Genomic DNA, 144,179 nt, shown 5'->3' with positions numbered 1-144,179 from the left:
TTTATTATGTTATATGACTGAAAAATTTAACTTTTTTCATTGATTCAGCTCCTTCCCTATGATCACGCAAAATAATCAGCACATATAAATGCACTCTTTCAATTTTAGTTTCCTCCTATTGAGACTTAAAACGTCATTTTTTCAGGAATTTCATTTCAGTTCATCATGTAAGGGAAGGATTAAATTTCAACAGATCTGAATTCAGGTTAAAACAATTTAAAAATCTTTGCTAAACCTATGCCCCACAAATAAACACACCCCAGAGCCATGCATACCACTGCTCTAACACAACTTCATTGCATTTTCCAATATTCCAATTTTATTCTCTCTTGAGCCAATATATAACACCTGACTCTGATTTCAAAAGATTTTTTTAAAGCAATAGTTGGGAACTATGAAGTTCAAAGATCGAGGATTATTGTAGACCCTAGTCCTCTAGTGCATTCATGTGCTGTGAAGGCTCTGAGCCCCTCTGGGTGCTTCTTTTTGGGAATCCAAGTTAAGATCATATAGAAGAGAGAATGACTGCAAAAGACTTTTGCTAAAATATCTTGTTCTTACTCAGTATTTCATTCTTCCAAACTCCTGAATACTTTATAATATATAAACAGATTCATAGAATTTAATGTGGGGATTGGACTAAAATCCTAGAAGATTTTAGATATGCTGATTTTGTTTTCCATATCAATATGCCTTCTTCTAAATTACGTACAATAGTTGGCTTTTCTTAATGGAGTACTTCGCTTCTCATGCTTTTCCAGAATCTCCCTTTGTTGGGAACAGATCCCTACAACTCTTGATTAATTGCTACAACCAATTTTAAAATGGAATGAAAAAATATTCCATTCATCGTCAATATGTGTGTATCTTTGTTATTGTTATTTTAACATATTGTTATGTAATGTAAATGTATATTTACATTGTTATGTAAATGTGGTCATACCCCAATAGTTTTGAAAGAATAGGACATATGCTCTGGGGCCATAGTTTGTCAGAGCATTTGAGGGAGTAGCATCAATATTTATGCATTACCTCAATGAATAGGTACTCTATTAGGTTTTGGTATTTAGAATATGGATTTAAAAGACTTTGAAACTTTCTAGAGTCAGAGTGATGGATGAATAAACAGCCATTTAGCAGAGAAATTATCTTTCCAGTCAGTTGCCTGGATTATTCTGAGATAACCCCTACAGTCTGAAAAAAATCTCAATATCCTAAAGCAACACTCTAATTTTCAGTGGTGCTAGAAGTCCAATGCAGGTTGGAATTCAAAAGGGAAGAAGGAAAGTTCTGCTCCGTCAAGTCACTCATGAACCCAGACTGAGAAAGGCTCCAACATCCGGTCCAGTTGACATTCAGTGGTGAATCTGTTGAGACACCGGAAGTGAAAACAGTGTTATGCATTTGCCTTTCAAATGCTTTGCCCAGAAGTGACACATGACACTTCTCGCATGTATCATTTACAAAAACTAGTCTTACAGCCATGCTCCACTTCTAGGTCATGGAGAAGTACAACTTCCAGGTCCCTGGATAAAGGAGATGTGGACAGGTTGGGCAATTTGCAACATCTCCCACAGAAACCAGAAGCGATCAGATGAGTGTTAAAGATATTGGGGGTTTTAGAAAAAGTGTAAAGGGAAAAAAATTAAAATTTACAGGCTAATTATTGTAAAAAATTAAACTGAATTTTAAATATCATCCAAAAACTTTTGAATAATTAACTGAAAACTTTAAAAACCTGCAGTAAAGAAATAGTGTTCTTCGTGTTACCCTCACTTCAAGTATGGTGTCACCAAACATCCATATGTATCACTCATTGCCATAGCTGGTCCCCAGTCTTCCTATTTTTTTTAGATCAAATTAAGCTTCCATTACATGTGACAGTTTCTGTCTCCCTATACTCTGTGACCCCTGCGACTTGTGAAATCATTGCATCATTTAATACCTGAATGCTTCTGACAGATCTTGATCATGATGTTGACCCATCTCCTAAGCTGCCTCCTGCATCTAAAAACCAAAACCAAAACCTTCTTACTGTTAGAAACATTTGGATCTCTCAGTATACTGTCCTCAGTTTGTGAGTAAAGGCTGATGTCTAGGATGTTTTTAAAAAGTATCTCAGCTATCTCCCCATAAGAAGCACCTGCATATATGAAGCAGGACAGAAAAATAAGGAGTATGAGAAGAACAGACACCAGAAAAGACCAGACTAAATAAGATTTGTTTTAAAGATACTGTATATTCAGTAGTATACTGTATACAGCAACAGTATGTGAATAAAGATAAAACTATGGACAGAGATTAAAAGATGGGGTGAGAAATATATGAATGGGATCCCAAACTCCTTGTTGGGAATTCCAAAACCCAAAGGAAAGTGTTTTGTTTTGTTTTCTCTATAACTTTGGTAACAAATTTATTAAGCAGAAGAACACAACCTGAAAGACTAAGAGCTTTTTATTTATAATTTACCATATAATGTGGATAGCTATATATTTCATTGCAGAAATGTCAACATAGTGGTTTATGGATATTACCTCAGATCCTACTGGGAATATGATAAAGTAGAGAACATGCACAGCTAATACTCAACTCTGAAACATTTGGAATCCAAAACATCTGGCCCCAGGGGTTCCAATAAGGAATTGTGTATCGCTAGACCAAAGCCCATTTTGGTGGCAATTAAGAGGTCCAAGTTTGAATCCTGGGTATACTGATCGCCCCCCACTGTGATTTTGTTCTTCTGTGCCTTCATTTGCAATGTCAAAACTGCATGCAGTCTCAAAAGTGGTTTCCTTTTCTAGTGCTCTCTATTAATTTTGAATCATTTCCTATAAATTCTCCACATTTATTAACTTCTAATACTACATATTGTCTCCCTTGAAACAATACAGACTTTTAGGGAACAGGCCTAGCTCTGAATTCACCTCTACCACACAGCTTCACACATGTCAAATATAGCATGCTGAATTTATTTAGGGGATTTATTTTCTTAATCCCAGAGTGTCCACAAAGAAAAATATTGAAATTTAAAGCAGTTGAAAATTGACTTAGACATAAAGTGAAGAGAAGAACTTTAACTTTCTATTTGGAAATTAGCTATGTTCTCCCAAATCATTTGGTTTTTATTTTGGCTTTTTAATACACTACATAAAACCTTTAGACCTTTATAAGAATTGTGGTTTAGGCTAAAAGAAATACTTTATGATGTTGACTGTGTAAGATGGAAAATAATACTTTATTACAGATGTTGTGGTTGTGTCCCAAATTCCCAAATCAATATCATTTTTGTTAGAAGTGGTCAATACTATTAACACAATAAAATAATTCATTTGATTATTCCCTGTAATATTCTTGTGTACATGTGATGAGCCAGATTCTGCTTTTTTATATGCATGAAAATTCTACCTGACTTTAGTTCTTTAAATTGAATTTGATTAAGAATTGACTTTTGTAAGAGGGGCGTGTGTATGTGGTATATGTGTGTGTGTGTGTGAATGGTGTGTTTCTATGTGTTCATAACCAATGCATAATTCTTTTTAACCAAAAATCTGGAACATCTTTCATTTCATTTGTGAAAATGAAACAACTCTGTTCCATTGGAGGGACTATCGATTAAAAAAATACACCTAAAAGTTTAGAGAATGTCTTACATATTGATGAATATATCAGGTTTTTTTGTTTAGCAAACCATCCCAAATCTTAGTTACTTAAAACAACAATGAATTGTAAGCCTTCATGCTTCTGCGGGTGGACATTCTGGGCATTGCCACTGCTGGTTTTCCACGCATTCAGTCGGAGGACTGGCCTGACTTAAAGGGCCAGGGCGGCCTCCCACACACATCCGACAGAGGATGTGGGCTTCTGGCTGGTGTGCTCCGGTTCCCCACATGGCCGGCCACCACCCAGTAGTCCCCACTGAGCTTCTGCGTGGCACACCACAGTCCACCTCCCAAGTGTGCCCCAGCAGCAGCCTCGAGGATTCCTAACGCCTCGACACCAGAACTCCCATAGACTCAGTTTCAGGACTTTCTCTTGTTTAAGAACCTGAAAAGGACAACCAGGGGAGCAGCATCATATTGCAAGGTGGGTGCGGACACAAGGGGTTGTGAGTCACGGAGCCTTTATTTTATTGATATATCACCACAAGTCTTAAAAATAGTAAGAGACTCTAATGGCCTTCCTCAAACAAATTTTTTTTCTGTTTTCCTCCATTCTTTCCCTTAAGAACGTCATGCTCTCATCACCACCATTCTTTACACAATTAGCAAAATCAGCATATGCTTGCCCATTTATCATTGTACTATGTGTCACATTATTCTGGGGTGCTAAGCAGAGGGAACATCCAAAATATGCTTTTGGTGGAGATTGATTCCTTGATATTCTTGAATTCAGACATATTAAAGTGGAGAAAAGTGATAGTGACATTTTAAAGGATTTTTCTTTTTCCTTACCTGTGCTACTGTCAAAGAGCACATTCTTTCCAGAGACAGCCCCACAAGAGCAGAACAAATACAGCATTTTCATTAATGGTGAACTAAATAGAGTTATAATGATAACTCCATCCAGTGAAACATTATAAAACAAATCGTTATAGTCACAGGCTATTACTTTTAGAACTTTAATTGAATACATTGTATATTGTAAGATTCCATGATCAATAAAAGATTTGTATGCATAAAAATATATTACATTTGGATAAACTTCTTTAGGGGGAGTGGAATAGAAATTGAGTTCAAGAGGAAAAAGGAACAATATAAAATTCCTGACTGGTAAAGGACAACCTGAATATATATTTTTTAAATGGATGATGGACCAAATCAAATCCTTACAGTATTTATATTTCATCTGATACATTTTAAAGAGTGGTGCAGCAGTTTCATTTTTAAATGTCAGTATTTACAGCATACTAGAAATAACATTCTTTGAAAACATTTAAAATTATTAGAAAATATTTTGCATTCCTACTTATTATATGCTAGAGCCTACACAGATTGTCAAAATCCTTACATACTATGTGAATACCTAAAAAATTAGAATGGAAAACCACTGATCTCTAGTGCAGTCTGACTCACTTGGCCCTAGATTTGAGGGCAAACCTAGTATTCTTTTGGTTGTCTGAAAGACACTGGTCAGGCCCTAGGATGCAGCTCTTCTTGTTACTAACATCACAAGGTGGAAGCCAGGCTTAAGTCTAAGTATTACTGTACTTGTGGGGCCTACAACCCCCGAATCCAGGGCTATTCAGCATCATAGCACCACAGTGAAAAGCAGGCTAGCCTCTGGGCTTTTCTCGGCTAATTTTTAGATGTGACCCAAAGAGATTAATGCTTGCTTGCTTACATTTTTGTGGTCATAGATACTTTGAGAATCTAACGAAAAAAGGTCGATACTCTCATAATATACACTCTGCTTGATTCACACCCACATAAAAATGCTCATGTGCTCACACACCAAAGTTTGCATAATAATTTCAGGGGGTCCTGGACATGATTCCCAGGCTTTAACTGATCAAATTTAAGAACACCAGCTTTAAGGGAAAAGAATCACATCCTCACCTGCTTCCAAAGCCCCCAACATGGTAGTACATTGTAGATATTCAGAACTCAGCAAATATTTGTTGATGATGATATCTGGTATTTGTCTTCCTCGACACTGATTTTGGCTAACCATTTCAAACAACCTAAATTTAGCCCTAGAAAGCATTTTGGAACGGGGTGAATTCCCACTTTCAACATACTCCTGAAAGCATTTTGTAATAGACCAGACTGACCGAGGAAACACCTAGCAGGCTGAGCGCATTCCCTTTGCAGTACCACAAACAGACTCCAGCTTTCATACTTCAAATATTCTTGTCTCAACTCAGGATCAAGCTGTCCATGAAGCATTCATTTTACATAATTTTTATGTCACATATTCTACTTTGAAATAATTTAATATCATCATAATAAAAAATTTAAAAAAAGAAAGAAAATGACTTGCATGGTTCTATTAACTTTCCTTGTCCTTCCTGGTTTGCTTAGTTTCAGAGATTACCTCTGCTAGGGTTTTAGCCATTAAAACCCAAATCTTAATTTGGCTATGGTAGATGCTAGTTTGGTAAGCGTATTCTCATTCATTGGGGAAACAAAGATCTCATAGGAACTGTAGTTTCATTAGTATTGAAGCACCCAATAGTGTAAAGATAAAAATTATTTGAAACACTGTATTTGTCTTAATTTTAATATCTTAGACACCACTGAGTATACAGCTAAAATAAAAGCAATATGTTTTCTTCAATAAATACAAGCTGATTTTTAAAATATATTTTATTGTTTTGTTTTCACATACAGACCTCCAGAATTTGTCAAATTCACACAAAATAGTCTTTTTAAAGTAGACTAAACAAATCTCTTAAAATCAACATATATTGTTATTTCCACCCAAGAAGTGGTTGACAGTTTGTCATTCTTACTCCTTCAAATGAGAAAGTTCCAAAATTCCACACTTACTCATGCTATAAGCAAAAGCTGAATCCAAAACGACTTGGTTTATATTCCATTTATTACAGGAGCCAACCTAAGAAAATCATAACTAAGCTGGTCTGACTGCTGTGAAGTGGAAAATACAAACCCATATGATATTAAGAGCTAACATTTGGAGTGTCCAATAAGAACTGCTTCTCAGTGTGGCCTCTTACTTCACCCTCGTAACAACCTTGGGGGTAAGTATTATTACCCATTTCACAGATACAGAAACTGGGACTCAGAGAAAGCCACTCCTCCCAGTCCCATAGCAACAGATGGAATCAGGTTTCCAATGAATGTGGCCTGGCTCCCAGCCAGTTGGTCTTTAAACATAGAGTAGCAAAAATAAAAGAAAAATTAAAAATCAGTTTTTCAGTATCACAAGCCAAACCTTCTCCAGCTTACCCTGCCTTAACCAATCACAAGAAAACATTGAATTGCAGGGCTTTTTAATCAAAAAGAACTTTGATCTATAAACGATATCCATGCTATTAAATTTGTTTATTATACTCTCTTGTTGACTACAACTAATATTTTATCATAATACGACCATTATGCAGGCAAAAAGTTTTCATTGACAAAACCTAAGGGACACTTAGACACTAGCTAATACCTGAAGTATAATGAAAATGTGCCAAAACAATTGAGCAAATTAAAAGCATTGCCAACTCCTGTCTCACCAGGGCAAGGTGGCTCATAAGAAAGTGTGAAGGAATTACAAAATTATGGTTAAGATATTTAAAAATTTAAAGTTTCTGCTTACTTATACTTTAATGCTTAAATAGCAACCGGGATATTGGTGGTATGGATAATAAATACTATAATCTCAACACAGAAAAATACACTTGACATTGCATATATTTAAGTTAAAATTGATAATTAGGGGGTAAATTCTGAATCGTAGTAGATGGAAATAAAATTGTTTATAGCAACATAGGAATTAACAATCACTTCAAATATTCCTTATATTATAAAAGATTGCACAGTGGAATTCATTTAGATTGCAAAGTCTCCAGTGGAGTTAGAAGGTTATTCCATTGAAGCATAACCATGAAAAAAAGCCAAAATGGCAACTTTACTTACACATAATAGCACTACAATACATTTCAAAATTAAGCGAGGGAGCTCACATTTTAACCACAACATCATTTCAATGTGAGTGTGCCATGCACTAATATATTCTGCTAGGGAAACTTACTATCTGTGCAACTTGTCTTGGATTAATTTACCTTCAGAAATCTAGCTTTAGATCTAAATTAACTGCTTCCCAGGTTATAGTGGAAATGTCTGTGTGACATGCAGGGTAGGAAACCTTCCCGAATAATGCTGGCCTTCTGTGCCTGGCAACTTTGTTGGGCTGGGGGTTTGAATGGATATTAATGTTAGGGTTCTCATGACAATGTATTCCTTCTTTTTTTAACAGTTAACAGAAACCCTTTGGCCTCTTGTTCTTTGGAGTGTTTAGGAAAAAGAAATGTGTCCTATTGTCTAAAAGACATTTAACAAAGTTTCTTTAATAATACAGAAGGAAAGATTAAGCAGCGTGTGCAGGACGCCAAGTGTAAGGATCTTTTCTCTGCCATTGTACCCAGTCTGCCTTTTCTTCCCTCTTCCCTCTTCCCTCTCCCAAGTTTAAGCTGCCCCTGCAGCTCCACTCCTCCTGGAGCCTCTGGCCAGGGTTTGAGGCGCTATGCCTGACTGAGGCTAGGTAAGCCAGGGAGCGCTGAGGGCCTCCGGCTGCTGCTCTGAGCCTTTGGGGATTTATACACAAGTGCTCATTGTTGTCGCTGTCGTTTTATAAATGTCAGGAGAGCAAATCTGTAATGTGCTAAATTTTATTATAACCTGAGATACTTAGATTATCAGGAGTATATATTCAGGTTGATGATTCTTTCTATTCACCTACTTCCAAAGGTAAACACGTAGGGGGAAAACCAATACGAGAATTGTTGTATTCTGAAATTAAAAACATGAAGTAAGGTGAGTGTAGACTAAATGTTTTTTTTTTTTAAGTATCTGCAAGCTTATACTTTAAGTCACTTTTAGAAAGGATCCTGGAAGTCTCCATTCCTTAAGCCTTAGCCTAAATCTTTTTTATTTGGAATTTTTGCAAAGTTCCTTCACAAAATAAAAATACATAAATGCATGGTCTAAAGGACTGATGTTATTCCAGTCTCCAATTAAAAATTCCAACTACCAGTAAAAACACTGAGTTGTTCAGGGTAAATTAATGACTAGTAAATTTTGACCTTTGCATTTTTATTTGTTTATACATCAAACATAAATAGAATAATAACAGTTATTTAATTTGTACCTCTGAATGTCATGTCCAAATGTTAATTTTTTTTAAAGCATGTACTTATATACACAAAACTAGTATAATAACTGAAAAAAATCTCAAATTATTTAATAATTAATGATATTAATTTTAAATCCAGTATTTTTGGTATAGTAAAATTAAAATGACTACATAAGCTGATAATTTTATCTGATCTGTATGAGAGTTAATTCAGTGTCATTTTAAATTGTGTTTGAGGTGAATTAGGAATCTTTCAAAATTCATATTGACTCCAAAATTGTCAGGCTTATTAATTTCAGACAGTCTTGAATCTCCAAATATCTTAATTTGCTTTGAAAAGAATTTTTCTTTCATTCATATAATTCAAAACAGCTAAACAGATTCTACTTCAACAATTTAAATGATTCACATGTGAGAACAAATATGGAAAAATCTAAGCCCCAAACAAATTTGCAGACTTAAATTATAATGATAATTTAAAATGTGTGTAATGTAATTATAGTATGGGTCTGCTATAATGAGCTCGACGATACTATATCTATATCAAATGTGTTAGGACAGTGATATTAGATATGCCTTTCTCTGAGCATTTTTTTACACATTTCTGAATTATGATACCTGTGCCAGAAACAGTCTACTGTATCAAGGAATTTTTTGGATGGAGAAGTGAATATTTTAAATTGTCAAAACATGATAGAGCAAACTTCCATTTTCCACATAAAATCTACTAAAATCTGAATATCAACTATATATGAATTTTAAATGTACAAACATAGCCATGGATTCATTTTGAAATATCTCTGAAAGGAACTTAAGGATATATAAATTGATCATTCAAATTCAATGATTTTGTATAACCAAAGTGGAGACATATTTAATTATAAATATTAATTGATCATTATATGACCATCCATGTAAATGCTTAATTGACCTTTTTATACAAGTATATATTTTGTTATACATATAAAAATACATCAAACCATAATTCAGACCCTCATTTGACAGTTACACCTTTGTTAATTATTAAATTAATACTGTATTGTTAGCTTGGTAAGTATATACCATTGCTCCATATAGAAGTTTAGTGTAAAAGCAGAAAGCTAATACATAGCCTGGACTGTTTACAGAGAGTAGTTCTGTGACCGAACACATAAGGAGTTTTCCTACTTGTTGTTGGCCAGGGAAGTACTGCTTAAATGGGCAAGTCGTGAATTCCAGAGCTGTGGTGTTAAAGAGCAGTGAACAATGCAACGTGAATTCAAAACAAAGAAGGCAAAGTATTCACTGTATATATCCAAGTAGACATCCATGCTTTCGTCCACCTATCCTTCTGTCCACCTATCCATCAGCTATTCATTTCACAAAGAGCTACTGCAGATGAATAATCACAATGCACAATACCCTGGTACCAGTATAACACTGAAGAAGATACAGTGGGTATAACTTATCCCCTAAGTGGTGAGTCAGGAAGATAGTGAAAACACAGATTCTGGTCAAACAAGGATATATATATATATATATATATATTTTTTTTTTTTTCCTGTAGTGCCCTTGAAAGGTGTGAAAAATCCAAATTGAGGTAGCAGAGGAGGCTTCCCAAAGGAAGGGGGAAGTGGGTCTTGATGGACAAAGTTCAAGGCCACTAGTAACAGGCAAGTTCCAGGGGTCCATCTATTATTCCATCAATTCCTAGTACAGGTCAGTCAATTCCCAGGTGAGTCTCTAAATATTTACTGCAGAGATGAGGAGACAAAGGAGTTGTCCAGGCTGAGGGAAGAATACGTGCAGGATCTGAGGCAGAAAAGGAGCTACAGGTGTGCATGGGGGGTGCGGTAAGTGGGGTGCTGTAGTGGGCAGGATGCCTCAGAGAAAAGGAAGTGCCAGATGGTGAGTCATATGGAAATTATGAAAACTGATGAGGTAACATCTCTTCTGCTTTGAACTCTGCTGAAAAAGACAAGATTATGTTTGGACACTGAGATGTCAATCAATGAAAGAGCAGAAAGATCAGTACAAAGACAGGAGAACAAGGTCTTTAAATAATGCATATTTTACAGTATCTTTTCTTCTCAGCTCAAAGAAATCTTGGGTTTTCAAAAGTAATTGTACAGAAATAAACTGCCCTCAGAGGAGCAAGTAGCATTTCCTTGTAGTTGCTAGCCTCTTAATAGTAACTCATTTCTGAATAAACACATAGCTGCATAAATAGATCAGTATCTCCAGATCTGTATTAGTTGCTACTGTGTTCGCTGGAGAAGGTTTTCCCCTAGGGTGGAAGCCTGCCAGGGTCCGGGCCTGGCTGCCAGGTGTGGACCTTGACTGATGAGGGCATGGTAACCTGCTGACCCCACCCCCAGCCCTGCTTTCCGGACTGCCTTTTATCTCCAGCCTTGTCTTCTCTTTCACTCTGGCTCTAAAAAGCTTGTGAAGCCCTGGGTCAATCCCTGGCCACCTACTGTCCCCGTGTCCTGACCTGGGTGGACTCCCTGGCTTCCCCCGTCATGTGCCTGATGACCCTGATCTGGGATTCTGATTCAAGTTTTGGTAACACCCCCTCTCTAGTTTCTGATTGTGGCTGGATGTTGGAATGACATGTCACCTTCATTTACCTTTACCAGAAATTCTGATTTTGCCTTTCTGACATTGCCTCCCACCTGGGATTCTGACACTAAGTCCAGACTTGAAAAGCTTCCACTTTTTCTTTCTTTAGGTGTTGTACCTCAGCTTTTATTCCTAAAACAGAAAACCCCCGATTTCTAACAGTTCAGTTCGGACCAAGAGGTGCATACTGCAGTGCTTGGACACATGTAACTTCCCTTTGCGCGCTGTGCTGGGTGGGAAGCGGTGCCTACGATTCCTAAGGAAGGCCTGTCAGTGGGCAAGCAAGCCCTGATGTACTTCCAAAATAAGCTTGATGTGGATCTTAAAAATGCATTTTAAAATCAAAGCAAGTGTGCTTAATTTCAGATAATCTTTTTGATTCTTTTAAGAAATGATATTTTTAAAAAATCCTCACTCACAAAGAACCTTGAGGAAATACAGTTTCTTTTTTTGGTTTTCCCTACCCTGTCTCCCTGCAGTTTTGGATTATACATGTTAGAGAGAAGTTATGGATAAACACAAGTATAGACTACTCCTTCACAGTGGAATATTCTTTCTAAAAGCCTCCTGCTGCTTGTGGTGAGAAATATGTGAAATCACTCTTTTACAAAGTAATAGAAGTTTTAAGTCAAATCATGCTAATTTTTACATAAATAGCCACCAATTGAGGGGAGTAATAAGATGCAGTATGAATCATGCCCAACCTTCTAGACTATCCTTATGGAAGAAAAACATTTTTTTTCTAGTTAAGAGACAGAAATAATGATATGTTAAGCTACTTCTCAATTGCCAGTTGACTCATTAATACATATTTTAGAAATTCACCCACTAATGAAATTACCTCTCTTACACTTTTTTCCAAAACATTTCATACAAAAATTCATTTGCTATTCTATCAATAGTGTAAGACCTCCTGCAGTCCCTATATTCTGTGGACACAAAGGTCTCTCATGTAAAATAGACCTTTTAGAACACAATTCATTTTTATAAATACATTCAGAGTTTTTCAGGGATTTTTTGATGTTTCAGCAGCATGAATACATTTTTTCCTTAAATATCAGTTCTCTATAGTCAACTAGTTAACTGGTGCTGTATCTTTAAATGTATTTTTAAATGTCAAATGACTCTTTTCCTCCGAAATATTTTAAGGTGGATTTTTCCACATGGAACTGTCACTGCTATCTTAGAGGGAGTTCCTGAAGTTTCTAAATGCTGGTCTATCTACTATCTTTACCCCCATAATACCACCTGCAATTACAACTGACTTGCTTGAAGAAGCCAACTAAATGTTGAAATAAACCAAAGGCAAATAAATCATGTGTGATAAAATGTACAGCAAGTGTTTATTAAATTTGTGATGGCCTCCTTTCCCTTAGTACTATATATGTACCACACATCTCTCTTGCATCCTTCCTTCCTTATTTTTTTCCATTCATCCTTTCATAGTTTCATTGCCCTTCTGTCTTATTTTTTATTTAACTTTGTCTCTGGCACCTTTAGGTTCAGAGTGCATGCTCATGTGGCTCTTCCCACTCAGGCCTGCCATCCATGGCACTGAATCTGCCTTCTTCCACCCATGATGTGAGGGAGCAGGTACCAAATACAGAAAAAGACAGCAGAGAAGATATTTGAGATTGTTTTCCATCTTTATGCTCCGTCATGATATTCCATTGTTTTGTGCAAAGAGAGTCCCGTATTGCTGCTAACATTTACAGAGGTTTGAACAGGCTAGAGTAGCTGCAGAGTTAATTCTTGGAAGTAGTAGAAATTCTCCTGAGATGGATATCTTCTTAATAGCTCCTTAGGCAGATTTCAAAGCCTTTAAGTGACTGAGTTTAATGAGAGGACCTAGGGAATCATCTTTCCCCATATTCTTATAATAAACCATCCATCGGTGCCTACTATCAGTCTCTTTCTGGTTAAAACTAGAGTCATAGACCACTGCCATAAATGGTGCCTATGTTTCCACCTTGTCTCTAACTGGAGTGCTCCCATCTTGGAGAATGCCTGACCTTCTTAACAGGCATTGGACACCCCCACCATGGGTGCAACTGTGTACCAGTATGCAGCCAAACTCTCCTGGTGCTCAAATTTATGTAGACAAATTCACAATGCTGTTTAGTTGTGATTTATGCTTTGTTTTTGAGATTGCAAAATCACTTTGATGTGAACTGCTATTCTCTGAACCCGTTCCAGATGTGTTTCAAACTCCAAATTTGTTGAGTGAAAATAAAAACAAACAAAATAGTGATGGTTAATATTAAGGAAAGAGAGTTCATCAGTACTTTGGGTTTGGCAAACTATCTTGGACTGTCTTGTAAATCCTCTTTGGTTTGGCAAATGCCTGTTTGGCCAGGCATCTCCCTCTTAATTTTTAAACCCCTGAGTATTTCAGGGGAAACTTAATCCATATGTTTCTGGTTCACTGCTTCTTAAATCATCAAAATGTTGTTTTCCAAAAGCTTTTTAGTGCTGAAAGAAGTTTATCAGATACTATACAAGTTCTCAAAAGTGTTTTTTAGCTCAACTTTTAGATCCCATTGGACATGAACTCAAACTCCTAGAGTTTGGTTCTAAATTTAACATACACAAAACTTGTTTGAGATCCAAAACAGGCTGACTGTGGTTAGCTTTTTGAAAAATACTACATAATTGGAAGAACACATGTGTTGAATGGAATGTACAAATACAAACACACCAAAAAGCAGAGTTTGAGGGGTTGATGGCACGCCTTCCAAGAAATGACTATTGTGCAAATTTCTATTTGATTAGCTTTACTGGTGTAATTCCCCCAGCCACTACTCATTGGCCCCTTAGCTCCTTTGTGTCCTGGGTAATTCCATTTCATATATTAAAAAGAAAATTAAAAAAAATAAGTGCTCTGATAACCTTGTTGGAATGAAAAGGATAAGGAAAAAGACTTAAGAACTTATTGTCTAGAATGCATCTTGTAATTTCCATAATTCACTAAAAAATTTCATTCACTGCCAGTTTATTTGATTTAACATCATCCAAAGTGTAGGGTTACAAGGAATAAATAGCTAATTGGGTTAATTTAATAGCAGGTTAAATCTTTCTTTTATTCTGTCTAAAAGGCATGTTAAAATAGTGCAATTTTCAAGTGGTCTTGGAAATCTAAAGTAGAGTTTCTTGATAAAAAAAGTATATAGCTTTCCCACTGCTGGTTTATAGTGGGAGTTGCTGGCATGCTTCCAGTTCACCACGTGAAAATCTAAGCTGCCTGTATAAGTGCAGAATTTAGTGTTGGGTCTTAAGGTTTTGTTTGGCATCTTGCCAAAGATGTTATGCATTTAGCTGGGAAAATTGCCTAGAAGTTAATTGAGAGGAAAACACGAATATACAATCTCCCCCCTTAAGAAAAAAAAAGCCACATGGATATGCATGTGGTACTGTTCATTGATAAGATTTGTAAGTATACAGTAAAGATTTATAGTTAAGTTGCTCCTAAGATTATTTAGGATAGATGTTCCCTGATTACCCACCCACCATATATCTGATCCTTGGTGCTTATTTAGAGTTCCTCTAGGATTGGGATTTCCCCGTACTGCCTGATCATTAGAGGCACGAGGTCATTGAAATCCCATTAAAAATGTTACTGCCTGAAGGACGAGTGGTTATTCAGGAATTCAGGAGATGTTCATTCCATCTCTCAATTAAGTGTTTTCAAAAGGGACATTTTGACGCAGGATCTTGATCTCTTCTCTGCAGATAATATGGGTGGTATTTGCTATGGACCCTGCTATGAAAAGATCCAGGAATCTCAAATAAACCCCTCCTGCCCCCCAAAACTACCAGGGCCTGAGTCTGCTCTCAGCTGTGGTCTCTGCGGGGCTGAGGGAGCATTTCTTGCACAGGACTTCATGACTTTATTTTGCCAATAATCTCAGGTTCTGACTTATGCTGCCTATGGGCAGCTAGCTCACTCTTTCACCCTAGTGCTTGGTGACATACTTCTCCTCTTTAATTTATGCTCTTTTTCCATCCGTAGCATACCTCCTACTTGTTTTTTACTTTTTGGATCTATAAACATGACAGAACTGCAGAAGTTCCCAAAGAGTTAACAGCTGTATTTCCTTCTTCGGAATGAAAGTAATGAGGACTGGTTATCTATTTTTCTTTTTGTACCGAGTAGATTAAATTTATCTGTGAGACCCCACGAACATAATAATGCCACATTAGTAATTAAGACACAGTTCCTGGTACTTTCCATCCTTCCACACCCTACTGCTTTCTCAGGGTCACTTTAAGACTTGGGTGAAAAAATAACACTTCCAAAAGTGAAGTCCAGCCCGGAGCTAGGAAACCCTGCTCTCAAATGACAGAGCTTGCAGTAGTGGGCTCCTCGGTCACGTTCAGTCTTTCTTTACTTTCTCACTGTGGTCCTAGAGAAAGGGCTGGGAGGGGAAAGGCAGTAAAGAGGGAGGAACAAAGCTGGGAGTACGCGCTAGGCTGGAAAAGTTGGGAAAAGTGATCCTTTAATTAAGATGAGTGTTCTTTTGTACCTGTACTGTATCTTTTTGATGTGTCGAGGTAGAGAGGATATGAGCAAAGAAGAAACAATGAGGGTTTGCTACTGTATGAATTCCTTCTCCTTACACTTAATCCTGTACTTACTGGGGCCTTGGGTGGAAAGTTGATAATTTCGGTGAGTCCTAAAAGAAAAGCAGTGGCTTGAATTCCTGCCACCATCCCCTTGATAATGAACAGGCCTAATGAATGCGGGTAAGTGGTAGAAATCTGTGACCAGCTGCACTGGGGCAGGTAATACAGCTCAGATTTAATTGGGAGCAGGTATTGGAAGGCTGTATTGCTTTAATTGGTAAGGGGTTTTCTAAATGGAAAGGACAAAGTATAATGGACAAATTGTGCAGTACAATAGCACTTAAGCTGGGATTGTATGCATTCGTTAATCTGCTGAGGAATGAGGCAATTCTAAACAATTTTCTCAGTGAAACCAACTCCAGAGAGCCTGTCCCTTTTGTTCTCCCTTGGGAAAATGTAAGATTGAAACAGAAAATACCTTTACCGAGGCAATCATTTGCCACGTGTGGAAAGCGGATACAGCTGTAAACTATGAAAAAGGGATCTTTGTAGCACAATAAAGGATGGAAAAAGAGATAAAGGTTGGGAAAAGAGTGGGCCTGTCGCTGTATCTAAAGGAGGAATAAAGTGATGGCATTTACGGTGACAGACGAGACTCCAAAGAGAACGCTGGACAGTTTATAGAGGGAAATTTGATATTTAAAAGAAAGGGCTGTGATAATGAAAAGTAGCATTGCATTAAACTGTTACGCATATCATTAATGATGGAAGGAAGCTGGTGCCTTTGAAAGTTAATGATTTCCATAAAACTATTCCTGAAATCTTACACTTTGAGAAGTCTACACAAGCGTAAACCTAGCCTTACAGTTCATGTTTCTGATTTCTGCTATCACTGAAAAATATAAAGCAGTACAATCAGAATCATAGTCCCATAATTGTGTGGTACTGTCCATGGAAGATCGCACAAGTCCTGTGCAGCTACTCACAGGACTGGCCAGAACCAGCCAGGGAGAGGTTGCTATACAGGCTCCCTTGTTGATAAGTGGGCATAAAATGAGCCCATGGGACATTCGTTTTCAAGTATGTGCTATATTGCCTTGTTTTCCTTTGATAATTTAAATTTGACAACATCTGAGTGCATATCTATGGAATGGCATTTATGAAAAAAATTGCTTCCAGATTTGTGGTTCAGTGACCAGCTCTGATGAGACTGTTTAACTGGATTTTCAACTGGTTTAAACTTAATGGTTGAAAAGCAATTGTACTTGACTTCTTGTAAAGGTGCTCTTGCACTAGTATATTTCATTTCAGGTGGGAAAACTGGAAAGATTGAATGTCCTTTGGAATCCACGGAGCTTTGGCAATGGGAGAAGAAAAACAAAACAGAGCAGAGTGGGAGTGATAAACAGACTTTCCCAAAATCCCCAGGTGGGTTTCATGTATTGCCTAATGTGAAGAGCGAGACTGATTCAGCTTTCCACACTAGCTGCAAAGGCCGAATTATCTTACCTCAGCTATTGTTCCCTACTAGAACCAAATCTACAAAGCCAGAGTTTATATAAAGAATTCTTTGGAAGGAGAACTATTGCTATCCACACATCTAGACCCCACATATTAGGCAGAACGTACTTTGGCTTCGATCTCCTAAAATACAGACTATGATAAATAAAGCCCTTGGTGTGAATCTTATTAATTTTAAAAGTAAAGAATGAATCCTTTCCTGGTCAGTGGTGTGTTGTGGCAAAATCCTGCTTGAAACACAGTAAGAGATGCCATGAACTGTAAGATAAAACTGAAAAATAGTCACATCGAAACATGTTCACAGAAAAGAGTCAAGCACATTGAGCTTGCTCCGCCTGTTTAAAAAGATGTTGTTGGCTGCTCCCTCTCTCTGGGGGCAGCCACTTTCTCTTTCAGATAATAAAATCTCTTGCGTGGGAAAAAAAAAATTGTGACATGTGGAGCACCCCAGGACTCATCAATATCGAAAAGGCTCCCATGTTTTTGATGGCGTGTGTGTGCATACACACACAGTTCAAGTACAGTTAAAGTTGGTGAACTGTGACTACGTTTTATACAAGTGTAATGAAAACTCAGGAAAATAATGTGATTAGAACAGGTCCCTTTGGGTGAAACCCCTGCCTCTGCCCCACATAGCCCCAGAATTAAACTGAAGTATGCTTCTGTTTTCTGTTTACCCACAGGCCCATTTCTCCTATCAAAAGAATAGGGAAAGAATGTACCCTTCAATAAAAATTCTACACAAATTGTATCTAAAAACCATTCAGCATTGGCAATATTGACTTATACAAAATCTCACTATCCCAAGAGTCATTTACACTGGGCATATGAATAAGAAAGAGGAATCCTGATACAGACGCAAGGGCACATAAACACACACACACACACACACACACACACACACACACACACACACACGTATTTACTGAATGCCTACGATAAATTATTTAATCCTGGTTGATGTTCTTACCAACAAGGAAATTCAGCAACTGAAGCTTTTTTTTACAATATTCAGTTAGAGGTTTAGCAACCATAACTATCCACAAAATAGAGATTTCAATTATATTTGGTAAGGAGAAATCATTCAGATGTAATTATACCTTTTTCTGCTATTGTGCTATCCAAAGGTATTTGATTATCCAAAGGTATTTGAGAATCAAAATAGATAGAACCTGGGAGTTCCTTGAGATGGAATCCTACACATACAGATAATATCTCCTAGGACGTCATCATCTGTACCTCTTCATCATCCTTTAATCTGAACCTTTGGCAATTTTAATGACCACAAAATAAGCTCCTACTTTCCTTGTGTAAGGATAAATATCCAGTATATGAAATTTAGGTTTAAATTTGATGTTCAGTGTTTATCACTTATGCTATCCATCTATACAGAGAGACAGAACTGCATATAGACACACACACATACACAGTTAAAATAAATATTAGATATTATATGATATCATAAGACACTAAATAGAAAATTATTATAATGAAATTTCCAAGTAGTTTCAGCAGCATGGAAATAAAGGTTCTATTTTAGGAGGCATATTATCACTTTCACTGAGAATAAGGGATAAAAGCGTGTAGGAGCCTCATTGAAGATTTTTGCTTTTCTAAACATACCTTTACAAAGGTATGTATGGCCAGTAAATTAAATCATAAAATAACAACATTAAATATTATCATTACTGATGCATCTAGCTATATCCAGATACAGAGAAATATATTACTTTAAATAATGTCTATATGTCTGTCTGATACATTTTAAATAATTAATTGTATTCATTCATCACCATTGAACAAAGCCTCTGAAATCTCACAAAGCAAATATTTATTGACTGTTCTATTTTGACATTATTTAACTATATCTGGAATAGATACAAATTTTTTGTGAGATATAATTAATCAAGGAGATAAGCCTTCCAAAGGGAAATGTCCTTCAACTGTTTGGAATAGAAATTGAAACCTGGGAAGTGAAGAGAAAGTGAGAAAAAATATTAGAGGTTCTTTTAGTTAAAAAAAAATTGTGAAGAATTGCAAATGAGACCTCCTACATAACATTAGGATATATTAGGATTGTAGAAGTTCTGTCCACTTCCTTTAAAAGGCAAAAAAAATACCCACTCCACCATCCCATACCAGAAGAAGAAAACTTTCACTTTCCAAAGCTCTGGTATGGAAGAGTTTCTATAAGAAATAGAGACACTAAATCTATGTTACACTCAGTTTTTGGAGCTGGAATCCATATTAACTGGGGATACTTCTTATAGGAACATCTCAAGCTGCATCTCTCAAGAGATCCTGCAGAAGCGAAGACAGATGTGTCTGTAAGATAATTCTATAATACAGGGCACCCAGTTCACCTATGGAAAAATAATGCTCTAAGGATGCATTCATAATTTAAAGACAGAAGCCATATAAAGAAATGTACCAACCAGCAGACTCAACAAATAAAATTGTTCTTCTCAAATATAAAAATTAATATAATATTTTAAAAATGAGTATAAAATCATAATATTTAAAATCATTACAGACTACAAAGCTACATTAATAAAAACTATATTAATAAAAAAGTAATAGTATTGACACAAAAATAGACACACAGATCAATGGAACTGAATAAAGAACCCAGAAATATAAAATGTGCACTTATATGATTAATTAATATAGGACAAAGGGACAACAATATACAGTGGAGAAATGACAGTGATAATCTCTTCAATAAATGGCATCAGGGAAACTGGACAGCTACGTAGAAAGGAATAAAACTGTATCACTGGTTTTCACCATCCTCAAAAATAAACTCAGTGTATTAAAGGCTTAAATATAGGACCTGAAACCAAAGGACTCCTAGGAGAAATAGGCAGTAAACTCTTGAACATCAAGACTGCTTTTTTTTTTACTGGATATGTCTCCCCAGACAAGGGAAACAAAAGAAAAATACATAAGTGGAACACCACCAAACTAAAAGCTTTACTCAGCAAAGGAAGCCATCAATAAAACAAAAAGTCAACCTACTGAATGGAGGAGATTTGCAAGTGATACAGCTGATAAGGGGCTAATAACCAAAACATATAAAGGACTCAGACAAATCAACACCAAGAAAGATAAACAATCTAATTAAAAAATGATCATAGTACCTGAATAGACAACTTCCCAGAGAAGACATACAGTTGGCCAAAAGACATATGAAAAGGTGTTCAACATCACCAATTGTCATGAAAATACAATCAAATCACAATGAGATATCACCTCAAAGTCAGCATGGCTAGCATCAGAAAAAAACAAAACAAAATAATAAAAACAAACAAACAAACAAGAAATGACAAGTGTTGGTGAGGATGTGGAGAAAAAGGAACCCTTGTACACTGCTAGTGGGAATGTAAATTGGTGCAGCCACTGTGGAAAGCAGTATTGAAGTTTCTCAAAAAACTTAAAGTATAAATGCTATATGACTCAGTAATTCCTCTTCTGGAAGTTTACCTGAAGAAGAAAAAACACTAATATAAAAATATATATGCACTTCTATGTTTACTGCAGCATTATTCACAATAACCAAGATATAGAAGCAACCTAAGTGTCCATTGACAGATGGTTGGATAAAGAAGATGTGGTGCATATACACAATGGAATATTGCTCAGCCATAAAAAAGAATGAAATCTTGCCATTTGCAATAGCATGAGTGGACCTAGAGGGTATTATGCTAAGTGAAATAAGAGAAAGACAAATACCATATGATTGCACTTATATGTGGAATCTAAGAAACAAAACAAATTAACAAACAAATAGAAATAGCCTCATAAACACAGAGAATACACACAGTGGTTGCCACAGCAGAGTGGAGTAGGGGGATGGGTGCAATAGGTGAAGGAGATAAGGCACATATATAATTATAAAATAAATTAGTCACAGGGATGAAAGTACAGTATATGGATATAGTCAATAATATTGTACTATCTTTGTATGCTGACAGATGGTAACTACACTTATCATGGTTAGCGTTTAGTAATGTATGTAATTGTCCAATCACTGTTGTACACCTGAAACCAATATAATGTTGAATTATCAAGTATATTTCAATAAAAAATCATTAGACAAATAAAAATTGGAATGAAAGAATAACAGTTTATGGGGTGGAGATCATAATTTTGAAGGAACTGCATGAAATCCCACCATTATGATACCTGAGTTCAATTAATGAACAGAGAAAGAGTATTTACATCTTTAGTTTCAAGAAATGTCCATCATATATGTATTCATAGACAAACTAATGAACTTGTTATGTTTTCAAAGTTGTTGAAATTTAAAAAATAGCAAATTATAAACAATAGTTAATCACTAAAAACAGCCAGTAATGATGAAAGAAAATAAGAAGTGGCTGTGAAATACTGAACTTGATATGGACATGCTGCCTCTCTCCTAGATGCCTCAGATAACAAGGGAGTAAAGAAAAGTTTTCTAGATGTGTTGAAAGGGAATTCTTGGATGAATGATGTCAGCAAAAAGGCTGCCTGGGAAGCTCCATGCTTTTGCTCCCCAAAGACACAACACAAAAAACACCAGAAACTGTGTGAACAAATTAGGTAGGAGCTCTGGAACACAGTCAAAGGTTTACAACATCCAGCAAATGCTCAATCACAAAAAAGCCATATTCAAAATGTTAAAATTTTGTAGTGTTGTTACTCTACATTGCCTCTCTCCTTCCCAGCACACAGCAGTCTTGATCTTTAGCAATAAAAGCTTGGTTACCAGTTCCTCTTGAACTGGAGGGAGTAGAGTAGACCTTTATTTACAAATCACTGTGTGTATTCATTCTGACCTGTTGGGTGAGGCAGGTGGTACATGGATAAGTAACTTGCTCATTTCTGTCCCATATAACTGGAACGCAGGTAGGAAAGCAACCAGCTCTGCTCATAAAAGCTACAACAAAGGGACAGACCCTTAGGGGCAAGAGATTCTGGGTGGAGATCTAAGTAGATCATCTAAAGCCCTGAGGCAAAACTTGGGTGAGACTCTGGGAAATTAGGATATTCAAAAGCACTTGTATATAGGATAATTTAGAAAATCATGTGCATGCTCAGGCAAGACATAGTCAACAGTCCTAAAAAGACCTTAAAGCTTTCACCTCAGCTGATCTCTAAGCTCACAGCAAGACTAATTGTTGAGGAAATACTCCCACACAGAGCTAGTCTGTAAAAACCAAGAGAAGTGGTTGTCCTTTCTCCTTTTTTGGCATTTTTGTTTTTGTTTGTCTCTTTCAGTTCCTAGCATTCAAAGAAGCTCCTGCCAAAATCTTTGCTGAACACAAACCCAAGGAACAGAGACAGTGAATACTTATACCAAGGAATAGTCTTTGAAAAAATTGTTTGGAAAAGATCCAAAACAAATGGACTACAACAACCTTCAATAATAACAGCAAACAAACAAACAAAAATCAGAAAACTCCAAGATAAAGAGAGACTTGAGTTAAAACATTGTAAAAGTCAGATACCAGTTTTCACCAAAAAAATCACAAATCTATATTCACAAAGAAACTGCTTTGGTTGATTCAGATGAGCAAAATAATTGACAGAAATTGTCCCTGAGATAGCCCAGATACAGGACTTACTCAACAAAGAGTTTGAAATTACTGTCTTAAATATGCTTAAATAAGGGAAAACATGAACAAAGAACTCAAAAGTAATGCAAAAGTAGTTCATATGTGATAACATATAAATACATGGAGAATATCAACAGAAACTATAAAAAGATCCACACAGCAATTCTGGATCAAAAAAGTATGCTAACTGGAATGAAAACTTCACTAGAAGGCTTCAACAGCAGCTTTGCAGGAGATTCAGTAAACTTGCCAAAGGACATTGAAGTTTTAAAGTCTAAGGTGCACAAAAGAAAAAAGAATGAACAAAGTGAACAAAGCATAAGAGAATCATGGGATCCATCAAGCTGACTGACATACACAAAATGGGAATACCAGGACGAGACAGGAAGGAAGGCAAAGAAAGATATTTGAAAAAAAATATGGCCAAATTCTTCACAAATAGGAAGAAATTCATGAATCTATAGACTAAGCAAAGTCAATAAATCTAAGTAGAATAGATTCAAAGAGACCTTAACTGAGACACATTATAATCAAACTGTTGAAAGCCACAAAACAGAATCTTAAACACAGAAATGTAGAAGTGATTTAACACATATAAAGATCTTCAATATGACTGTCAGCTAATTTCTCATCAGAAACCTGAAGGCAACCAGGCAGTGGGAGCTGGGGTAGCTACACAATTATCAGGCAGAATAGATATTAAATCAAAACTGTTACAACAGATTAAGAAGGATAAATAACATATATATATATATATATATATATATATAATGACAAAAAGGTCAATTCACTAAGAATATATAACAACTATAAGCATATATGCACCATATATGCTTAGCCATAATAGATGTGATTCAACATTGACAGATTTTAAGGGAAAGACAGACAATTCTATAATAGGTGGAGACTTCAATACTCCCAATTTCAATAATGGATAGAATAATGACACAAAAATTCAATAAGGAATTAGAGCTGAAAATTTTATGAACCAATTAGATCTAATAGACACAGTAATTCCACACAATAGCAAAATACAGTTTTCTTAAATGCATATAAAATGTTCTCTAGTAGAGAACATGTTAGGTAACAGTCTTAATAAATTTTAAAGTAATGAAGTCATGCAAAGTGTCATTTCTTATCACAATGAATGAATCTAGAAATCAATAAAAGAAAGAAAATTGAAAAATTCACAAATATGTGGAAATTAAACACCTTTAAACAACAAACTGGTCAAAGAAAACAACAAGAGAAATTAGAAAACACTGAGAAAATAAACACAAAATACAAAAAAAATATGGCATGCAGCAAAAGCAGTGCTATGAGGGAAATTCATAACAGCAAATGTAAAACATAAAAATGTCTCAAATCAATAACTATACCTTAAGGAAGTAAAAAATAGAAGGAAAACACAGTTGATAATCTCTACTGATGCAGAATATTATTTGACAAAACTTAACACCTTTTTCTTCATAAAAAACACTCAGCAAACTAGGAATAGAAGGAAAAATTCATAACACGATAAAGGCCATATATGAAAAACTACAGCTAACATCATATTCAATTGTGAAGACAAAAAATTTCCCGAGCCAGAAATAAGAGAAGGACGTCAGCCTTTACCAATTCAATTCAACATAGTATTGAAAGTTCTAGTCAGAGCAATAGGAAAGGGAAAGAAATAAAAGTAATACTTATTAGAAAGGAAAATGTAAAGTTATCCCTGTTCACAGATGACATGACATCTTATATGTAGAAAACTGCAAAGATTTCACCAAAAATTTGTTGGAACTTAATAAAAATATTCAGCCACATTGCAGGATAAAAAAACCGACACACAAAAATCAGTTGTGTTTCTATACACTAAAAACAAGCAATCTGAAAAGAAATTAAGAAAATAATTTCATTTATAATAGCAAAAAAAGAATAAAATACTTAAAAATAAATTTAAACATGAAAGCAAGAAAAATTTAAACACAAAAAACTACAAAACATTGCTGAAAGATTAGACACCAGTGAATGGAAAGACATCTCATGTTCATGGATTATAAGACTTAATATTGTTAAGGTGACAACACTATCCAAAGAGATCTACAGATTCAATGAAATCTCTGTTAAAATTCCAGTAGTATTGTTTTTCAGAAATAGAAAAGCCAAAGAATCTTATGGGACCTCAAATACGCAAACAATCTTGAAACAGAAGAACAAAGTTGGAGGACTGACACTTACAAATTTAAAATTCCACTACGAAGTTAAAGTTATTAAAGCAATGTGCTACTGGTATAGGGCAGACATAGAGACAATGGAGATTCCAGAAATATTGATTTCAACAAGGGTCCTGAGACCATTAAATGGGGAAAAGACATTTTTTTCAACAAATGGTGCTAGTAAAACTGGATCCACATGAAAAAGGATGAAGTTGTACCTATACCTTACATCATATTTAAAAAAAACTCAAAAAAATCAAATATCTAAACATACACCTAAAACTATTTAAAAAGAAAACACACAGAGGCAAGAAAATATAGAGGCAAAAGTTCATGGCACTGGATTTGTCAATGATTTCTTGAATATGATACCAAGGCAACAAAAAGAAAGAAAGAAATTGGACTTCATCTAAATTTAAAATGTGCATCAAAGGACACTATCAAGTGAGTGGAGAGACAACTCATACCCTGGAGAAGATATTTTCAAGTCATGTGTCTGATACCCAGAAAACATAAGTAACTTCTAAAACTCAACAAGAAAAAAAAACAAATGGACAAAGAACTTGAGTAGGTATTTCTCCAAAAAAGAAATACAAATGAGCAGAAAGTATATGAAAAGGTGCACAGTATCATTAGTCACTAGCAGATACAAATCAAAATGAGGTACACTTTTACACCCACTAGGGTGGCTATTGAAAAAAAAAAGAAATAACAATTGCTGGAGAGTATGGTGGTTCCTCAGAAAGTGAAACTTTGATATTCCTTAGTATCCAGCAGTTCCCCTTCTAGGTATATGCCCAAAATAATTGAAAGCAGGAACTAGTTAAACAGAAATGTGTACAACATGTTCATAGCATCCTTATTCACTATTATTCTCAATAGCCAAAAGGTACAAACAACCCAAATGTTAATTAATGGATGGATGGATAAACAAAACGTACTATGCACATTATTCAGTATTAAAAAGGAATGAAACATGCTACATATGGGTAAACCTTGAAAAGATTATGCTAAGTGAAATAAGTTAGATACAAAAGGCCAGATATTGCATAATTACACTTATATGAGGTTCCTGGCATAGACAGACTAATAGTGAGAAAAAGTAAAATAGGGTTACAGAAGTTAGGGGGAGGGAGCAATACATAGCTTTTGTTGAATGGGTACATAGTTTCTGTTTGGTATGATGAAAATATTCTGGAAATGGGTAATGCTGATGATTGCACAACATTGTGAATCTATATAATGCCACTAAATACACACTTAAAAATGGTTAATAAGTAAATTTTGTGTTAGGTATATTTTACCACACATACACACACACACACACACACACACACACAAATAAACCCTTCTTGCCCTTCAGCAATATAATGTTAAGCCACAAAAGAAGCCTGTTTCTGACAATGTCCAAAATTCTCGTATTAACTATTAAAGTCCAGCATTTCTTTCCATAAGCCAGAAATGGCCTTAGCAACTAGTGAAAGGAATAGTCACCTATATGCAGTGTTTCAGTGCACTAAATAGTTCTAGATACTGGAGAAAAGGTTGTTTTATTGAGCATGTATTTATTCAAAGTTGTTTTAATACCTGAAAATAATGATTCAGCCCATGATCATCACAATAAATGCAGACAAATCATTTGACAAAACACATATTATGAAAAAACTCTCCCAACAAACATCGAAGGCAACTTTCTCAGCTTAATAAAAGGCATCAAAAAACCTACATCTATCATAACACTTAATGGTAAAAGACTATGTGCCCTTTAACATGGGAACAAAACTAGGATTTCAGTTCTCACCACTTCTATTTAACATTTTAATAGAGGTTGTAGCCAATGTAAAATGGGTAATAATAACAATAATAGAAATTAAAGATATCCATAGTGGAAAGTATAAAATATCACTATCTTTACTGACAGATGATATTAACATATATGTAAAAAATCCTAAGGAATTCACAATAAACCATAATGAAGGAGGTCAGCATAGTCACCCCTAGAGAGGTAAATACAAAGCAATTTTGTATCTATAAATTAGTAACAAAGAATCCAACAATGAAATTAAAAATACAATTCCATTCATAAAATCATCAAAAATAATAACATGTTTAGGAATAAATTTAACAAAAGAAGACTCACATACACTGAAAACTATGAAACATTGGTATGAGATGTTAAAAAGGACTTACCTAAGTGGAGAGACATTCCATACCTTTATATTGAAAAATCAATATTTTTATGATATCAAGTCTCTCTAAATTGACCTACAGTTTTAACACACTCCACATTACAATCCCAGAAAATTTGTTTAAACAAAAATTGATGAGCTGAACCTAAAATTTATAAAGAATGGCAAAGGACCAAAGATAGCTGAAATAACTTTGAAAGAGAAGGGTAGAGTTGGATAATTTATACTTCCCAATTTCAAAATTACCGTAAAGCTACAGTAAGCAAGACAGAGTGCTGATAATGTGACAGCAGACATGTGGATCAATGGGACAGAACTGAGATTCCTGGAATAAATACTTACATTTATTGCAGATTGATTTTCAACAAAGGTGTCAAGGCAGTTTAACGCAGAGAGGATAGTCTTTTATGTAAATACTACAGTGACAATTGCATGTCCACATGTTAAAAGATTAATGTAGACTTCTCACATCCCATCATACACAAAAACTAACTCAAAAATTAATTAAACCTAATATAAAGCTTAACCCCTTTAAACTTTAAAAGAAAACATAGGAGAAAATCTTTGTGAGCTTAGCTTAGCGAAAAAGACACTCTGTAACCAAAAGCACAGCCCATAAAAACTAAAAAGAAAGATAAATTGGAATTCACTAAAATTTTTAAATGTCTCAGCTTTGGAAGACACCTTCAAGAAAATAAAAGATAATGTGAAGTGGGAGAAAATATTTGCAAATCCCATTTTGATAAAGGACTTTTTTCCAGAATATATAAAGACACTTACAACTCAATAATAATAATAATAATAATAATAATAATAATAATAATAATAAACAGTTTAAAAATGGGCAAAATATTTGAATAGGTACTTCTCCAAAAAAGATATATGGATGGCCAATAATCACATGAAAAGGTGCAACATAATGATCATTAAGGAAATGTAAATTTTTAAAAAATGAGATACAACTTTATACCCATGAAAAAGTTAGTTTTTTTCAAAAGACAACACCAAATGTTGACAAGGGTGTGAAGAAACTAGAACCCTCATACATCACTGGCAAAAATCTGCAATGGTTTAGTCACTTTGAAAACATTTGGCATGTGATTTTAAAAGTTAATATAAAATTATCAAATTAGCCATTAATTCTGCCCACAGGTATTTTTCTCCATCCCTCCCCCACTAGATAAAATATTATTTTCATATCTTATTATGGAGTTTACTATTATTGTGTTTGCTTTCTCTCTCTTAATAGTGAATGTGGATTCTGATATCACAAGATTCCATGATTGTACTCAAGCTGCCAAACTTTACTGCATGGTAGGTAAAACAATAAAGCCTATAAAACTATCATAGGGCTTTCAGTGTGGAAAGGCTCATATCCCTTAGAAGTGCTCAGGAACATGCTAAACTCAATGGTGATGAAAGGGATCAAGAATCGTAGATGGATATGATCTTGAAGTTTTGAGATGGATACAATATATTCTTCATATTGTAGATAGATATTCATAAGAAAAGGCACAGAAGAGAAGACCCCCAGTGTAAATTCAGAAAGCAGCAATTACTACAATTTTCAAAGAGCAGCTCTCTGAAGGAAAGGCTGTGATGGTTGGACAGGTGAATTGAGACTCATATTCCAATGATGAGAGCAGGGACTCTCACATGGGTGGAGGATATCATTACATTACAAATCAAAATTAACTATTTTTGAATAGGGAATTTACATCCCACTGAAGAGATATTATTATTATTTCCAAGTTCCTGAAGCTCTATTTTCCAATAATCATGTTTTTATTATCTTGTGAATTATCCTTTTACTTTGATAGAAATTGTTTGCTTGTTGTTATGCCATGAAACAGGCACAAAGCAATATTTTCAGTAGTTTGTCTTATTTCCATATTCATCTTACTGTGATAAAAAATAATAAATAATTAAATTCACCATGGTCACTGGTGAAAACAGTCCCAGAACTCCTTAAATTAAATCATTGAAGAGCAAGAATAATTATTAGAGAAAAGGAGATTCTCAAGAATCCAGTGTTCCTATCTTTTTATGATAATTTATAAGAAAAGTGTCTCCTGAACTTTTTTAAAAGGGATAAAACTATATGTATAATCTGTGGGTCATTTGAGTATAAACTATCCATCAAGAAGTATGTCCTCCTTTCTAAGTGTGGGTGTGTTCTTTTAAAAATTTTAAACAAATAAGAAAATTCTATTTCCTTCTCTTGGTCTTTATGAAAACCATAAAATAACATTAAACAAGCAACTTTTTCTTTATGCCCTTGAATGATTTGTGCAAAATCTTTAATTATCCTCTAAATGTCAGTAGCAAAGTACTGTTCCAGCTATCTACTTAAGATGTCTTTTTATTCTACATGTGGGATAATTGGAATTCTCGTTAACTTTGTACCATATCCTTCAGTAGAAACCCCAAAGTATTAAAGACTTAAAAAATAGGGAAAGATGCTGCTGTACTTAATGATGGTTATCATCTTTATTTTTTATGATTACAGATAATTATTTCTAATGTTGTATTCCTAAATATATATAATTATTTCTAATGTTGACTCCTTAATTAGTATATTTGTGATTCTTTACTAAAGCAAAATTCTATGCCTTGTCACAATTTTTTTCCCTCTTTTATAGGGGCTCCAAGCTAAGAGTACTCTATCAGATTTTCTTATTTTAATTTTCCTATTTGAGATAAAATAGAATAGCAGCTAGATTATTTGGTGAACTTAGTGCATTTTTAGTGTGTAGTGTGAGCTTATAAAATATTCTGAATGGTGCTTTAGTCATTTTGAAGATTTCTGTTTTATTGTAACTTGAGACTCATGAAAAAGTAGTCTTTTTCATAGAGTTTAATCCATGTCTGGTTTAAAGCAAAAAAAAAAACAGACAAAATCTATGATCTGAAAATGATGAATTAAGAATAATTGTGGGCCATTACAAGTCCTCTTTCTTCAGCTAACTTGACCATGCCTAGTATAAACTGTGGCTTTGAGGATTTTTTCCTAACCCATAAATACTTTCAGTATATATTAATAAAGCAGGTATACTACTGGGTCTTCTAATAATTTTAATGAATTTAAATGAAAATTACTGAGCAAATTGTCTCATAGAGTTTTGATTAATGGTTTAAAATATAACTTTTTTTTCAATTAATGTGGTCTGAATTTTTGCCTAAAATGTTAGGTACTAAGATCCAATAAATCTTTAAATACACTTGCTTGAAGTTAAATGCATCAAAATATCCATGGGGGGCACCAAACAAACTGGAAACATAAAATATAAAAGAGGAAACACAAAGTTTTTATCTAACTAAGGGAGCATAGATGATACAGCATCAAATTTTACAACAGAAGATAATCTGAATTGATTCAGTACTCATAGAAGATTTTCATATATATTTTTAAACAGGATTTGCTCACATAAGACAAATTCTATTCAGTTTATTAACAGCATATCATCTCTAAATGAAGCTCACTGCAATCTAAAATGGGTCCTGCAAGGAGTTAATGAGCAAGCTCCCTCCTGATATTGACAATTAATCAGGCATAAAAGCATTTAAGACCAGGACCCATTGACAAGCATGTAGGCTCATAGAAACTTCAGTGAAACATGATATGTGAACATATTTGTCTAATTGTATATGAGGTTTTCACACAAATTCTCACCAAAACACTTAATTATCTAGAGGTGATGCATCCGTTTCAGAATCTGTAGGAAACTTTTTAGTTTGCTGTAACCACATACAATAGATTGAATGAAGAGTTATTAGCCTTTGTAGCCAATTTTGCCATTTAATTGCTATAGCAACCTGAAGCCAAAGTTAGATCATTGGATAGAGTAACAGCAATTAAAAGCAACCATCATTGTGCCCTGATAGAATTATCCTTAGCCCTTCGGGGGAAAAAAAAAAATCAAGTATTTCAAATGGAAATCTGGAATGTGAAAAAAACTGGGTTTTTTTTCACAATTAAATTAGGGAATTATACATGAATTAGTATTTATATTTCTTTTCTTAAAATTGATAATTGAAAACATTCAAAATGTACTTTGTATATCAACTTTGAATATATGAAATGAGTGCTTTGTTTCATAACTAATAAATTACAGCTGATTTCACTCTGATATATAGAGAAAGGGGAATAAAAACAATGCCTATCGTATGGGTTGTCTTTTCAAAAAGTCTTGATGAACTTTTGAAATCATATAATCTCTAAGTACCTGTTTTATTTTGCCAATAGGTCCAGTTATGGAATGATCTCTTCTCTAAGCCTATTTCCACATGTGATTTGCAGGTCTTCTCTCAATTTATGTAATTATTTTAATCTCTTCAACAACAAAAGTATAACATAAAATTTATAATTTTAAGTACTGTAGTTAAAAATAGCCTTTGTGCAGTACTGAAGTTGAAATAGATAGTTCCAGTTGTTTTTGACTTTGTTTCTTAGCTATAGATAGGTTCATTGCCTTAGAATATAATACCATACTAATATTTTAGGCTAATTTGAACTTTCTTAGCTTAGAAGTTTGCTTTTCTCTTTCAAAGGGGACTCAACAAAGAATGTTGCTTCCTTGTAAACTGGCAGAAAGATTTCCAGCATATTAAAAGGATGGAAAAAAGAAAATTAACCCAAGGATAAAACAGAATAAATAGAATAGACAACTACACCAGACAGTGAGATGGAGGTAGAGGCTCAGTGAATTGAGAGCAACTTGGGGGGAACCAAAAATTAAGAGTGAATGTTTTCCAGAATACAGAGAAAAATAAACTATAATGGATAATTTCTTTGATGCTATACTCAATGGAAATCTGAATCTGCACCAAAGATAAATTAACAGGTACTTATTTACTTTATCAAAGTTCTAATAATATATTTCTTTCTAGATTTGACTATTCTAGTTCACTTAAAAAAGGAGCTTAAGTGTTAATAATAGTTTATGCATTAAGTCTTTGAGACAGAAATGTAGATGGTTTATAAGATAATTAATTGCTCTAAATCCCAAATTAAACCAGAAATCTGAACTTAAAGCACACTCTGGTCACTGTCTTGATGGAGGCTTTCTAAACACTTCAATGAAGTATCAGTGTTAATACAGACATAAAACAATAATGAAAACTGAGATTTATAGCCAACTTCTTGTCAAACTTGGAGAGATACAGGACATATAGAGTTGAAATGAGAATCACATATGCATTTTTGCTTAAGATAATACAAATATGACAGTTTGGGCAAATGTTACTGTATTATCTGCAGACTGAATGATAGTTTGTAATCTATAGTAGACACTGAAGCAGCTAATAAAAAGCTAGGGTGTTGCCTCTTTTCTACCTACTTTTTAATAAGCATTCAAAAGTGACAGCTTCAAAGAAAACCGCAGGAAAGAAGCAGAGAAGTACACGCTTCCATGAACCACATTATGTGACGTAGAAATACTCCCTCGTCTTCCACCTTTGAAAGAAATTGTAAATAATTGGTAACATTTCTTCCTTAATATTTGGTAGAATTCACCAATGAACCAGCTAATCCTGGTACTTTCTATTTTGGAAAATTATTATTTATTGATTCAATTAATTTAATACATACACAGGCTATCCAGATTGTCTATTTCTTCTTATGTGAGTTTGCCAACTTGTAAATTTTAAGGAATTGGTCCATTTCCTCTAGTTTATCAAATTTGTGGGCATTGAATTGTTCACAATATCCCTTTATTATCCTCTTCATACCCATGGGATCTATAGAGATGCCCCATCTTTTATTTCTGGTATGAGTAATTTGTGTCCTCTTTTCTTAGCTTGGTTAGAGGCTTATCAATTTTTACTGATCTTTTCAATTTCCTGTTTTCAATTTCATTAATTTCTGTTCTAATTTTTATTATTTCTTCTCCTTCTCCTTTTTCTTTGTCTACCTTCCTAATGCATAAGCTTATATCATTCATTTTAGATCTTTCTTCTTTTTTAATACATACATTCAATGCTATAAATTTCACTCTAAGTGCTGATTTTGCTCTATCCGAAATTTTGATAAGTTGTATTTCATTTTCATTTACTTCAAAATACTTTTACATTTCTCTTGAGACATATGATCCATGTGTTATTTTAGAAGTGTGCTGTTTAATCTTCAAGTACTTTGGGATTTTCCAGCCATCTCTCTGTTATTGATTTCTAGTTTAATTCCATTATGGTCTGAGACCAGTACGATTTCTATTCTTTTAAATTTGTCGAAGTCTGTTTCATGACCCAGAATGTGGTCTATTTTGTTGACTGTTCCATGTCAGCTCAAAAATGTGTTGGCTTTAGATGAAGTAGTCTATATTAATAATAAAGAAATAGAAATCCTTTTAGGAGCCAAGATGGCGGCGTGAGTAGAGCAGCGGAAATATCCCAAAACCACATGTATCTATGAAAATATAACAAAGACAACTCTTCCTAGAATAAAGACCAGAGGACACAGGACAACAGCCAGACCACATCCACACCTACGAGAACCCAGCGCCTCACGAAGGGGGTAAGACATAAGCCCTGGCCCCGCGGGAGCCGAGCGCCCCTCCCCCCAGCTCCCAGAGGGAGAAGAGTAGGCAGAGCGGGAGGGAGACGGAGCCCAGGACTGCTGAACTCCCAGCCCCAGCCATCCGGACCAGAGCTCAGACACACTGCGTGCGTGGGGTCCTGGATACTAGGGAAACACGCCAGCAAGACCGGTGAGCAGGTGTCTGAGGCTGACGCCTGAGAACAAAAGAAAAGTGAGTGGCCATTTTTGTTGTTGTTGTTTTCTTTTGGCGAGTGCTTTTTGAAGGTTTTAAAGGGACAGGGACCCCAATACTACGGAAACAGGGCAGCAGGACTGGTGAGCGGGTGCCTGAGGCTGGCGCCGGAGAATAAAAAAAAATGAGCAGCCGTTTTTTTTTTCTTCTTCTTTTTTTTTTTTTTGTCATTGTTTTGTTTTGGCAGGTGCTTTTTGGAAGTCTTAAAGGGGCAGGGCAGGACACTTAGTCCAGAGGTAGGGAATCCAGGGATCTCTGGGCACCCTAACCCCCTGGGCAGCAGGGAGCACGGAGGTCCCTCACGGAGATAAAGAGCCTCCTGGCCGCTTCCCCTACAACGGACTCCACCATTTTGGAGCAGTAGCCCAAGACAGGCCACACCCACAGAAACAGCGGAGATAAACTCCATAGCAGCCGGGCAGGAAGCAGAAGCCCTGTCTGTGCACAGCTACCCAGCACAAGCCACTAGAGGCCGCTGCTCTCCCAGGAGAGGAGGGCCACAAACCAACAAGAAGGGAAGTTCTTCCAGCCGTCACTCGTCCCAGCTCTGCAAACTATTCCTATCACCATGAAAAGGCAAAGCTACAGGCAGACAAAGATCACAGAGACAACACCAGAGGAGACAGACCTAACCAGTCTTCCTGACAAAGAATTCAAAATAAAAATCATAAACATGCTGACAGAGATGCAGAGAAATACGCAAAAGATATGGGATGAAGTCCAGAGGGAGATCACAGATGCCAGAAAGGAGATCACAGAAATGAAACAAACTCTGGAAGGGTTTATAAGCAGAATGGATAGGATGCAAGAGGCCATTGATGGAATTGAAACCAGAGAACAGGAACGCATAGAAGCTGACATAGAGAGAGACAAAAGGATCTCCAGGAATGAAACAATATTAAGAGAACTGTGTGACCAATCCAAAAGGAACAATATCCGTATTATAGGGGTACCAGAAGAAGAAGAGAGAAGAAAAGGGATGGAAAGTATGTTGGAAGAAATAACTGCTGAAAACTTCCCCAAACTAGGGGAGGAAGTAATCGAACAGACCGTGGAAATACACAGAACCTCCAACAGAAAGGATCCAAGGAGTACAACACCAAGACACATAATAATTAAAATGGCAAAGATCAAGGACAAAGAAAGAGTTTTAAAGGCAGCTAGAGAGAAAAAGATCACCTATAAAGGAAAACCCATCAGGCTAACATCAGACTTCCGACAGAAACCCTACAGGCCAGAAGAGAATGGCATGATATATTTAATGCAATGAAACAGAAGGGCCTTGAAACAAGGATACTGTATCCAGCACGACTATCATTTAAATATTATGGTAGGATTAAACAATTCCCAGACAAGCAATAGCTGAGGGAATTTGCTTCAGACAAAACACCTCTACAGGGCATCTTACAGGGACTGCTCTAGATGGGAGCACTCCTAGAAAGAGCACAGAACAAAACACCCAACATATGAAGAATGGAAGAGGAGGAATAAGAAGGGAGAGAATAAAAGAATCTCCAGACAGTGTATATAACAGCTCAATAAATGAGCTAAGCTAGGCAATAAGATACAAAGATGCTAACCTTGAACCCTTGGTAACCATGAATTTAAAGCCTGCAATGGCAATAAGTACATATCCCTCAATAGTCACCCTAAATGTAAATGGACTTAATGCACCAATAAAAAGACACAGAGTAATAGAATGGATAAAAAAGCAAGAACCATCTATATGCTGCTTACAAGAAACTCACCTCAAACCCAAAGACATGTATAGACTAAAAGTCAAGGGATGGAAAAACATATTTCAGGCAAACAACAGCGAGAAGAAAGCAGGGGTTGCAGTACTAATATCAGACGAAATAGACTTCGAAACAAAGAAAGTAACAAGAGATAAAGAAGGACACTACATAATGATAAAGGGCTCAGTCCAACAAGTCGATATAACCATTCTAAACATATATGCACCCAGCACAGGAGCACCAGCATATGTGAAACAAATACTAACAGAATTAAAGGGGGAAATAGACTGCAATGCATTCATTTTAGGAGACTTCAAAACACCACTCACCCCAAAGGATAGATCCACCGGGCAGAAAATAAGTAAGGACATGGAAGCACTGAACAACACAGTAGAACAGATGGACCTAATAGACATCTATAGAACACTACATCCAAGAGCAGCAGGATACACATTCTTCTCAAGTGCACATGGAACATTCTCCAGAATAGACCACATACTAGCCCACAAAAAGAGCCTCAGCAAAATCCAAAATATTGAAATTCTACCAACCAATTTTTCAGACCACAAAGGTATGAAACAAGAAATAAATTCTAGAAAGAAAACAAAAAGGCTCACAAACACATGAAGGCTTAACAACATGCTCCTAAATAATCAATGAATCAACAAACAAATTAAAATAGAGATCAAGGAATATATAGAAAGAAATGACAACACCAACACAAAGCCCCAACTTCTGTGGGACGCAGCGAAAGCAGTCTTAAGAGGAAAGTATATAGAGATCCAGACACACTTGAAGAAGGAAGAACAATCCCAAATGAATAGTCTAACATCACAATTATCGAAATTGGAAAAAGAAGAACAAATAAGGCTTAAAGTCAGCAGAAGGAGGGACATAAAAAAGATCAGAGAAGAAATAAACAAAATTGAGAAGAATAAAACACTAGCAAAAATCAATGAAACCAAGAGCTGGTTCTTCGAGAAAATAAACAAAATAGATAAGCCTCTAGCCAAACTTATTAAGAGAAAAAGAGAATCAACACAAATCAACAGAATCAGAAATGAGAACGGAAAAATCAGGACAGACTCCACAGAAATACAAAGAATTATTAAAGACTACTATGAAAACCTATATGCCAACAAGCCGGAAAACCTAGGACAAATGGACAACCTCCTAGAAAAATACAACCTTCCAAGACTGACCAAGGAAGAAACACAAAAGTTAAACAAACCAATTACGAGCAAAAAAATTGAAACGGTAATCAAAAAACTACCCAAGAACAAAACCCCCGGGCAGGACAGATTTACCTCGAATTTTTATCAGACACACAGAGAAGACATAATACCCATTCTCCTTAAAGTTTTCCAAAAAACAGAAGAGGAGGGAATACTACCAAACTCATTCTATGAAGCCAACATCACCCTAATACCAAAACCAGGCAAAGACCCCACCATAAAAGAAAATTACAGACCAATATCCCTGATGAATGTAGATGCAAAAATACTTAATAAAATATTAGCAAACCGAATTCAAAATTATATCAAAAGGATCATACACCATGACCAAGTGGGATTCGTCCCAGGGATGCAAGGATGGTACAACATTCGAAAATCCATCAACATCATCCACCACATCAACAAAAAGAAAGACAAAAACCACATGATCATCTCCATAGATGCTGAAAAAGCATTCGACAAAATTCAACATCCATTCATGATAAAAACTCTCAGCAAAATGGGAATAGAGGGCAAGTACCTCAACATAATAAAGGCCATCTATGATAAACCCACAGCCAACATTATACTGAACAGCGAGAAGCTGAAAGCTTTTCCTCTGAGATCAGGAACTAGACATGGATGCCCACTCTCCCCACTGCTATTTAACATAGTACTGGAGGTCCTAGCCATGGCAATCAGACAAAACAAAGAAATACAAGGAATCCAGATTGGTAAAGAAGAAGTTAAACTGTCACTATTTGCAGATGACATGATATTGTACATAAAAAACCCTACATAAAAAAACCTAAAGACTACACCCCAAAACTACTAGAACTGATATCAGAATACAGCAAAGTTGCAGGAAACAAAATTAACACACAGAAATCAGTAGCTTTCCTATACACTAACAATGAACCAATAGAAAGAGAAATCAGGAAAACAATTCCATTCACAATTGCATCAAAAAGAATTAAATACCTAGGAATAAATCTAACCAAAGAAGTGAAAGACCTATACTCTGAAAACTACAAGTCACTCTTAAGAGAAATTAAAGGGGACACTAACAAATGGAAACTCATCCCATGCTCGTGGCTAGGAAGAACTAATATCATCAAAATGGCCATCCTGCCCAAAGCAATATACAGATTTGATGCAATCCCTATGAAACTACCAGCAACATTCTTCAATGAACTGGAACAAATAATTCAAAAATTCATATGGAAACACCAAAGACCCCGAATAGCCAAAGCAATCCTGAGAAAGAAGAATAAAGTAGGGGGGATCTCACTCCCCAATTTCAAGCTCTACTATAAAGCCATAGTAATCAAGACAATTTGGTACTGGCACAAGAACAGAGCCACAGACCAGTGGAACAGACTAGAGACTCCAGACATTAACCCAAACATATATGGTCAATTAATATTTGATAAAGGAGCCATGGACATACAATGCGAAATGACAGTCTCTTCAATATATGGTGCTGGCAAAACTGGACAGCTACTTTAGGAGAATGAAACTGGACCATTGCCTAACACCATATACAAAAATAAATACAAAATGTATCAAAGACCTGAATGTAAGTCATGAAACCATAAAACTCTTAGAAAAAAACATAGGCAAAAACTTCTTAGACATAAACATGAGTGACATCTTCTTGAACATATCTCCCCGGGTAAGGAAAACAACAGCAAAAATGAACAAGTGGGACTATATTAAGCTGAAAAGCTTCTGTATAGCAAAAGACACCATCAATAGAACAAAAAGAACCCTACAGTGTGGGAGAATATATTTGTAAATTACAGATCTGACAAAGGCTTGACATCCAAAATATATAAAGAGCTCAAATGCCTCAACAAACAAAAAACAAATAATCCAGTTAAAAAATGGGCAGAGGAACTGAACAGACAGTTCTCCAAAAAAGAAATACAGATGGCCAACAGACACATGAAAAGATGCTCCACATCACTAATTATCAGATAAATGCAAATTAAAACTACAATGAGGTATCACCTCACACCAGTAAGGATGGCTGCCATCCAAAAGACAAACAACAACAAATGTTGGCAAGGCTGTGGAGAAAGGGGAACCCTCCTACACTGCTGGTGGGAATGTAAATTAGTTCAACCATTGTGGAAAGCAGTATGGAGGTTCCTCAAAATGCTCAAAACAGACTTACCATTTGACCCAGGAATTCCACTCCTAGGAATTTACCCTAAGAGCGCAGCAATCAAGTTTGAGAAAATCATATGCACCCCTATGTTTATTGCAGCACTTTTTACAATAGCCAAGATTTGGAAGCAACCTAAATGTCCATCGGTAGATGAATGGTTAAAGAAGATGTGGTACATATACACAATGGAATACTACTCAGCCATAAGAAAAGGGAAAATCCTACCATTTGCAGCAACATGGATGGAGCTGGAGGGTATTATGCTCAGTGAAATAAGCCAAGCGGAGAAAGAGAAATACCAAATAATTTCACTCATCTGTGGAGTATAAGAACAAAGGAAAAACTGAAGGAACAAAACAGCAGTGGAATCACAGAATCCAAGAATGGACTAACAGGTACCAAAGGGAAAGGGACTGGGGAGATGGGTGGGTAGGGAGGGATAAGGGGTGGGCAAGAAGAAGGGGTATATTAAGATTAGCATGCATGGGGGTGTGGGAGAAAGGGGAGGGCTGTACAACACAGAGAAGACAAGTAGTGATTCTACAACATTTTGCTATGCTGATGGACAGTGACTGTAAAGGGGTTTATAGGGGGGACCTGGTATAGGGGAGAGCCTAGTTAAAAATAATATTCTTCATGTAAGTGTAGATTAATGATAACACACGAAAAAAAAAAAGAAAGAAAGAAAAGGGGGATTACTCCCTGATAGGATAAAACTAACTGTAAATCAACGATTAATGCATGCTTTACATATCCTTAATTTTGATCCCTTAAAGGGTGTCAGATGATCGGCTATGGAGGCACATTTTTCTGATAATATTCCTTTCTCTTAAAAAAAAAAAAAGCAGTTCCTGTGTGGTGACCTCCAATGAGTTCTACACAATGGCATAAAGGGCATATCAAAGTGTGGGCAAAGGGTCTGTTTGTGTTTATACAGAGGATCAAAGTCTAATTTGGCTACCCAGAAAATGAACTAAGATACGATATGAAGAAGAACTTCCAACATCAGCATTCTCTGGAAGAGTCATACCAGAAGGTGATCATCAAAAAACCTCAACAAAGATCCAGGCAATGCTGCAGTTGTAGCTGCATTCATCCCACCGGTTCCTAGACTTGCCATTGGAATGAAGAAGGAGATATCTAAGCTGACCTGTGCATACAGTAAAAGAACGAATTTGACTGGATCTATACTGTTGGAACTCAACCAAGAATTAGGAGAAGTGCAAGTTTTCGCGCTCCAAAATCTTACGACTACAGACTATCTACTGTTAAAAGAACATATGGGATGTGAACAGTCCCCAAGAATGGGTTGTTTTCATTTGTCTGATTTCTCTCAGACTATTCAAGTTCAGTTGGACAATATCCACCATATCATAGATAAGTTTTCACAAATGCCTAGGGTGCCTAACTGGTTTTCTTGGTTTCACTGGAGATGGCTGGTAATTATAGGTCGGCTTTGGTTATGTAACTGTATTCCTATTATGTTAATGTGTGTACACAATTTAATTAGTAGTTTAAAACCTATACATGCTTAAGTTACTCTACAAGAATATATGTCAAAGAAATAATCAATCTTCCCATGTTTTCTTCCATCTGCTACTCCTATAGTTTTTTTTTTCTTCCTTCCTAATTACAACCCTTAAATAGAATTCGTGCCTCAAATCGAATTTACCGAGTATCATAATTCTTCCAAGTGGTAAAGATACCTCAAGACGAATACTGGGCATAAAAGCCACAGGGCATTAATATGCAAAGAAGTAAAAAGCTAACCTTTTCAAACAATATTGCTTCTCTCTCACTTACCAACTTTACATTTCCCTGTATGGCCCCGGAAGATGACTGGTTAGCCAGAGACGGGTAAGATTCCTCAAGGGAGGAACAACCTAAGACAGGCACAGTTGCAGGGGGGCCACCAGGTGAGAAATTGGGGATCAACAGAGGTGAGGCTTAGAACCTTCATCCCGCCTGTTTTGAGAGAAATCTTCTGCATCCGTGGATGTTTTATTGCCCTTGTCTAGCTTGGATTAACACTTAGTCTACAGGCACACACCTGATCATCTACATTTACTCTCTTACAGCACTAAACTGTTTTCTACCTTTATCTTGCATCTACCTACCACTTCAGCATTTTATTAAAAATAATAATAATAATAATAATAATAAGGGAGAAATGTGGGATTCACATATAAATCAAGTATAAAAATCAAATGAATATTCATATTTGACCTGATTGTTTATAATTCATAATATGTGGTCAAAACCGAAAGTTTCTGTGATGACTGTCCTTGTACTGTTCACCACGTAAGAACTTATTCACTATGTTAGAATTTGTTCACCATGTAAGAACTTGTTCGTTATGCTTCAGAAGATTGGACACTGACGAGAATTAGGCTTGGGGTGGATTAATGATTGTGCATTGAGTCCCCTATACAGAATTTTATTGTTGTTAACAACCATTTGATCAATAAATATGAGAGATGCCCTCTCAAAAAAAAAAAAGCCCAACTGCACTGTCTTGGTATAGTAATGAGGGGAAATACACTTACTGTGGTGACCATCTACTAATGCATATAATTATTGAGTCACCATGTTGTACATCTGAAACCAATGTAATATTATGTATAAACTATGTGCCAATAAAAAAAATTAAAACACCCACAAAAAAAAAGAAATAGAAATTATAAAATTCACTTACAATTATTAAATTAATTTAAAAATCTATAAAAAAATAATAAAATGAATTTATATCCAGTTGTTTGATGTTACTATTGAAATCTACTATATCCTTACTGATTTTTTGCCTGCTGGATCTATTTCTAATACAGGGGTGTCAAAGTCTCTGACTATAACAGTGGATTTGATTTCTCCTTAAAATTCCATCAGTTTTTTTCCCTCACATATTTTGATGCCCTGTTGTTAGACACATACACACAAAGACTGTTATGTTTTCTTGGAGTATTGACCCCTTGGTCATTATGTAAATGCTTCTCTTTACCCCTGATAATTTTCCTTGCTCTGAAGTTGGCTCTATCAAATTAATATAGCTTTTCTGATTACCATTAGAATTGTATATCTTTCTCCACCCCTTTACTTTTGATCTATATGTGAATTTACAGTTAAAGTGGATTTTGGAGAGACAACATACAATTAGGACTTGCTTTTTGATCTACTCTGATAATCTCTGCTTTTACTTGGTGTATTTAGATCATTGATGTTAAAAGTGATTGATTATTGATACAGTTGAATTAATATATACTATATTTGCTAGCAATCTTTTTGTTTGTTCCTATTTATGTCTTCCACATTTTGTGTGTTATAGCTTTACTTAAACATTTTTTATTCCATTTCTCTCTGGTTTTAGCAAATCAACTACATTTTGTTAATATTTTTTGTGTGTGGTTTCCCTAGAGTTTGTAATTTACATTTTCAGTTAGCCCAGGTCCACTTTCAAATAACACTATACTGCTTTACTACCTACTATAAGGTGGTGCAAATACCTTATGATGACAAAATACTCCTAATTCCTCCCATCTGTCCCTTGTATCATTACTATCATTTCACTTACATGTAAGTATACATTATTGAATATATTGCTGCTTTTAATATTCTTTAGCAAACTGTTATCTGTTTGATCAATTAATAAGAAAAATTGTTTTTATTTTATCTTCACTTACTTTTTCTCTGTTCTTCCTTTCTTTATGCACATCTGAGTTACTCAGATTTTCCTTCCCTATAGTGAAATTCTTTTAACATTTCTTGCAAGGAAAGTGTACTGGCAACAAAGTCCCTCAATTTTTCTTTGAGAAAGTCTATTTCTCCATCACTTTTGAAGGTAATTTGAAGAATAGAGAAGTCTAGGTTGGTGGTATGTTTTCTTTCAACACTTTAAATATTTCACTCTACTTTAGTCTCAAGTTTTTTGTCTGAGGGAAGACAATATAATTTTTATCTTTGTTCTTCTACAGGCTTCTTTCAAGACTTTATCTTGACTTTTAAAGTTCGAATATGATATGTGTAGGTAGTGTTCTTGGCATTTATCCTGTTTGGTATTCTCTGAGCTCTCTGGATTTGTGCTTTTACCTGTCACATTAATTTGGGGGAAATTCTCAGTCATTCTTGAGTCAGTATTTCATCTGTTCCTCTCTCTTCTCCTTCTGGTATTCCCATTACACTTAGGTTACACCTGTTTGAGTTGTTCCTGGATATTCTGTTCTTTTTTTATAAGTCTTTTCTTCTTGCTTTTCAGTTTTGTAAGTTTCTGCTGTCATACCTTCAAGCTCATAGACTCCTTCCTCAGTTGTGTCTAGTGTACAAATAAGCTTATCAAGGCATTCTTCATTTCTGTTGTGTAGTTTTACTTCTAGCATTTCTTTTTTATTCTTTTTAGGCATTTTCCTCTCTGCTTACACTATCCATCTCTTCATGCATGCTGTCTTTTCCCATTTGGAGTTCTTACTATATTAATTATAGTAGTTTTAAGTCTTATAATTCCAATATCCTTGCCACTCCTGCTCTGGTCCTCATGCTTGTTCAGTCTCTTTGAACATTGTTTCTTGCCTCCTTTTATAACATTCTTTTTGGAATTTGGGCATGATGTCCTGGGTGCAGACCTTTAGAGGTGTGGTGGTAATAAGCCATGGGAGGGGCAGCATTCTATAGACCTGTGAAAAGACCTGTCTTTTGGTGAGCCAGTGTGCACCAGACTGTGACATTTACCAGTGGTTCTCAGTTTCTTTTTCATCAATTAGGTGGGACAGGCTGGTGAGAGGGGGCTGGAGTTGTGCATTTCTCTTCTCCCAAGTAGATTAGACTCTCATTAAAACCCCAGCAGGTCAGACTGTGGTAAAACAGTCTCTCCTGCGGGCAGACCTTGTTAAAAATAATGGAATACAATTGCATATTTCAAAATGGTTACTTTCCTCTCTCCTTTGGGGGATTTTCTCTGATATTCACTGTGAGAACCCAGTAGAGCTCCTGGAGGCAAAGCTCACAAAAAGTGTGGGGGTCACTGTGATGGGTCCCCATGGATATTTTAACCCTCAGACTTGTTCACATGGATGCTCCAGAAATTAGTTAACTACAGTTACCCTTTTCCTACCCTGGCACTGGCTCCTTTGAAGGTTTTTGCTCATGGGCTTCTCCTATAATAAACTGAATTCTCTGCATCTGCTTGACTGTCCCTCCAAGTTTTGCATAGAGGTTTGCCCCATGACCTGTCTTCTCTGACTAATCAAGAAGATTTGTTGATTTTTCAGTCTGTCCGGCTTTTGACATGTTCAGATGGAGTACCAACTTAGAAGTTCCTTCCATGCTGGTGTGTGGGTAGCAGGATAAATAATGGCCTCACAAAAATATCAAGTCCTAATCCCTTGAACCTGTAAGTGTTATAGTTAAGGAAAAAAGGCTCTTTGCATATGTGATTAAGTTAAGGACCCTGATATGGCTAAATTATCCTAGATTATCCAGGTGTGTGCTAAATGGTATCACACGTATCCTTATTAGACAGAGGCAGATAGAGATTTAATTCAGCCAGAAGGGAAAAAGAAACACACACAGAGAAGGCAATGTGAAGGCAGAGGTAGAGATTGGGTAATATGGCCATAAGCCAAGTAAGGCCAGGAGTCACCAAAAGCCGGAAAAGGCAAGTAATGGATTGCTGGGTAGAGCTGCTGGAGGAGGCACAGCCCTGATGGCACCTTGATTTTTGCCTGGTGAATGTTACTGATTTCAGACTTCTGGCCTCCTGAAATTTAAGAGACTAAATTTCTTTCATTTTAAGCCACTCTGTTTGTAGTAATTTATTACAGCAGTCAGGTGGAATTAATACAATGTGTGTGTGGCATTATCCGTCCCAACATGTGAGGGTGGATGATCTTGCCCTCTTACGGGCAACCACAAAACATATGTGAAATAAATGAGGAAGAGAGAACATCTTTGCCTTGTTTCTAATCTTTTGTCTATATTCAAAAGGCATATTGGCTTTCTTTTCCTGCAACAGGTTTGTCTGATTTGGTATCAGGATGACCCTGACCTCATAGCATGAGTTGGAAGTTTTCTTTCTCCTCTATTTTCTAAAAGTGTTTGTGGAGTATTGGTATTAATTCTTTGTTTACTAAAATTCACCAGTGAAGCCATCTGGGAATGGGGTTTTCCTTGTGAGAAGATCTTGATTTACTAATATAATTTACTTACTTGCTATAGATATGTTCCTTCAAATATTCTCTAGTCCCTTTTTGTATTTCCACTGGGATTAATATTACACATATACTTAGTGGTAACTTACAGGCTTCTGAAGCTCTGTTTATTTTATTACCCTCTTTTTTCTTTTAGTAACTCAGATTGAAAGAAGAATCACAAAAGATCTCTCAGGTTGATGCTTTTCTCTGCCAGCTAAATCTAGTATTGACCCTTTCTAATAAACTTCAGAATTTAGGTGATTGTACTTCTCATCTTCAGGATTTCTATTTGGTTATGTTTAAAAATATTATTTCTGTCTCTTTATTGATATTCTCAACTTGGTGAGTCATCACTATCATAGTTTAATTTTTTAGATACTATTTTCTTTCATTCTTTTACATATTTATAATAACTGATTTAAAGTATTTAATATATCCAATATCTGGGCCTTCCCAAGAGAAAATTATATTAATTGCTTTTTGTTTGTGTAGGTGGGGGGAGGAGTAGGTTTCTTCACTGTTTCTTTGCATGTCTCAAATATTTTTGTTCAAAACTGAGTATTTTAAGTAATATAATATGGGACTTTGTAAATTCTATTTCCCCCATTCTCTCCTAGTTCTATTGGCAGAGGTTTGTTTTGTGAAATGTCTGGGCTAATTTTATTATGCTACAGTCCCGGCAGCATACAGCTGCTGAGTCTGTTCTGATCAGTTTGGTCCACAGTTTGGATGACTGGGGAGAGATTTCCATAAGCAGCTTGGTCCTGCAACTTGCCCACCCTTTACTAAGAGGCTTTCTGTGTGTTAAGATGAGCATTTAGCCTCCACTTCCTCCTCTGGCAGGGTCCAGGCTGGGCCTGTCAAGTGTATAATCGGTGCCCTCTTATGTCTTTTCTGGGCACGCTTACAGCTCCACATGGGCACATGGCCTTTTGTGGCCTTCTGCCTCCACAGGAATATGTGAGGGCTTTATAAAGCACCCTGTAAACATTTGTTTTCAGATCTTCCTTTTAAGTTTTTGTCCAATTTCTTGTTTGCCCTCACTTGTATCACAGCATTAGGCAATTTCTGAACTCTTAAAATACGTGGAATCATGAATAACATAATCTTTCTTGACTGCCTTCTTTCATTCAGTATAATGTGTCTGAGGTTCATCCAGCTTTTAGATGCATCAGTATTTAATTTCTTCATATTGATGAATAATATTCGATGGCATGAATACACCACATTTTGTTTATCTATTTACTAGTTGTGGAATATTTGATTGGATTCCCATTTTTTTCACTTTGTGAATAATACTATGAAGAACATCTTTGTACAAGTTTTTATGTGACATATGTTTCCATTTGTCTTCATTTCTAGGAGTGGAATTGTGGGATCACAGGGCGATTTCATGTTTAATGTTTTCAGGCAATAGCTATTTTTAGGACCATTTTACATTCTCACCATTGATGTATGAGGGTTCTAATTTCTCCACTTCTTTACCTAACACAGGTTATAGGCTGCCAATTTGATTATAGCCATCCTAGAAGGTATGAAAGGGGACCTTGTTGTGCTTTCATTTACAGGTATCTAATGATGAATGATGTTAATTGTGATTTCATATGAGTATTGTCTCTTATACATCATCTTTGGAGAAATTTCTATTCAATTATTTTGCCCATTTTTAAATGGGGGTGTCTTTTTATTAGTGAGTTGTTAGAGTTCTTTATATATCCGAATTCAAATCTCTACTGGTAAAGGATTATCTATGATTTACAAATATTTTATCCCTACATGTAGCTTATTTTTAATTTCCTTTATGGCATTTTTTTGAAGAATGAAAGTTTTTAATTTTGATGTTCAATTATTACATTTTTTTTTTGTCCTCCAATTTTGTCATGTCTAATAAAATATTGCCTTTTTAACACAGTGTATTGGATTTTACTACTGCTATAGCAAACAAACAGTGACTTCAAACACACATTTATTATATTAAAATTCTAGAGGTCACCAGTCTGAAATGGGTCTCACTGGGCTTAAACTGAGATTTCCAGAGAACTGAGTTCCAGTCTGGAGGCTCTAGGGAACAATTCACCTTCTGGATTTCTCTAACTTCTACAAGCTTTCTGCATTCCTTGGCTTGAACTTCTCTTCCTTCTCAAAGACATCAATGGATAGTCAAATATCTCTCATATCACACTGAGTCTCTTGCTTCCTTCTCTCACTTATAACCTTGTAATTATGTTGGGCCTTTTGAGATAAACCAAAGTAGTGTCTTCATATGTATGTCAGCCGATTAAGAAACTTGATTCCATCTGCAACTTAAATTCCTTCTTGCCATGTAACCTAACATATTCACAGCTTCCAGGAATTAGGACATGGTCCTCTGGAGAGTCGTTATTCTGTCTATGTACAGTGGCTGGTTTATTGCATTGAATGGTTGCAAATGTAAAACCTTTCTATCCCAGGAGACATCCCGCTTGATCATGGCGCATAATTTTTACTGTAGATTCACATGCAGATGTAAGAAATAACACATAATTATCCCATGTATCCTATACTCAGTCCCTTTTAAAGGTGATATCTTACAAATGCATAGTACAATATAAACGCCAGGATATTGACAGTGATACAGTCAACAGCACGAGAAATTCCATCATGACAAGGATTCTCATCTTGCCCTTCTATGACACACCCATCACCTTTTCCCTCAACTCACCTTGGTCTCTGACCACAAGCAAACAGCAGTCTGTTCTCCATGTCTGTAAAGGTGTCATTTCATGAATGTTATATAAATGAAATCACATACTATGTAACATTTTGGGATAGACATTTTCACTCACCATGCAATTTTCTAGAGATTCATTCAGGTCGTATGTAACAGTTTCCTACTTCTTTTTACTGAGTAATAGTACACACTGCGGACTTCCTACAGTTTCTTTACCCATTCACATGAACTACAGCTAGGTATTTCCAGGTTTTAGTTATTATGAATAAAACTGCTACAAACATTCATGTACAGGTTTTTACATGAATGGAAGTTCCATTTCTCTGCAATGAATGCTCATGAGCAGGATTACTGAGTTCTATGATGCTTGCATGTTCAGTTTTATTTTTAAAAATACTCTAATTTTTTTCAAACTATACCATGTTAAATTTTCATGAGTTGAGTAGTATATGAACCATCGAGTTTCTCAGCATACTTTCTAGCATTTGATGTTTTCACAATTTTTTTTTTTGTAACTTCTGGGAGATTTTGAGTGATACCTCCTTGTGGTTTTAAGCTGCATTTCTCTATGTATTTTCCATCTGTAATCCTATTTGGTGAAATGCCTTTTCATGTCTTTTGTCCATTTGCAAATTGCATGTATGTGTGGTTTTTTTCAACAGTTTAGGAGTTCTTTTCATATTCTAGATATGAATCCTGTGCAAATTATGCAGTTTGTAAATATTTTCTCCAAGTCTGTATTTGCCTTTTCATCCTTTTAAGGATCTTTTGCAAATGAAAGGTTCTATTTTTGATGAAGTCCAATTAATCAATTTTTCCTTCCATTTTTTACAATTCTTTTCATGTTAATGGATTCTGTTTGCAAGTCTTTAGTTAAGAATTTTTGTTTTTATGTGCATAAGGAATATTATGGTGCTTTTTTTCTTGTAATGTCTGTGTTTTGTTTCGGTATCAGAGAAGTGGTTTCATAGAATCAATTGGGAAGCATTTTCTCCTCTTATTTCTTGGTAGTTTTGTAAAAGATTTGTGTTAATTCTTAAATGATTGACTGTGAAGCCATCTGGGCGTGGGCTCCTCTTTGTAGGAAGTTTTTGACTTACTAATTTAATTTCTTCTTACAAGTCCATTGATACCCAGAGTTGGTTTTTTGTTTGCTCGTATTGCAGCTCAGGCTTCTGCAATATTAAATAATTGTTGCTGAATTTGTTTTTTGTGGTTTTTTTTAGATACACTCTGGAAATAGGGCATTTCCTGTAGATCAAGTTCTGAATTAGGTCAGATAAATGACAGTGCCTGGCAAACCGGACTTTTCCAGAAGGGAACTCCTTTCAGGCCAAATAGCAATGCTGCTCTGGAAGTGGCACCTACTGAGGAGCTGCCCTCTTGATCTGCCCAGCCTGGCGGCTGCGCAGCTGCTACCTTTTACAACTACAGCAATTTTGAGGCTGAATGGTTTTTAAGGCTACCGAGCTTGAGAGAGGGTATGGGAATAGGTCACGCCACTGATCCTACCGTTCTTATCAAGAGTCAGCAACTTTTCTTAATGCCATCAGTGTCGCAAGCCTTTTGTTAATTTCTAGAGCTGAAAATAGTTTGATTTTCACTGCTTTTGGTCCATTTTAGTGCTTCTGTGGAGGTGTGTGTATTTACAGAGGTCTTCACTATCCCATTCCAGAATTTCTCCCAAATTAGACTTTTGCTATTACAGACTGGTTTTAGGTAAGTTAATACAAGTTAGTTAAGGAAGAATATCATCTTAGGCATGTTTTCATGAACTTTGATAAGTCAAATGTCCTTCTACGGTAGAATTGTTGGTTTTCCTCAGTTTTGCCAATCATAACATAAAATAGTTGAATTAAAAAATAAGTTGTGAGTGCGGAGCTAGCCGTGTCACCTGTGGACAAATTTATGGACAGCATCATCAGTAAAAAACTTATTTATTTATATACTCACTTTTCTTTGAATGGCTCAACTATGAGAACATATTTTTCTACTTATGAAATATTACAACCTCACCAAAAGTACAGGGAACAATATGATAAATCTCCATATACCATCACCAACCTTAAGAAAGTAACCATTGCCAGCCCTTTTGCGTCTATGACTTAATAATCCTGTTAAAACCAAGTATACCCATCTCAATGATCTAGTCCTGAAATTCTCTAGAAAATAAGAAATTGTACATTCTATACTTAAGTTAAATAAACCTAAACAGGGAAGACAGCTGCGGTTAGTGATTTTTTTCCTTATATTTTTGGTATACTTGATAACTAGAAAAATTTTAGTTATGATCTCCCACTATCTATAGTATTTCCAGCATAAAATAAGGTACCAACAGTGGTGATGTGTTCTTAGAAATTCTATGCTGTCAAAAAGCAGAAGTGCTCATATCCACATTTGCATATACTGAAAATATCATTTGGGTGGGCTTTTGATATGTGAGGGTGGTACAGAACTTCAAATGAATAGCAAGAGTAAAATTCCTGTTACATTAGTCCATTTCTGTTTTTAATATTATAGGAATTCATTTGAGTATGTTGCTTTTGTTCCATAATCCCCCAAAGTAACATTTGTATCAAAGTTACCTGATGATATAACTGTAGGACACTGTATAATGCAAAGGACTTTTTATATTTTCAACCTTTCTCTGGAGATTTTAAATAATTGTTTAATCAAGTGATGGATGGTTTTAACTAGAAACACAAGTACTCACTCATGCCAAACAAATGAGAACCAAAGACACAATTGCACTGTTTACCATGGTGCTTCGTATACATAATCTACAAGAAAATTTTCTGTCATTTTAACAAAAAGTATGTCTGTTAGTCACTTTTATGTCATGGATATTGCTGGCAATAATGGAAATAGCATGTTAATTTCACTCTTGTCATGTTATCATATCCAGTCTTTTACTACACGAGAAACCTAAGATTTGGTGAGCATCACATATTTTTATAGACAACTTATTACTGACTGTGCCGAAACCTGCAATTTGGTGTAGCTCATTCTGACGTGGGCCATGAGTTTCTCACAGTGGTTTCTTTGGCTTTTGAGTAGGCCATGGGAAAACAACATATATTTTTTTTAACCTTTTTCAAAACTGTAGTCCCAGTGTAACTCTCCTTCAAAAAACAAAGTAGGTCTGCCTGTAAATTCAAGTAGCTATATTAGAAGTAGTCTCTGAAAGCAATGGATCACAGAGCTGGTAAATGTAGACAGGAACCAAAGGGAAAACAGCCCAGAGGACATAATCTCCACCAGTCAAGATCTGTGGGTACTGACTGGAGTGCATATGGACTTACCTCTGTATTTAGGGTTGGTTGTGGATTTCTGGGGCAGAACTCAAACTAGAAGGAGATGTGAGAAGTGTTCATAAAGATGTCTATATGCCCAAGGTAATATCTTGCTCCAAATGTTCATACCCATTTTTCAACTTGACATTTCTCATTGGACAGCTAATCAAAGACATTTCAAACCTAACGCATTTAAAGCTGAATTCCTGATTTCCATCCCTTTCCTACCCCCATGGTCCTCATTATCATAGCAAGTGGCAATTTTATCCTGCCAGTTGCTCTGGTCACAAAATTGGAAGTCATTCATTATTCCTTTGGCTCTCTTATGCTCTGTATTTAATCCATCAGCTCTACTTTCTAAATTATCAGGTTTCCAACCATTTCTATTCACCTTCACTGCTACTATCCAAGTTCAGACCTACTGACAGGTTTCCAAGCAATCTTCTCTTCTTTTATTATTGTCTATTTAAAAAATAGCAACCAAGACGATGTTTTTGAGACATGAGTCAGAGCCTGTCATTCTTGTCCTCCAACTCTGTGATGGCTTCCCCTCTCACTCATAGCGTGAGTGGAAGTGCTAACCAAGACACACAAGACCATTCCAGGACCAGCCCCCTGCTGGTTCTTTGACCTCAGCATCCAGCACCCCCCTTCTTACTTGCACTGAAGCCTCCAGGCTCTTCTTCAAGGACAGTGAGCCAGCTCCTACTTCAGGAGCTTTCCAAGAATCATAACCTTTGCCTAGAACTTTCTCCCATGCATCCATGTGTCTCCGTCCTTTACCTACTACAGAAAATATTTGGCAATATTTTCTTCATGTAAAAATAATCCCACCATGGTGCCATGGTGATCTTGCACATAGCCACATAGGCATGCACGCAAAGGTTTTCACTACACTTTATCTGAGTATGGGCAGAACATCTTCTTCTGGAGCAAGAGAGGATGGGAGGCTGCTTGTGCTGAGCCGCCTTCCACGGGCCCCTCATCTCCTCTGGGAGGCTCTCAAGGAGCATTTTCTCATTCCTCTCTGGTGTTTGTTCCACCCCTTCAAGGTATGGCTGCAGACTATAAAACGCTCAGCAGAAGTCTAGAACATGTTCCTGAGCAACAGGACAGCCCGCAAATCACACTGGATCATCATCTGGCCCCCTTTTGGTTTTGGTGGTCTGTTTTGGTAGATAGGACAAGACCATGGGGAGCCAGCACCTTTGCCTACTCTACCTTTTACTGTCTGCATAAGCAATGCATCTAAAACTGGCTCATGACTTTACCAGCTTGATCAGACCCTGACCTTGGCCATGCCCTGTACTGTGGGCTTGACGCTGCCTTCAGTCGGATCACTTGGTCTGTATTAGTCCAGTGCTTTCTGCACACATTTCAGGTGGAGCACCAAAAAGCATAATCTTGGTTTATATGCTGGCATCTTCCTTTTCTCAGTCATATAAAGCCTTTGGTTAATGCTCTGCAGGAAAATAAGAAGCTCAAGTTATTCTCCAATGGTAAATATTTGCTAAACTAATATAAAACATATGCTTTGCTGCTTTATATCTGTACCTTCCTGCATAGAAACAAATTTTATTTTAATGTTGATCATAATGTAATCTCTTAGAAGATATATTTTACATGGCAGATAATCTCAACATGGATATAATTCACGTAATTCTATGGAAATACTGAACATGAAAAGCTATAAAGTTACAATAACAAATGCCACCCAGCCAAAGTGAATATAAGATACATATTTATTTCAAATATTTTAAAACCTGAAAAATAATACATCTTCGAATTGTCAAAATAAGGTTTTTGTTGGTTCATTTTCTTAATGGCCTTCTCCTACCCCTTAAATGTACATTTTATGAGGGGTGGGACACTATGAGTTTATTGACCACTCATATCTCCAAAGCCTAGAGTGTGGCTAACATCACTGTACCATCAAAAATGACACATGGAAGGAAGGAAAGAAGGAAGAAAGGAAAGAAGGAAGGACGTTATTTAACAATCCTATAGTCCTACAACTAACAGGATGGTGTGCTCCTTTTACCTTCAATTGGTTTCTCGATATTCCTTGGTTATTGATAGCTAAGTAACTACTTAATAAAATTCAAATTCAAAAAAGAGGTTTTTTTTTTTTGCAAAAAATTTGGATCAAAGTACTTTTGAAGGCTAATATAAGAAGGGAATATCATTTTTAAGATGACAGAAACAGAGATAAAAGAAATAAGATTGAACTTTTTTCTATCGCCATCTGTCTTGCAAACCTGAATTTCTCAGCCTTCATGATTCACTCACCTATCTTCAGTTTCATGCAGGTCACTCTTCTGACAGACATCATAGTTAAAAGTTTCATTTTCAGAGTAAAATAACTTTTTATGTGCTTTATCTTATCCCTGGAGCACTTTATTTTCTCCCTTTGCAACATTCATAGATTTCTTATTATCTCTAAATGTTAATTTTCTGCTGTAATTGGCTTTTGTGCCTGCCTTTTAAAATGAGACGCCATATTCCTTTGCACCCACTTCTTTGTAGGTGACACACATAACAACCATGGGCAGACAGGTGCCAATCTAGATACATGGTTTGATACACACAAAAGAAATGTGTTTGTATTTATGTGCAGGGACTTTCCTAGAAATGGCTCAATTAGGAAGTACTTAACCTTTGAGCAACCCAGGTGGGTTTAAAGAGAGTTAGGGAACCTATAAAATTTATGTGAACTTTAACAGTGTAAGTTTGATTTGAAAGAAAAGGGAGGAGTGAACTCTGTGAGAACATAATAAAGTTTTATTGTTTTCTGCTGTGGGATCTATGTGAGGGTTCTCATTACTCCCTTTTGTTTCCTGAGGCTGCTCTGTGCAGATGTCTAATGTGAGGGAAAAATCCCCAAATAGAAAATTTGGAATGGACAAGGAGGAAGTAGAGGAGGAAAATAATAAACTTAAATGTTTTAACTCTTTAAAAAACAATGTGTTCAGTTTTCTAGTCTTTCTAGCCACTAAAAGAGCTAAGAGCTTCATTCCTTTCTATTAGCCTTTCAAGTTGATAATGTATAATTTATTTTCAGTGACTAATGGCCTAGAATCCCAATGGCTTCCTGGATGTTGTACTAGAATACTGGCTAAACAATAGCTAGAAACACAGGATGCACATCATATATGCATTTATGATACCATATCATGTATGTACATTGCCTAACACTAGCAGATACTGATAAATATATTGTGATGATGATACAGTGTCATTAATTTTTTATTTTCAGGCCTATTGTATATTGGACATAATTATCTACAAGGAAATGGAACCTGGTACCAGTTGTATTAAATATCCTAATGCAATTTCACCTCCTAATAAATTTAACCTAAGCTATAGTTTTGCTATAAATTCTAACTCCCAGAGGATATTACACTAGATCACTCTTGTGAACTATCCTTTTTGGTATAATTTAAAATGTGAGTATAAATGCTGAGATCTTTTTAAATATATTTTTAATGTATTGCTTTGAATATAAATAATCATAGGCTATATCCTGTGCATTGATAAATATTCATTTGTATAAAAATATTTCAATGTATCTTTAGTTTACTATGAAATCTCATTGTCATCTTCACATCATATACCTTTTGATATATAAAAATGAGTCTTTAGAATTTGAAAATGGAAGTTGTGAAAAGAGAAAAAAAAGATAAATAGAAAAATAAAGGTACAGAATATGTACAAGAAAGAGAAAAGGGGCTGTGACAATGAGTGGCAGCAGAGTCCTTTTGTAGCGTTATTTCTCTTCCTGCCAGCAACTCTAGGGTCCAGTGAATAAAGTGGCACATATTCCTCACAGCAGCCCAGGATTTTGGGGAGATAGGCCTGATGTTAAAATAGAAAGATGGATATTTGGGTTTTCATAATGTGTGTGTATATGTGTTTGTGTATGTGTATGAAAATATATGTGTGTGTATTTGGATTTTTATAATATAACATATGTAGCATCCATAAATATATAGATCTTCTATTAATTTATAATGACATTGAAACATTTTGAAAAAAATGTAACATTTACATTCAGTTGTCCATAAGAGGCATGAAGCTCAAAAAAATTAATTATTTTAGATATGTAAACTTCCCACTCTGAAAATTTTAAATAAATGCTTTGGCAAAAATCCTGTAGACTTCAACAGTTTTCACAGTTCTTTACAAAACGTTTCCCAGAAAATGATTTGCCTGGGTGTTTATCAATAAGAGACTGTACACACACTACACTGAAATGCCATGTGCCTTATAGAGCGTTCCTTATTTTAAAATAGCATGATACATGTATGTATGTGTGCTTATGTGTCCATAGACACATGCTTAAAATGTAAAAATGACTTCACAAAGTAATTAAATCTTTTACACATAACTTGTGCATATAAACCTAAATTATAATTATTTGTATGTAGTAATATGTGGCAATATCAGCAATGAATGTTAGCTAAAATATGAACTATTGACTGAAAATTCTTTTTAATATAATAATCATCAACTTATTTAGCAAATGTTAGAAATCTAGATATTCATTTGTTCAACTAACATTTGTTGAACAGTGACTTAGTGTGAGCTATTGATAGACTTTAGAGAAGCAAAGGTGAACAAAATATTGTCCTAGAGCTAGCAATAATCTGTATATCTGAGAAGAGGTTCTGGAGGGACATCCATGGTGTTTCTAGAACATCTATGCTTACTCTAAAGGAGCACAATTTCTCTTTGCCAGAGAAAACAAGTGTACTTCAGGAGCTCACTATATAAATGTATGCTCATTACTGAGTCCTTCTTAGGAAGGTACGCTTCATCACACGCTCCTCTGAGGTATGTGACCAATCAACTGGAGAACAAATGAAACGATCATGTTGTGCAAAGGAAGATCAGTTTAGAGGAACAGGACTCTTAAGAAAGTCAGCCGACTTCCTTACAACTTCCTTAAGTGAGCTTCATAATGTTACACCTCCTGCCAATTATTATAAAACTTTCTGTCTTACTCTAAGCGATTGAATTAAACTTGGCCTATTAATATTTTGATTTTTAAATGATTATTTCCAATTACCAATAAAAGTCCTTATAATCACATTACCACTCTTTCACTAAATTTCTTCATTTTTAGTTCATCCAGACAAAATGGATCCCTATCATCTACTCTTAAAACATCTTGTTCTTTTTTCTTCATAACACAACTTGAAAAGGTGTGCATATTTGGTGATTATGTTTAAACAAATATGCTCCATTTAATATTTAAGGTCAATGAGTAGATATCATATAGCTTTCTCTTATTCTTTTTTCAGTACCTTTCTCCCTGCATTTTATACTGAAAAATGGAATTAATCTTTGTTTAATAAATAAATGAGTTTAATGTAGATTTATTTTTCACTTGTCTGTTAAATTCTCTTGTTTCACCAAAATGTGTAAGACCAAGGTAGATGTGTCAAACAGCTCATGGTTTATACATCAGTGTGGTCAATGAAGCCATAGATTTATTTACTGAGTATCCTGGTAGCACAGAAAAGGAATAATTCAACTTTATATTATAGTAAGCTGTCCTCACAAAATGGTTCACTTCTACATATAAGTAAAAATGAATAATAATCCAACCAAATAACCACAACAATAATCATAATCAAATGGACAACCAAAAAGCATATTTTCTTAAAAATATGACTCATTCCAAAATGTTCCTCATTACTCATAGTTTACAGCACAGACCACAAGATTTCCTGGAAATGAAAAATTATGTTTTAGTCTCCATTCCTATAACATGTAACTCTAAAATAGTGACAAATTGTGATCTTAATAAGAACCTATGTTAAGACTTCTGGGAGGAGAGCAGAGTAAAAGTATCTGAGGGCTCCATCCTCCAGTGTTTCATTAAATGAACAAGAAAGCTTCTGGAAAGGTTAAAAATCCCTGACAGACCCAAAGTAAGGCAAAAATTGAGCACGTTCCTGAAATCATGGGGCATTCCACATCCAAAGAGAATTGTGAATATACATACCCAAAGAGCAGACCCCAGAATATTCACTGTTCAAAAACTGAACGTGGTCATGAAAAGATCTGAAGCATGGTTCTGTCCCATACATACCCAGATCAGGAGGATATGAACAGGCGGTGTGGGAGTGGAAGAGAGGCAGAACATGGGAAGTCCCATCCCAGACCGCTGGGGATGGAACTGCCTCCATCCAGAAGTAAGGACGTGATTTGCTTATAAACATGAAGGAGACAGAGCTTGTCTTACAGCCTGAACTTTATCTTCACTGTAGAACAAAGCAGGGAAAATACACTAACTCCTGGTACCTAACTTAATTCTTCTACTAAATGTGCATCTCAAATGAACTGTCTCCTAATGGGCCATCTTTTAAAACTCTATACTGAAAACTAAATAGGATGGGGCAGGTACAGTAATCAACGAGTGTGGAAACTGCCATAAAAAAAAAGACGTATAGAAAAATGCAATATCAAAGAAAGCTCAAAAATAAATCCACATATGTATGGTCAAATGATTTTCAACAAGGGTGCCAAGACTGTTCAATGGCAGAAAGGACAGTCTTATCAACAGATGATGCTTGAGAAACTGTATATCAATACACAAAGGAATCCATCCTTACACTGTATATAAAATATACCTGAAAATGAATACAAAATCTATGCACAAAAGCAAAAACTGTAAAACATTTGGAAGAAAACACAGAGGAAAATCTTCATGACATCGGATTTGGTGGTGATTTCTTGGATATGACTTTGAAAACACAGGCAACAAAAGACAAAATAGGAAGATTTCATAATTAAAACCCTAGCATTAAAGGACACAGTTAAGAGAACGAAAGGGCAATCTACATAATGGGAGACAATATTTATTTATAAGTCATATAACTGGTGAGGGATTAATGTCTAATATATAGAAAGAACTAAAACTCAGCAACAGTGAACATCTTGATTCAAATATAGACAAAGGACAGGGATAGAGGTATCTTCAGAGAAGGAAAACATATAGCCAATAAACACAAGAAAAAATAGTCGACATTATTGATCACTAGGAAAATGTAAATCCACATCACAATGAGCTACTACTTTACACTAATTAAAATAGCTGTTATTGAAATGCAGAAAATATTAGTGAATATGTGGAGAAATTGGAACCCTTGTACGTTGCTGGTGGGAATATAAAATAATGCGAGCATTATGAAAGATAGTATAACAGCTCCTTAGAAAAACATTTTTTAAATTTTTTATTAAGGTATTTTTGATATACACTCTTATGAAGGTTTCACATGAAAAAACAATGTGGTTACTATATTTACCCATATTATCATGTCCCCACCCATACCCCAATGCATCAGTGTAGTAAGATGCCACAGATTGACTGTTTGCCTTCTCTGTGCTACACTGCTTTCCCTGTGACCCCCAACACCATGTGTACTAAACATAATATCCCACAATCCCCTTCTCCCTCCCTACCCACCCGCTCTCCCACACCCCTCCCCTTTGGTAACCACTAGTCCCTTCTTGGAGTCTGTGAGTCTGCTGCTATTTTTTTCCTTCAGTTTTGCTTCATTGTTACACTCCACAAATGAGAGAAATCATTTGCTTGTCTTTCTCAACCAGGCTTATTTCACTGAGTATAATAACCCCCAGTTCCATCCATGTTGTTGCAAATGGTAGGATTTCTTTCTTTCTTATGGCTGAATAGTATTCCATTGTGTATATGTACCACATCTTCTTTATCCATTCATCTACTGATGGACACTTAGGTTGCTTCCATTTCTTGGCTATTGTAAAGAGTGCTGCAATAAACATGTCTGAGAAGTTGTATTCTTTGCGTAAATTCCAAGGAGTGGGATTCCCAGGTCAAATGGTATTTCTATTTTGAGTTTTTTGAGGAACCTCCATATTGCTATCCACAATGGGTGAAATAGCTTACATTACCACCATCAGTGTAGGAAGGTTCCCCTTTGCCCGCATCCTCACCAGCATTTGTCGTTCCCAGTCTTTTCGATGCTGGCCATCCCTACTGGTATGAGGTGATATCTCATTGTGGTTTTTATTTGCATTTCCCTGATGATTAGTGATGTGGAGCATATTTTCATGTGTCTGTTGGCCATCTGAATTTCTTCTTTGGAGAAGTGTCTCTTCATATCCTCTGCCCATTTGTTAACCAGGTTATATGCCTTTTGGGTGTTGAGGCATGTGAAATCTTTATATATTTTGGATGTTAACCCCTTGTTGGATATGTCATATACAAATATATTCTCCCATACTGTAGGGTGCCTTTCTGTTTTGTTGATGGTGTCCTTTGTCGTACAAACACTTTTTACTTTGATGTAGTCCCATGTGTTCATTTTTGCTTTTGTTTCACTTTCTCGAGGAGATGCGTTCAGGAAGAAGTTGCTCATGCTTATATTCAGGAGATTTTTGCCTATGTTGTCTTCTAAGAGTTCTACTGTTTCATGACTGACATTCAGATCTTTGATCCATCTCAAGTTTACTTTAGTGTATGGGGTTAGATAATAATCCAGTTTCATTCTCTTGCATGTAACTGTCCAGTTTTACAAACACCAGTTATTGAAGAGGCTGTCATTTCCCTATTGTGTATATCCATGGCTCCTTTATCATATATTAATTGACCATATATGGCTGAGTTTATATCAGGGCTCTCTAGTCTGTTCCATTGGTCTATGGGTCTGTTCTTGTGCCAGTACCAAATTTTCTTGATTTCTGTGGCTTTGTAGTAGAGCTTGCAATTGGGGAACATAATCTCCCCCATTTTATTATTCCTTCTCAGGATTGCTTTGGCTATTCAGGGTCTTTTGTGGTTCCCTATAAATTTTAGAACAATTACTCTAGTTCACTGGAGAATACTGTTGCTATTTTGATAGGAATTGCATTGAATCTGTTGATTGCTTTAGGCAGTATGGCCATTGTGACAATATTAATTCTTCCTATCCATGAGATGGGATGTGTTTCCATTTAGTGGTATCTTCTCTAATTTCTCTTAGAAGTGTCTTGTAGTTTTCAGAGTACAGGTCTTTCACTTCCTTGGCTAGGTTTATTCCTAGGTATTTAATTCCTTTTGATGCAACTGTGAGTGGAATTTTTTCCTAATTTCTCCCTGCTAGTTCATTGTTAGTATATAGGAATGCCACACATTTCTGTGTATTAACTTTGTATCTGCAACTTTGCTGAAATCATATGTTAGATCTAGTAGTTGTGGATTAGATTCTTTAGGGTATTTTATGTACAATGTCATGTCACCTGCAAACAGGGACAGTTTAACTTTTTCCTTGCCAATCTGGATGCCCTTTATTTCTTTGTGTTGTATTATTGCCGTGGCTAGGACCTCCAGTACTATGTTGAATAAAAGCAGGGAGAGTGGGCATCCTTGTCTTTTTCCCAGTCTTAAAGGAAAAGCTTTCAGCTTCTAGCTGTTAAGTATAATGTTGGCTGTGGGTTTGTCATATATGGCCTTTATTATGTTGAGGTACTTGCCCTGTATACCCATTTTGTTGAGAGTTTTTATCATGAATTGATGTTGAATTTTGTCAAATGATTTTACAGCATCTATGGAGATGATCATGTAGTTTTTGTCCTTCTTTTTGTTGATGTGCTGGATGATGCTGATGGATTTTCAAATGTTTTTCCATCCTTGCATCCCTGAAATAAATCCTACTTAATCATGATGGATGATCTTTTTGATGTGTTTTTTAATTCAATTTGCTAATATTTTGTTGAATATTTTCGCATCTATGTTCACCAGGGATGCTGGTCTGTAATTTTCTTTTTCTGTGGTGTCTTTGCATGGTTTTGGTATTAGAGTGATGCTATCCTTATAGAATGAGTTTGGAAGTATTCCCTTTTCTTCTACTCTTTGGAAAACTTTAAGGAGGATGGTTATTATGTTTTCACTAAATGTTTGATAAAATTCAGCTGTGAAGCCATCTGGTCCATGAGGTAGTTTTTTGATTACCAGTTCAATTTCATTGCTGGTAATTAGTCTGTTCAGATTTTCTGTTTCTTTCTGGGTCAACCTTTGAAGGTTGTATTTTTCTAGAAAGTTGTCCATTTCTTCTAGGTTATCCAGTTTGTTACACTATAATTTTTCATAGTATTCTCTAATAATTCTTTGTATTTCTGTGGTGCCTGTAGTGATTTTTCCTTTCTCATTTCTGATTCTCTTTATGTGTATAGACTCTCTTTTTTCTGTGATAAGTCTGGCTAGGGGTTTATCTATTTTGTTTATTTTCTTGAAGAACCAGCTCCTCCTTTCATTGATTCTATTGCTTCATTTTTCTCGATTTTATTTATGCTCTAATATTTTTATGTTCCTCCTTCTACTGACTTTGGGCCTCATTTGTTCTTCTTTTTCTAGGTTCATTAATTGTGAGTTTTGACTGTTCATATGGGATTGTTCTTCTTTCCTGAGGTAGGCCTGTATTGCAATATACTTTCCTCTTAGCACAGCCTTTGCTGCTTCCCACAAATTTTACAGTGTTGAATCATTGCTGTCATTTATCTCCATATATTGCTTGATGTCAGTTTTTATTTGGTCATTGATCCATTGGTTAATTAGGAGCATGTTGTGAAGCCTCCATGCATTTGTGGGATTTTTCATTTTTTTGCATAATTTATTACTAGTTTCATACCTTTGTGGTCTGAGAGGCTGGTTCATACAATTTCAATCTTTTTGAATTTACTGAGGCTCTTTTGTGGCCTACTATATGATCTATTCTTGAAAATATTCCATGTTCAATTGAGAAGAATGCATACTCTGCCTCTTTTGGGTGTAGTGTTCTGTAGATGTCTGTTAGGTCCATCTGCTCTAATGTGCTGTTCAGTGTTTCTGTCTCCCTACTTATTCTCTGTCTGTTTCCTTGGTCCTTCAGAGTGAGTGAAGTGTTGAAGTCTCTTAGAATGAATGCACTGCATTATATTTCCCCCTTTATTTCTGCTAGTACTTGTTTCACATATGTAGGTGCTCCTGTGTTGGGTGCATAGATATTTATAATGGTTATATCTTTTTGTTGGATGGACCCCTTTATCATTATGTAATGTCCTTCTTTGTCTCGTGACTTTCTTTGTTTTGAAGTCTATTTTGTCTGATACAAAAACTGAAGCTCCTGCTCTTTTCCTCCCTGTTAGTTGCATGAAATATCTTTTTCCATCCCTTCACTTTTAGTCTGTGTATGTCTTTGGGTTTGAAGTGAGTCTCTTGTAGGCAGCATATAGATAGGTCTTGTTTTTCTATCCATTCAGTGACTCTATGTCTTTTGATTGGTGCATTCAGACCATTTACATTTAGGGTGATTATCGATAGGTATGTACTCATTGCTATGGCAGGCTTTAGATTCGTGTTTACCACAGGTTCAAGGGAAGCTTCCTTACTATCCAAGAGTCCAGCTTAGCTCACTTAATATGCTATTACAAACACAACCTAAGTGTTCTTTTTTTCTCCTTCTTTTTCTACCTCCTCCCCCATTCTTTATATATTAGGTATCATATTCTGTACTCTTTGTCTGTCCTTTGAATGACTTTTGGGATAGTTGATTTAATTTTGCATTTGCTTAGTAACTAACTGTTCTACTTTATTTACTGTGGTTTTGTTACCTCTGGTGACAGCTATTAAACCTTAAGAACACTTACATCTATAGCAGTCCTTCCAAAATAGACTGTAGAGATGGATTGTGGGAGGTAAATTCTCTCAGCTTTTGCTTATCTAGAAATTGTTTAAACCATCCTTCAAATTTAAATGATAATGTTGCCAGATACAGTATTCTTGGTTTGAGGCTGTTTTGCTTCATTGTATTAAATACATCATGCCACTCCCTTCTGGCCTGTAAGGTTTCTGCTGAGAAGTCTGTTGTTAGCCTGATTGGCTTTCCTTTGTGTGTGATCTTATTTCTCTCTCCGGCTGCTTTTAACAGTCTGTCCTTATCCTTGATCTTTCCCATTTTAATTACTATGTGTCTTGGTGTTGTCTTCCTTAGGTCCCTTGTGTTGGGAGATCTGTGCATCTCCATGGCCTGAGTGACTATCTCCTTCCCCAGATTGGGGAAGTTTTCAGCAACTACCTCCTCAAAGACACTTTATCTCCCTTTTCTCTCTCTTCTTCTTCTGGGACCCCTATAATGCGAATATTGTTCTGTTTTTATTGGTCACACAGTTCTCTCAATATTCTTTCATTCTTCGAGATCCTTTTTTCTCTCTGTGCCTCAGCTTCTTTGTGTTCCTCTTCTCTAATTTCTATGTCATTTATCATCTCCTCCACTGTATCTAATCCACTCTTAAAACTTTCCATTTTATGTTTTGTTTCTGATACTGTGCTCCATAATGATTGAATCTCCAACCGGAATTCATTCCTGAGTTCTTCAATATTTTTCTGTCCCTCAATGAGTGTGTTAATGATTTTTATTTTGAAATCCCTTTCAGAAAGATGCATCAGGTCTATTTCATTTGTATCTTTCTCAGGTGTTGTATTCATAATTTTACTTTGAACCACATTCCTTTGGCACTCCATATTTGTATATGGTGCCCTCTAGAGCCCAGAAGTTCCACTCTCTGGGGCTGCTCAGCCCCTGAAGCAATGTCAGGGATCACAGAGGAGTGGTATTTGTTCTTAGATGTAGCAAAAAGCTGTTTCCTGCTTCCTGGCTGCTATGCCTGTCTCCACTGCCAGAACCAGTGGGCAGAACACACAGGTATAAGCCTCTATGCTTTGCGTTTTCAGTTGCTGTAGATGGGGCTTCCCTCTGGCTGGCCTAATGCCAAGGTAGGGTTTGCCGGTTTGCAAGCCAGGTGGAGCTGGCTGGGAGAAAGGCACAGTAGGCTGCGTATCATGGAGGGGGTCCTTGGAGCTGTGTAGCCAGCCAGGGAGCAGGAGTGCCTGAAGATCATAGATGTTCCCAACCTGCTGGACAGAGTGTACCTGGACAATGTTGTCTCCCTGTCCTTTCTCCTGAGCAGTAAGCTCTGTGCAATCCTTGCCCCTTTAACAGCCCTCTTGCTGTTAGGAAGTCTCTCAGACTGCCCAGATTTCTTTTGTCCCAAGGAGCCAGATATGGATCCCTGCTTTCCACAAGTGGCTGGAATCTCAGTCTCTCCAGGTATTCTGCTTGTCTTAGCTTTCCAACCCCCTAATCACAAGAGTGCCATGAAAGCACCATGAAATGTAGGTTTGTACTCCCAGAGCAGATCTCCAGAGTTATGTGTTCAGCAGTCCCAGGCCTCCACTCCCTCCCTGCTCCATTTTTCTTCCTTCCACTGGTTAACTGGGATGGGGGAAGTGCTTGGTTCCCCCTGGGCCACGGCTTTGATACCTTACCTTGTTCCATAATTTTTCTTCCTTTCACCAGGTGTATGCAGTGTGATGCATTCCTCTTTCCTGATGCTCTTTCAGGACCAGTTGTATTATATTTTTGTATTACATGCAGTTTAAGGAGGAAACCTCTATGTCACCTCTAGCACTACCATCTTTAATTCATTCTCATGCCAGCTCCTTAGAATTTAAACATAGTTTTTCCAGATGCTTTACCAGTTCCATGTCTATTTATATGCCCACAATAACGGAAAGCATGGTTTCAAATAGATTTGAATACAAATATTTATAACAGCATTAATCAAAAGGGCCAAAAAGTCCATCAGCAAATGGTAGGATAAACAAACTGTGGCATATACAGACAAGAGACTATTATTCAGCCTTTAAAAGGAATGAAGTTCTGACCCATCCCCCAACATGGATGAACTTTGAAAATATTATGGTAAGTGAATAAGCCAGACACAAAAGGCTAATACTGTATACTCCCACTTACATAAGGTCTCTAGAATAGGCACCTTCATAAAGACAGAAAGTAGAATGGTAGTGGCCCGGGGATGAGCAGAGGTGAGGCCTGGGAGCTCTTGTTTAATAGATACAGAGTTTTAATTTATGATGATGGAAAAGTTCTGGAAATTGATGGTGGTGATAGTTGCCCAACAATGAAAATGCACTTGATTTCACTAATTGTACAATAAGAAAGGTTTAAAATGATAAATTATATGTTATATGTATTTTAGCACAATTAGTAAAATGCCCATTATGCAAAAAATAAGGAAAGTCTGAGAAACTGTTACAGTCAAGAGAAGCCAAAGGTGATAGGATGACTAAATGTAATGTGATAGCATGGATGAAATCCTCAACGATAAAAAGGACTAATTAAAAACTAAAGAAATCTGAATAAAATATGAGTCTTGATTAATATTAACATATCAATATTATCTCATTCATTATGAAAAATGTGCCATACTACAGAAAGTTATCAAATAGAGGAAACTTACTGTCAGATATATGAGAGACCTGTATTATTTTTGTGACTTTCTTCTAAATCTAAAACTATTCTGTATTGAAAAAACTTAAAAAAATCTAAACTGAGGAGAACAAAACAAACTGATCATAGAAGACAACCCCATTCTGAGAACACACTTGAAGATTGAAGAAAATGTTTGTAATCCTTAGGGAAAGTTTTTAAAACATACAAGACACCTTTATAACAAGAGCACAAAAAACTATTCCTTAATGGCATAATTTAAATTATTATTAGAAATAGTAAAATCATACTATTAAAACAGCAGAAACTCGAATTGTGGAGACAAAATTTGTACAAAAGGAGCTAGACAGTGTGCACAAAAATTAATTAATTAAGACTAGATGACTAAAATGGAATCCAAGGAACAGAGATTAATACTCTGAAAAATAGGAGGCCTTATAGAGCAAAGTTTTAAAATATTATTGTGGGACTATCTAATTGAGTAGAAAATCATTTCAAAGTTAATTTTCTTTGCAGGGAATTACACTCCTAACTATGTACCCAAGAAAAACTTTGTCACATGGAGAGTAAAGAGTTAAAGCATCTGGGCTGTGATCTATTCACTGCTTTTACTGGGATATTCCTCTGGGGAAAGAAAAGGAAAAGAAAGGAAAGTGAACTGGTCTATGCTTGCCAATTGGAATAATTACATGTACTAGAAAGAAAACATCTTACATTCAAAACAACATTAGAAATTGTCCCTTCTAAAGGAACATTTATGGCAAATAAAAATCAGAATCCAGGGTTTTATGAGGCAAGCTTCCTTAGAGAATATTACATATCTTTGGAGCTAAAGTGTATTTTACTTTATGTCCTGTCTAAAATTTCTGTCTTTGGATGAAAGTGTTTATTCCACATTCAATGTAATTATAGATATTATTGGACTTACTTCCACCTTTATACCATTTATGTTCAATTTTTCACAACTCCTTTTTTGTTCCGCTTCTCTTTTCCTGCCATGGTTTGAGTTAGGGAGGTATTTTTAATGTGATTTTTAATTCCTTTGTTGATTTTTTAACCATCTTAGTGGTTGCTCTCAGAGTTCTATTACATATCTTAACTTTCCAAAATTTACTGACTTAATTCTGTTAAAATATAGCAACTCTGTTAAAATATAACCCTATTTTCCTGACAGGTATAGATTACATCTATATTTGTTATAAACTCAACTATATATATATATATATATATATATATATGATTTTGTATTTACTCACATATTATCATTTCTAATCATCTTCATTCTTTCCTGTATATTAACTCCTGGTATCAGTTTCTTTAAGCCTGAAAAACTTCCTTCAGGGTTTCTAGTAAAACAAATCAGCTAATAATGAATTTTCAAATTCTGTTTGTCTAGTGATGTTTATTTCTCTTTCTTTTTTTATTCTTGTAAAACATATTACATAAATTTTTCTATTTCAACTATTTGAAAGCCTACAATTCAGTGGCATTTACTACACTCACAGTGTTTAGTAACCACTCACCAATATTTCCAGAATTTTTAATTATCCCACACAGAAACTCTGTACAGTTAAACAACTCTCCATTCCCTCTCCCCTCTGCCCCTAATAATCTCTTTTCTACTTTCTATCTCTATGAATTTGCCTATTCTAGGTTATCTCCCTTTAGAAGAAAAGTCTATTCAAAACATTTTGGTTAGTTTTTAACTGGGTCGTTTTGTTTCTGTTTAGTTTTAGAGTTTTCTATATAGTCTAGACATTAATTCCTTATTAGATCTATGATTTATAAGAATTTTCTCCCACTCTGCAGGTAATCCTTTTCACTCACTTGATAGTATTCTTTAACACACATTTTTATTTTAATGAAGTACAGTTTATCTATTTGATCTTTTGTTTTCTGTGCTTTTGGTCTATTACCCAAGAAATGATTGCCAAATTCAATATCATAAAGTCTTTTCCTTGTTTTCTTCTAAGAATTTCATACTTTTGAGATGTTTAATTTAGTCAATTTGTGTAGTGTAAGGTATGCATCCAACTTCATTCTTTTGCATTTGAAAAGCTGGTTTTCTTGGTGTTATTTATTGAAAAGACTGTCATTTCCTTTAAAGCATCATCTTGGCACCCTTATGAAATAGCAATTGACCATATACACAAAGGCTACTCCTGAGCTCTCTATTCTATTTCATTAGTCTATATGTCTGTCCTTCTGCCAGTGCTGCACTGTATTGATTACAGTAGCTTTGTAAGATGTTTTGAAATCAGGAATTGTGAGTCCTCCATCTTTGTTCTATTTCAAGATTGTTTTGGCTATCTGAGGTCACTTAAGATTCCACAAGAATTTTAAGATGGGTTTTTCTATTTCTGGAAAAACACAATTTTGGTTTTAATAAGAATTATATTGATTCTGTAAGTCTCTTTGGGTACCACTTTCATCTAAAAAATATTGTCTTACTATCCATGAACATGGGATGTCTTCCCATTAATTTATCTTCTTTAATTTAGTTCAACAATATTTTGCAGTTTTCAGTATGCAAATATTCTGTCTCCTTGGTTAAATTCATTCCTAATTATTTTATTTCTTTGTTGTTCTCATGAGTGGGATTGTTTTCTTAATTTCCTATTCAGATTATATAGAGAGACAGCTGATACTTGTGTGTTGACTTGTGTTCTACAACTTTAATAAATTTGTTTATTGGCTTTAACAGTTTTTTGTGTGTGAACTCTTTAGGTTTTTCCCCTTATGAGATCATATCATCTGAGAACAGAGATAATTTTACATATTTCTTTCTAATTTGGAATCCTTTTGCTTCTTTCTCTTATTTTATTTCTCTTTCTGAAACTTCCAATACTATGTTGATTACAAGTAATGAAAGTAAGAATCCTTGTTTTTTTCCTTATCTTAGGACAAAAGCTCAGTTTTTCATCACTGAGTATGGTAATAGATATGGGTTTTTTCATACTTGGCCTTTATCAAGTTAGAGATTTACTCTATTATTTATTGTTGAGAGTTTCTATAATGAAGGAATGTTGAATTTTGACCCACATTTTTTCCAATTCAATTGAGATAATCATTTGGGGTTTTCCCCTTATTCTATTAATGTAGCATTTTACATTACATTTTCATATGTTAAAACATCTTTGCATTCAAGGAATAATTTTGTTGAGCATTTTCATCAATATTCATAAGGGTTGCTGGTGTGTAGTTTTGTTTTCTTGTATTTTCTGTCTTTGTTCTAAGGAAACATCTTCATAAGCTACACTGGGAAATGTTCTATTTTTTGAAAAAATCTGTGCAACATTTATATTAATTTTCCTCTGATGTTCTATAGGCTTTAACAGTGAAGATAATCCAAACTGGAAATTTCTTATCAAAAGTTTTTTGATTTCCAATTACAAATTTTTAACTGAGGTATTATAGTTTCTCAACTTTGGTACAGTTATTTGGGGCTAAATGATTATTTTTTTATTATAGTATTAAAAGATTTTTAGTAGCATCTCTGGCCTCTACATAGCAGATAAAGTAACATTCACCCTCCTCCCAAGTTATGACAAGCAACAATGTTTCTAGACATTGTCAATAGTCATCAGGAGGAAAAATCATCTGTGGCTGAGAATGACTGATATATTAGGATTATTTTTATTCTTGTAACATATTTGGGAATTTGTGTCTTTTAAGAAATTTGTCCACTTCTTCAAACTGTAAAACTTTTTGTTTATAATATTCAATTATCTCTCCTTATGTCCTTATTATCTATAATAATGCCCATTGCTGAGAGTAGATATGTTTTCTCTCTCTGTCTTTAATTGATCTACTTAGTCTAATTAGAGGTTCATCATTTTGTTTCAAAAAATCAAATTTTGATTTGTTGAGTTTTCTCTACCGCTAACCCAATTTCGTTGATTTCTGATCATACCTTTACTATTTCCTTTCCAGTAGCTTTGGTTACTTTCTTTTAATTTTAAAGCTTAAACTTTAAATGGAATCTTAGATTTTGGGGTTTAAAACTTTTTAAATGTAAACATAAATTTCCTAGCCATTGCTTTAGTTGAAACACTCAAATTCTGATATATTGTGTTGCTAATTTCTCTTTTAATTTCTTCTTTCATTTGTGGGATATTTAGGGATTCTTAATTTTTAAGTATTTGAGTATTTTCCTGATTTAAATAATATATTTATGTATAATTTAATTACACTGTGGTCAGAGAACACACATGTATAATTTCAGTCCTTTGAATTTATTGGGACCCATTATATAGTCTAGCATATAATCTCTCCTGTTAATGTTCCAAAGACACTTGATCATAGTGTGTATTATACAGTGTAGTGTCAAACATATCATTTCATGAGGATTAACTAGGTCAATTTATTGATAGCAGTATGTAAATAATCTATCACTATTGTTTTTACCTACCTTTTTTCTTGTTTACTCTGACGGGAGTATTAAAATCCAACTCTAATTTTGTGTTTGTCTGTCTCACTTTAGAATTGTTGGGTTTTGCATTCTGTATCTTTTTTAATTACTTCCCCTGATTTTCTTTTTTAATTTTTCCTTTCATTTGTAAGAACACTTAAGTTTTACTCTCCTACCAAATTTCAATTACACAATACAATGTTATCAACTATAGTCATCATTTTATACATTATAGATTCTCCTACCTTGTTCATTTCATCTATCTCAGATGTAATTACATTTACAAAGTTTGAAAATTATATCTATTTTAAATTTTATGTTTATTTAAATTATTAAACTTGCTGTTAGCTGCTTAGTTGTTTCAGTTAGGACATTTGCTTTAGATGCATATATAATAATTTCTTTATTATTAATCAGTGCTGTCATTTACTCATCAATGCAGGTTGTTCATTCCATCAACATTACTGAGCTCAGTAAAACAAATCAGATTGAGTCCCTAACCTCCTGAAATTTACACTGCTGTGGGACAGAACAACATTTATCAAAATCTCTCCAATGAGTGTACAATTAGAGAGCCCAAGGATGGATTCATGTGCAACCTAAATGTTCAGTAATTGATTGTGTAGCCTTGGGAATAAGCATGGAACATTAAGAGCACAGGTAAAAGAGGAAGCTGGCAAAGTGATACTTGAACCAAGATGTAAATATTTAGGTCAGGGAAAGGTAGAAAACGGCTCCAGTGGTAGTCCTGAGGGAGGAAGCATAGAACTTTTGAGGGCAAGAAAATAGTAGAAGGTTTTAGAGGAGGGCAGTGCACAATAACAACTGAAGAACTGCTGCAAGGTTTGTACTCTAGACCTTTCAGGACAGGACATTTTAAGGATATCCTCTTCAAAACAATGGGAAAATTCTGAAAAGCATTAAATGTAGGAGAAAATGACTGATTTCCAGGTGTTACAATATGCAAATGGATTCAATATTTTCAGCTCTTCCAACTTTCTATACATGGTTCCCTGGATTCTATTGCCTCCTGCAAATAGCCTGGAATGGATACTGACCCTGATGATACAGTAGCTAACAGTTAGTCACTGCTTTCTATCTTCCAGGCATTTTCTTAAGTGTGTTACATGTATCATTTCATCTTCCCCAAAACTGCATAGATTAGTAACTATTCATGTCCACATACCACAAATGTGAAACCCCAGGCACCAAAAAGCTAAGTATCTTTTCTAAGGTCACATGACCATAAGATTTATATGTTAATTTAGATTTCTAGCATCACCATAATTTTTTCCATGATGTTGTTTTGATCTTTTTCTCATATTTCATTGATTCTGCTTTATTTAATCAAAAATTCTACCAGAAGTCAATGGAGTTAAAGTATGTGATAAATAAGCATTTCAAATTATATAAGGTTGATATTTAAACATCCCACATTTATAGATGATTTACAGGGTTTCTGTATTTTTCTCTATTTTCCTAAAATTTAGACCAATAATATTATAGAGATGTAGTGATGTTGTGATAAATACAGTTCTACTTGCATCTTTATTTAAATGAGATAATTGAATATTTTTAGATATGTTTAAGTTAAAAATAAAGCATGTTTGGTGAAACATTTTTCTCTCAGAACTATTTTGATAAAGTCATGGATCTCAAAACAGTGAGATGTCCATGTGTTTATTGCTTTTAAATTTAATATATTTAGAATGTCAGTACTTAAGATAGGTTGCTGTCAGAATCAGTGTTCACATAAAAGGGACATTCTATTTTAAGTGTTATATTGTGCCTGCACATTACACTGACTATAAATAACATGGAATATATGTGTAACAGTCACACACTCATAAATGTTATTTAAATGAAGACTTTTGATCTAAACCATTGAAATAAAATTTATTTCCATTAACCTAATATAGAGAGAAAAAACTTCAAAACACCAAACAATATGGCATTCAAAATATAGAACTACTAGTTAAATGCAGATTAATTTTTTAACAAGAATTCCTATGCAGTAGGCAGATAGTTCCCACATCCCATTGTGATTGACAAGCCTGACATATGGAATAGTTCACAAATTCCCAGGTGACTGACAGATGGAGAATGGAAAGGGAGATAAAGTTGCCTAGAGAGCTGAGGATGATTTCATATTCAGCGGTTTTGATCAAAAGGATTCCAGATCTCACACTAAATTTAGCACCGCTGGCAATTAGTGCATGATTTATTCAGTCCTTTCATTTGCTGGTTGACAAATGGAAAACAAGCACAAAATTAAAAATAAGTTTATTTCCAGCATTTCGGATATTTAAAATGTGTGTGTCTTTGTTTGCACATAAATTAACATGAGATGAATTTATAGTGAGATTAAATCTGAACTGGAGATGCAAGCAATAAATAAGTGCTTTTTCATGTATCGTAAAGGCAGAACAGGTGTTTGAATTAAGAAATACTAATATGTTTAGCAGCATGACTCCACCTTTAGCATTAGGGAGTTGATGCTTTCCTAAATTTAGGATAATCTTTCTACAATTTAGAGTTCTTTAATAAACTTCCAACATAGGTGACCATCTGTATGACAATATTAATGCTTTTCAATCTAGTAATAACAATAATAAAAAGAAACTAAAAAACAACTGCCTGTTTCCAGGCTTTTCCACATTACAGTGACTGACGGCAGGGCTATAGGCTTTTCTCCCTGGTTTCTTCCTCTTTGATATCATGCTGAGAGGCAGCAGACACCCAAATCTGCCCCTCCCTATGCATTTATAAATGGAGTTATGAGATCACAACCTTCTTTGCACTATCCTTCATGCTAGATCGTATGAAGCTCTGTTTCCAATTTCTCTTCCTATTTCATGGAACAACAATGAGATGTGCGAGATGTGCTGATGTAAACCTTCTGTTGTGTTACTTAGAGTAAGAACATGACAATATCACATCCACAATTGGAGGACAACATAACTGTAAATAGCCCCTCCTAGGGATTCAGAGAGGCAGAAACATTTTTAAGTACATTGACTGAAGGTATAGAAAATGAATAGAGCAAAATCCCCATTCTTTCAGTCGTAAAATCAATTGTCATGTCTGAAAGACCTTGTGATTTCAGAGTAGGTGTGTCTGTCTGTCTCCTTAGAAATACTCTTGGCACTGTCTAATATAGTTGCTTAGAAAGATGAATGAATTGCTCAAAATACAGTGGAAGCTCGAAAGATGTCTCAGAGTAGATGGTACTTACCACTCTTAAAGGAGCAAAAATGGCCCATTGAGGTGGCCTGGCATCAAAAGCAAACTGAAGCAGCCATTCAGGACATTCAGCTGACAGCAGAGCACCTGAGACTTGGGGATTGTGGGGGCAGATGTTTGGTATACTTACAGGTTTTCTCATTTGATTTGTATTCCAGGTTTGACATTCAACTTTATTTGTATTCATTATTCACAGTGGGAACTAGAATGGTTTTTAAAATAGCATAAAATCCACTTAAATTATAATGGAAAGAATTGTGTGGAATGTGATGCTTTAATTACTGTTAAGCTAACCTTGGGATATGGGAAATGTCAATTTTCATTGGCCACATGAAGGCTGAGCCCAGATTTTAGCCCTCAGATATGTGCAGTCAGTGGGGGTACAGCTCATGGGCACAGCTCTGCCTGAGGAGCCCCCACAGTTCTTCAAATCTGCCTTTGCTGCCTCCCCACATACCCTGGGGCACCATCAGCATTTTATTACTATTTTCTTCCTCCTCTAAAATACCCTCCCAGGTTCTCAGCAGCAGCCCAAAGACATTTCCCAGATAAATGGCTTTAGGTCAGTCACGTTGCTCTTTTTCTTCCATTGACCCTCCCTGGGTGGCATGTCCTGGCTTTTCCACCAACCAAGGCAGGGGAAAGGGAATCTGAAATTAACAGGTACAAATCTAAAGGTTCTCTCTTCACCACCAATTATTCTATTCTTCCTTGAAACCAGTAGCCCAAATGCCATGCTACTGCCCCATCCTTTGTGCCTTTTGTGTCTATAAATTACTTTATTTGTAAACAAGCAATCAATTTTTAACTTCCAAGTCCTGTGACCATAAGAACACCTTCCATAGTAAGATGATCTGAGGGTTTTATAGGAAACACATAATTGCTATAGAACTCTGAAAAGGGACCAACAGAGATCTTTAAATATAATACATCTTGCAGAAAGTTAGAATAAATGTAGCTTCCACACTTCCTCCCAACCTAGTGCAGCTATAACTTCTAGACATTAATCTAAAATAAACATAAGGCACCAAAAGGTGGAGAGAAGAAAGAAGACAGGCTGGGGACTCTGGTGTCTGAAGAATGACACACTGTTGAGTTCCTTGGGCTTTCTTTACCTCTTTTATATCCCTAATTACATACTGGAGAAAACTGGCAGCCAATCAATGCCAAAGGGTACTGCTAAAGGGAGCCTGAATCAAAGTCTGGTCTCTATAAGCAAAGCATCAAGAAAGTGACACCTTAGCAAGACAGAAAACATATAAATAATGACTATCCTACTTTGTTAGACATGCAAAAAAAAAAAAAAACACCTTGACACCTAATGGAACATCCAAACTTCTACCTTGAGAGGTTGTCAGAGGCGATCCAACCACAGGGTCTAGGTGTTGTCTCTAAAGAGTAAGTAGGGAGCTGAGACTTTCATTCCTGCTAGGAAGTAACAAATCCTATAACACTGTCCTCACACTCTATCCCCATGTCAGTAGAAACCATGTTTGGATCCTGGACTTCCATCCACATCCCCCAGGGTAATGCCAAGGAAACCTAGTGGAGAGTCACGATTTCCAACACACAAAACTGGTAATGGGCCACCATCACCCCCCCCACACCACTATAGTGTCAGTGTAGGTCAAGTGAGGAGACTGAACTCTCCACTCCCACCAAGAGTAATGAAAAGTCCCCCACCATAAATAATGAATAATAAGTTGAGAATATGGACCCCATCTGTCAGTGAAGAGATGGTGGACTTCCTCGGCCTCCACCGTCCCACTCAGAAATAGCACAGCCAGGCTGCTGCAATCAAAATTTAAATAATATTCTCAGTCTTGTAACATAATACCCAAAGTGTACAGGTTTCCACCAAAAACCTGTCATCATAACAAAAACCAGGAAGATCTCCACTTCAATGAGGAAACAAAATAAACAGATGCCAACATTAAGATGGAATGGGTAGTAGTTTCATCTGATAAGAATTTAAAGAAGCCATCATAAAAAGGATCAAATGAGCAATTACAAACACAATTGAAACAAATTAAGAAAGGGAAAGTTTCAGAAATGAAATAGAAGATCAGAATTTGCTCAGAAATTTAAGTAAATAAATATGAGATATAAAAAAGATCCAAAAAGAAATGTTCAAAGGCAAACAGAGCAAGAGAAAAAAACTTCATTCATAGACTCAACAGCACAATAAAAAGGACAGAAGACTCAGGAACATGTGAGACTATAACAAAAGACCTAATATTCATGTCACTAGAGTAAAAATTTCCCAAATTTGGCAAAAGACACAAACCTAAAGATTCAGAAAGTTAAGGAAACCCCAAAAAAGTTAAACCCAAAGTAATTCATGACTAAGACACATCATTTTGAAACTTCTGAAAATTAAACCAAAAAGAATAAAGGGAAATATAGAGGGGTAAGTTTTTTATACTTCACTTGAAATGATAAAACTATGAACCTAGAACACTGTGATAACACATATTTATTTATTTAATCATATATATCATAATCATAAATCATATTTAAAACATATATATATCTAGAGAGTCCATTAAAAAGTTAATCAAGAAATACACTAAAAATAGTACTTATAAATCAAAATACAAATGTACCTATAAATCAAAACTGAAAGAATGCTCAAGAAACCCATAAAAGGGAATGAAAAAGAAAACAGGAATAAAAAACAGAGAGAACAAAAACACAAAATAAAATGACAGACTTAAGCCCTAATGTATCCTTAACTGTATTAAATACAAATGGCCTAAATACATCAATTAAAAAACAGAGATTGGGAGGCTGGATTAAAAAAAAATAAACCAACTATTTATCATCTACAAGAAGTTCATTTCAAATATAACAAAATAAGTAGTATCAAAGTAAATAATGCAAAAGATATACCATAAAAAAGTTAATTTAAAAAAAAGAAAGCAGGAGTGTCTATATTAATTTCAGAAAATGTAACCTTTAGAGCAAAGAAAATTACTGGGACTCTGAGAGAAGGATTAAATAATGATATAAAGTCTAATCCATTAAGAAGACATAGTAATCCTAAGTAAAATTATAGTTGGAGATTAAGAAAAAAAAAAAGAAGAACTCTCTCAGCAATTGTCAGAAACATAGAAATAATCAGCAACAATATAGAACTCAAAAGCACCAATCCACCACTAGGATCTAATTGGTACAAAGTGCCCACAGAATATTTATCAAGAATGAGTATATCTTGGGCCACAAAACAAATCTCAATAAATTTAAAATCACTGAAATCATACAGAGTGTGGTCTTTGATTATAATGGAATCATAAACCACAGAATAATAACAGGCTAACCACCAAACACTTGGAAATTAAACAATATACTTCTAAATACCATGAGTCAAAAAAAAGTTTTAAAGGAAAATTAAAAGTACATTGAACAGAATGAAAATGAAAATATAACATATTAAAATGTATGAGATATGGAATGAAAATGAAAATATAACATATTAAAATGTATGAGATATGGAAAAAGCAGTGCAAACAAGGAAATTTATAGTACTGAGTACTGACATTAGAAAATAACTCTTATGTCAAACCTAAAACCCCACCTCATGAAACATAAAGCTAGCAGAAAAAAAGGAAATAAATATAATAACAGAAATCAATGAAATTGAAAACAAAAAAATACAGAAAGTCAACAAAATAAGAAAGCTCATTATTTGCAAACATATCAATAAAAATGATAAACTTCTAACTAGACTAACAAAAAAAAACTAGTAATAATAATAATAGGAATGAAGTAGGGGCTATCACTATAGATCCTACAGAAATGCAAATGGTGACATAGAATACCACCAACAGCTCTATACACAACAATTTGACAGATTACAAGAAATGGATCAGACAGGAAAAAGATGGCAGCATGAGAGGTGGGACAGAGAACTCCTCCCAAAACCACATATAATATGAAAATATAGTTAATACAACTAATCCTTAAAAAGCAACAGGAAAGAAGGCTATGACACACTGCATACACCTGGAGAACAGAGCAGACTTCATGAAATATAATAACGTACAAAAGCCTTGATCCAGCAGGACCAAAGCCCTTTCCCTGCCCCAGCTCACTGGAGGGAGGAAGAGAAATGGAATGGGGGTGGGGTGGAAGCCTAAGACTGCCGAACACCCAGCCCTGTAGCTCTGCTTTGGAGCACAAACATACATTGTGTGGTGCTCTGGAGGTTGGTGGGGTTGGGGAGCTGGCAGAACACTTGGAGAGACTGAGATTCCAGCCTTTCATGGAAGACAGGGATCCATATCCAGCTGCTCTGGGACACGGGAAAGGCAGGCAGTCTGAGAGGCTTCCTAGCAGTGAGAGGGCTGCTGAAGGGGTGGGGATTGCATGGAGCTGCTGCTTGGGAGAAGGGATAAGTGGACAAGGTTGTCTGTGTGTGCTCTGCCCAGCAGTTTGGGAACTTTCAAGAGCTTCAGGTGCTCCATCCCCCTGTCTGACTACTCAGCTCTAAGGGCCTCCCCTGTGATATTAAGCATGCTACACCTTCCTCTGGCCTGCTGTCACCAGCACACAAACCAGCAGTCCCTGCCCTAGCATCAAGACAGCCAGAGGAGGCCCCACCTATGCAGCTACAAATGCAAAGGACAGAGCCTTACACCTGTGTGCTTGGCCCACTGGCTCTAACAGTGGAGACAAGCACTGCAGCTGGGAAGCAGGAAATAATCTTTTCTCCCTCAGACACCAGCACCGCTCCCCTGTGAATCCTGACATCACTCCACAGACTGCACAGCTCCAGAGACTAGAAGGCACCACATACAAATATGAAACTGTGAAGGAACCTGTTTCAAACCAAAATCTCACAAACACCAGAAAAAGGGCAAAGTGAAATTGAACTCACCAATCTTCCTGAAAGAGAGTTCAAAATAAAAACCATTAACATGCTCATGGAGGTACAGAAAAATATTCAAAAACTCAGGGACGAATTTAGGATGGAGATTCAATCATTAAGAAATTCCATATCTGAAATGAAACATACAATAAAGGGATTGAAAAGCAGATTAGATGTAGTACAAGACAAGGTAAATGGAATAGAAATTAGAGAAGAGGAACACAAAGAAGCTAGGGCACAGAGAGAAAAAAGGATCTCTAAGAATGAAAGAATATTGAGAGAACTGTGTGACCAATCCAAACAGAACAATACTCACATTATAAGAGTAATTGAAGAAGAAGAGAGATAAAAAGGGATAGAAAGTGTCATTGAAGAGGTAATTGCTGAAAACTTCCCCAATCTGGGGAAGGAGATAGTCTCTCAGGTGATGGAGATCCACAGATCTCCCAACACAAGGGACCCAAGGAGGACAACACCAAGACATATAACAATTAAAATGACAAAGATTAAGGATAAGGAAAGGCTTTTAAAAGCAGGAGAGACAGAAAAAATATCACATATAAAGGAAAACCCATCAGGCTATCATCAGACTTCTCAACAGAAAAATTACAGGCCAGAAGTGAGTGGCACGTATTTAATGCAATGAAAAAGAAGGACTTCAAACCAAGAATACCCTATTTGGCAAGATTATCATTTAAATTTGAAGGAGGGGTTAAACCATTTTAAGATAAGCAAAAGCTGACAGAATTTCCCTCCCACAAACAACCTCTACAGTGTATTTTGGAGGCACTGCTATAGATGGAAGTGTTCCTAAGGCTAAATAGCTGTCACCAGGAGAAAAAAAACCATAACAAAGAAAGTAGAACAAGTAATTACTAAGTAGATGCAAAATTAAATCAATTACCCACAAAGTCAGTCAAGGGATAGACAAAGAGTACAGAATATGATACCTAATAAATAAAGGATGGAAGGAGAAGAAAAAGGAGGGAAAAAAAGAACCTTTAGATTGGGTTTGTAATAGCATATACTAAGTGAGTTAAATTAGAATGTTAGATAGTAAGGGAATTACCCTTGAACCTTTGATAAACACAAATATAAAGCCTGCAATGGCAATAAGTACATACCTATTGATAATCATGCTAAATGTAAATGGTCTGAATGCACCAATCAAAAGACATAGAGTCACTGAATGGATAAAAAACAAGGCCCACCTATGTGCTGTCTACAAGAGACTCACTTCAAACTCAAAGATGTACACAGACTAAAAGTAAAGGAATAGAAAAAGGTATTTTATGCAACTAATAGGGAGAAAAAAGCAGGAGTTACAGTACTTGTATCAGACAAAATAGACTTCAAAACAAATAAAGTCACAAGAGACAAAGAAGGACATTATATAATGATAAAGGGGTCAGTCCACCAAGAGGATATAACCATTATAAATAACTTATGCACCCAACAAAGGAGCACCTACATATGTGAAACAAATACTAACAGAATTAAAGGGGGAAATAGAATGCAATACATTCATTTTAGGAGACTTCAACACTCCACTCACCCCAAAAGACAGATCAACCAGATAGAAATTAAGTATGGACACAGAGGCACTGAACAACATAATAGGACAGATTGATCTAACAGACATCTGCAGAACACTCCATCCAAAAGCAGAAGAATACACATTCTTCTCAAGTGCACATGGAACATTTTCAAGAATAGATCATATACTAGGCCACAAAAAGAGTCTCAGTAAATTCAAAAAGATAGAAATTGTACCAACCAGCTACTCAAAACATAAAGGTAGGAAACAAGAAATAACTTATGCAAAGAAAACAAAAAAGCTCAGGAATAGATGGAGGCTTAATAACATGCTCCTAAATAATCAATGGTTCAATGACCAAATAAAAACAGAGATCAAGCAATATATGGAGACAAATGACAACAATGATTCCACTTGGCAAAACCTGTTGAACTCAGCAAAGGCTGTGTTAAGTGGGAAGACATTACAATACAGGCCTACCTCAGGAAAAAGAACAATCCAGTATGAACAGTCTAAACTCACAATTAATGAAACTAGGAAAAGAAGAATAAATGAGGCCCAAAGTCAGTAGAAGATGGGACATAATAAAGATTAGAGCAGAAATAAATAATATTGAGAAGAATAAAACACTAGAAAGAATCAATGAAAGCAGGAGTTAGTTCTTTGAGAAAAACAGAATAGATAAATCCCTAGCCAGACTTATCAAGAAAAAAAGAGAGTCTACACAAATAAACAGAATCAGAAATGAGAAAAGAAAAATCACTACGGACACCACAGAAATACAAAGAATAATTAAAGAGTACTATGAAAAATTATATGCTATCAAACTGGATAACCTAGAAGAAATGGACAACTTCCTAGAAAAATACAACCTTCCAAGTCTGACTCAGGAAGAAACAGAAAATCTGAATAGACCAATTACTAACAATGAAATTGAATTGGTTATCAAAAAAGTACCTAAGAACAAAAAACCTGAACCAGATGGTTTCACTGCTGAATTTCATCAAACATTTAGTAAAGAACTAATACCCATCCTCCTTAAAATTTTCCAAAAATTAGAAGAGGAGTGAAAAAGACAAGGATGCCCACTCTCCACACTTCTATTCAACATAGTACTGGAGGTCCTAGCCATGGCAATCAGACAACAAAGAAATAAAAGGCATCCAGATTGGCAAGGAAGAAGTTAAACTGTCCCTGTTTGCAGATGACATGATATTGTACATAAAAGACCCTAAAAAATCCACTCCAAAACTACTAGATCTAATATCTGAATTCAGCAAAGTTTCAGGATACAAAATGAATACACAGAAATCTGTGGCATTCCTATACACTAACAATAAAGTAGCAGAGAGAGAAATCAGGAAAACAATTCCATTCACAATTGCATCAAAGAGAATAAAATACCTAGGAGTAAACCTAACCAAGGAAGTGAAAGACCTGTACTCTGAAAACTACAAGACACTCATGAGAGAAATTAAAGAAGATACCAATAAATGGAAATACATCCCGTACCCATGGAGAGGAAGATTTAGTATTGACAAAATGGCCATTCTGCCTAAAGCAATCTATAGATTCAGTGCAATTCCTATCAAAATACCAACAGCACTCTTCAATGAACTAGAGAAAAAAAATCATCCTTAAATTTATATGGAACCACAAAAGACTTCGAATAGCCAAAGCAATCCTGAGAAGGAAGAATAAAGCAGGGGGAATTATGCTCCCCAACTTCAAGCCCTACTACAAAGCCACAGTAATCAAGAAAATTTGGTACTGGCACAAGAACAGACCTATAGACCAATGGCACAGACTACATATCCCTGATATAAACCCAACCACATATGGTTAATTAATATATGATAAAGGAACCATGGACATACAATGGGGAAATTACAGCCTCTTCAACAGCTGGTGTTGGCAAAACTGGACAGCTACATGCAAGAGAATGAAACTGGATTATTGTTTAACCCCATACACAAAAGTAAACTCGAAATGGATTAAAGACTTGAATGTAAGACATGAAATCATAAAACTCTTAGAAGACAACATAGGCAAACATTTCCTGAATATAAGCATGAGCAATTCTTCCTCAACGCATCTCCTCAATAAAGTGAAACAAAAGAAAAAATAAACTCATGGGACTACATCAAACTAAAAACATTTTGTACAGCAAAGGACATCATCAACAAAACAAAAAGGCATCCTACACTATGGGAGAATATATTTGTAAATGACGTATCTGACATGGGGTTAACATCCAAAATATATAAAGAACTTACATGCCTCAACACCCAGAAAGCAAATAACCCGATTAACAAATGGGAAGAGGATATGAAGAGACAGTTCTCCAGAGAAGAAATTCAGATGGCCAACAGACACATGAAAAGATCTTCCACATTGCTAATCATCAGGGAAATGCAAATTAAAACCACAATGAGATATCACCTCACACCAGTAAGGATGGCCAGCATCGAAAAGACTAAGAACAACAAATGCTGGTGAGGAAGCAGAGAAAGGGGAACCCTCCTACACTGCTGGTGGGAATGTAAACTATTTCACCCATTGTGGAAAGCAATATGGAGGTTCCTCAAAAAACTCAAAATAGAAATATGATTTGACCTCAGAATCCCACTCCTTTGAATTTACCCAAAGAATACAACTTCTCAGATTCAAAAAGACATATGCACCCCTGTGTTTATTGCAGCACTTTTTACAATAGCCAAGACATGGAAGCAACCTAAGTGTCCATCAGTAGATGTGTGGATAAAGAAGAGATGGTACATATACACAATGGAATACTATTTAGCCATAAGAAAGAAACAAGTCCTACCATTTGCAACAACATGGATGGAGCTGGAGGACATAATGCTCAGTGAAAAAAGCCAGGCAGAGGAAGACAAATACCAAATGATTTCCCTCATTTGTGGGGTATAACAATGAAGCAAAACTGAAGGAACAAAATAGCAGCAGACCCACAGACTCCAAGAAGGGACTAGTGGTTACCAAAGAGGCAGGGTGGGTAGGGTGGGTGGAGAGGGAGGGAGAAGGGGGTTGTGGGGTGTTATGATTGGCACACATGGTGTGTGTGAGGTCACAGGGAAAACAATGTAGGTCAGAGAATACACATAGGGACTCTGTGGCATCTTACTACACTGATGGACAGTGACTGCAATGGGGTATGTGGGGGAATCGATAATTAGGGTGAATGTAATAACCACGTTGTTTTCCTTGTGAAACCTTCCTAAGAGTTTATATCAATAATACCTTAATTTAAAAAATATTAAAAAGAAAATAATGAATCAGTTTCTCAAAAACCACAAATGACACAAACTCACCCAATTAAAATACATAATTTGAATAGCGCTATAACTCTGGGAAATTTAATTCCATAATTTAAAAAAAATCTCCAGACATAGATTGTTTCATTGCATAATTTTAACGAGCATTTAAAGAAGATATGGCATCAATTTTATACAATCTATTCCAGTGAAAACTGCCCACCTCATTATATGATCCATATATCATGTCAGCCTGATATCAGAATCAGTCATTACCAAAGACAAAAGCTACAGACTTCTCATAAATATAAGGGGAGAAATTATTAAATTATTAGCATAAATAATTCAGCAAATACATATAAATATATATACCATGATCTAATTAGATATGCTCCATGTATGTGAGGGAAGTGCACATTCAAAAGTCAGTGAAATTCACTACAATACAAAGTTAAAGAAGAAAAATCAGATGACAATGTCACTAAATGAGGAAAGCAAAAACTGTCCCTATTTTCAAATGACATGATTGTTTCCATAGGAAAATCTTCATAATCTTACCCAAAAAGTTGAAATACATAGGCGTAAATCTAATGTAAAGGAACTGAATGCTGAAAGTACAAAACACTGAGGATAGAAATCAGAGGAGTAAGTACATGTGAAGTCATTAATATGGTCATGGACTGGAAGACTCAACATAGGAAAATTGTCAATCTCTGCCCCAGCAGGAAAAGTTTTAATGGAATTCTCACCAAAATTCCAGCAAGATTCTAAACTTTCATGGAAATGCAAAGGAATTAGAATAATTAAAGCAATTTTGAAAAATAAAGATAAAATAAGAAGAACAATTCCACTTGTTAAGATTTATTATATGACTGTAGTCATCAAAACTGTACCATATTGGCAATCTCCACATAGATGAATGGAACAGAATGCAAAATCCCAAACTGGCCCAACATAATAAGGCCAAATATTTAGAAAAAAAGATGCAAAAGCAATCAGTGGAGGAAAAAAATAGTATTTTCAACAAATAATGTTATAGTGATTGGATATTCATAAGCAAAAAAAAATGTTTTTACCTAAAATGTACACCTTATACAAAACTAACTCAGAATGAATCATAGATTTAAATGTAAAATATAAAACTACAAAAGGTTTAGACAAAAAAAAAATCTTCAGTTCCTATGAAAATTCTTAGACATGACACCAAAAGCCAAATCCAGAATTAGTAAGTTGGACTTCATCAAAATTATGGACCTTCAGTCTGTGAAATATCCTGTTAAAGGAAATAAACAAATTACCTTCTGGGAGAAAACATTGCAAACTGCATATCTGATAAAGAACCCAAATCTAGATAATTAAAGGGCTCTCAAAAGTCAATGGTAAGAAAATAAACCATCCAATAAGAAAATGGACAAAAGACAAGACATGATGCCATATTTCATCAAAGAGGATATAGGGATGGCAATAAGTATGAGAAAGATGTTAAAATCACTATTATCAGGGAAATTAAAATTAAGACTGGCTAAATAAAAATAGTGCAAACAATGTTGTCCAGGATGCTGAAAACCCTACTATACAGGGTAGCACATACATATTACCATAGGAACTGCTAGTGAACGCTCAGAGCAATAGCTTGTCAATTACTTAAAAAATAAATATATACTTCCATATAACCCAGCATTGCATTCCTTGGCATCTATCCCAGAGAAACCAAAACTTATACCTATACAAAATCTTGTATGATTCCTCATAGCAGCTTTGCTGCTAATAACCCAAAACTGGACAAAACCAAATAATCCAATAGGTGAATATGTAAACAAACTGATATATCCATACCCTGGAATACTACTTAACAATGTAAGGGAATGAACTATTGGTACACCCAATGACTTGGATGAACTCTAAGGGCATTTTGCTGAACGAGAAAAATATCCAATAGCTGAAGGTCATATGTTACATAATTCTGTTTATGTAACATTCTCGATATGGCAAAACTAAAGAGCTGAGAAACAGATTAGTGTTTGCTTTTGGTTTGGGGTGGTAAGGGTGATAGGAAAGGGTGGGTGAACTATAAAGGGTAGCACTAGAAATATTTTTGAGTTGATGGAACAGTTTGGTGTCTTGATTGTGCTAGTGGTTTTCTGGGTTCTATAGCAATATCACCATCTCCTAGGAACTCATTAATAATGCAAATTCTCAGCCCTTCTTTATATAACTGAATCAGAAACCCCCATAGTAGGACCAAGCATTTTGCTTTTTAGTAAGCCCTCCAGGTGACTCTAATGAATGTTAAAGTCCAGAGCCAGTAAGTCCTGGTCTTGAGGGAGATCATCAATACAGCCTGGAAAGAGCCACATTCCCCTATTCCCCTTGCATGTGCATATTCATGCTGTACATCATATGAAACTTTCACAAATGTCACACATTGTCTGTGTCCAGAAGATTCCTTCATACGATTATATGCTCAAAATCATTAAACTTTAACACTGAACATTTCACAATCAGAAAACAATGTCACTAAAAACTCCAGTTTTATACTGTTCATCTACTTTGTAGCCCAATTTATTTAAAACTCTAAAAAGGTAAATTGAAGTTCGTATCTAGATGCAAGCTGCCTTTAAATAATGTAAAATCTTAATTACAAAGTTCTGCTGTTCAGCTCATGGGATTTTTGTTAAATTATATAAGAAAATATACTGAAAGTCCTGTGAAATACTTCAAGACCTACAAATAATTTCTATTATCACAATTAATTGTATTTATTAAATATTGCCAATATTATACTTACCATTTATTAGCCAACTCCTACATGGCAGTTGGCCTTATGAACTATTTCTAACCATCACAGGAACTTTGTGGCATAATGACCTCCAGATATGGGTGTGGTGATTCAGACACATGAGCTAAGGTGCCTGTGAGTCCACAATAAATGATTGAACTCAGATATGAACCAGGCTAGGGTATCTCTAACCTGGCACTCTTCTTTCACACTGGGCCTCTGAGCCTTTCTATTCACAATAACACTTACTGGACAACCACCTCCTGAAAAAAAAAAGAAAAAAATTGAATGGTCAGTTTATTTTCTTAGTAAGTTTTCGATCTAAAACACATTCAGGTTACCAACTCTTGACTGTTCAGGTGACAATGAGCACATCAGCAGTAAAATGAAAAATGATTGTGTGTGTGATTGCACAAACAACCATGTAACTATCACCATATAACTACCCCATGTTACAAAATGGATTTGTGCCCAGAGGTGAAACTGAAAAAAATGAGCAACTCACTTTTAGTAGGAAACATCTTGACAAAAGCTGAATTTTATGAGTTTTCTTTGTAAAGAATAAAAGGAAGTTAATTTTACCACAAGAAAGTAGGAAAAGCATGCCAGATGGATGCATTTTCAAAAAATATATATACTAATAATATTTAAATTGACTTTCTAGGAAACACCTTCAAATAATAAGCAAGTTGCTATATGTTATGTAAAGAAATAAATCTGTGGGGGTAGAGACATATTTGATCACTATCAAATTCTCATGTCAATTGCTTTTAATATTACTTGTAGACTCCAAATAAACATAAAGCCAGAGACTCAGAATAAGTTTAGAGATTGTGGGCAGGAAGTTATTGCAAGGAAGGAAAGAAACAAGCCGGATATATGTGTGAATTTGGTAATATACCCGCTATTTGTGGGCATGGGTGAAATTGCAAGCATGCTGAACTACATAAAGGTGATGAACTTGGGCATCACATTTCCTCTATTGGCAAGTGAAACTAAACTGGTTTAAATCATATAATCTACATTTCTTATCTGAGGAGAATTAACTGAAAAATACAACATTCTATGCCAAGTTTAGTACCTTCCACAAAGAGAGCTCACTGTGTGACTCCAACCATATAAATGGCCCTGATTTGGATCCAAATACTGAATAATAGAAACTGCTACATTTCAAGAAGGTAAGATCTTTGCAAAAGTGTGATAAAAGGTAAAAGCAATCCAATGGGATAAAGTAATGGAATTCTACAAAGGCCAGAAAGGGGAAATGGAAAGTTTTCAATGACAAATTAATGTATATTCAAGAGTTAGGAATGTCACATACCAGTAAATGCCCTCAGAGTGGATAAAGGTCAACATGGATAAATAAGGAAGTGCAGAAAGTAATCAGGGTAAGAGAGAAGAGTATGTGAAATATAAAACATTACATATAGAAGTAACTGAGAAGATTATAGAATGAATTCAAGTGTAAAAAATACATCAGAAAAGCAAAGGTGAAAAATGAAAGGCAGATTACAGAGAAGTTTAGATAAATATCAGAACATTTTTCAAAGAACTAAGGAACAAAGGGTCAGCTTAGGAGACAGTAGAAAGTTGACAGACAGGGACAGGTAATTTATTGACCAAATGGTGGAATCTTAAGAATTAAATGTACTCTTTCATTTATCTTGCACAAAAGGATAAGGGAGTAGGTGGGGACATGTGGGAGATTCAGGTGAGCCTTGGTGAAATGAAATGTATTTGAAAGGGTGATCAAGGAATTAGGAAATACAAAGCAAAGAAGTTTCTCTTTTTTCAATTTTACTTAAAGGACCTGTAAGTGAGATCTTACGTATCAGAGAAAACCCCACAGGGAAATCTATGTCTAAAAAGGAAACAAAATTCTTTATACCTTAAACTTTAAAATATGCCTTAAGTTTACATTCTGTCTGTGCATTTCATGCTTGGGTTTAAGTGCCCCATTTCAAAGGAAAAAAACTCTGTATGTGGCTATGTGTGTGAGTGTGTGTGTGTGCATGCACATTTACATCTCTTAAAAATGCATATAAATTTCTATGTATATATCAATATATACACAAATATATATGCACATCATTCTTGATATGAATATATATAATTTGAGTATAAATATATGAAACTATATATATGCATGTGTACCTACATATACATATATGTTCTCAGTGCATGTACATATACCAATGTATATGCATAATACACAAAGATAATTTCTATTTGGAAATAAAAACATACCTGAATTCACCTAACTAGGAAACCCCTCCTCTTGATCTCAACATACTCTGAAATTTGAGTAATTTGAATGAGTAAAATTTCATAGTGTCTTCTGTTCTTTTCTCACTGTAATGTTCTGGATAGCTTATTTTGGCAACATACTTTATCTCAAAAATAAATGATTGTTAGAAGGTCCATGTGGGTGTTTTAGACACTGATGAACATAGTTTTATTATTGCTTTCTTAATTTTAGCATTCAAAGAAAATAGAAGGAAAACAACTAGTTTCTCCTGCCTATATTTTCAAGATTTCTTTAATAACTGCTGGACTACCAGGAAATGAGATTGATTCCTGTGAACAGCAGCTGTGTATCCCCCATGTATTGCACCGTCTTGTATATCACTGTCAAATCCTCTGGGTTCCACCTACACCCCAAGTACTGCTAGGACCAGCTTCACACAGATGTAGCTTGAGTGAGCTTCATACCCAAACCATGTGCTTCCTGTCTTACTTCCTGCCTTACTGGTGCCCCAGTATTGGAAAGAAACCCACTGGGTGCACAGGCATAAAAAAATGCAGATGTCAAGGGAAGATAATGCTCACGTGGCCGTTCTTGACTAGCAGGAGACAACAGAATACAGATAAATGCTTCCTCTCTCATCCCCCTTAAGTTGGTTCCAAGGCACATGTCATAAAGCTCTCTAGAAAGTCCGACAATAATACACCGTTAGCAATGGCCATCAATACCACATTTTCAAGTTATCGTTTCTCTACAACATCAGCAATTTTCTTGCTAAAGAATGCAAATTAGTTACATCATGGCTAGAATTCCTCTAGATAAATAGATGATAGATAAATAGATAAACAGATGGATGATAAATGATACATAGTCAGATGATAAATAGATGGTAAGAGATAGATGAAAGAGAAATACAGGGATATCTTTTGCTTTTTGACAGTGGAAATAGTGAGTTTGAACCTCTCAACCTTTTTCTTTAAGGCCATACTATGACTTGGGCAGCAGTTTTGAATATGCTTCAAAAATGGGCTGGAACAGAGTAATAAGTGAGGGCTGCTATTTAAAAGTGGTTGCCATAAAATACAACTATCCTGGTGACCACTTGGTATTTTTGCCCATTCCTGTCAGCCTTTTACTTTTGTTCCAGGAGATAAATACTTAGTTATTATTCAGTAAAACTCATAGTCATAAATCTTCAGAATAATTATAGAAGCTGTTTTTCTCTTAAACATGGTTTTGGTTGCATGTATTGATTCCCAGTACATGTGTATCTCCTACAGTTCTTTGCATTCACAGTAATGTTTCCATGATTTCTCCTACATTTTCAACCTCAAGATTAAAGGATTTATAAAAAGGAGCTCACTTTTTTCCAAAGTGGCTTCCTTATTGTGTTAACAGGCCTAATACCAAGTGTTTAAGATAAATATATTGGCAAGAGGTCACACAGCTAAGAGCAAGCTATTGACTTTTGGCTTCTGATCCAGCAATTAAATGTCTTAGAAGTTGTCACTGACATTCTCACAAGAAGAAAAAGGGTGAATAAACTGAAAATCGACTCCTCTTAGGTCCATCAGAGGATTGAGGTCAGAGAAGAAACCGCCTTCGCAGAAGTTGGATAGGTGGGTGAATACAGAAAATCACAGCTTACTGGGAGCAGACACTGTCCTGGAGCCAGAAACTGACAGGCATTTACAGGATAACTGACAAATTGCTGGGAACAGCACTGACTAACTTGAGAGATAAAAACACTTGGAGTCCCAGCTTTAGGGAGGTCCCCAAACTTTGTTTTATCTCTATGAACCCATTCACAGTCTCACTGTGAAAGTCAGAGAAAATTCCCCTTCTGGAATGAAGAGAGAGAACAGTAACCATCTGAAATATACCTAGAGCTTTCTCTTCTCCTTAGCAAAGGCCTTTCCTCAAGGGAAACTATTTTACCAGAGCTTAACCAACATAGGGTTACCCAATATTGGAACCCAATACCAAATACCCAACTCTAACCCCCTCTAGTCTTCAAAATAGGGAAAGGGATATATCCAACTCAGAGTGACTCAAGTACTGAGACCTAATCATAGGATTTCAGAACACTTACCCTCCTCCCACACCTTATCACCATATCAGTAGGGCTCCTGAGGATTAACCTGAAAAAATTCCAAGGCTGACCCTGTTTAAGAAGGAATCTCTAGGGAAACTCAAGGCAACCTACAGGACAAAAATAAGGACACAAGAGAACATTTTATCCTCTAACACTGCAGCTATCACAAACAGTAAGCACAGCCTAAATTGTAGCCAGGTAAAGATAAAACCTCAACTAAACACCTATTTACCCCAGTTCTTTAAACCCAATATATACTCTCTGGTTTAAAAAACTGTTATAAGACATGATAAGGAGCAAAAAAAACAGTCTGAAGAGACAAAGCAAGAATAAGAATAAGACTATAACATGGCAGAGATTTCGGAATTATTAGACCAGGAATGTAAAATATTTATGATTAATAAGCAAAAGGTGTTAATGGAAAAAATGGACAACATGAAAAAATAGGTAATATAAGCAGAGAGATGAAAACTTTAATAAGCCATTCGCTCCCAAAATATTTTGAGAGGCTTACTAGGAGATGAAAGAACAGACAGACTTACACTCAATCATCCCCTGGATATCCTGCGGCAGCTTTTGCTGACCTAGTAGATTCATGGACATGTAGGTGTGCAATTTCATCGTGGGAGAAAATCCCTCTGCCCCAAGACAGGTGAAAAAAAGTTCCAAGAAATTTACTCATTAAGAATTAAGATGCCTGCAAGAAAAAGAGACTGAGATTTTGTTTCCCATTTGGAGGTCCAGGTGGGAATCCAGTGAGTTTATTAACATGCCCCTCTGCCTATCTAGACAAAGAAGGAGAACTGGAGGGCTGTGGTGCTGGAAAAGCTTGCAATGTGCTGACTGACAAAGCAAAACATTTGTATGGACCTTGTGTCCCAAGGAGTTGATCCATCACAGATGGTAGATAGGCTGGAGCCATCTTTTTAGTACTTTACCACGAGGTTTGAGGACATAGGGCCAGAGAAGGGTTGGATGGCATACCAAAAGGAGCTGCATAGGCACTGTGCAGTGCAGGAGCCTCTGAACTTACACATGAACCCTCCTTACATGCCTGGCACAGTGGGTATCAATAGTCTACCAGTGGGAGTCAGAGAAGCAGCATTAACTAACAGGAAGAACATCAGCAAAGAGGGCAGCTGATTACAGACACAGGTTTCTCTCCCTCCCTTTCCTTCCCTTCCCAACACATGGTAATAACTATAGTCCTTGGAGAGTGGAAAGGAGAGATCTCCTAGAGTGAGATCACACCACACTCTTAGCAGGCAGTGCTTCAGCTCAAATGCCAGCTTGGCTTTGGCATTTGAGTTGAGGAGCAGAGTTAAATATCAGACTAAAGTTTTAAAATAAACAGTGTTTTAATATACAAAGCAGTCTGTAAGTCAAGAAATCTCAAGCAGTCTATAACCCAAGATCTCATTACAGGACTAGGAGCAGAGATCTAAGAGCAATGTTAGAAATTTGAATAGAGAAAGGTCAAGCCTTTTCACATCTGCTCCAAGCAGAGACAGGACCATAAACCAGTTTTCAATGTTATGGAATTGAATCCTTATGGCAATTTTGTGATGCATATATTCCTATCTCTATTTTCTGAAGAATACATGAGTGACATTCAGGTTAGTTAAGCAACACGCCCAGGGCCCACAGCCAGGGCAGGTGGCACGTGAACCTCAAGTGCTGAGATTCCAGAGCCCACATGGATTCTATCATATCCCATTGCCTTCAGAGAGATTAGAACTTGGAAACCTTCTAACCTGGTAACACTCTAGTTGAAATCTATTTTTAATTGTCTGGAGGATAGAGCCAGACATTTCAATGTTCCCTTGTGCTTTATAATTCACATGACAGATTAATAATTGCATTATCAATAAGGCTCACAAATACCTTAGATTTTTTTTTCAAGGAGAACCAATTTCACATTATACAATCTCTTGTTTTCCTAAATAATGTTATCAATTGTCCTTCAATATCCCACAATTTAACATTATGTTCAATAAAAGAGCCCTTAAATTTGGGGATCATAGTAGCTACCAACACCTCTTTAGTAGATAGGTAACTTTGCTCTTCCTATTTTCCTCTCTACTGTACTATTAAATTCTAATTCCTTCTTAGGCTTCTCACAAGTACTCACACACTCGTTCCCAAACACCAGGAAGTCAGGTCCCACTGCTCTCTCATTCCTGTACCGTCTCCCCTACAGATATTTCTTTCATCAGGGCCATTTCAAACACTATTGCAGAACTGCAGGGTCTGCTCTCGGAATGTCTCCTGCTGAGTGGGAGGAGGCTGAGGAGTTTGCCTTTGAATTTTAGAGGCCTTGTTAACCTCTGTGTGACACATGAGCTGGGAGAACTTGGTGTACTAGTCCCATCCAGCTAACGTTCATAGAACTGCCAGTGATTCTAGAGATTTTGGTGGTAGCTCTTCATTGTATTTGTTCTTTGCCTTGACTTCTTGACACAGGTCATGCAGGCCACAGTTCTAGGCATTCATGTAGAACTCCTTCATCTTTATAAGCAGCAGCCTATTTTCTTTTGTATTACCCTCGCTGTCTGACAACTGTCATTTCAGGAAGAAAAGTGCTGAAGGCTCCCCTCTTTGATTTTATTGCCAGGAGAGAAATGATGATATCCATCTGCAGCTTCCCTCATCAATGCCTACCATTCAGTGGTCCAGCCACTAGTCTGTTGTTTGCAGGGAACTGCTCTTAGAGGAGAAGAGGGAGGGCTGTGTGCTGAAGTAGGATGCCAGGTGTGGAGAGGAGGTACTTTGACTTTGGCTGAGGACAGACTTCTCAGAACCCCAAGTTTGTCTGTTTGATCAAAGCCAAAGCTTAAACACCAAAAGTCAAAGGAGGAACTAACTCTTCCGTCTGGCTGTACTGAACACAGGAACTTGGCTTGTGCAGGTCAATGTTAAACTATATTTAAAAATTTGACATTGCTCATATCCCTTGTGTTTAAATTGCCTGTAGGTACAAGTCAAATATGTGTAAGGATAATCTGGAATTTAAAGAAAGCATGCTCAGCATGCTGTTGAATAGATGTTTTTACAGACTACATGTTTGTCATGAAATTATTGATGCAACATTGGGAAACACTTTCATTATAATGTGAAAGTGAAATGGGGAGAAAAACAATAGCTTTGCTCTGGCTTTGCAGGAAAGCCAGCCTCCACCCCATCCCATCACCAGCCAGCACTAGCAAATGAAAGTGATCAGCATATACGGAAAAAAAATGAATAGGGTTTTCAATTCCCACTGATGTCATTTCTGAAACACTTGGCATAAGACCTAAGAATCCTAGAGGCTGTTATTTGGTTTTACCCATTCTGAAAATTACAGGGAGAAAATCACAGGCTGGTATCAGGTGTCCAAATCTTCATCTCAAAGGGTGAATCACAAAACTATTATAAAAAGTGCATCCTGCTGCAGTGACAGCTGTCATCCCAAATCTGTCCAGGCCAGAGAACTGTGGAAACTACCATTAAGGTCTTAAATGTGAGATTAGTTTGTTATGTTTAACAGCATGGACAAGAAACTTTTTAAAAGAGTTTTTGGAAGAAAAACATTAGCCTGTTGATAATTGACAAGCCAGCCTAGGGATATGAGATCATTTAAATAATTATGTAAAGTATAACATATTGATATCATTGTGTGGTTTTTGTGTGTCTTTCCCATTTGTGAGTAGGTAAAGTTTAAATTGAAAGGATTGCATGTTTTGTTGCTGTTATTTTTAATGTTAGCAGATCTGTCTTTATTTGCTGTTTTAGAAAATGTCCAGAGCTGCACTAATGCAAACACAAAGAATCACAGGATTTTGGAGCAAAGAACATATTTTACAGAAAAGAAAACTGAGGCCCAAAGAGAAGGTAAATTTCCAGCCTATGTTTCTACAAACAGTAAATCAGCCGCAGAGGAAGAATAAGAACTTAAAAGCTTTCAATATTTTGTTTGCTAGTTGAGTCAAATATTATTTTGATAATAGAAGCAAAAACTGGGACTTGAAGATTTTGTTCTCAGGCTTTGCTCTATGATTTCTACTATGTTAGGACTTGAAATGTTTGGTGCCCCTGAATTATGTCAGGAAACCCTGAATTCCATTGGTATGTATTCTGATTTGGGAAGACAAAAAGGCCAGAAACTACAAAACTGAATCTCCAAAATGGACTCCCATAAAGTCAATCACAAAGAAAATGAAATAGGAATTGGGGAAAGCCTCTTGTATAAAGTCAATCACCTCAGAATGCTCTGGAATAAAAAGTTTACATGTAACACCATTGGCTAAAACACCGGCACAATGTCTTGGGGTAAAAGCACTAGAGTACTGGACTCCCTGTACCCCAGCCCCTACACCAATGAGACCCGGAAAATGCCTTCTCATTTTCTCACTGCTTGGAGGCATCATTCGGAACCACAGAGGTCACTGGAAGACTAAGATAACTTACCTCTCCCAGCCACTGTGTTGGCCCTTCTGTCCAGAGCACTAGCCCTTCACCTCTTTGTTCAGTTTATCCAACATCTTCTAAAAAGTAGGAAAGCTGAAACAAATCCCAGGCTTTGATGATATGAGAGAGAAGAAAGAAAAAAAGTCTTAGAGCTGGATTGACTAAGGATTTCTGCACATAAACATGGATGCTCATTCTTCCATCTTTTCCTCATCTAAAAACCTAGTTTTAACTCCATTTGTAGCTGGTTTCTTGAGATACATGCTGCCAATACATTTTTTTAAAAAGCCAAGAAACTACTTCTGTTATCTACACTGTGATCTTTGAGTTAAACCATTTGAACATGAGATGTGAGAGATCTGATTCCATAGGGTTTATTAAAGTAAATTGTCTTAGCAAATATGTCTGTTCCATTTGATTTTGAAGAATAATTGGTTAATGAGAGAATGATTACTTTGTTCAGACATGATTACTGAAGAAATATTTCATCCATATGTTGCTGAATAATGGGAAATTCACCAATGAAAGGGGGACAATGATTAGAAGAAACAAGACAGCTCGAAAAAATATTCCCCAATGTGTTACTAAAAATTTTTTTAAACAGGCCAACTCTAAGTAAGTATTGAGTTTCTTTTTTAAGTCTGGAAGTTTAAAATGCCTAATAAGATGAACCTTTTCTGAAAAAATCACTAGGTAGGTTTATCTTTTGAATCAAAGAACAGTGGCTTCTTCTGTTACATTATGTGACCATAATAGCTGTTTGTTACCCTGACATCCATTGTGCAGCTAATGCTATTCAGACTGTGGCATTAAAGAGCTAAGCCATATATTCATAGTTTTCAAAATATTCACCAACATTTTTGATTAAGGCCTCTTTGCTGGAATTGGCAACATGACAATTTGATAGGTTAATATTCCTGTGAACAGGAGATAAAGGACACTGGATGTTTATCGGTTTTGCTTTTAATTGTAAATGGAAAGGTGACCAGTTGACATATTCTATATATTTCTCAAAAATTAGTTAAAGTCAAATATGGGAGCAGTAAGTTTGTCTCAATAGATGTTAAGCCATCTAGTTGCCAAAGGAAGTCATGTTATTCTAGTCTAAAGAATAGAGTTTGTGATACATCTTGAAGATTAACTCACCTGCACTCTCTACCCAAATGATACTAAAAAATACAGTTTCATGCAAGTAAAGAAGTGTCAAAATAATTGACTCCTTTTAATTCATATTTGGATTTTTATGAAAATGAATAATACACAATTTTTATTTTGGGACACATTTTATTTTTTAAATTATGCTGCATGAGCAGTGAATGAACAGGAGCTGAGCATCTATGAATAGAGCTAAAAGTTATAATCAAATAAAACCACATCTAACATCATCTCATATGCCGTCAAAGAATGAAAAGTTATAGATACCTAAACAGAGCAATTTACTCTGGGAATCATGGAGGTTTCACAGAATACAAGCCATTTCAGCTGGGTTTGAAAGAATGCATAGGAGTTCATCCCAGTGAGCAACAGGCAATCGGTATGGAACAGAACATGGGCAAAGGCACGGAGTCATTCAAGGTTGGGGAGTGTTCAAGAGGCAGAGAGTTCAACAGGACCACAGTGTAGCTCTGTGGAATTTTCATATTTAATATGCATATTTGCACTGCCTGACACAATTAGGAAAGGTGTTCTGGAGCACAGCAGAATGTGTCAGATTTAAAATATAAATGAGGTGTCCTCAGAGAACAGAGATTCACTGGTGCTCTAGGGTTCAATAAGAACACCTAGAAAGAAGAGAAGATGAAAAGTCAAACCCAAGAGAATTCCAATTTTAAGATACATGAACAAGAAAATTAAGTGAAATTGACAAATAGACAAATCAAAGGTTAAAAGAGGACAAAGAGGAAGCAGTGTCTCATGTGCTAAAGGAGATGAACAGAGAGAAAGGGCGCAATGGGAAGTCACATAGAAGAAATGCTGAAAAGGAGCCATTGAACCTGGGTAACTTGGAGGTTAATAGTGGTGTTACCAAGGGAATTTTAAGAAGAGTTTTTAAAATGTGCCCCCTAAATTCTTTGTTACTCCTCCCATTAAAGGTTGGAATCTGTGTCCCTTTGACCCCATCTGTGCTCTGTGACTTGTTGACCAATAATAGAATATGGCAGTATTAAAATTCTGTTGGCCTTAGGAAACTGGAAGCCCCACTTCCAATCTCTTGCATGCCCGTTCTTGGCCCCCAGACCACATGATGAAAGTCACCGAGAAGCCCTGGGAATGCCCAGCTCCAACTCCCAGGCCATGTGGAAGCCCTTCAGCAAAGATCCTCCAGCCAGCACTCTAGCATCACAGCTGAATCCCCACGGAAGATGAGACTCCCACAGAGCCCTGCACAAATTGCAAGTTTGTGAACAACACAAACGACTATTGTTTCAAGACTAAGTTTTAGGGAGGTTTGTTATGCAGCAATAGCAACCAGAAGAACTGGTGACAAAATGACGTTAACATCCTTTTAATTAGGTTGGAAAAGAAGAGGAGTTAAATAGGACAATGGGTGGAAAGAAGGCAGGTTGGAGATGAAAGTTTAAGGACTTAGGAGTCTTGAACAAAGATGTGACCGGAGATACAGGAGAGAGAAATACTGAATATTGTCTTGCCAATGGGTTTCAGCCCCGGGCAAGTTCACTATGGATTCAGTGAGACCCCAAAATGACAGTGGAACATTCTTGGGGTGAAAGGGTTTATACCCAACTTTATTCCCATGGTGCAAGTCAATCACTAGAATCGTGTCCACTTAGGGCGAGTCTGCATGCAGCAAGCTGGTCTCTGCTTCTGGGCCTCTCTGCCTGCACAGCCATCTCAGTCTCTGTCCTCAGCGCTGCCACCACTCCAGCCTCTGCTCTGTTCTCCTGCAGCCTTGCAGCTGTGCCACCATGTCACCCCAGAGCACTGGATGGAGCTCTTTATATAGAGTCAATAACAATGTATTGCCCACACGTGTTTAGTGAGCCAGCCAACCAGGGCCAGGTGAGAATCCTGGCCACAGGAATCTTCACTTTAGCCACAATATATAAGAGAGAGTTGCTATTATTTAGCCAATAAACAGAAGCGACATAGTGGATATGGTGGAATCTAGAACACAGATGCATTTAGCCTGGTAAAAAAGGACCAGGGGTAATCTTCCTCTCAGAAAGAGATAAAGACAGATAACAGACAGATTTTTAAAGAAATCCTAGTAGGTGACCTACTATTCCAAGTGTTGTTTAGTTGAAATTCCATGTTTCATTTTAAGCAATCATGAGGGAAGAGGAGTTTCTTTTAGATCACAAGGGCATGGGGCATACATGATATTCTGTTTCTTGCTCTCCTCTTTCCAACCCCCAGCCTCTATCTAGGAGGGAAGGAACAATGGAATATATAGAGTAGAACAACACACAGTAGAATAATATAGAATGCATACAGGTTACTATTGATTTATGGAGATAATCTTAAGAAAATGGATGATACCCACTAGAAGACATAGGACAGAAGGGGCATTTCTTCCATTCCTGTACAGATGAGGTTTTCTGGGGGTATCAAGAAATAAAGTCATTATAGCTTTTAAAAGGGTTGATGGCTGTAATACTCAAAGAGGATTCTTAGCAACAAAGCTAGAAATGCTAATACATTCCTTTGGAAGATACAGACTCCATGCACCCAGTGAGACCTAGAAACCCTAAGTTAAGGCAAATATTAGTTCTTAGCAATTCAAAGAAGAAATGGTAAGGGATAGTTCAACACTCCTAAAAGAGAGGCTGGCAAACTATAGCCTAGACATCAAACCTGGCCCACAGCAGTTTTTAATATGGCCCATGACCAAAGAATATTTCTATTTTTTAAATGGTTGAAAAAAATCAAAACAAGAATAATATTTCATGACATTTGAAAAGTATATGAAACTCACATTTAGTGCCAGTAAGGTTTTAATGGTGTACAAGCACACCCACCCACCTAGCTACCTCTGATCTTTTTCTTTGAGGACTGGGCTGAATAGTTATATAGTCTCTATAACAGAAACTATATAGCCTGTGAAGCCTAGAATATTTACTACTTTGTGGCCTTTGTTGGATAATTTGGCAGCCCCAGACCAGAACTTTCTTTATTTTTCTCTTAGTCTTGCTTTAAGATTGGTTGATTTTCCTTTAGTTGTTCCCATGAAGTCAAATTTGATTGACAGCTTACCATAAAAATTGAGTTTCTTTTTTTTAGAAAAAGAAATGGTAATTTGGGCAGTTATTGATTTGTTTATTTCTAAAAACACTTGGAAAACACCCAGACTCTTATTTGGGTTTACCACTAGGCTAGAATCTCCTCAGCAGTAGCACAGACTGCAAGCATACGCTCTTAGTGGAAACATTTTTTAAACCATTTCACAAGTTTATTGAGCGCTGATTGTCCTAAGCACTGGGGGTGTGATAAGGGAAAGGGCAAAGTCCCTGTCCCCACAGTTGTTGTGGGGGACAAATAATTAAAAAAATAAACAGATGAACGAGATAAGTTGAGATCATGATAAGCAATATGTGTAAAATAAAGGGGGTAAAGAGTGATTGGGTGGGATGGGGGAGGTTCTGGAGGTAGGAGAGGGCTCTGTGAGGGATGGTCCTTGAGCTGAAGGACAGAAGAAGTGGGCCATGCACAAAGCCCAGGGGGAGTGTGTCAGGTGAAAGGTACAGTATACATGAAGTCTGCAGGCCCCAAGAGCCGGGTGCTATCTGAGAAGAGCCCACGGGTGGCTGAGTTTCAGTGAGGTGGGCGGGGGGTGGTAAGAAGGAAAAGGGACGGCAGAGAAAGAAGAGGTAAGAAGAGCCCCAGATAAGAAAAGCAACTATCAGATATTAGTTACTGTGTTTGGATGCAGAGAAGGGAGGCGCATCATCCCCAGCACAGGTGTGGTCTTTTCAGTTGGTGATCACTGGTGAGCACTAGCTAATGTTCTATCACATCACATGGGAAGTAACAATTTAAATGCTCTTACCGGTAAGGAAGTTCAATTTGCATGCAAGAAGCAGTGAGGACAAGGCTGTCTGGCACCATGAAAACCCCTTTCAGGGTTAGGCTGGGTCTAAGGCTGCTCTGGCGATGCCTGTACCCCGATTAGCAGACAGCATCACATGTGGCCTGGATGGCCTTTATGTTTTACAACTTCACTGAAGCTTGGGAGGGCTTAAGGTTGGAAAATAAAACCATTTTCTATATCATTTTAATTTCAGCTTTCTATAAATCATATGTTTATATTATACTTACATATACATATATTATTTTATACATTTGAAAACTTTAAAAGAAAACTGAGGGTTTTGCTTTTGTAAAAGGGAGCATGAATTTTAAAAGCCTCTGAAAACCTACTCTTATAAAGATTGCTCTTTGGACAGGGAAGGGGAGTGAAGCAGACTGGTTAGATAACTTGCTTAATAACACATAGTTAGGAGCATATCCAGCACCCAAATCCAAGTGTTTTTCTCATTAAAGAGTCATATTTAAAAGCATGATCATAAAAATGACCTCCCACCCAGAACTGGCCTCTTCGACAGTTAGCAAGGGGCCATGGCGGTAAAGGGTCTGGTTCAGGTAAGAGGTTTGACTAAGAAGCACCTACTTCGGCTGCATTTCACACTGTGTACCCCTTCACTGGGGAAGAAAATGAGTGAATTGGAATGAAAATGTTTAATTAAATGCTACTTATATTTTTTTCTAAATTTCTTAAAATCTCTCTCTCCAGACCACCAAAGTGCACTCTTTCCCCATGGTTTCACATTCCTTACGCCCCGTCCATATATTTAAAGGGTGGGCAAATGTAAAAGGTCTTCAGGTCTTTCCTTATGATTTGCTTTAAAGTTCTCAATGGAAAACTCCTGTCAATCTTCAGTTTACCCACATCCTTTTTCTACCCATTATCATCACAGTATGACAAGCAAAACTCTTTCATTGCAATAGACTTTGTTATAGAAATATGCTTAATGTTTCGTTTGTAGGAAAAAGGCTTAAAATACGTTTTCCTTCTCTTCATTACAAAGTAATCAGTCTGCCTCTCACTGAGTTCTTACTGTAGGCAACCAATATCCAGAATTATACTATTTCAGCTGGGTGGGGAAAACGCACGCATTGTTTCTTTTTTCATAAGCAAAGTAGTATTTGCCAGTTAAATCCCCAGGTAGTTAGCTTTCAAACAGCCAGATATAAAATTAGCAAATGAAACATCTGTTCCTCACTATTATTTTATAATCACATTAATTGGCAAATGTCTTTAGGTGACAGAGGAAAGCATATCAGCCATTACGTGTATTTCCATGGTGTTGTGCCTGTGACCGCTGCGAGTCACATACCTAAAAGGCCATCTCAGAAGGAGACAAACTTACACGGGACTCAGAGAGCAGCCAACTTTCTCCCCATGTAAAGCCTCCTGGCAGGAGGACCGACTGCCCACTGACGACAGGATGCAGGATGCCCTCTTAGATGCCGTTGTGGAGAACCTTACCCTTGCTGCTTCCAGGTTTAGTTTTTCAATTATCATGTAGTTTGCACAAAATCACTGTGCCAATTCAATTACTGCCTGATTAATGGAGTGTTGCAGGTTTATTTCAGGGGTCTAGCTATCTATTAATTAGCATATTGGGGCCTATACTCTACTGTTTTGTTCTGATATGCTTTGAAAAGTCCCCAGTGCAATTAAAAAACTCTAATATGCTTTAAATAGTTATTTGAGAAAACACATGCAGACTTTTCTAAACTCCTCAGGGACTTCTTAAACACATCAGATTTATTATAAGACATCTACGGTTCCTTTAAAAATACATTCTTCTTTCCTCTGCTGGGTTCTGAAGTTGATCTGTACCAGATGAGCTATTGTGTGCTGGGTAGCAGCTCTCCTCCTTCCTGCATGGGGAGAAGAAAGCATCACAGAAAAGACCAACTGAGAATTTCATTGAGTGGTTTGTTTCTGTGGTGTCTTCTCCAGTTTGCTCAGAATTGTAGACTTGATTAGGGCTGAATCTAACATGGAGTCTTTTAAGGCATCTAGGCAGAGTTCTGTCAGTATTCAATAAAAAGAAACAACTGTCAGGCTGAGTTGTGAACAGTATTTAATTTCTTCATCTTTCCTTTAGGGTGGGGGTGTGCTGGAGAATTCAGTCATGCCCTTTAATGAGCAGATAAAGATCCTCTTCTTAGTAGCTGTGGTGTTTGCTGCTTTTATGTACAGAGAAGCTATGAAAAATGTGGGCTCCACCATTAGTCTTTGCAAATGCCACCTGCAAATTCACAGTGTTGGAGTTTGTAAGTAGATCCATTTGCTTGCAGTAGAACATATGTAAAAGGATGGGAGGTTAGATGAGAACAGGGGAGTGTAGCTTCATTGTTAAGCTCCAGGAAACAATGTGACATATCTTTGGCATCAAGGAACACTGACAGAGTTATGATACTGTACTTTCAGTATGAACAATATCTTGGGTATATATACATATACATAAATAAAGCAATACATGTATGTAAAATATATGTAATATATCTAAAACGTAATAAAATATGTAATGTGTTAAATATGAACAATACTCTAAGAATCTGGGTCTGATGTGAACAGGTGTGGTCACCAGAAGTCACAGAAAGCAGTAAAATACAGGAACTACATAAGAGGTCACTTCAAATTCAACAATGATGTGATGGAAAATCAACTGATGCCAGGTAATGTGTATTCCACTGCAGAGACAACATGTTAAGATGTGAACCAACAGCTATGTCATATGTCACCTGCTACCTAGTCACTTCAGTGTGTCCAACTACAGGATGGAGAGGATGGCCTGAAGGCCTGAAGGCTTTGCAGAACTAATGAAAGACTTGCCAATAGCATCCTCCTTGGTAGGAAGGACACTACATTACATGCATCCAATGAAGCACACATATTTCATGGTAATGATTGTGTGACATCCACCTCACACAGCAGATCTTCAACTAATTTTGAAATGAATAAAATATTCACCATCATGGGTCTGCTGGATTTAAGTTCTAACTGTATCCAGCACCAGGCTAAGGGTAAATACAAAGCAATTATATGGACACGGTTTCCTCTATACTGTCAGTCCTCACAGTGCAACCTCAGCATCACTGTGACAAAACACACACAGAAGCCAGCAATGGTGCAGATGGAGTAAGAGCCACACACTGAGGAGCAGTCCCATCTCCCAGAAGCAGTGAGCCTCAGAAATATATGCAGGAGATGAACAGGGAAAGTGGCCCATCTTCCATAAACAATACCTCAGTTGTGCATTTATTAATTCATTCCTGAGTGCATTTCTTCAATTACTAGCAGTGGGTCTGGTACACAGTAAACATGTTCTTAATGCTGCCCCAACTAGCGTGCTGTTCCATCACCCTTTATCCTGTGTCCCTGAAAGGATCCCAGCATAAATTACTTCCTGAGAAATGGATTCCAACATTTGCTTTTGGAAATCTGTTTATTTTATAAGGTATGGAAGGACAGGGAGAAAAAATGAATAAGGACCTTTATTTTCTATATTTCAAGGCATATTACATTTGTTAAAGAAATCTCTCCTTCCCCCAAATGCCAACTTACTACAAGAAGAGCCATAAATACTTCAGAAACCATCTACTCTTCCTGCTGAAATCTTCAGGATAGTAATATCTCACGTTGGAGTCATTAGCATTTGTAAAGGGCCACCTTAAAATAAGAAAAAGGAAATGTTTATGTCGAAGAAAAATAGTAGGATTGTTAAACATATATTTTATAGAACAGGAAATAAAGGTTAGGTCTATAATTTTGAACAGCCCAACATTCTGCCCTGTTGACATTAGGATTTTTGGTTTTGTCTGGTGCAGACTCATCACGAGCTTTCCCACCTGATGCTGTTTCAGTGCACAAGGAATGGTGGCACGAAGCATTTGCTCCTAGGCAGGGAAGTGTAAGTAAGTCTGAATGCTTACCATGCTGAGTGGTGAGCTAACTCATACACACCGTAAACGAGGTCATACACACTGTAGGCTCCCAGGCAGGGAAGCCCACGCAGCTCTGCAAATGCAGCTTTGCAACTCCCAGGAGCCTGCAGTAACAGAAGTTAGAAAACAAGAAAACAGCATTTGGAGGCAAGTGCACAACTTAACAACGCTGGGTTAACAAGTCAAGGTTAGTGTTTCCAACCCTGGAAAATTGCCCGTTTATTTCATCCTCCATGCTCTGATACACCACGTGAATATTTACATAGGTGAAACTGAACACATTAGCTTCACTAAACATCAGGACCAACTTTTCTAATTCAGTGTGCAAGCCCCCGAAGAATTTTAGCCATATATTTCCCAATCTGAACCCTTAAAGTTGTGTACCATATGAGAAACTTACTCCATATGCTTCACAGCTAATGGTAAGTAAACATGTACTCGCATCCCACAAAATGCACACTTTTCTCATGTCCAAAATTAAAAAAGAAAAATACAAGAAAGGTCTTCTGAGAACTGCAGAAAGTATTGAAAAAAGAGTTAAAGATATTCTTAAGTTATAAAAAAAAACCACGATGTATTTTGGAAAACATTTGCCTTGTATTTAATTCACTGTTGTTACAGAGAGATTTAATTTTCAAAACAAGTTTTTCTATTAAACGAAAGCACAGTCTATGCAAACAAACAAGTAACTTGGTTAAAATAACTAGTGTCCAGAACTATCATGAGAATAAAGAGAATTTCAATAATGTACAAGAAATAATCTAACTAGTAAATAAGTTTGACTTTTGAAGTTTCATTTTTGTTCCAAATGTATAAATCTTTTGAAAAATTTACTTCAAAGCAGAATATTGAATTCATTCAATTTTTAAAGTGTTAGCACCCTTGATAAACTCTATTAACTCTTTTCCTCTAAAATAATGTTTTTTTTAATTTAATGTGTATATGTACTTCAGCAGTCTTCATAATTATCTTGTTAGCATCATTTAGAAAGCAACAGTAAGTCAGTTATGTCACATACAATATTTAATTATCTCATCAAAAGCTAAGTAGGTCATTTATGTTGTTTTTGGATTTATTTTAGTTGTTTAATTGGAAATGTCATTTATACACTTTTTTCCTAGCCAAATGATCATAATATTAGATTAAAAACACATACTCCATTCATCCTAATAGAAAAAAGAAGCTTTCTGTTTGAAATATTGTTAGGAATTTTAACCAACACATCTTTAAAAGTCAATTTTAAAAATGTTATTTCATTACCTCAAACACAAATTGTTTAAAATAACTAAACATTTTTATGAAATTTGCCCTGTGTTTAGGAGGAAGATGAACACACTTCTAGTTTTGCAATACATGCCAAGTTTCAGCCCAGAGAGCATGTTTATGATTCAGATATAAAACCTCAGAAATATAAATGTGAAGACAACCTTAACTACAGTGTTGCAAATGCAATGTTGTAATTTTATATGTTAATCTATCAATACACAGCATGTGCAAACATATGTTTATAGACAGGGAGACAAGAATATACAAATGAGGAGATAAAATTCTTGTATCTCATTTGGTGCTCTATAATTTCTATCAATTTATGAATGTTTTGTTTTTGTGTTATGATTTCATTTGAAGTTGACATAATGCAACTTGTGCTTATTTGCAAAGGCCTCATCACGAACATTCTCAAGGCTGGGGCTGCCAGCCTGCTCAGGAGATGAGGAAAAACCTTTGCCTGCTGAGGCCCTTGGGCAGCACTAGGAAATCAGAACATTGTGCAATTGGAAACTTTGGGGGTTTTTTTGGTAGGCAGCACAGGTATGCATGCAATTTTATGAGCACATCTGGTTTATCTACATTTCTAAATTGGCCCCTAGGGTTCAGCAGAAAATTTATGGTAAAAGAAAGATAAAACAATGCTTTAATACAATCTTCTTCTGACCCACCAAAGGAGCCCAGCTCATTTACTAGCCATTGAAAACTAAAACAAAATTCAGGGACAAACAAGACCCTTTATTCTGTGAAGAAGCCCCCTGTACAAAAGATATTCCTCTGTGAATGCCATGGTCCCCATTGCATGTCCTCAGCCTAATAAAAGAAGCCTTTAAAGAAGACCTGAGGCCCTGTTTGCTTCTTTTCTTGTTTTTACTCAAGTTACAAGATTTTGCAAAACACTTAGGTGAAGCATGTTATAGAATTAGCAGATGGTTTTAATTTTCATTTGGGATAGTAAGGCATTTCCCAATTTTCCTTACTAATGTGATGGATGGGTTTAAGGAAGGTTTAAAATTCTAAATTTAACTTTAGTAGTTGCATAAAGAATACAAAATTATATTATTAAAAGCTAGTATTAGGGTTTTTAGAAGCTATGGAAGAAAGTCTGAGATAATGTATTATAGCAAGGATATATTTTTGAAAAAAAGTTCTATTTCCAGGAGACAGACCCTTGAGACTTAAATTCCTAAAATATATTTTATTTCCTTAGAAAATCATCCAAGATAATTTAAATTTGATTTTTAGATTATGTTTCCAAAATAATCTAGCTTTATTTTCTGATTATCAAAGAAATAGATATGCATAGTAAACAGTTCAGACCAATTCATGTAGTTTAAGTAATAATAGATTTCCATCACCCAAACAGAATCACCACACTAATAAAGTTTTGTCTAACCTATTTCTATGGACCCATACACAACACACACATTCTTATGAAAATGGTATAATAATATCTGTATTTTAAAACCTTCCTTTTTTTCACTTAACTATATGTAAAAAGCATGTGCATATGGGTTTATATTTTCAATAACTATCTGAATAGAAATGTATTATAAGGCTGCATAAGACATGACAGCTCACTTCCCCTCAAATGAGATATCCCAGAAAGGGATGGAATCTAAGACAGAAGTCACAGGCTTTTTATAACCTAATCTCATTAGTGGTATGCATCCGTTTGCTTTCATTAGTGAGAGTATCTAACTCCAGCCTACCCTCAATGGGAGCAGAATTAAACTCCATCTCTGGGAGCCTCTGGGTCTCTTCCATGGGATTTTTACATAAGAGCAAACGATTGATATCAGATCAACCAATGAACCCGCTCAGCTTAAGTAAGGTGTTGTCTCACAGCCACATCCACTCTGGGAGGCAAAGGCCATTAGTCCAGACATATGGCAGTGCTCACTCTGGGAGAAAAATCAGTTTACTCTCTCTCTGACAGAAGCAGTTTTCAGAGAGAAGTGTGCCCTGTGTAGTAGGGGCTGTATGTCAATGGAAAGAAAATCAGTTGTGTCCAGTGGAGAGGAGTTAAGGCATTTTGTCTGTGACCCCTTTGCCTCTGTGGTTAGCCGCAACCAGATTTTCACCAAGAAGTTGGCTTATATCCTACGTGATTTTTCTGTGGAAAAAAATGATAATGCCTGACTTTTGCAGCAAGAATTAGTTTACTGAGATCAGATAAAGCTCAACATTTTAGTGAAAACATGATTATTTCCAAAATATTAACCAACCTTATCTCCTAGGGAAAAAATGTCTTGCCAAAAACATAGATTTAATTTCTTCAAATGTTCTTAGTTAGTAAATGATATTATACCCCCAACTTATATTGGCCCTAGGCTAGGAATTTTTTTTTATTAAGGTATTGATATGCACTCTTATGAAGGTTTCACATGAAAAACAATGTGGCTACTACATTCACCCATATTATCAAGTCCCCTCCCCCATGCCCCATTGCAGTCACTGTCCATCAGTGCCGTAAGATCAGGCTAGGAATTTTAATTTATTTCCCTTCAGCAGGCCTGAGTACAAGACACCAGCTTTAATTGAAGTTAAAGATCAAATGAATTTGACCTATGACTTATTAACAGCCTATTAAAATTTAGTCAGCACCATTATCATCAGCTGATCATTTGCCAACTGCCCCTCACATACAATGCTAATTCCCTTTCCTTCCCCTCTCTTTATGAGATGGTAAACTGAACTTCATTCCAGGAGAAAACTTACAAAGTTGGTGTCTGGTTGTGTGTGGGCATTTTTACACTGTACACTGCTGTTGGAGAGGCTTTACAAAAACAATTGTTCGATGGAGAAATGGATGTATTACTCTAGCATTCATTGTAATGAGAAGTATGCAGTGAGTCACATCGTCCCACATGAAGGTCACCTAGATCATGGATGGTACTGAGGAGTTCTGGCACAGACTCTGTCTGAATGCTGGCATAGACCCATGGCATCGCAAATGTTGGCAACAAAGGTTCATTGGAATCATAAATGCTGACCATAGGCAACTTATTTGTGGAAACCAACAGCCAATGTTGGCTTGGAACTTGCCCTCCCTATTCTCAGGGCACTGCTCAGGCTCCTCACGGCTCCCCAGGTGATCAGCTGTTCAGAGCATCACAAAGCTGTTCAGGTGGATCAGGCTGTACCTGACCATGCTTTCGCTATGAGGATTTTTTGTTTTTGATAATCACTCATTCAAATCAATATTATAATCTGTAAAACATGAAAGAGGCCAAACTATTTTAAAAATTTTATGGTAACAGACTAAAATCAAATTACACAGTTCTTCCAGCATTAAATCAATATTATCAGTATTGCATTGTCCTAAAAGGGAACTTAGGCTAAAGAGAAATATTTACCACAGTAATCACTATTGAAGAAATGCAAGACTTATGAACCCATGTTTTTCTGGAACATAAAGTAGCTTCTTTCAAAGAAACAGTTCTTATCTCATTATTATCCTATCATCTTATCTTTCAAGGGCCTGAAAAAGAAGCGCACTCAGGTTATAGACCAAAATTATTTAAAATACTGACATCTAAATTTATTCATTTTAGCTAACCTCAGTTATTTAATAAGCAAAGCTACATTATCTCCAGAACACTCAACCAAAAAGAAAGGGATCATCACTTCTAGGAAAAAAAGAGTAGAAAAAAAAATTGAATTGTAGATAACCATAAATTATGAACTTTGCAACTGGCCACCTTTATTCATTTAACCAAAATATATGTTTGAAAATTGATTATATATCTCATATTCAGATGCATTTCATTGGGTTGAAATAAAATAGAATTACCTAATGAAAGGTAATAACCATACAAGGCCAACTTAACTAAACAGAATTTTAACTTCACCAAGTCAGGTTTTACTTTCTCAACAGTTCTATTCCTACATCCCTCTCATGCTTTGTACTGCATGAGGATTCTATTTAAATAATATAGCCACAGAGGCATCCATTGTGGTAATTAATTTAAAGGGAACCTGTGATGGCAAGAATCTCAAAGCTTTACAAATTCCAAGCAGAGTCATTGAGATGGTGGGAAAATGTTCTTGTCCCAACACTAAGGCTGGAAAAGCCAGGAATAGCAAGAGGAAACTAAGTCCTCAAGGTCACTCAAGGTTAGTGAGCAAGACATGAAATATAATACTCCTAGCACCTATTCTGCAATTTTAACCACTATCTCATCCTGCTTATCTCTTTCTGATCTGCCTAATGAGCAGCTGTCGAACATTAAGCAAAATCATCCCCATTCCCTTTCTGCTAAAAATACACTGCATATGACAACTTTGAAAAAGGAAGTGAAGGAGATGATATACAGTTTTCTGTGTCCAGGTGCTTTATTCAATCCCTGGTCTTTATTTAGTTCTTGACACATTCCCATAGTCATCATGTTTGCTGACACTTCGTGACAGCCCCAGAAGTCACCATTGCTGGGAGTGGTTGCAAAAGGTCTTCCACATTCATGAGTTGAGGAAAGAGATGGCGCACCAAGGACAAGAAGCACCCATGGAGCTGGAACCAGAGCAGGATGGTTCCTTAAATAACTTTTGTCCAACACTGTGCTTTTTCAGTTACAGCCTTCCTGGGAAATTCCAAAAAAGAGCAACTTTGATATGTATATTAGTCATTACATAAAATAAGATTTTCTCCCTTTTAAATTTATTCTGATTTTTTTCTTCTATTTAATAGCAGAGTTAGCACCTAATTCACCTCTTCAGTAAAATTTAACCCTTAAAATCAGGCATAAATTTCATCCAAATAGTTCAACAATAACATCAAATTAGCTGACTTATTAGCATAATTATTCTCCATATTTAAAAACATTTCTTTGGATTCATTTCAAACTGCTTTACAAATGTACTTACAGATATAAGCATGGTAAAAAGTATTCAAAAACACATACATATAATTTTTGATATATATGATACATATAATGAAATACCTTTAATTAAGTTCATTATATATTAAAGTTACCAAGTGTTTTGCAGTTTAAATGTACATTCATGATTTTTTTTATTATTATAGGTCTTATAAACTGTATATGCCATTGTACATCCAGAATCTGGTGATTTCAATGATAAACACACAACACAGAAATCAATTTAAATTGAGACACATGACATGAATCATCACAATTGCAACCAGGAGACCAGCTGAAGAAGTTTTGGAAATGAGCACTGAAGTAGAGTTATGAACAGGCAGATACTGCAGAGTTGGTATTACTAGAAGGTCTGCAAAAAGGAGGGAATTAGAGGGAGAATGTGTGTGTGTGTGTGAGTGCGTGTGAGTGCGTGTATATGCATATTTGCGGGGGTGGGAGAGGTGGTCTAAGAACAGGAGAACCAAGATCTTTGGCCAGGGGAGCAGAAATACAAGGAAGCAGCAGCTCAACTTCTCTGAATGAAATAGGAAACCTATTTAATAGAAGCTGGTGGTAGAAAATAAAGCAGAAATGTATTAGAATCCCTATTGTATTTTGTAGAAAGGCCAGAGAGAAACTGCAGATTGAATTTGTGAATGGCCTCACTCTTACATTCATGTAAATGACTCCCACAGTTATCTCTTTGACTAGTCTTTTGCAAAAATAAGGTGGGATCACAGAGGTATTTTTATCCAACAGTATGTTGATTTGAATGAGAATTGCAAGACTGTTTAGAAGCAACGCTCACTCAGGAATACTGATCATTTTCAAAATTATGTAAACAGTGATGCTAATTGCCAGATGAATTACAACCAAAAGGTGTCTGTTTGATATATAAAGAATAAATCATGAGTATGTCATTTATATACATATGGGTGTGCATTTGTGTGTATATATGCGTGTTTGAGAGTGGAAAGGAGGGAGTAAGTCCAAGTTAAATTTTTTTAAATTAAATGTGCTAATTTTGAAGGGTGTCAGAAAAAAAATCAAAAAAGACTTCAAACAATAAAATGTTTAAAAAATCTGTTTATAGGGTATGACTGTAAATACTGACCATGAAAGGACAATGGAAATTAGGCTATCATTTGTTGAGAATTAGATTGTGAGTTATTAAGAATTATTCCCCCAACCTAAATCTTCATGATTGTCACAGACATCTGGTCTTCCCTTCTATATTTTGTATCAGGAAATCTATTTGGGTTTCTTTTCTCTTTCACTCCATTATAATGCCTATCATTTGCTGTAAAATAATTCATATTAAATAGAGATGTACATCTTTTAAGCTATATCAGGGGTTCCCAAATTTGAGTTACTTTGTATATATAGTGTATGTGAGGATTCAGTTTCTTTTTATTTTTATACAGAGGTCCAAATAGTCCAGCATTATTTGTTGCAAAATACCTGTTTTTCTCAGGTGAATCAAAGACATATTAATTTGTTATTTCTGAAACTATTTCATAATTCCTCTTAATTGCCACTTTTTGAAAAGTGGATGATATGATTCAGGAACTTTTTACAAGTAGCAGTATTTGTATTGCTGTTCTTTTTTTATTTTATCATGGATTTAAAACATGTTGGTGTTTTGTGGCACTTTTAAAGTTGTCTGTACTTGCAACCATAAATATCGCCCATATAAATTCTATACATATTAATTAGCCTCTTCACTAACCACTCCCACCCTCCTGGTAAATCCTAATACCACTTTTTTCAACAACTTCATTGAGACATAACTGACATATAAACTGCATTTATATAAGGAGTGCAATTGGCAAGTTTTGACATGTACACATACAAGTGAAACTACAAACATATTCAAGATAGTGGACATATTAATCACCCCTTGGTAATCCTTCCCTCTTCAAATTCCCCATTCCATCCCCAGGCAACCACTTGTCTGTTAACTGTATGATAACCACTTATCTGTTATCATATATATGAGATTACATTTTCTAAATTTTACACAAAATGAGATCATTGAGTACATACTCTGGGTTCATTCACTCAAAATAGTGATTTTGAGATCCATTCATATTGTGTGTATCAACACTTCACACTTTTTTTCATCAGTTAGTGTTTCATTATATAGATATACTACAATTTATCAAGCCATTTGGCAATTACAAAAATAGTTGCTACAAACATTCATGTGCAAGCCTTTGTGTAGATATATCTTCTATTTATCTTGGATAATTACTTAGGAATATACTGGCTGGATTATATAATAGTTGTCTGCTTACTATTTTAAGAAACCGACTGTTCTAAAAGTTACTATTTTATATTCCCACCAACAGTATATGAGAGTTCTATATTCTCTATATAACAACACTTGGATGGTCAGTATTTTTAATATTAGCCATTCTAATATATGAGCAGTGGTATCTCATAGCTTTAATTTGCATTTCTCTAATGGTTTATGATGTTAAGTATCTTCTCATGTACTTATTTTCCATTCTTATAGCTCACTGATGAAGAATTTGTATAAATCTGTGCCTGGTTTTTAACTGATTATTTATTTTTTATTGTTACATCTTGAGTGTTTTTATATATTTTCTAGAAAGAAATCACTTGTTGAATATATGATCTGCAAAGATTATAACTAATTCTGATGTTAACTTTTTCAGTCTCTTCATAATATGTTTAAGAGAGAGTTATTTTAAAATTTTGAGGGAGTCCTATTTATCAAAATTATATTTTATAGATAATGCAACAGGTTTTCTTCTCTAAAAATTTCATAGTTTTACATTTTACATTTAAATGTAAATTTTTGCTTACCTGTGAAATTTAGGTCAAGATTTAGTTTAAAAATACAGATTTCTATTTGTTCCAGTGTCATTTATTGAAAGGACTAACCTTGTCTACTGAATTATTTCACACCATAGTTAAATTGGGGGGAACATGGGGTAGAGATACTTTTCCTATTATTCCACTAAGTACACCTAAAATTCCTAGACATTAAGTGTAAAATAAGCATAGAAAGACTGAAGTGGAAAGAATTCAAACAGCTAGAAACCTTGGGATCCAAGGAATGACAAAATGGTGAATCCCTGGGTTTTCTTTTTGCCTCACATATGTCAGGGTAAATGCTAGAGAAGCTGGCAACCTGCACATGCCAACTGGCAAGACAAAATTAACCTCTGCAAAAGCTTCTTTTCTCTAGCCAAAGGATGAGGAAAAGAACAGCTTTACATAACTTGACAACTTGGAGACAATAGCCATTCTACTACTGCCAAATACCACCATAGTAAAAAGTGCCGAAAGCTTCCACACCTGCCAGCAAAGACTTAGTAGAAAGCCTAGACTAATACTCCTACCCATATGTAACAGGGCCCCACCCCAGTCAGAGCAGTGTTAAAGGCCAGGAGGGGAGCTGGGACTTTCATCTCTGCCAGGAGGTAATGTACCAAAATTTCCACTCCTTACCTGGAAGTATCAGGTTCCCCAACCTCTTCAAACAGAGCATGAGGTTTTATATACATATAATTATATATTATAATTTATAAATATTAAATAGATATTAAATATAAAGTCCATAAATATATATTATGCATAAAATAAATATATGTAATATCTATATAAATATGAATATATAATGGGATAGTATTTGGCCACAAAAAGAATGAAATTTTGCCATTTGTAACAACGTGGATGAAACTTGACAGAATTATGCTGAGTGACATAAGTCAGACAGAAAAAGAGAAATAGCATATGATCTCACTTCTGTGTAAATCTAAAAAACAAAACCAAAAATAAGCTCATGGATCTAGACAACAGACTGTTGTTGCCCTGAAGTATGGGGTAGGGAGTGGATGGAGATCAAAAGATAAAAATGTCCAATTATATAATGAGGGAGTCATAGAGATATAATGTAAGCATGGTGACTATAGTTAGTAATACTGCATTGCATATTTGAAAGTACCTAGGAAAGTGGATCTTGGAAGTTCTCATTGCAAGAAAAAAAAATATGTAATTATGTATGGTAACCAGTGTTAACTGGATTTATTGTGGTAATCATTTTGCAATATATACAAATATAGAATCATTACATAATACAGGTGAAACTAATATAATGCTATGTCAATTATACCTTGATTTTTAAAAAATGAATAAAATAGGAAAAAAATGGAAAAATGAAATATTCAGAGTTGATACTTAGGAAAAAAATCAATAAAATCAATAAATATGGTTCAGTATGAGACCAATAGTAATATCAGGATTGAAAGGGGGTATATAACTGCAGCCACTTAAGGGATAACAAGTAAAAAATGTGAACAATATCATGCTCATAACTTTAGCAACCTAGAAGAAATGCATCAATTACTTGACTACCCCAAACTAACAAAAGTCAACCAAGATGAAATAGACAATCTGAACCATCCTATAACTATTTTAAAAATTGAAAACATGATTTTAAGACCTTCAGAAAAAGAAATCTCCAGAATGGGAGTAAAAAACTGGAGAATTGTTCTGAGCAATTAATAACTTTTTTAAAATCTTGCCAATAAAATGCTTACCAGGTTAGGAATTGAGTGAAATATACCTCAAGGTGATAAATAAAATCTACAAAAACCATACAGCTAAATTTTACTTAATGTTAAAAGATGCATTCCTCCTAAGATTGGAAACTAGACAAAGATGTCCACTCTCAACATAGTATTTGTGTCATATTCAACATAGTATTAGCAATTCAAGCCACTGCTATAAGGCAAGAAAATTTTAAAAGGGAATATAAACTCGAAAGGAAGAATTAATAGTATCTCTATTTGCAAATGACGATTGTCTACGTAGAAACTCTCAAGGAAGCTATCAAAACAAAACCTCCTAGAATTAATAAGTGAGTTAATCAAAGTTGCAGAATATAAGATCAAAATATAACTCCCTTGTATTTCCATATAATAACAATGAACATATGGAAATAGAAATGGAATAAAATGCTACCTACAATTGCTCAAAAAATAAAATATTAAAATACTAATTTAATAAAACATGACCAGGACTCGCTCATTAAAAATTATAAAATGTATTCATGGATTAGGAGACTCAATGTAGTAAAGTTATAAATATTCTCCAAATTTACCTGGATGTTTCCAGCAATTCCTAGGAAAACCTCTGCAATATGTATGCAGTATGCTATAGACTGAGGCAAACTTATTCTAAAACTATATGGAAAAGCACAGGCTATCCAATAGCTAAAACAATTTTTATGAAGAAGCATAAAATGGGAGAAGTCACATTACTTCATATTAAATTTCATTATGTAACTATAGTAATCAAGATTGTATAGTACTGACAGAAAGACAGACAAACAAATCAACTGAACAAAACAGAGACCTCAGAAATAGAAATACATAAATACGTTGAAAAAATTGCTAATAAATTTGCAAAAGTAATTCAGTGTAGGAAGGACACACTTTCAAAAAATTGTGCTTGATCAACCAGATATTCATAAGAAATACACAGGAACACCTATTAAATCTCATGCCTTACATAAATATTAACTCAAAATGGATCAGAGGCTTCATTATAAAATATAAACTTTAAAAGTTTATAGAAAAAAATATGAGAAAATCCTTAGGATCTAGGGCTAGGCAAGGAGTTCTAGATTTGACACTAAAAATGGAATCAGTAAAAGGAAAATATGATAAATTGGACTTCACCAAAATTAAGTTTCTTTTCTGAAAAAGATCCTGTTAGGAGAATGAAAAGAAACATGTAGTAGGCAAAATAATGGTCTCCTAAAGATATGTACTTCCTAATTCCTAAACATGTAGATGTGTTTCTTGGCTAGGGGAATTTAAGATTTCCAATGAAATTAAGGATGTTAATAAAATGTCTTTATTTATATCCTGGATTACTCAGGTAGGTACAATGTAATCACCTTAAAGTTTCCCTTGAACCTGGAAGAAGGAGGCAGAAAAGTCAATGTCAGATAAACTGCAATATGAGAAATATTCAAATGGTCATCACTGACTTGAAAATAGAAGCGATCTATCAGTCAAGGAATATGGGCAGCTTCTAGAACCTAGAAAATTCTCCTCTAAAGACTCCAGAGGGGACAACAGTCCTACTGTGATTTTAGTCCAGTGAGGTACATTTTAGACTTGTGGCCTCCAGAACTGCAGTACATTTGTGTCGTTTTAACTCATTGTTTGTGTTAATTGTTACAGTAATAATAGGGCATGAATACAATGGGATACAGACTGAGAGAAAAATGTATAATCAATATCTAACAAGGGACTAGTATCTAAATATACAAAGAACTTTTAAAACACAACAGTAAAATAATGAACAATCTAATTGGAAAGTGGGCGAAACATATGAACAGACATTTTAATAAAAAGAACATACAGATGGTATATTAACACATGAAAACATTTTACATACTTATCAAAGTGGCTATAATAAAAATTAGCAATAATACCAAATGCTGGTAAGGATGTGAAGAAATTGAATTATTCATATATTGGTGATGGGAATATAAACTAGAACAGCCACTCTGGAAAACAGTTTAACAATTTCTTATAACCTCTATGCAAATACTTCTAGCAGTTTTATTCACAACTGCTAAAACCTAGAAACAACCCATATGTCCTTCAACAAGTGAATGTTTAAAGGAACTTTTATCCTACCTTACCATGGAACACTATTCAGCAATAAAAAGGAATGAGCTATTGTTACCCACAATGACATGAATGAATCTTTAGGAAATTAGGCTGAATGAGAAAAATTAATTCTTAATGTTATGTACACTATGATTTCATTTATTTAACATTATATGGCAAACTATGGAAATGAAGAACACATGAGTGTTTGCTAAGAGTTAGAGATAGCTAGATGGAAAAAGGATGGAGGGAGATGGATGAGATTAGAAAAGGACAAACAGAAAGGTCCTTACGGGAAAGTAACTGTTCTGTATCTTTACTGTGTTGATGGATACATGAGCCTTGTGATAAATTTGCATAAGAATAAATACACACACACAAACACACCAGTGTATGCAAGTAAAACTATGGAAATCTGAATAAGATAGGTAGATCATAACAATGCCAAATATTTGGTATTATACTAAAGTTTTCCAAGATCTCAGGGGTAAATATATAAGTGCTATTGGGAACTCTATATCCCTTTTTTTTTTTTTTTTTTTTTGCATTTTACAACTGAATCTACAATTATCTCAAGATAAAAAGTTTAAATAATCATAGATAAGTTTTCACAAATGCCTAAGGTGCCTAACTGGTTTTCTTGGTTTCACTGGAGATGGCTGGTAATTACAGATATGCTTTGGTTATGTAACTATACTCCTATTATGTTAATGTGTGTGCGCAATTTAAGTAAGTAGCTTAAAACCTATACATGCTGAAGTTACTCTACAAGAAGATATGTCAAAGAAATAATCTTCCCATGTTTTCTTCCGCCTGCTACTTCTATAGCTTGTCTTCTTCCTTCCTAATTACAACCCTTAAATAGAATTCGTGCCTCATATCAAATTTACCGAGTATCATAATTCTTCCAAGTGGTAAAGATACCTCAAGACAAATGCTGGGGATAGAAGCTACAGGGCATAAATCTGCAAAGAAATAAAAAGCTAACCATTTCAAACAATAAGGCTTCTCTCTCACTTACCAAGTTTACATTTCCCTGTATGGCCCCGGAAGATGACTGGTTAGCCAGAGACGGGTAAGATGCCTCAAGGGAGGAACAACCTAAGACAGGCACAGTCGCAGGGGGATCATCAGGTGAGAAATTGGGGATCAACAGAGGTGAGGCTTAGAACCTCACCCCCCTGTTCTGAGAGAAATCTTCTGCATATGTGGATGTTTTATTGCCCTTGTCTAGCTTGGATTAACACATAGTCTACAGGCACACACCTGATCATCTACATTTGCTCTCTTACAACACTAAACTATGTTTTCTACCTTTATCTTGTATCTACCTACCACTTCAGCATTTTATTAAAAATAATAATAATAAAGAGAGAAATGTGGTATCCACATATAAATCAAGTATAAAAACCAAATGAGTATTCATATTTGAACTGAGTGTTTAGAGTTCATAATGCATGAGCAAAACCGAAAGTTTCTGTGATGACTGCCCTTGTACTGTTCACTATGTAACTTATTCATTATGTAAGAATTTGTTCTACAAGTAAGAACTTGTTTGTTATGCCTCAGAAGATAGGAGACTGACGAAAATTAGACTTGGGGTGGATTAATGATTGTGCATTGAGCATTTACTCCCCTATACAGAATTTTATTGTCGTTAACAACCATTTGATCAATAAATATGAGAGATGCCCTCACAAACAAAAAAAAGGACACACTTCCAATGGTAAAATAAATAAGTAACCGGGATGTAATGTACAGCATAAGGAATATAGTCAAAATATTGTAACAACTTGGTATGGTGATAGCTGGTACCTAGAATTATCATGTATATAAATGTTGAATCACTATGTTGTACACCTGAAACTAATGTAATGTAATACTGTGTGTCAACTACCCTTCAATAAAAAATAATTATCTACAAAAAAAACAAACTTTAAATAAAAAGCATAATGCAGACTTACCTTGCGGTTTTGATTTACATTTGCCTAATCATTGGTGATAGTGAGCATTTTTTCATGTACTTGATGGTCACTTGCATACACCTTTTAGAGAAATGTCTATTTTTCCCCATATATTAATTGGGTTTATGACTTTTATAGTTGAGTTATAAGAGTTCTTTACATTTCCTGCTGACAAAGCCCTTATCAGATATATGACTTGAAATATTTTCTTCCCATGAGGTAGATGGATTTTTCACTCTCTTGATACTGTCCTTTAACACACAAAAGTTTTTAATTTGGCTGAAGCCTAGTTTATGTTTTTCTTTAAAATTTTGTTGTTCATGCTTTTGGTACTATAGCTAATAATCCTTTGCCAAATCCAAAGTCATAAATATATATTCACATTTTTTCTTCTGAGAGTTTTATCACTTTCAGTTTTATATTTATGTTGGTATGTTTTAATTTTTTTGCATATGATGCAAGGTAAGGTACAGCCCAACTGCATTCTTTTGCATGTAGATATCCAGTTTTTCCACAACTATTTGTTGAAGAGTTATCCCCCCCATTGAATGGTCTTGATACCTTTGTTGAAAAACAGTTGGCTATAGATGTATTGGTTTATTCTGGACTATTAATTCTATGCCACTGGTGACTATGTCTAGAAAACTGTAGTGTTGTGTAAGTTTCAAAATGGGGCACTGTGAGTCCTCCAGTTTTGTTTTTTTGCAAGATAATTTTTGTTACTTGCAATCCTTGCAAAACCATATGTATCTGAGGACTGAGTTTTCCACTTTTATAAAAAGACTGTTGGAATTTTATAGTGATTTGCTTAAATGTGTGTAAATACATCATTTTGAGTAGTATTAGCATCTTAACTATGTAAAGTCTTCAATCCATGAAAATGGAATGTCTTTTCGTTTATTAGGCCTTTAATTACATTCAACAGTGCTTTGTAATTTCAGTGTATATATTTTTCAACACTTTTGTTGAGTTTGTTCCTATTTATTTTGTTCTTTTGGATGACACTCTAAATGAAATCGTTATGTCACCTTTTCACAGTGTTTATTGTTTGTGGGTAGAAACAGCAATTAATATTTGTCCACTGAAGTTGTACCCAGAAACTTTGCTGAATTCATTTATTTTCTCAAGTAATTTGTGTATTCTTTGATATTTTCCATATATAAGATCATGTCATCAGTAAACATAATTTTACTTTATTTCCAATGTAGATACCATTCTTTATTATTGCCTAATTCTCTCACTAGAACTTTCAGTAAAATGTTTGAAAAAATTTGAAAAAATTTGAAAAATCAGTTACTTTGTCTTCTTATCACAAAGGAAAAGCTTTCAATCTTCAGACTATGATGTTAATGGAACTTTTCATAAATGTCCTTCATCATGTTGAAGTTTCCTCCTATTCTGAGCTTTCTGAATGTTTTTATCATGGAAGGGGTTTTGAGTTCATCAAATGATTTTATGTATCATTTGAGATGACACAGTTTATCTTCCCCTATACATCGTATACTATACAATGTAACAGTATATTACACTGATAGATTTTCTTTATATTGAAACACCCTTGACTTGCTGGTGTAAATCTTACTTGGTCATGGAGTGTAATCTTTTTAATATGGTGTGAAATTCAGTTTGCTGGCATTTTGTTGGGGATTTTTGTCTATATATTTTCTCATGATATCTTTATCTCATGATATTTCCTTCATACAATGATTTAGGAAATGTTCCCTCGTCCTCTATTTTTCAGAAGGGTTTGAGAGGAATTGTGTTAATTCTTGTTTAGATGTTTGGTACAATTTATAAATGAAGCCATCTGGTTCTAAACTTTACCTTATTGGAAAGCATTTTATTATTGATTGAAGGTCTTTACTTTTTATTAGTCTGTTCAGATATTCTATTTATTCTTGAAAAATTTGGTAAATTATCTGTTTCTAGGAATCTGCCCATCTGGTATAGGTTATCTAATTTTTTGATATATGATTGTCCATAGTATCCTCTTATAACCCACTTGATTTCTGTAAGGTCAGTAGTAATGGTCTACATATGTTTTTGATTTTAATTACTTGAGCCTTCTCTCTTTTCTATGTCATTATAGCTAAAGGTTGGTAAATTTTGTTAATCTTTCCAAAGAATGGGCTCTTTATTTCAATTACCGTTTTTATTGTTTTTCTATTCTGTATTTCATTAATCTCTTCTTTAATCTTTTTTAACCTATCTTTGGATTCACTTTGCTCTTCTTGTTGTAGTATGTCAAGATGCAAAGTGAGGTGATTAACTTGCGATCTTGCTTCTTTTTTAATGTAGGCATTTATGTCTATAAATCTCCCTCTGAGCACAGCCTTCATTTCATCCCATATGTTTTAATATGATGTGTTTTCATTTTCATTTATCCCTAAGTATTCTCTAATTTTCCTTTTTTTTTTTTTTCTGCTCTACTGGTTCTTTAAGAGTATGGTGTTTAATTTCCAAAAATTGTGTGAATGTTCAAATTTTCCTTATTTTATTGATTTAGAGCTTCATTCCATCATGATCAGAGATGGTACTGTTAAGAGTTCAGTCTTTTTAAATTAGTGAGACTTTTTTTTGGCAATCACATATGATTGTCATGGGTGCACTAAATCTGCAGCTACATATAGAACAACTCCCTCTGCAAAAGACATGACAACAGGCTGGACAGCTTCTTCACATCAGCAAATGAAAAAAGGGCCACATTGAGGCACGTAGGTGATGCTGAGATGCAGTCTTGCAATAAACCTCAACCCAGGATGGTGACCCACAATAGGAAGGGAACTCAAAACCAGAACTTTCCTCTAAGGAATTAATAGTTCATACCCCATATCAGTCACCCTAACTTTTAAGATATGCATCTGAGAGACAAACTCCCAAAACATTTGGCTCTGAAAATGAATGGGGCTCATGTCCATGAGACCCAAATGATTATAGTATGCTGAAAGCTGCTCTTAAAGGGTTTACATGCAGACTCATTTATCCCAGGGCCTAACTCAGAGGCCACAATTTGAAAAATGCCCAGACTAAAATGTGAAGGAGATTCATTTGCTAATCGTAAAGCAACCACTGGAGTGTCAAAGCCTATGGGGATACTCTCCATGGACAGAAGTGTTGACAGGCACTATTTTTGCACCCTTAATCTGTATTGCTAAAGCCAATAGCACATTTTATCTTTGGCAGGTGCCATCTTTACCCTCCAACCTATGGGTGCCATCTTTGCACTTTTCTTCTGCCTTGCTAAAGCCAGCCATTGCCATTTCTTTTCCCTCAGTGGGTTCCATCTTCTTGCTATCCCTCTGCCAGTCTCCTTGGTGACAGTATTTCTGGGAAAGGAAGTTTTATGCATATCTGGTGTTCCAGCTTTTATGTCTAAGGCCACAGTTATTGTGGCTTCAGCCCAGGGGACACCTCTTGAGTGGCTTTGGAGGCCTTGGGTCTTGCTTCCTGGGTCCCATGGGACTGTAGCCATTGGAGAGAAGCACTTGGCAGACTACCACCTACAGGACACTGCATGGATAGCCAACTAAAACACACACCCTGTCTTTCTAAGAAAGAGGCTTATTTGGGTGTCTAGGATCTTTTGCCCTCAGGGACAGATTTTTGATCTGACATGCTTCTAGTGCCTATGGAGGTACTCTTAGGGAATGGAGACTGGTGGATGTAACCTTTGACTCTCACTCTGCCTTACTCCAGCATTCCAATATTTCACAGAAAGCAGTTTATGCTCATGTCTGGTGCCCCAGTTATTGCAGATGCTACCAGGATACACCTCCACATCACCTGGCTCTAGTGACCAGCAGGACTATGTTTGTGGGCCCCACAGGGCTATAAACCAAGAGAGAAAGGATTTTTAAACAGCCACCACCTCAAGGCACAATAAGAGGCAAAAGACCCAGAAACTCAGTCTTCCTGTGAAAAAGACTTATTAGCTTATTATCATGGTTGTAGCCTGAGGAGAAGACGTCTAATTAACTTCACATCTCAGGGCTGATTGTAAACTTTTCCAGAGACCCCAGGAGGTGGTTGTTCTCTGTGCACTCTTCCTCTACTGCATTGCAAAAAGAAAGTATCTCTCACTGAGGAGCTCTTACACATGCCTGGTACCATGGGTTTTAGATCTGGTTTCCTGGTTTGTGCTGGTGCTCAGGGAATGCTAGTTGATTGCCTAGCATTGATGGCTGGTTGTGTGTGGGGGGGTGTTTCTGGGGGCTAGAGGACTGCAACAGGGACAGTTCTTGGCAGGCTATAGCTCCAAGGGTAGTGCACGGCCAGCAGACTGAAACACATCCCTCAGTCTCTGAGAAAGACTTATTACTTCTCCTGGAGCTTCAGCGTGAGGGGAAGGATTCAACCTTGCCACACATCTAAAGGTCTGTGGAGGTGCTCTCAGGGAATGGAGGCAGAAGGCACCGTCTTTGCATTCTCCCTCTGCTTCACTCCAGCTTGCTAGTATCTCCCAGAAAGGAGCTTAAAATTTTTGTGAGTATCACCCATGGGACACCTAGGTTGCCTGGTCTGAGAACAGCAGAGTTTATAATTGTAGTCCCACAGGACTGTATATATTTTCATACTTTTTTTTTTGTGTGTGTGTGAGAGCATCTCTCATATTTATTGATCAAATGGTTGTTAACGACAATAAAATTCTGTATAGGGGAGTAAATGCTCAATGCACAATCATTAATCCACCCCAAGCCTAATTTTCGTCAGTCTCCAATCTTCTGAGGATTAACAAACAAGTTCTTACATGGAGAACAAATTCTTACATAATGAATAAGTTACATAGTGAACAGTACAAGGGCAGTCATCACAGAAACTTTCGGTTTTGCTCATGCATTATGAACTCTAAACACTCAGTTCAAATATGAATACTCATTTGGTTTTTATACTTGATTTATATGTGGACACCACATTACTCTCTTTATTATTATTATTTTTAATAAAATGCTGAAGTGGTAGGTAGATACAAGATAAAGGTAGAAAACATAGTTTAGTGTTGTAAGAGAGCAAATGTAGATGATCAGGTGTGTGCCTGTAGACTATGTGTTCATCCAAGCTAGACAAGGGCAATAAACCATCCACGTATGCAGAAGATTTCTCTCAGAACAGGGGGGTGAGGTTCTAAGCCTCACCTCTGTTGATCCCCAATTTCTCACCTGATGACCCCCCTGCGACTGTGCCTGTCTTAGGTTGTTCCTCCCTTGAGGAATCTTACCCGTCTCTGGCTAACCAGTCATCTTCCGGGGCCATACAGGGAAATGTAAACTTGGTAAGTGAGAGAGAAGCCTTATTGTTTGAAATGGTTAGCTTTTTACTTCTTTGCATATTTATGCCCTGTGGCTTCTATGTCCAGCATTTGTCTTGAGGTATCTTTACCACTTGGAAGAATTATGATACTTGGTAAATTTGATTGAGGCACGAATTCTATTTAAGGGTTGTAATTAGGAAGGAAGAAGACAAGCTATAGAAGTAGCAGGCGGAAGAAAACATGGGAAGATTGATTATTTCTTTGACATACCTTCTTGCAGAGTAACTTCAGCATGTATAGGTTTTAAGCTACTACATAAATTGCGCACACACATTAACATAATAGGAGTATAGTTACATAACCAAAGCATACCTGTAATTACCAGCCATCTCCAGTGACACCAAGAAAACCAGTTAGGCACCTTAGGCATTTGTGAAAACTTGTCTATGATATGGTGGATATTGTCCAACTGAACTTGAACAGTCTGAGAGAAATCAGACAAATTAAAACAACCCATTCCTGGGGAATGTTCACATCCCTTATGTTCTTTTAACAGTAAATAGTCTGTAGTTGTAAGATTTTGGAGCACTACAATTTGCACTTCTCCTAATTCTTGGTTGAGTTCCAACAGTATAGATCCAGTCAAATTTGTTGTTTTACTGTATGCACAGGCCAGCTTACATATCTCCTTCATTCCCATGGCAAGTCCAGGAGCTGGTGGGATGAGTGCATCTACAGCTGTAGCAGTGCGTGGATCTTTGTTGGGGTTTTTTGATGATCATCTTCTGGCATGAGTCTTCCAGAGAGTGCTGATGTTGGAAGTTCTCTTTCATATCGTATCTTAGTTCATTTTCAGGGTAGCCCAATTAGGCTTTGATCTTCTGTATAAACCCAAACAGACAATTTGCCTACACTTTTATATGCCCTTTATACCCTTGTGTAGAACTCATTGGAAGTTAGCACACAGGAACTGCCCTTTTTTTTTTTGTTTTTTTTTGTTTTGTTTTTGGTATCACTAATCTACACTTACATGACGAATATTATGTTTACTAGGCTCTCCCCTATACCAGGTCTCCCCTATAAACCCCTTTACAGTCACTGACCATCAGCATAGCAAAATGTTGAAGAATCACTAATTGCCTTCTCTGTGTTGTACAGCCCTCCCTTTTCTCCTACCCCCCCATGCATGTTAATCTTACTACCCCCCTACTTCTCCCCCCCATTATCCCTCCCTACCCACCCATCCTCCCCAGTCCCTTTCCCTTTGGTACCTGTTAGTCCATTCTTGAGTTCTGTGATTCTGCTGCTGTTTTGTTCCTTCAGTTTTTCCTTTGTTCTTATATTCCACAGATGAGTGAAATCATTTGGTATTTCTCTTTCTCCGCTTGGCTTCTTTCACTGAGCATAATACCCTCCAGCTCCATCCATATTGCTGCAAATGGTTGGATTTGCCCTTTTCTTATGGCTGAGTAGTATTCCATTGTGTATATGTACCACATCTTCTTTATTCATTCATCTATCGATGGACATTTAGGTTGCTTCCAATTCTTGGTTATTGTAAATAGTGCTGCGATAAACATAGGGGTGCACTGATCTTTCTCATACTTGATTGCTGCATTCTTAGGGTAAATTCCTAGGAGTGCAAATCCTGGGTCAAATGGTAAGTCTGTTTTGAGCATTTTGATGTACCTCCATACTGCTTTCCACAATGGTTGAACTAACTTACTTTCCCACCAGCAGTGTAGGAGGGTTCCCCTTTCTCCACAGCTTCGCCAACATTTGTTGTTGTTTGTCTTTTGGATGGCAGCCATCCTTACTGGTGTGAGATGATACCTCATTGTAGTTTTAATTTGCATTTCTCTGATAATTAGCGATGTGGAGCATCTTTTCATGTGTCTGTTGGCCATCTGTATTTCTTTTTTGAAGAACTGTCTGTTTTGTTCCTCTGCCCATTTTTTAATTGGGTTATTTGTTTTTTGTTTATTGAGGTGTGTGAGCTCTTTATATATTCTGGACGTCAAGCCTTTATCGGATGTGTCATTTTCAAAGATATTCTCCCATACTGTAGGGATCCTTTTTGTTCTATTGATGGTGTCTTTTGCTGTACAGAAGCTTTTCAGCTTAATATAGTCCCACTTACTCATTTTTGCTGTTGTTTTCCTTGCCCGGGGTGATATGTTCAAGAAGAGGTCACTCATGTTTATGCCTAAGAGGTTTTTGCCTATGTTTTCTTCCAAGAGTTTAATGGTTTCATGACTTACATTCAGGTCTTTTATCCATTTTGAGTTTACTTTTGTATATGGGGTTAGACAATGGTCCAGTTTCATTCTCCTACATGTAGCTGTCCAGTTTTGCCAGCACCACCTGTTGAAGAGACTGTCATTTCGCCATTGTATGTCCATGGCTCCTTTATCAAATATTAATTGACCATATATGTCTGGGTTAATATCTGGATTCTCTAGTCTGTTCCATTGGTCTGTGGCTCTGCTCTTGTGCCAGTACCAAATTGTCTTGATTACTATGGCTTTATAATAGAGCTTGAAGTTGGGGAGTGAGATCCCCCCTACTTTATTCTTCTTTCTCAGGATTGCTTTGACTCTTCGGGGTCTTTGGTGTTTCCATATGAATTTTTTAATTATTTGTTCCAGTTCATTGAAGTATGTTGCTGGTAGTTTCATAGGGATTGCATCAAAACTGTATATTGCTTTGGGCAGGATGGCCATTTTGACGATATTAATTCTTCCTAGCCACGAGCATGGGATGCGTTTCCATCTGTTAGTGTCCCCTTTAATTTCTCTTAAGAGTGACTTGTAGTTTTCAGAGTATAAGTCTTTCACTTCTTTGGTTAGGTTTATTCCTAGGTATTTTATTTTTTTTGATGCAATTGTGAATGGAGTTGTTTTCCTGATTTCTCTTTCTGTTGGTTCATTGTTAGTGTATAGAAAATCCACAGATTTCTGTGTGTTGATTTTGTATCCTGCAACTTTGCTGTATTTCGATATCAGTTCTAGTAGTTTTGGGGTGTAGTCTTTAGGGTTTTTTATGTACAATATCATGTCATGTGCAAATAGTGACAGTTTAACATCGTCTTTACCAATCTGGATTCCTTGTATTTCTTTGTGTTGTCTGATTGCCGTGGCTAGGACCTCCAGTACTATGTTAAATAACAGTGGAGAGAGCGGGCATCCCTGTCTAGTTCCCGATCTCAGAGGAAATGCTTTCAGCTTCTTGCTGTTCAATATAATGTTGGCTGTGGGTTTATCATAGATGGCCTTTATTATGTTGAGGTACTTGCCCTCTATTCCCATTTTGCTGAGAGTTTTTATCATGAATGGATATTGAACTTTGTCAAATGCTTTTTCAGCATCTATGGAGATGATCATGTGGTTTTTGTCTTTCTTTTTGTTGATGTGGTGGATGATGTTGATGTACTTTCGAATGTTGTACCATCCTTGCATCCCTGGGATGAATCCCACTTGGTCATGGTGTATGATCCTTTTGATGTAGTTTTGAATTCGGTTTGCTAATATTTTGTTGAATATTTTTGCATCTACGTTCATCAGGGCTATTGGTCTGTAGTTTTCTTTTTTGGTGGGGTCTTTGCCTGGTTTTGGTATTAGGGTGATGTTAGCTTCATAGAATGAGTTTGAGAGTATCCCCTCCTCCTCTATTTTTTGGAAAACTCTAAGGAGAATGGGTATTATGTCTTTCCTGTATGTCTGATAAAATTCCGAAGTAAATCCATCTGGCCTGGGGGTTTTGTTCTTTGGTAGTTTTTTGATTACCGCTTCAATTTTGTTGCTGGTAATCTGTCTGTTTAGATTTTCTGTTTCTTTCTGGGTCAATCTTGGAAGGTTGTATTTTTCTATTAAGTTGTCCACTTCTCCTAGGTTTCCCAGCTTGTTAGCATATAGGTTTTCATAGTATTCTCTAATAATTCTTTGTATTTCTGTGGGGTCCGTCGTGATTTTTCCTTTCTCGTTTCTGATACTGTTGATTTGTGTTGACTCTCTTTTCTTCTTAATAAGTCTGGCTAGAGGCTTATCTATTTTGTTTATTTTCTCGAAGAACCAGCTCTTGGTTTCATTGATTTTTGCTATTGTTTTATTCTTCTCAATTTTAATTATTTCTTCTCTGATCTTTACTATGTCCTTCCTTCTGCTGACCTTAGGCCTCATCTGTTCTTCTTTTTCCAATTTCGATAATTGTGACATTAGACCATTCATTTGGGATTGCTCTTCCTTTTATAAATATGCTTGGATTGCTATATACTTTCCTCTTAAGACTGCTTTTGCTGTGTCCCACAGAAGTTGGGGCTTAGTGTTGTTGTTGTTATTTGTTTCCATATATTGCTGGATCTCCATTTTGATTTGGTCATTTATCCATTGATTATTTAGGAGCGTGCTGTTAAGCCTCCATGTGTTTGTGAGCCTCTTTGCTTTCTTTGTACAGTTTATTTCTAGTTTTATGACTTTGTGGTCTGAAAAGTTGGTTGGTAGGATTTCAATCTTTTGGAATTTACTGAGGCTCTTTTTGGGGCCTAGTATGTGGTCTATTCTGGAGAATGTTCCACGTGCACTAGAGAAGAATGTATATCCTGTTGATTTTGGATGTAGAGTTCTATAGATGTCTATTAGGTCCATCTGCTCTACTGTGTTGTTCAGTGCTTCCGTGTCCTTACTTATTTTCTGCCCAGTGGATCTATCCTTTGGGGTGAGTGGTGTGTTGAAGTCTCCTAGAATGAATGCATTGCAGTCTATATCCCCCTTTAGTTCTGTTAGTATTTGTTTCACATATGCTGGTGCTCCTGTGTTGGGTGCATATATATTTAGAATGGTTATATCCTCTTGTTTGACTGAGCCCTTTATCATTATGTAGTGTCCTTCTTTATCTCTTGTTACTTTCTTTGTTTTGAAGTCTATTTTGTCTGATATTAGTACTGCAACCCCTGCTTTTTTCTCACTGTTGTTTGCTTGAAATATGTTTTTCCATCCCTTGACTTTTAGTCTGTACATATCTTTGGGTTTGCGGTGAGTTTCTTGTAAGCAGCATATAGATGGGTCTTGCTTTTTTATCCATTCTTTTACTCTGTGTCTTTTGATTGGTCCATTCAACCTATTAACATTTAGGGTGACTATTGAAAGATATGTACTTATTGCCATTGCAGGCTTTAAATTCGTGGTTAACAAAGGTTCAGGGTTAGCCTCTATAGTATCTTACTGCCTAACTTAGCTCTCTTATTGAGCTGTTATATACACTGTCTGGAGATTCTTTTCTTCTCTCCCTTCTTGTTCCTCCTCCTCGATTCTTCATATGTTGGGTGTTTTGTGCTGTGCTCTGTCTAGGAGTGCTCCCATCTAGAGCAGTCCCTGTAAGATGTCCTGTAGAGGTTGTTTGTGGAAAGCAAATTCCCTTAGCTTTTGTTTGTCTGGGAATTGTTTAATCCCACCGTCATATTTGAATGATAGTCGTGCTGGATACAGTATCCTTGGTTCAAGGCCCTTCTGTTTCATTGTATTAAATATATCATGCCATTCTCTTCTGTTCTGTAGGGTTTCTGTTGAGAAATCTGATGTTAGCCTGATGGGTTTCCCTTTATAGGTGACCTTTTTCTCTCTAGCTGCCTTTAACACTCTTTCCTTGTCCTTGATCTTTGCCATTTTGATTATTATGTGTCTTGGTGTTGCCCTTCTTGGATCCTTTCTGTTGGGGGTTCTGTGTATTTCCGTGGTCTGTTAGATTACTTCCTCCCCCAGTGTGGAAAACTCTAAGGAGAATGGGTATTATGTCTTTCCTGTATGTCTGATAAAATTCCGAAGTAAATCCATCTGGCCTGGGGGTTTTGTTCTTTGGTAGTTTTTTGATTACCGCTTCAATTTTGTTGCTGGTAATCTGTCTGTTTAGATTTTCTGTTTCTTTCTGGGTCAATCTTGGAAGGTTGTATTTTTCTATTAAGTTGTCCACTTCTCCTAGGTTTCCCAGCTTGTTAGCATATAGGTTTTCATAGTATTCTCTAATAATTCTTTGTATTTCTGTGGGGTCCGTCGTGATTTTTCCTTTCTCGTTTCTGATACTGTTGATTTGTGTTGACTCTCTTTTCCTCTTAATAAGTCTGGCTAGAGGCTTATCTATTTTGTTTATTTTCTCGAAGAACCAGCTCTTGGTTTCATTGATTTTTGCTATTGTTTTATTCTTCTCAATTTTAATTATTTCTTCTCTGATCTTTATTATGTCCTTCCTTCTGCTGACCTTAGGCCTCATCTGTTCTTCTTTTTCCAATTTCGATAATTGTGACATTAGACCATTCATTTGGGATTGCTCTTCCTTTTTTAAATATGCTTGGATTGCTATATACTTTCCTCTTAAGACTGCTTTTGCTGTGTCCCACAGAAGTTGGGGCTTAGTGTTGTTGTTGTCATTTGTTTCCATATATTGCTGGATCTCCATTTTGATTTGGTCATTGATCCATTGATTATTTAGGAGCGTGTTGTTAAGCCTCCATGTGTTTGTGAGCCTCTTTGCTTTCTTTGTACAGTTTATTTCTAGTTTTATGCCTTTGTGGTCTGAAAAGTTGGTTGGTAGGATTTCAATCTTTTGGAATTTTCTGAGGCTCTTTTTGTGGCCTAGTATGTGGTCTATTCTGTTGAATGTTCCATGTGCACTTGAGAAGAATGTATATCCCGCTGCTTTTGGATGTAGAGTTCTATAGATGTCTATTAGGTCCATCTGCTCTACTGTGTTGTTCAGTGCTTCCGTGTCCTTACTTATTTTCTGCCCAGTGGATCTATCCTTTGGGGTGAGTGGTGTGTTGAAATCTCCTAGAATGAATGCATTGCAGTCTATTTCCCCCTTTAGTTCTGTTAGTATTTGTTTCACATATGCTGGTGCTCCTTTGTTGGGTGCATATATATTTAGAATGGTTATATCCTCTTGTTTGACTGAGCCCTTTATCATTATGTAGTGTCCTTCTTTATCTCTTGTTACTTTCTTTGTTTTGAAGTCTATTTTGTCTGATATTAGTACTGCAACCCCTGCTTTCTTCTTGCTGTTGTTTGCTTGAAATATGTTTTTCCATCCCTTGACTTTTAGTCTGTACATGTCTTTGGGTTTGAGGTGAGTTTCTTGTAAGCAGCATATAGATGGGTCTTGCTTTTTTATCCATTCTGTTACTCTTTGTCTTTTGATTGGTGCATTCAACCCATTAACATTTAGGGTGACTACTGCAAGATATGTACTTATTGCCATTGCAGGCTTTAAATTCGTGGTTACCAAAGGTTCAAGGTTAGCCTCTTTAGTATCTTACTGCCTAACTTAGCTCGCTTATTGACCTGTTATGTACACTGTCCGGAGATTCTTTTCTTCTCTCCCTTCTTTTTCCTCCTCCTCGATTCTTCATATGTTGGGTGTTTTGTGCTGTGCTCTGTCTAGGAGTGCTCCCATCTAGAGCAGTCCCTGTAAGATGTCCTGTAGAGGTGGTTTGTGGAAAGCAAATTCCCTCAGCTTTTGTTTGTCTGGGAATTGTTCAATCTCACCATCATATTTGAATGATAGTCGTGCTGGATACAGTATCCTTGGTTCAAGGCCCTTCTGTTTCATTGTATTAAATATATCATGCCATTCTCTTCTGTTCTGTAGGGTTTCTGTTGAGAAATCTGATGTTAGCCTGATGGGTTTCCCTTTATAGGTGACCTTTTCCTCTCTAGCTGCCTTTAACACTCTTTCCTTGTTCTTGATCTTTGCCTGTTTAATTATTATGTGTCTTGGTGTTGTTTTTCTTGGATCCTTTCTGTTGGGGGTTCTGTGTATTTCCGTGGTCTGTTCGATTATTTCCTCCCCCAGTGTGGGGAAGTTTTCAGCAATTATTTCTTCTAAGATACTTTCCATCTCTTTTCCTCTCTCTTCTTCTGGGACCCCTATAATACGGATATTGTTCCTTTTGGATTGGTCACACAGTTCTCTTAATATTGTTTCACTCCTGGAGATCCTTTTGTCTCTCTCTATGTCAGCTTCTATGCGTTCCTGTTCTCTGATTTCAATTCCATCAATGGCCTCTTGCATTGTATCCATTCTGCTTATAAACCCTTCCAGCATTTGTTTCATTTCTGCGATCTCCTTTCTGGCATCTGTGATCTCCCTCCAGACTTCATCCCATTTCTCTTGTGTATTTCTCTGCATCTCTGTCAGCACGTTTATGATTCTTATTTTGAATTCTTTTTCAGGAAGACTGGTTAGGTCTGTCTCCTTCTCTGGTGTTGTCTCTGTGATCTTTGTCTGCCTGTAGCTTTGCCTTTTCATGGTGATAGGAATAGTTTGCAGAGCTGGGACGAGTGACGGCTGGAAGGACTTCCTTTCTTATTGGTTTGTGGCCCTCCTCTTCTGGGAGAACAGCGACCTCTAGTGGCTTGTGCTGTGTAGCTGCGTGCAGACAGGGTTTCTGCTTCCTGCCCAGCTGCTATGGACTTAATCTCCGCTGTTGCTGTGGGTGTGGCCTGGCTCGGGCAGCTACTCCAAAATGGTGGAGTCGCGTTGTAGCAGGAGCGGCTGGGAGGCTATTTATCTCCATAAGGGGCCTCCCTGCTCCCTGCAGCCCAGGGGTTAGGGTGCCCAGAGATCCCTGGATTCCCTACCTCTGGATTAAGTGACCCGCCCTGCCCCTTTAAGACTTCCAAAAAGCACCCGCCAAAAGAAAACAACAACCACCAAAAAAAAAAAATTTTTTTTAATTAAAAAAAAAAAGATGGTCACTCGTTTTTCTTTATTCTCCAGTGCCAGCCTCAGGCCTCTGCTCACCGGTCTTGCTGCCCTATTTCCCTAGTATTGGGGTCCCTATCCCTTTAAGACTACCAAAAAGCGCTTGCCAAAAAAAAAAAAAATGAGCCCTCGCTTTTCTGGTGTCCTCCTGCGCCAGGCCACTGGTGCCTGCTCACTGTTCTTGCTGCCCTGTTTCCCTAGTTTTGGGGTCCCTATCCCTTTAAGACTTCCAAAAAGCGCTCGCCAAAACAAAACAGCAAAAAGCAAAAAAAAATGGTCACGCGCTTTTCTTATGTCCTCCGGCACCTGGCCTCCAGTGCCCACTCACTGTTCTTGCTGCCCTGTTTCCCTAGCATTCAGGGCCCCCTGGGCATGTACTGTGTCTGCACTCTGGCCCAGATGGCTGGGGCTGGGTGTTCGGCAGTCCTGGGCTCCGTCTCCCTCCCGCTGTGCCTGTTCTTTTCCCGCCGGGAGCTGGGGAGAGGGTCGCTCAGCTCCCTCTGGGCCGGGGCTTGTATCTTACCCCCTTCGCAAGGCACTGGGTTCTCTCAGGTGCAGTTGTGGTCTGGATATTGTCCTGTGTCCTCTGGTCTTTATTCTAGGAAGGGTTGTCTTTGTTATATTTTCATAGATATATGTTGTTTTGGGAGGAGATTTCCGCTGCTCTTCTCACGCCGCCATCTTCCGCCCCTCTCTATATTTTCATACTTTAAAAGATGCTGTCTGAGAGTGTGGCTTCCAATCAGCCTGAAGCTAGGTTTTAAATAAGATCCTTCCCTGTGGGATACTGATGAGTTTTGGCATACCTTCAACAACTGGGAGTTATTAAAAATAAAATATTCTGATTGAACAATAACAAAGGCTCAGAGACAACCAAGAGTTAACGCACGTTGAACAATAAGGCTCATCTCCTACACTAGACCACTTCTTCAAGCCTGGGAAAGGTGATTGTTTCATCTAATACATAGAAACAAACACAGACAGCCAAGGAAAATGAGGAAACAGGAGAATATGTTCCAAGCAAAGCAACAAGTTACTCTTAAAAAAAGAAAACACCTTAATGAAACAGATAATTTACCCAATAAGAGTTCAAAGACATGGTCATAAGGATACTCATGCAACATGGGAGAAGAATGAATATGTAAGACCTTCAACAAAGAAATAGAAAATACAAGAAAGTAGGGACTCTCTTGTCCCCTCCTGGCATGAACCAGGAGCTCTGTCCTTTCACTTTATCTCTAAATAAAAGCCTGTACCTTGCTCTCCTAAAAAAAAAAGAAAATACAAGAAAGTACCAAACAGAAGCCACAAAACTGAAGAATACAATAACTGAATTGAAGAAGAAAAGACTAGAGGAGTTCAACAGAGGATAAAATGAAGCAAACAAAACAATCAGGATATAAAAGATAGGGAAGTGGAACTCAGTAAGAGCAGCAAAGGTAAAAAAGTGAAGATAGCTGAAGAGTCTTACTTATCAAGTGGATAAGTAGATTAACATCCACATTATTGGAGTCCCAGAGTGAGAAGAGAGAAAAGGGCAGAAAACATATTTGAATAAATAAGGTCTGAAAACTTCTCTAACCTGGGGAAGAAAACAGACAACCTGATCTAGGAAGCCCAGAAAGTTCCCAGTAAGATAAACTGAAATAAATCAACACCAAGACACATTTAGTTAAAATGGCACAAATTAGAAATTAAGATAAAATCTTAAAAGAAGCAAGAGAAAAAACGATTTGTCCATTTTATTCACATATCACATTGTCTTTATCCATTCTTCCTTCATTGGACATTTAGGTTGTTTACACATCTTGAATTTTGTAAATAATGCAATGCAAGACAACAATAAAACTATAAGACTTTTCAACAGAAACATTACAGACCAGAAGATAGTGATACAATGTGTTAAAAGTAATGAATGGAAAAAAACGAGCATTCTACCCAGCAAAGTTATCATTCAAAATTGAAAGACAGTCAAAATAAATGGAATAGAGACTAAAAAAATAATAGAAAAGATCAATGAAACTAAGAGCCTATACTCTGAAAAGATCTGTAAAATTGACAAGCCTATATCTACACTCATCAAGAAAAAAGAAAAGGCTCAAATAAATAAAATCAGAAATGAAAGAGGAGACACTACAACTGATACTACAGGCATACAAAGGATCATTGAATGATTATATGCCAACCAACTGGACAATCTAGAAGAAATGGATAAATTCCTAAAACATATAACCTACCAAGACTGAATCAGGAAGAAATACAAAATCTAAATAGACCAATTCCTAGTAAAGAGATTGAGTCAGTAATAAAAAACAAAAGCCCAACAAATAAACAAAAGCCCAGGACAAGAGGCTCCACTGGAGAATTCTAAAATAATTCAAGGAAGAATTAATACCACTCCATCCCCCTTTCCAAAAAATAGAAGAAGAGGTAATCCTTACTCATTTTACAAGGCTAGCAAACTGATACAAAAACCACACAAGGACACTGTAAGAAAAGAAAACTCTCTTTCTGCTTCTGTAAATTTGACTAGTTAATATACCTCATGTAAGCATAATCACACAGTATTTGTCCACTTAGCATATCATCAAGGTTTATCCATGTTAGATTTGGCTGAATTTTATTTTTTATTTTTCTTTTTATGGGTGAATAATATTCCATTTTATTCAAATACCACCTATCTTTACGCAATCTTCCTTCACTGGACATTTAGGTTGCTTACACATCTCGAATCTTGTAAATAATGTAATGAATATGGGAGTGCAAATATTTCTTAGAGGTCCTACTTTAAGTTCTTTTGGATAAAAAAACAGAAGTATAATTATCTGACCATATGGTAACTCTATTTTCAGTTTTTTTGTTGAGCCACCATACTGTTTTCCATAATAGCAGTACTGTTTTCCATTCACACTTTACAGAGTACAAATGTTTTGATTTCCCTACATCCTCACTACTACTTGTTGTATTTTGTTTTTTAAAAATGACAATCCTAACAGGATAGAGATGATATTTCATTATGATTTTGATTTGGAATTTCCATGATGATTCATGATGTCAAATCTTTTCATATATCTGTTTGTCATGTGTTTATCTTCTTTGGAAAAACGTCTATACAAGTACTTTGTCCATATTTGATTTGGATTTTTTTATTTTTATTTATTTATTGCTATTGAGCTGGAGAAGTTCCTTGTATTTTATAGATATTAACTTATTTTCAGATATACAGTTTGTAAATATTTTCTCTCATTCCTTAAGTTGCCATTTAATTCTGTTGATTATTTCCTTTACTGTGAAAAGCTTTGTAGTTTGATATAGTACCACTTGTCTATTTTTGTTTTTGTTGCCTATACTTCATTGTTAGGTCTAAGAAATCATTGCTAAGACAACTTTTCCCTTATGTTTTCTTCTAGGAGGTTTGTCATTTCAGGTTGTACATTTTAGTATTTACTTTGAACTGATTTCTGTGTAGGTTATAAAGGTCCCATTTCCTTCTTTTGCATGTGGGTATTCAATTTTCCCAGTGTGATTTGTTGCTGAGACTATCCTTTCTACATTGTGTATTCTTAGCATCTTTGTCAAAAATCAATGGACTCCATGTATGTAGGCTTATTTCTGAGCTCCCTATCCTGTTCCATAAGTCTATATCTCTGTCTTTGTGCCCATACAATATTGTTTTTAATTACTGTAGCATTGTAATACTATTTCAAATTTAGGAAATGTGATGTGTCTAGAATTGTTGTTTTTCAAGGTTATTTTGGCTATTTAGCATCCTTTGTGTTTCCATATAATCTTGGGATTGTTCTTACTTTTTTTGTAAAAAATGACATTGAGATATTGATTAGCATTACATGGAAGCTGTGAATTGTTTTGGGTAGTATGGACATTTTAACAATATTAGTTCTTCCAATCCATGAGCAGATAATCCGTCATTTTATTTATTATCTTTAATTTCTTTCAGCAATGTTTTATAAATTTCCAAGTATAAGTCTTTCTCCTCTCAGTTAACCTTATTCCTATGCATTATTCTTTTGGTGCTACTAGAAATGGCACTGTTTTCATAATTTCCTTTTCAGATAGTTTGTTGTTAAAGTATAGAAACACAACTGATTTGTATTTGTGAATTTGTATCCTACAACTTTACTGATTTCACATATTGGTTCTCACAGTCTTTTTATGGATTCCTTTATGGTTTTCTACATATCAAGTCATTGTATCTGCAGAGATCATTTAACTTCTTCCTTTCCAGATTGGATACTTTATATTTATTTTTCTTTTCTTTCATATTTATTTTGGCTAATTGTTCAGGCTAGGACTTCTTGCTACTATATTGAACAGAATTGACCAGAGTGAGCACCCTGCTTTTTTGTTGGTTTAGAGGGAAAGCTTTCAGTTTTTCACCTCTGAGTGTGATGGTAATAGTATAATTTTTATATATGGCCTTTACTATGTTGAGATAATTTCCTTGAATTCCTAGTTTGTTGAGAGTTTTTATTATGAAAAGATACTTGATTCTGCCAAATGCCTTTCTGCTTGTATTGAGATGATTACACACCACAGTTAATGTGGTGTTTCATATTGATTGATGCTCATGATGTTTAACCATCCTTGCATCCCAGGGATAAATTTCACTTTGTGATGGAGAGTGTGATCATTTTATCCTTCTATTGAATTCAGTTTACTAGTATGTTATTGAACATTTCTACATCTATGTTTATCAGTAATCTTCACAGGAATTTTGTTATCTTGTAGTGTCTATTTCTGGCTTTATTTCTATTTCTTCATGATTCAATCTTGATATATTGTGTTCCTAGGAATTTATGCATTTCTTCTTGATTATCCACTTTGTTGTCATATAATTGTTCATAGTAATTTTCTATAATCACTTTTAGATCTATGGTATCAATTATAATACTTACTCATTTATTTGTGATCTTCTATATTTGCATCTTATCTTTTTTCTTCATCTAGCTAAAGTCTTATAAATTTCATAGAACTTCTAAAAAATCCAACTCTTAGTTTTGCTGGTACTTTCCTTTTTGTCTCTATTTCACTTATTTCCACCCTAATCTTTGTTATTTTCATCCTCTAAAATCATTAGCCTTAATTTGTTTTCTTTGTGTAGTTCCTTTAAGTATAAAGTTAGGTTATTAATTTGAGATCTTTCTTCTTTTGAAGTGTAGGTATTTATTGCTCTAAACTGACCTCTTAGAACTATTTTTGCTGCGTGCCATAAATTACATATGTTGCATTTTCCTTTTTCATTTGTCTCAAGATATTTTCTAATTTCCACTTTGATTTTTTGACCCATTGGTTGTTTAATACTGTGTTATTTAAATTCTGAATAGTTGTGAATTTTCTGGTTTTCTTTCTGCTATTGATATCTAGATTCACACCACTGTAGTTGGAAAAGATATCTTGGTGTAATTCCAATGTTCTAAAATTTTCTAAGACTTTGATTTGTGATTTAACAATGATCTACATTGCAAAATGTTCTGTGTGCACTTGAGAAGAATGTGCATTTTGATATGGTTGTATGAAATATTGTATATATTTTTAGGTCCATTTGGACTATGGTGTTGTTCTCTGTTTCCTTATTTATTTTCTACCTGGATGTCCTGTTATTGAGGTCTCCTACTATTATTATATTGTTGTCTATTTCTCCCTTCAGTTCTTTCATATGCTTCTTTTATATATTTAGGTTCTCTCATGTTGGGTGCATATATATTTAAAATTGTTATATATTCCTCATAAATTGACCCTTTATCATTATATAATGCCCTTCATCGTCTTTTGTCAGTTTTTGACTTAGAGTCTATTTTTTGGTGACACTCTTATGGCTATCCTGTCCTCTTTTGGTTATCATTTTTATAGAATATCTTCTTCACCCCTTACTTTCAGTCTAATTGTGTCCTTAAATTGAAATGAGCTCTTCTAGACACTAATAGTGAAGTCCGCCTTTTAAAAATCCATTCAGTTACTGTTAGTCTTTTGCTTGAATAATTCAACTCATTTATATTCAATGTAATTAGTGATAGGGAAGTATGTAATACTCATATTTTGTTGTTTTCTATCTTGTAGTTCTTTTATTCCTTTTTTTCTTTTAAAGCAGGTCCAGTGGTAATGACTTCCCTCATCATGTTTTTGTTTATCTTGGAGTCTTCATTTTTCTTTCATTTTTGAAGGGCAATTTTACTGAATACAATATTCATGGTTGACAATTTTTTTCAACATTTCAAATATATCATCCCACTCCCTTTTGACCCACAAAGTTTCTGCTAGGAAATCAGCTGATAATCTTGTGCATATTCCCTCCTACATAATAAGTCACTTTCTATTGCTCTTCTAAAATTCTTTCTTTATCTTTGCTTTTTGATGACTTGGTTATAAGGTATCCTGGTATGAACATCTATGGATTTATTTTTTAGGGACAGAGGTATTCCTGAATCTGGATGTCTATTTTCTTCCTCAGACTTTGGGTGCTTTTAGCCATTATTTTTTTGAATAAACTTTCTGCCTCTTTGGCTCTCTTCCTTTCTGTGCCTCCCGTATTGCATATATTGATTTACTTATTGATAATCCTTAAACTTTCTTCACTGTTTTTCATTTTGTTCCTCTGACTAATTTCAAATAACCTATCTCTAAGTTCTCCAGTCATTTCTTCTCTTAAATCTAGTCTGCTCTTGAATCCCTCTAGTGAAATTTCAAGTTCATTTATTATATTTTTCAGTTCTAAGGTTTCTGATTTGTTCTTTTTTACATTTTCTCTTTGTTGAAATTATTACTTTCCTCATGCACTTTTCTCCTGAGATTATTAAGCATCTTTATGTTGAGTGTTTTGAGTTTTTTGTCAAGCAATTCATATGCTGCTATTTCAGTAAGGCTTGTTCTGGAGATTTTTCCTTTGTTCGGAGAATGTTTTCCTGTTTTCTCATTTTTCTCTATTCTTTGTATTGATATTTGAACATTAGACAAAATGCCACCTCTCCCAGTCTTCATGTTGGCCTCATATGAGAAGACCCTAAAAAAAATAGCCTATAAATTAAGTATAAAAATCAAATGAATAATCATATCTGACTTGATTGTTTATAGTTCATGATGCGTGATCAAAACTGAAAGTTTCTGTGACATGACTGCCCTTGCACTGTTCACCATGTAAGAACTTATTCACTATGTAAGAACTTGTTCACCATGTAAGAACTTGTTCGTTATGCGTCAGAAGATTGGAGACTGTTGAGAATTGGGCTTGGGGTTGATTAATGATTGTGCATTGAGTCCCCTATACAGAATTTTATTGTTGTTAACAACCATTTGATCAATAAATGTGAGAGATGCCCTCTCAAAAAACAAAACAAAAAACAGCCTGGCCCAGATTTGGGTTGCCTCTCAAGCCTTCTTTGTGTATGTGACTTGTCTAGATTTGTGTGTGAAAATTTCCAGAGAGATTTAATAGGTTTTATTTTTATTTTTTTGGCAGGGGGAGTGGGTGTTCATAGTCTTTTGTTCCCTCTGGTGCACCTCTTCTATACCCAGTTCTTCTTTAGTAGTAGCCTGTCCTGAGCTCTTTTTACTGTTACTCTTTTCAGTGGTCTCCAAGCATCTAGGATATCTGGATCTCATCTGTGCTATGAGACAGGTGAAACTGAAACCAGTCCCTCTGGCAGCCATCCAAAACATCTGAATTTTAGATTTATGTTTCTCTTTTCTCTTCTTCTGCCCAAGGAAAATCCATACTCTGGGAGTCCTCTTGATCATGCTGTGTTGAGCTGAGAGTAAGGGCTCTAGCAGGTGAGTACATGCTAGTCCAAGCCTTCAATTTGTTTCTCAGCAGCCCTTAGACATCTGGAGTATGCTGACTCTCATTACTCTGCAACAGGTGAGACTCATACATTCTTCTGGGAAGCCCCCAAAATTTGGAAAGTCCAAGGTACACTCCAACTCTTTACCTCCCTAGTGAGAACCTGGTATTTGGGGTATTTTTTCTGCTTTCTTTGTCCAGAGCTGGAAGTAGAGACTATGGTGAGTGCTTGTGTGCTAGTCCAAACTATCACCTTTGTTCTTAGTGACTCATAACCTGGGGCCTTTTGCTGTCAGTACTTAGATTCAGGGAAGAAAGAAACTTGTCCTTTAGGCAGCACTCCCACAAGTCTGAAGATTGGATGTGTTTCCTCCTAACGGTGTGATGCTAAACTAAACAGATGTATTATGGTAAGAGGAGGTCTCAAATTTTCCTACCATCTTCAGTGTGGCTGATTTGGCATTTTCTTAGTATAGGAGCCTCTCAGATGGTTTCTGGAATTCTTACAAAGACAATTAATTTGCATATTATTGTTGAATCAGTGTGTCTTTGAAGGTAAGAAAGGTAGAGGGCTTCCTACTCCATCTAACTGATGTCACATCCTTATATGATTTCAACTGTTTTAATTCTTAATATTTGATTCTTGTCTCATGATATAGACTCTCTTGGTTAATGTTCAAGTGAATTTCAAAAGGATGTTTATTATTATAGTGTTTGGTAGAATATTCTGTAAATGTCACATAGAACAACTTTTTGATGGTGAATTTCAGTTATTTTCAGTCACTGATGATTTTCTCTCTACTAGTTGAATTCACTATTTAGAGAAGTTTGTTGATTTCTCCAACTATAACTTGTCATTTTTCTCTTTAACTCTGTTAGAATTCACTGGATGTATTTTGAAGCTCTAATGTTTGGTATATACACATTTATGATTGCTGTGCCTTCTTGTTAAGATACCCATCTAAAATTATGAAATGCCCTTTCTTTCCTTTGGTACTTTTCTTCCTTTGGGTTTATTTTGTCTCCAATTAATTTAACCAATCCAGCACTCTTTTGATTAGTGTTTGCTTGTTATGTATTTTAATCCCGTTACTTGTTCCCTATTTATGTCATTATGCATCATATGAATTTTTTGTGGAAAGCATATAATTTGCTTTTTAAAGAAACATTGTGATATTTTGTGTCATTTAATTAGTATGTATAAACCATGATACTTAACAGGTTATTGTTCTTTTTAGATTTAGGTCTAACATCTTCTTGTTTTCTGTTTATTTCATGTAATTTCATTCCTCTAGTAATTGTTTTCTGTCTTTTTTGAATTATATAATTTTTTTTAGTATTCCAATTTCGCTCATTTATTTTGCTGTTTATTATATTTTACTTCAATAGTTCTTTTTAATCTAGTGATTACTTTTGGTGTTATAAAATGCATACAAGCCTTTTAATATTCTACTTAGAATCAATACTTTATCACTACATGTTGAATATAGATCTTGTCATCATACAGGTCCTTTTGCCCTCAACCCTCCAGTATATATTTTATATTAGATTTACCATCACAAAATGTTCATTGGTATTAAAATTTTTCAATCATAAAATATATTTTAAAGAACTAAGAGGAGGATTAAAGATGGCAGCATGAGAGGTGAGACAGAGGCTTCCTCCTGAAACCACATATAATACAAAAGTATAATTAATACAACTAATCCTGAAGGAGCAACAGGAAAGAGGACTGCGCAAGACTGCATACACCTGGAGAAAACAGCAGACCTCACGGAACAAGGTAATGTACCAAAGCCATGGCCAGGCGGGACCCCAGCCCTTCCCCCACCCCAGCTCACCGGCTGGAGGAAGAGAAACAGAGTGGGGAGGAAATGGAAGGCTTGGGACTGCTGAATACCTAGTTCTGGAGATCTGCACTGGGAGCACAAACCTACATTTCATGGTGCTTTTATGATACTTGCATGATTATGGGGTTGGAAAGTTAATACAGGCAGAATTCCTGGAGAGACTGAGATTCCAGCTGCTTGTGGAAAGCAGGGATCCATATGCAGCTGCTCTGGGACAAAAGAAAGGTGGGCAGTCTGAGAGACTTCCTAACAAAGAATCCCTTAGCAAGAGGGCTGCTAAAGGAGTAAGGATTGCACAGAGCTATATGCTCAGGAGAAAGGACACACAGACAAAATTGTCCGGGTACACTCTGCCCAGCAGTTTGGGAGCTTTCATGATTTTCAGGTGCTCCAGCTCTCCAGCTGGTTACACAGCTCCAGGGACCCCCATCCGTGGAAGGCAGCCTAAAGCACCTTTCTCCCAGCAAGCCCAACGTGGCTCGCAAAATGGCAAAACATACTCCAGCATTAGGCAGGCCAGAGGGAAGATCTGTCTACGGCAACTACAAATGCAAAGCATAGAGGCTTATACCTGTGTGCTTGGCCCACTGGTTCAGGCAGTAGAGACAGGCATAGCAGCTGGGAAGCAGGAAACAGTTCTTTCCAGCCCCCAGGCACCAATACCACTCCCCTGAAAACCTGACATGGCTTCAGGGGCTGAGCAGATCCAGAGAGGAGAGCTTCTGGACACTAGAGAGCGCCATATACAAATATGAAATGCCAAAGGAACTAAGTTCAAAGTAAAATTAATACAACTCCTGAGAAAGATGACCTCGACCTCATGAATCTTCCTGAAATGGAGTTCAAAATAAAAATAATTTCCATGCTCATGGAGGTACGGAAAAATATTCAAGAACTCAGGAATGAATTCCAGTCTGAAATGCAATCATTGAAGAGCACAATGAAGGGTATCGAAAGAAGATTAGATATGGTGGAGGAGTGGATAAATGAAATAGAAATTAGAGAAGAGGAATACAAAGAAGCTGAGGCACAGAGAGAAGAAAGGTTCTCTAAGAATGAAAGAATATTGAGATTACTGTGTGACCAATCCAAACAGAACAATATTCGCATTATAGGGGTACCAGAAGAAGAAGAGAAAGAGAAAGGAATATAAAGTGTCTTTGAGGAGGTAGTTGCTAAAAACTTCCCCAATCTGGGAAAGGAGAGAGTCTCTTAGGCCATGTAGATTCACGGATCTCCCAACACAAGGGACCCAAGGAAGACAACACTGAGACATATAGTAATAAAAATGGCAAATATCGGGGCAGAGCCAAGATGACAGCATGAGTAAGACAGTGGGAATCTCTTCCCAAAAACATATATATTTTTGAAAATGCAACAAACACAACTAATCCTAAAAGAGAGACCAGAAGACACAGGACAACAGCCAGACTACATCCACACGTGTGAGAGCCCAGCACCTGGTGAAAGGAGTAAGATACAAGCCCCGGCATGGCAGGACCTGAGCGCCCCTCACCCCAGCTCCCGGTGGGAGGAGAGGAGTTGGAGCGGGGAGGGAGAGGGAGCCCAGGACTGCTAAACACCCAGCCCTAGACATTCGCACCAGAGCGCAGACACAGTGCAGGCATGGAGGGCTGGAAACTAGGGAAACAGGGCAGTAAGACCTCTGAGCATGTCCCGAAGCTGATGCCCCTGTGACAAAGAAAAGCAAGTGCTTTTTGAAAGTCTTAAAGGGACAGGGACACAACAGCTGGATGGAAACAACCCAGGTCACAGTACAGCAGCTGGAAACTCCAGGGAAACCCGGGTGCACTAACCCCCTGGAAAACAGCTCTGAGAGCTCTCACAGAGGTAAACAGCCAAACAGCTCCCCGTTCTTTACCCCTCCGGGGCATGGCCATAGCAGAGAAGCAGCCTGAGCCTGGCCATGCCCTCAGCAAGGGAGCTTCCTCCATACTGGCCGGGCAAGACACAAAGACCCAATCTACACGCAATTGCCCAACACAAGCAACTAGGGGTTGCAATTGTCCCAGTAAAGAAAGGCCAGCA

This window comes from Manis pentadactyla, chromosome 2 (assembly GCF_030020395.1).
Source record: "Manis pentadactyla isolate mManPen7 chromosome 2, mManPen7.hap1, whole genome shotgun sequence".
In the NCBI taxonomy this organism is placed as follows: Eukaryota; Metazoa; Chordata; class Mammalia; order Pholidota; family Manidae; genus Manis; species Manis pentadactyla.
Note: the sequence above shows the minus strand (reverse complement) of the source record.